At 51.6% G+C, this 142,270-nt stretch overlaps 1 protein-coding gene and 1 long non-coding RNA gene across 3 annotated transcripts; one reads left to right on the plus strand and one right to left on the minus strand.

The window, feature by feature from the left end:
* The first annotated feature begins 167 nt into the window (after nucleotides 1-167).
* Nucleotides 168-20,773, plus strand: LOC104652671 (uncharacterized). Of its 2 annotated transcripts, XR_005576872.2 has the most exons (4): nucleotides 168-424; nucleotides 14,423-19,240; nucleotides 19,609-19,711; nucleotides 19,955-20,773. It is a non-coding gene; the product is annotated as an uncharacterized LOC104652671 (long non-coding RNA). The 2 variants fall into 2 exon arrangements; XR_012515263.1 differs by having other exon boundaries at nucleotides 19,609-20,773.
* Nucleotides 20,774-32,789: 12,016 nt separating this feature from the next.
* Nucleotides 32,790-77,102, minus strand: NEURL1B (neuralized E3 ubiquitin protein ligase 1B). Its single transcript, XM_039460634.2, has 5 exons — nucleotides 76,909-77,102; nucleotides 54,847-55,392; nucleotides 41,259-41,978; nucleotides 39,143-39,268; nucleotides 32,790-38,759 (listed from the first exon to the last, which is right to left on the minus strand). The coding sequence occupies exons 1-5, from the start codon at nucleotides 76,937-76,939 to the stop codon at nucleotides 38,515-38,517; spliced, it is 1,668 nt and encodes a 555-aa protein (XP_039316568.1). The 5' UTR covers nucleotides 76,940-77,102; the 3' UTR covers nucleotides 32,790-38,514.
* Between the last annotated feature and the right edge of the window lie 65,168 nt (nucleotides 77,103-142,270).

Consider the following 142,270-nt stretch of genomic DNA (forward strand, 5'->3'; position numbering starts at 1 on the left):
GCTAGGGAGTCTAAGTTCTTGAGCCCCACCCCTAGGAGGGTGAGGAGGTGGGGAGAGCAAGGGAATTACTGTTGGGACAGCCAGTGTCGTTCCCCCCCACCCCCCACCCTGTCCCCCGAGGTTCTAAATAAGGGCCCTGGATCTGCTGTGTCAAGCGACAGCTGAGAATCCCTGTGGCTCGGTGTCCCTGCGTCCACTGTCAGAGTCACTGGCGGGTGTGGATGGGAATTGGGGTGCTAAGGAGCCAAGACCCAGCACACAATCATTACCAGTGCCCCTGACAGCCTTGCTGAGCAAAGGAACTTCTCAGAGAATAATAATAATAATAATAAAGGCCTTTGGAATGTTAAACCCAGCCTGTGAAACAGGAGTCCTGCTTCTGTCCACGGAGTGGCGGTGTAACAGTCATCATTTTTTCGCCAAGGTAAGAAAGAAAGAACAACCATGAGAGGTTTGGTGCTGACTATTCCTGCAGAACCTCTGTGACAGCTCTACATAGAGAGGAGCCCTGCACCTAAAACCAGGCTGCGGCAGCATCCTTCAGCACGGGCTCTCCACACCCCACGTGCAGATGCACACGTATGCCTGTGTGTGTGTGTGTGTGTGTGTGTGTGTGTGTGTGTGTGTATGCATATATATGTGTGGGGAGCCAGAGGGTGGAGTGCAGCAGCTGGACGCGCAGACTCGAGATCCACACACTTCTGGGCTGTGTGCCCTCAGGCAAGTGGCTGCCCCTCTCTGTGTCTCTTTGCTTCTGTGAAATAGTGAAGGGGTAAATAGTCTCTCCTTCATCATTCATGCAGCAGTGCTGGTATATGTGTTACTCAAGTGCCCGGCACAGAACAAAAGCTTTTAGAATGGAACAAACTATTGGGGAAACTGAGTCAAGATTACCAGATGAAGTGACTATAACTTCAGGCAGGGGAGAGGCCATGTGGACTAAGAGGCTCTTCGGAGGAGGTCACATCAGAATTGTTCTGGAACTCTCCTGCCTACCAAGCCTTCAGTGGCTCCTCTGCTGTCCTCCCAGAAGCCTGGAGGGGGTTTGCTGGTTGCCTCCAGGGCTCGCCAGGCTCCCTGTGAACCGGAACCCACCCACCTCTGGGGTTTGCCTCTGTGACCCTCCTCTGTTCCCACCTTCCCTACTGCAACCTCCATCCCTTCCTGCAAGTGGATCAGCCCCAAACCCTGGAGCTGTGTTGACGACTTTATCTCCCTCCCACCTAGGCCTGCCTCACACAGCTCTTCCTCCAAAATATATGCTGGCCTGGCTGCTGCCCACGCCTCCACACCCACCCAGGACCGCCCAGTTCTCTCACCTGCCCTTGAGTCCTTGCTCGGCTTCCACTCTTTGTCACACGGCAGCCAGAGGGGTCCTTTGAAAGTATGGCTCTGAGGGTGCTGCCTCCCATCCCGCCTGGGGGACAACCCGGATGCCTTGCCAGTGCGCCAGCCCCCAGCGGCTCGGGCCCTGCCGGCCCCTCCCCTGCCTTCTCACTCCTGGCTTTACCCATGCAGGCCTCCTGTCCTGGTCCTGCAGAGCTTGGGCACCTGCCCCACAGGGCAAGCACCTCTCCCAGGTCTTTGCCCAAATTCACCTCCTCAGAGAGGCCTTCCCTGGATTCCCCAGCTGGCCCCCATACACACACACGCACACACACACACACACACTCAACACACACATTCACAAATACACATAGATATACACACACATGCACACACACGCAAATACACACAGTTATACACACAAACACACTTACACATACCTGCACACACACACAAATCCGCATACACACAATATTGATGCTGTCATAGAGCTTACACTTTAGAGAGATGAATAATACTGTAAAGTTTATAAGTGATTTGTGCATTTCATACATAAAATTAAAAGAGAATATGATTTCAGGTGGAAATAAGCACTTTAAAAAGCTAAGGAGGCTGGGCGCGGTGGCTCAAGCCTGTAATCCCAGCACTTTGGGAGGCCGAGGCGGGTGGATCACAAGGTCAAGAGATCGAGACCATCCCGGTCAACATGGTGAAACCCCGTCTCTACTAAAAACACAAAAAATTAGCTGGGCATGGTGGCGCGTGCCTGTAGTCCCAGCTACTCAGGAGGCTGAGGCAGGAGAATTGCTTGAACCCAGGAGGCGGAGGTTGCGGTGAGCCGAGATCACACCATTGTACTCCAGCCTGGGTAACAAGAGCGAAACTCCGTCTCGAAAAAAAAGAAAAAAAAAAAAAAAGCTAAGGAGGTGGTCGGGAGTGGTTGGTCAGGTGTGGTGACTCACACCTGTAATCCCAGAACTTTGGGAGGCCGAGATGGGCAGATCACCTAGAGCAGGAGTTTAAGACCAGCCTGGCCAACAAGGTGAAATCTCATCTCTATCAAAAATACAAAAATTGGCTGGATGTGGTGGTAGGCACCTGTAATTCCAGCTACTCAGGAGACTGAGGCAGAAGAATCACTCGAACCTGGGAGGTGGAGGTCACAGTGACCCAGGATCACACCACTGCACTCCAGCCTGGGCAACAGAGCAAGACTCTGTCTCAAAAAAAAAAAAAAAAAAAATGCTAAGGAGAGAAGCAATAAAGAAGAGACTAGAGTGTATATGTTGTACACACACACACACACACACACACACACACACACACGGCCTAGTTTCCTCTTCATCTGTTTCCTTAGTTTTTTTCAAAGTGCTTATTTCCACCTGAAATTATATTTTCTGATAATTTTATTTATGAAATGTAGAAATCAATTATTTCTAAGCTTCACAACATTGTCTGTCTCACCGAATGACAGCACAAGGATCGTCTGCAGGAGAAACAGAAGGAAAAAGGAAGGAAAAAGGAAGGGAGGGAGAAAGGAAGGAAGGGAGGGAGGGAGGGAGGAAGGAAGGAAGGAAAGAAGGGGGGGTCAGAGGGTCAGATCCGGCTGGGTGGAGACAGCAAGGAGGGGAGAGGTGAGCCCGTGCGGGGGTATCTCGGGGACAGCATGGTCTGGCTGGCTCAGAGAAGGCGCAGGGCATTCTGGGACATGAGGCTGGGGGGTGAGTTTTGGAACCAAAGGTGTGGAGCCTTAAATGCCAGAAAAGAGAGCTGTGGAACCAGGGAGCAGATCTGCGTTTTGACCCTAAACCTCTTTCCTCTCCCTGGAAGGCAAGTTAGCATCTAGAAAGGACAGCGGATTCCTCAGGGTCCAGTCCTGTAGATCTGCTCGTATTCCACCCTCCAGCCCACAGCCAGCCAGGGAGGGTGTGGACTCGGGGAGCTGGGGCCAGGGAGGGACTTGCAGCGTAACACCCTCTGGAATGCTGTGGCTGCAATTAACTCGCTCCAGATTCACTCCGTTCCCGTCAGAACATGAAACCAGAGGGAAAAAAACCCATGAGGCCCGGATTGATCAGCACAGAACTTAGCAACAGCACAACAAGCTACAGCAAACCCATCCCTGGAGCGGAGGTGCTTCCCAGCCAGGCCCAGGGGTTAGGAGCTGGGAGCGGATCTGCCGCTTCTGGCGGGCTTGTGGAGCCAGAGGCCCACCCCAAGACCTCAGGAAGTCCACCTGGCTGGCGCCAGTGGGATGCAGCTGTGGCTCATGCTGGACCCAGAACCTCAAGGGCTCCCAGGAATGGCTTCACTTCCCCATTCCACCATGTGGAGAGACTGAGAAGGGTACTGTCGGCTGGCCCTGCTCCCAGACTCAGTCACCTTGGACATCCTGGTTTGCTCTGCTGGTTGATGTGCTCACTGGCTCCGCTCCCTTGCCAGAAGCCCACAAGGAAATCTGGGACTTCAGAGTTTTAGCAACATCCCAATCATCTGGGCATTTCTCAGTGACTCACAGCCTCGCATCTTCTCCATCATCACATCTGGATGGCCAGGAGCTTGGCCGGCTCCTGACCCAGTTCTTCAATCCTGCCTCCTCTATCCCAGGCCAGCTTCACACCCACTGGGCTGCCATGATTGTACCATAAAATATCTCGAACATATGCAAAAGTTCAGAAAATCGCATTTCAGCCAAACAGCTGTCACTCCTATTTAACCCTTAATGATCTGCCTGATTTGTTTCAGGGGGTGATGGTGGGGTGTCCCCAGGCCTGTCTGTGGAGCAAGCTGACCAGCAGAGCTAAAGAGGGGTTCCGGCAGGGGCAGCGCCTTTGTGTGCATTCCTGATGCCAATGCCCATCACATCCATCAAGGTTGTCTTGTGGGTCCCTGCCAATAGGCCTGGCACCGTAGAAGGTCCTCAGGGAGCAGTGGTTTTCCTGATACTGTTGCGTCCCACCTCAAAGCCAATAAGGCAGGCAGGTAGTATGCAAAGGAGAAAAGAGAAGCCGAGATTGGGGCTCAAGGTCACTCAGCCAGAAAGGGGACCAGGACAATGAGCCAAGGCCTTTTTGGGAGTGGAGAGATGACAGACCCCCCTTCCCCTAGTGCCATCCCATCTCCAGGATGAGCCCTTCGGAAGGGAGGCTGAGGGCACGATCCCACTGGAGAGCAGGGCTTATGGGAGACAGGCCTGGACTTCTCTGATGAATCCATTTGGGGGACTGGAGGCAGAGGCTTCTCCAGGGATGGGGGGCTCCAGGCTCGCTCTCATGACACCTCCCTCTCTCTGCAGCATCTGTAATTGGGTCTGCTTGAAACTGCTTCTTACCCTGCGTGAGTGACAGGGAGTCAGGGCAGACTCTTCACAGCTGGAGCCCACAGGAGGAGTGGGTCTGGGAGTCCCGAGCTCTGGAATGCCAACTCTCACATCTGTTTGCTTGACTCCAGAGTGGCTGACCTAGTCCATGACGGTTCAGCGCAGCTTACTAAGGACAGACCACCCGCGCCATCCTCCAAGGGCCTTCACAGGCACCATGTAAGAGGTAGGGCAGTGGGGGGATCCCTCTGGAACCCCAGTCCCCGGGATGGAGTCCCTGGCTACTAATTCTGAGCTGTGTGGCCCCGGGGAAGGCAGTTTCTCCTCACTGAGGCTCAGTTATTCATCATGTGTGAGCTGCGAGGGTTAAGTGACCGATGTGGCACATCCCTGGCACCCCAAAATGATGGCTCTTACTACAATGGAAAGTCCAGCACGCCTGCTGCCCTCCCCTCACTGTGTTGTTAAAGAACATTGGTTCTCAAAGTGCGGTCACCGCATCACCTGACACAGTGCCACCCAGGAACCTGTTAGAAATGAAAATTCCCCAGCCCCGCCTCAGAACGACTGAATCAGAAACTCTGGGGTGGGGACCAGTGCTCTGCGTTGAATGAGACTCCTGGGGATTCAGACGTGCACTCAGGTGTGGGGACCACTCCTTTAGAACATCCACTAACCACAACACTTTCCTGCTCTAAACCCTTCCATGGCTCCCTATTACTTTCTGGATAAAATCAAAAGGCTCTAACCAGCATTCGAAGCCCTCCCCTGCTGGCCCTGGCTAATAGCAGGTGGCCGGCCTGTTTTCCCAGCCCCATGATAGGCTGCTGGAGGTGACTCATGCTTCGGACCTGTTTACCTGGTGCCTAGCCCCGGCTGGCTGGCAGACAGGAATGAGGGCAGGAGAAAATGATGGCACATGCTGACGGTGTGTGTGGCTCCTGGTGGCAGTCCGAGGCTCATTCTATCATTGATGCGTGAACTGGCCAAGTTGCCTTCCTGTCTGGAGCCTGGAAGGGGGAGTGTCTTTGTGTGCGTTCCTGATATCAACGCCCATCACATCCGTCGTGGATGTCTCTCGGGTCCCTGACAATAGGCCTGGCATCAAGGTAGGTCCTAGGGAGCAGTGGTTTTCCTGATACCGCTGTGGCCTACCTCAAAGCCAGTGAGTCAGGCAGTGTTCTCATCTATCCAGTGGGGATGACAACACACGTCTGCCTAGGTCGGCTAGGACAAAATACAGTCACCTGTGCAAAGCGTTCAGCCTGGTGCCCGGCAAACGACAGCTGCCTTAGAATACTGAGGGCCCACAATCCCTTATCCTGAGGCTGGAAGTTTCAGGATTCTGAGTTGTTCAGGTTTTAAAAAGGGAAATACAGTTAACCCTTGAACAATATTAGGGTTAGGGGTGCCAACCCCCCTACACAGTCAAAATCCACCTATAACTTTGGACTTCCCCCAAACTTAATGACTGGTGGTCTGCTGCCGACTGGAAGCCATGACACAAATGGTCAATTAACACATATTTTGTGTGTTATATGTCGTATATACCATATCCTTACAATAAGTCAGCCAGAGAAAAGGAAATGTTATTAGGAAAATCATAAGGAAGAGAAAATATATTTACGGTTCATTAAGCAGAAGTAGGTCATGATAAAAATCTTCATCCTCACCCTCTTCACAATGAGTAGCCAGAGGAGGGAGCGGCAGAGGAGGGGTTGGTCCTGCTGTCTCAGGGGTGGCAGAGGCGGAATAACATCCATGTATGAGCGGACTCAGTTCAAACCCGTGTTGTTGAAGCGTCAACTGTGTGCCCTTTATCACCTAACACACCCGATGGGGGTCTTCTCCCATAAACACACACACTGCTGTTTCCGCATCAAAACATGAATATGCAAAGTGACAAAAATAAAGACTATCAATATGTAGCTTCCCATTTATCCAGAAGGCAATAGGGAGCTATGGGAGGCTTTAGAGCATGGCGGCGGCATCAGGTGGTTGCCTTAAAAGAGTGGTGCCCAAACAGAGTGTGCAGCAGGGGTTGTTAAATGCAGAATTCCCTCGAGGGCTTGTTAAATGCAGAATCCTGGGCCCCCACAGTCATTCAGATCTCCAGGCTGCTGCTGAGGACAGCATGGTGACTCTCCCATGTTACATATTTTACAGCACTGGTGAGGCTCAGAGAGGTGACAGTACTTGTTCAAGGCCCCACAGCTTGGGAATGGTGGAGCGGGAGCTTGCCAATGAGCTTTCGGGCCAAACTTAGGAAGTATCTTTGGCTTTCAGGGTTTTGGGATTATGGGTAAGGGCTCATGAGCCAGAAGAGACGACCCTCCTGCTGGGCTCCATGAGAGGCTGTGACAGGGAGAGAACATGGGCTTTGGGGTGCAGATCCTGGTTCTACCATTTCTGGGTTGCTTCACTCCAGCCAGGTGACCTTGCCTCTTTGTGCCTCAGTTTCCTTATGGGAAAATGGGCTTAGCAGTTGTTCTTTGGTGGGTTGACGGAGGAGGCGCTGAGACAACCCCACTGGCATTGGTTGCGGGTTCTGCTCTCCTCTGGGGTTGTCAGGCTGTGCCGCAGAATTCCCCAGGCCCTTCCCCCAGTCCACACCCCGACTTGCCTAGGCCTGGGCCCCAGAACAAGGAGGAGCCCTTCCAGCTCGTGTTGCCCAAATATTGCAGAGACCTGTTGGTGCCTCTCCATAGTGACGGCGCCCCAAGCTGCATGGGGGCGAGGGAGTGTCCTCTGGGTCAGGCACCTGCAGGTGCTGTCCCCATCCCTGGGACACTGCAGGAAACAGCTGGCTCGCACAGGCCAGGGCCAGCCAAGTGAACTCGTGGGGGCAGCTAAGTCTCAGATACTGGCACACATGCACGTTCTTGAGAATCTGCAGATGGGCGTTGAAGCCTCCCACGCTGGGTCATGGGTAGGGGAATGTGGGGAGGGAGACAGGGAACGTACATGGGTTGAGGCAAGCATCCCCAAACTACGGCCCATGGGCCACATGTGGCCCCCTGAGGCCATTTATCCGGCCCCCTGCCGCACTTCAGGAAGGGGCACCTCTTTCATTGATGGTCAGTGAAAGGAGCACAGTATGTGGCGGCCCTCCAATGGTCTGAGGGACAGTGAACTGGCCCCCTGTGTAAAAAGTTTGGGGATGCCTGGTGTTGAGGGCTGACTGTGTGCAGTACTCAGTTCTCTCCTCTGACAGCTCTAGGCAAGAGTTAAGTACCCAGGCCCCAGTGTCCATTTGGATCTGGTTCAAATCCCAGCACTGCTGGTTCTTAGCTGTGGACCTGCCTGACTCAGGTTCCTCATCGGTGAAAAAGAGCTATTAACACCCACTTCATACGGTTGTTAGGAGGATTAGGTGGGAGAATGTGAAGCAGGTCCTGGGGCCGGTTTTTAAGTGGCGGCAGTAATCATGATTCCTCTTTTGTTTTTTTGTTTTGTTTTGTTTTGTTGTTGTTGTTTTGAGATGGAGTCTTGTTCTGACCCCCAGGCTGGAGTGCAGTGGTGCCATCTTGGTTCACTGCAGCCTCCACCTTCCAGGTTCCAGCGATTCTCCTGCCTCAGCTTCCCGAGTAGCTGGGATTACAAGCACACGCCACCACACCCAGCTACATTTTGTATTTTCAGTAGAGATAGGGTTTTACCGTGTTCGAGGCCAGGCTGGTCTTGAACTCCTGACCTCAGGTGATCTGCCCGCCTCGGCCTCCCAAAGTGCTGGGATTATAGGCCTGGACCACTGCTCCTGGCTGAGTCCTCTGTTTTATGCGTAGGAAAGTGAGAGGCAGGCAGGCCCAGGGCATGCCGACCAGCCAGTCGTGGGGAAGCTCTATAAGCCCAAATCCATGAGCCCCCAAGCTACACCTTCCATCTCAACCCTGGAAGCGGTCATGTTTCAAGGTCGGGGACTGACTCTGTCACTCTGTGTCTCTTTCTCTTGAAAACCCTACTTCCAAAGTTCAATGACATTTGTCAAGCACCACAGTGAATTGGGACTGATTGGAGAGACCAAAGTTTCCAAGGTTAGAGGTCTGGGTTCAAATCCCAGCTCGGCCAATGAGCAGCCATGCGATCTTGGGCAGGTTACTTGACTCCTGGGCCTCAGCGTCCTTTTCTATAACAGAGTTGACAATTGTATCCCTCTAGTGGCTCAGATCAGAACCTGGAGGACGTCCTGGACTCTTCTCTTCTTCTCACACCCAAATCTGATCCATCAGGAAGTCCATGTGGCCCTACCTTCAAATATTCCCAGAGTCCAGTTGCGTCTTTCTCCTGATTCATTCCCTGCTCAGAGCCATTGCCTCTCGCCTGGCATATTGCAGGAGTCATCGGCCTGTTCTTTTTGCACCTGATAGCTCGAGCCTGGAGGTCCAGCCCTACGGGGTCCTTTGAGCCCCTCTCTGCTGGTGTAGAGACAAGAAACTGTAGAAATAAAAGACACGAGACACAGAGATAGACAAAGGAGAGTTTGGGCCCAGGGGTCCTCTGCCCACCAAAGCACGGAGTCCAGCAGTGGCCCCGAGTGTCCGCACACTCCGACTTTTATTGAGTACAAAGCTGGGGGCAGGGCAGGTAGGGCGTGGCATTGGTGGTCAGTGATAGGGTCAAGTACATCACGTGTCATATAGGTGAGGGCCCAAGACTTTCCAGTAGCTGAGATGAGGTAAGGAACATAATGCGTCAGCACTTTTCCATACTTGTTAAGAAAGAACAAAGACATTATTATTTATATTACTTTTACTGATTATCTCTTCTAAGAAAAAACGAACCAGGTGCGGAGGCGGAACATGAGAGTGGACATGGAACGTGACCGCTGAAGCGCAGCGTCACATAGAGACAATCAAGCCCCTGGATGTCTGTGGGGTCCCTGACAATGTCAGGCCCACCGCAAGAGCTTGAAGGAGCAGAGTTTTCTCCTGTCTCCCCGGAGGAAGGAAATGTCTCGCCGTCTTGGACGTCTCCTTCCCTACCTGGCTAAACAGCGGGCGCTTTCCCAGCCCTGGCGCTGCCATTGCCACACAGCTGCAGCGTCCTCCAGCAGCCTTTACACGGGCATGACAGAGGGCTTAAAGCGTGTTCCCTTAGGGTCATTCCTTTCACAATGTAACCCCAGGTTCACACTTCCGACCTGAGAGGCATTAGTAAAAGAACGAAATCATCTATGAATAACTAAAATCACCTGTCAATAACTAAAATCACATATGAATAGCTAAGATCACCTGTGAATAACTACTATGGTTTATGTCTGGTTATTTTCTTCATTATTTATACGGGACTAGGTTGAGGCTTCTGACTCCTGCCTCGGCACACATGGGGTCTCCCCCACCCCACACCCCCAGTGCTTTACAGTGGTCATCAATCAAAGTACAAACTGCATTCTTCTCATGGCCCGTGGCCACTCCACGGGGCCTCCCCTCACCTCCCTGCCTCGCCACCACCCCTCTCTTGCTCTCTCTGCCTGGGTCACACCGGCCTCCCTTCCACTTGCAGGGTCAAGTCCTGCCCTGAGTCTTTGCACTGGCTGTTCCTTCTGCCTGGAATGCTCTTTCCCAGACATGGACCTTTACTTTTTCACCTTTGCCAAGTCTTTGCTTCAAGCATCTCATTTGACCCCCATATTTAAAGGGCAGCTCCCATACCCCCAGCACCTCTCTGTCACCCTCCTTGTTTTATTTTTCCACGGAACTCCAATCACTGAATACCTCCTAGATTTTACTTAGTGACTGCCTCGCCTTGATAAAATGGAAGCTGCAGAGGGCAGGGTTTCTGTGTGCTTTGTCGTCTGCTGTATCCCTAGCACCTGTGTGCTTTGTCATCTGCTGTACCCCCAGTTAGTGACTGTGAGTCACTAACAAACACGTGCTAAATGAATGAATAGCACCTACCCATGGGTTTGCTGTGAGGATTGAATGAGCTCATGAGTGGCACCTTGACCATGTCTGGCACGTGGCCAGTGCTCAGCCTGGGTTTGCCTTTGCTGCAGAGGCTCCGGGGTGCAGCTATATGAAGGATGCACGGCGGTAGGAAAAGCCAGCTCTGCCCTGCCAGGAGGGTGTCCTGGAAGTGGCTCCACACACGCAGGCTTGTGAGGCTGTGAAAGGGCTCAGGTGCCCTGGGATGCTAGGCAGCCAGGTGTGGCAGAACAGGTATAGGGGAGGGAGGAGTGGTGGCGAATGAGGCCAGAGCTGTCGTCAGCTGGGATCCTGGAATGTCAGGCTAAGGGATTTCTCTGAGGGCCAGAGGAAGTACTCAGGAGAGCGCTGGAAATCTGGGGAGGATGAGAACCAGGACTTGTGCCCTTAGAGAAGGTCATAACCGTGAACTGGAACCTTTATTGCATCATGGGGGGAGGAGGGTGGGGACAGAGGGTCTGAATCCTCCCTAAAGGGTCAGTCTTCATGCCCGCCCCTTTGGCCAGGAGGGACCCTTCTACTGCTCAAGACAGTTCCCCAGTGGTGCCCTCTTTCCATCCCATGCCTAGGGTAGGGCTGGGGAGGAGGTAGTGAGCTGCCTGTCTCTGGCGTGTTCCAGCAGAATTCTTGGGACACAGGGAGCACAACTGGGCGCTGGGGCTCCTCTTGGGGCAGGTGGGACACAGATGAGCTCTGACGGAGGAGGACCAGTGAGGACCCCAATCAATATTTACTTCACATCCCCTCTGTCCAGCTCCATCAAAAGCCCCCACATCCCACACTGGACCCACTGGGAGCTCCAGTCCTGGCCGCGGCTCTGAGCCGCCCTCTGCCCCTGTCTGCCTAACCCTTGCCCTTTGGGTCTGGCTTCCATTGCCAGCCTCACTTCTGCTGACTTGACCCTTGCTCTATCGACTGGTGACGAGGCCCATGTGCTGGCTGATTAATTGACCCCAGTTGTAAATGACAGTGTTGTGAATTTGCTCAGCATTGATACACGTAACTGTGGCCAAACCCCTTTGTGGGGTGATGGACATGAAAAGTCACCTACCTCTAAGGAGCTTGGTGGTGGCGGGGGCGGCAGAGCCGTAAAAGCTCAGCCGGGGGAGTAAATGGCCCTCCATTTTTCCTGCTCCCACTACTTGTGGCCGCTTCCTTTGGTGTCTAGCCTAATGTTAAAAAAACTTTATTGGGAAAATTTTCAGAAATTGCAAAAATGGCTCAATAAACACCTCTACGTCCTCCACCAGCAGCTCTCGACCATTGGGTATACCTGCTGCCCCAGGGCACATGTCTGGCGGCAATGTCTGGAGATATTTTTGGTTGATACGACTTGGGAGCACTGCTGGTGTCTTGTGGGTACAGGCCAGGGATGCGGCTGAACATACAAGACACAGGGCCTGCTGTCTCCACAGCACAGAATTTTCTAGTCCAAAATGTCAGTCGTGACAAGGTTGAGAAACTCTGCCCGAAACTGACCAATGGCTAATGCAGGCATCCCCAAAGTTTTTACACAGGGGGCCAGTTCACTGTCCCTCAGACCGTTGGAGGGCCGCCACATACTGTGCTCCTCTCACTGACCACCAATGAAAGAGGTGCCCCTTCCTGAAGAGCGTCGTGGGGCCGGATAAATGGCCTCAGGGGGCCACATGCTGCCCGCGGGCCATAGTTTGGGGACGCCCGGGCCAAAGTTTGACTCACATGCTTTCTCTCCCTCTCTCTCTGTACACACACACACGCACACACACAGATATTATTTTGCTTAACCCTTTGAGAGTAAGTTGTAGACATCGTGATCATGGTTCTTCATCTCTAAATACTAATACTTCAGTATCCCCCGCTGCATAATCACGGTAGAATGGTGATAAGGCAACATTGCTCCGATGTGGTGATCGTATATACAGTTTCTATTCAGATGTCGCCCACTGTCTGGATGACGCCCTTGCGAGTGCTTCTCTCTCCCACCCAAACTCCAGCCCCGGAGGCAGCCAACGCCCGGCTGCTGCACCGCTTCTCCCTCCTTGAATCTGGAGCGGTTGCATCCTCCGCCCTCTTCCTCATTCGCAACGGCGATGTTTCATGCAGAACACAAGCTCATTGTTTTGGGCATGTCCTCCAGCTCAGTTTGGGTCTGTCAGATTGTTTCCTCGTGGTTAGATCCAGGTTTTACGTTTTTGGCAAGGACTACACAGCAGCGCGGCTGTGTCCTTAGCACATCACATCAAGAGACGCACAACGTTGGATGGTCCTCACGGATCCCTTAGTTAAGCTGGCATCTGCCACATTTCTCCACTGCTAAGGGCCACTTTTCCCTTTCGGGAGCCATAAATGATACGGAGGATGATGCTTTGAGACTGTGCATAGGTCCTGCTCATTCCCCAACAAACCTCCCTCCCGTACCCAAATCAGTTTCTACTTTTGTGGAGCCAAATGATTTTCTAGCTTCACCATTCTTTCGTGATTCTGACCTGATGATCTCCCGGCATCCACCGATGATAAGTGAATTAGCATTTACTACAATAATTAACAAATGAGGATTGTATAAACCTGTTTTCCTTCTTCATTCATTAGGTGACATTCTTCCGTTAGGAGAAGCTTTTCCTTCCCCCTTCCTCCCTCTTTCTCTCCTCCCTTTTTTCCCTCTTTATTTTATATTTACCAGGGTGAATTCATGGGTTCTCTTTCATTCACTATGTTATAATCCACTGCCATCATTATTCAATGCTCAATTGTCCACGATGAGTCAATGCCCAAATTGTTCCACGGTTGGAACAGTGGCCTCTTTAAATTGGCTCCTGCGTCCTTTTGATGTATCCCCATCATTCTTTGGTCACTTCCTTATTTCTTGGCAAAACTTGATGTTCCAGGCTCATCTTGTAACTTTCCTGTTTCAGTCTTGGACTTATCCATTTCCCCAAATTGCCCTGGTTCCTTTTGTTGGGGAAGGAGGTTTAGAAACCAAGACTGGGGGCTGAGCTCAGTGGCTCACACCTGTAATCCCAGCACTTTGGGAGGCCAAGGTAGGCAGATCACTTGAGGTCAGAAGTTCGAGACCAGCCTGGCCAACATGGTGAAACCGTGTCTCTACTAAAAATACAAAAATTAACCAGGTGGGTGCCTGTAATCCCAGCTACTTGGGAGGCTGAGGCACGAGAAACGTTTGACCTGGGAGGTGAAGGTTGCAGAGAGCCAAGACTGCACCATTGCACTCCAGCCTGGGTGACAGAGTGAGACTCTGTCTCAAAAAAAAAAAAAGAAAAGAAAAGAAAAAAAGAGAAAAAGAAAAAGAAAAAGTAACCAAGATTGGGGTGGTAGTGGGGCTCATCGACACTGGGCTGTCACTGGGCTCAGGCTCTTTCGGCAGACAGGGTCTGTTTGGATAGATTTAAGTCATGAGCTCATGCTTTTTCTTCAAATTCCAGTCCAACACCACAGGCTTCTTTCTCATCTTCTCTCTTCCATATCTGTAGCTTCCTTGGTGACAACTTTGACTTGCCAACATTAAGATATTTGCTTGTTTGCTCAAAGCTGCTATAGCCACGAAATCATTTCAGGTTTGATGAACAATAAACCTATTAAATAAAGTTCAAGCTAGTACTATTGCCTTTAGACCAAGGGTAACAGTCTTCAGGTAGTTAAGAGGTTACATGTGTTTGTTCTCTCCCCCCTCTCTGTGTGTCACAGTGCTATGATATTACTCTGCTCTACAGGTAGTTAATTTCCTTTTACTGGTGATTAATTTTCGTTTTTTTCCTATTCTTATTAATTGAATTTAATGTCTTTCTTTCTTCCTCCTTCCTTTCTCTCTCTCTCTCTTTCTTTCTCTCTCTCTCTCTCTTTTTTTTTTTTTCAGATGGAATTTCACTCTTGTTGCCCAGGATGAAGTACAGTGGCACAATCTTGGCTCACCGCAACCTCCGCCTCCCGTGTTCAAGGGATTCTCCTGCCTCAGCCTCCTGAGTAGCTGAGACTACAGGCATGTGCCATCATACTCGGCTAATTTTTTGTATTTTTAGTACACGGGGTTTCTCCATGTTGGTCAGGCTGGTCTCAAACACCCAACCTCAGGTGATCCGCCCACCTCAGCCTCCCAAAGTGCTGGGATCACAGGCGAGAGCCACCGCGCCCGGTCTTAATGTCTTTCTTAATCCCTGTCTTTGGCTCTGCCCATCTTGATGTTGAACAATGTCCTGACCTAAACAATGTCAGGGGCTGGGGTGTGGATGGGGGAATGAAAATGCTGGTGGTGCTGCTGGGTGCTTCCTCTGCTTTAGGCTTTCACAAACTGTGGGCTGCCCACTGCTGGCTCCAGGAGAGATGATTTTATACACACTCGGCATTAAGTACGTCAGTAAATCCCACAGTGAGACATTGTTTTTTTTTTTTCTGGCCGTCCTTCATTCTCTGATTGCTTGGAGGAGAAAGTCTCAGGTTGGAACTACTGTGGCTTTAATTCTTCTTTACCACTTGCGGATCTACCTTCATGACAACGAGATAGGGGCTCTAGCACAGAGCCTGCAGGAGGCGACCACCTTGAGATGGAGGAGATGACCTTATTTTATTTATCTATCTGTTTGTTTCTTGGAGCCAGGCTGCCTGGTTTCAAATCATAATGCTGCTGCATTCCAGCTGTGACCTTGTGCAAGCTACTTAAGGGCCCCGTGCCTCAGTTTCCCCTTCTATATAACTGAGATACAATGGTACCCATCTCATGAGGTTTTTATGGGGATGAATGTGTTAATGTTAGTAATGTGCTTAGCAGAGTGCCTGGCACATGGTAAGCACTTGTTATATTCATTTTTGTGTTGATGGGAAATGATTCCAGTTTTCCATTCAGGGTGGTGATGCAACGTTTCCTTTTAAGATACATTTAGTTCAGGGAGCCAATTAAAAACAAAGAATAAGTTTGCAAACAAGTGCTCTGCAGATTTAGCAAAAGTCATCAAAGTGTTCTGGAACGGACTGAGTTTGGGAAACAACGCTCGGACGTTCATTGAACAGGCTCCAGTAGCTTCAGCTTTGCTCTAGCCTCTCACAAAGTGCTTCAAAGGGCTTTATAAGTATTTGACTTATCTGAAGTTTTGTAACAACTCTGGGAGGCAGGAATGATGATTGTCCCTGTTCTACAGGTGAGGGGACTGAGGCACAGAGAGGTCAATTAACTGGTCCCAAATTGCACAGCTGGGAGGTGAACTTGGGCTGCCTGGCTCCAGAGTTGTGCCCTTGGCTACATGGCCAGGCAGGCCCCTTTTGCAGAGGAGAGCAGTTGATGTGTCAAGGGACACCCATGAGTCTGGGACGGATCAGGGGCTGAGCACAAGGGTGTGCCTGGTGCTGCTGAGATGGACTCCAGGGCCAGGTGAGACGCAGGGCTCAGCTGGCCCTGTCGGGACAAACGTGCTCTTCCGTCTCACAAACAATAATAAATATTTATCATGTGACACTTCTCATAGGTGGGACCACTGCTTCTTTGAGGAGAAATGTGGACTAGCCTGAGAACTTCAGGAACCAGGAACGTGGGACCCTGGGACCCACCCCCCGATCCCTCCCATTGGGCTAGGCTCTTAGACGCTGCCTCCCTGAGTCTTCGCAACCACTCTGTGATGGAAACACAACTTTTCCATTTTACAGAGGCCTAGAGAGGTGGAGGGACTCGCCCATGGTGACAGAAGAAGCAGGGTCACAGTGGATGAACGCAGGTGCTGGGACACCTGTTGGCTGCCTACCCACTCCTTCTAACATCCCCAGATCTCCTAAGTACCTAGTCCCTCGCCCCCACCACAGCCAGCATGCCCCAGGGGGAGACCCCTCAACTCCAAGAAGGGCTCCGCTGGGCTGGAACCAGTGAATGCCTCCCGTTCTCTTGGCCACAGGCTTTGGGTCAGGGTTAGTCATGTGACCCGAAACTGTGCAATCAGAACAACCGCCCAGCGGACTCCTGGATGAATATTGGAGTCCGTTTCCTCCTATATGGGAATCAGGAGCGTGTGCCACCATGAGCAGCTCAGGGTCATGCTGACTTGGGAACCTATGAAGACGACAGAGGTCCTTGAAAGCCTCACCCAGCTCCTTAACAGCCAGCACCACTCTAAGGACTCGGCTTTGCTCACGCTAGCCCACAAACCCGCTTGTGTAAGTCGGGTGGAGGCTTGGAGCTGGGTTTCCTTTCCTGCAGCTGGAAACATCCTGAAATGCAGGACTTCTGGATTCCAAAGCTTGAGCCCTTTCCCTAGCATGAGCTGCTTCTCTGCATAGCCACATTCCAAAAGTCGAACACTTCAGCACCATTTTCCTCTATGCTTTGGGCTCCGGACACCAGGTTTACAAAGGATTTTGCTGCGTGACAACTTTGCATGAGGTGCGGCCCTTCCCAGCGTGTTTCCCTGCTGCCCCCCAAGTTTAAAAATAAGAAGATGCATGAAAGAACACTTCAAAGATTATAAGGTGCTCTCTGCCCGCCGCCCCTCCGCTCCACAAATAATAACTAGCTGCTGTGTCAGGCATTGCAGACACAGAGGTGAACAAGTCCCAGAGCTCATTCTCTTGGAGTTTACAGTCCAGCTGGGGAGGCAGGCTAGTAACCGGCTGATTATCGCCTATGGTAACTGTCCTGATGGCAGAGTTCAGCACAGCATGTAATTGGGGCAGAAAGGAGTGGGACTACCTTGCCCCGCCTAGGTGCAGGTGGGTGGGTCAGAGGCGGTTGAAGCCAGAGCTACATCTTGAGATGAAGGAGATTGGTGAGGTGTTCCTGACAGAGGGCTCAGCCCGTCAGAAGGTGTGTGGGCTTTAGAGAGCACACATGGTGTGTGTGTTAAGGAAAGCGTAAGCATGCCAGGGTGGTGGAGGGCAGGGGCAGGGAGTGGAAGGTGGAGGCACCAAGTTGGAGAAGTCTGTGGGGCAGGGGATGAAGGTGCCAAAAGGCCAAGCCAGCGTCTGGGACAGGGTCTGGCACCACTGGGGAGCCACCGAAGAATTTCAAAAAAAGAGTACGGCACGGTCAGAATGGATTTGGGAAAGGGCACTCAGGGCACAGGGGAAATAGCTTGGGTGGCAGGTCTGTGTCTGTACCTGAGGACTCTTGAGTCTGGCCTCACAGTCCCTGTACCCCAGGCCTCTGCCCCCTCCAGTGCCATTTGACCCCACCAACTCCCACCTGAGCCAACTGTGAGCCATTTTCTGGCTGGGTGGTCTCGGACAAGTCACTTCCTCTCTGGAAGCATCTGTTTCTCCATCTCCGTCTCACCATGAGTAGAGTCTCACCGGCTTCAAGGACCATGACTGGAATCTCAGTCATGGCACCACAAGTGAGAGTCCCTCGTGCCTGTACAGGGCCATGCTCATGCACGGGGTGGGTGTTTGCACCCAGTTTCTCAAACTCCTGTGGCTCCTGGCTGAGTCAGAGCTTTGACGTGCTTTGCTGCCCTGGTCCCAGCTTCGGGGACTATACCCTCTCCCTGTCCTTTGCAAGAGATGCTCTAGGTCACGTCCTGGTGTTCACCCATCATTGTTCTGTGCACATTAGATGTTGTCAGAATTTGCTGATCCCCAGCACTGACACCTAACCCCTTTTTCCCACCGTGGTTTCACACTGGAGGACTCATTGACCTCGGTCACTGCTGCCATCTTTTATTCTTACCTCCTTCCTGTGTGTCAAGAAGCAAACATAGGCTTAGATCAAGTAGTCTTTGAAGCATCCATCCATCCACTCCATCCATCCGTCCACCCATCCATCCATCCCATCTATCTGTCCATCCATCCATTCATCCATCTATTCATCCATCCATCCAGCCTGTACATCCATCCATCCACTATTCATCCTTCTATGCATCCATCATTCATCCATTTGTTCACCATCAGCATCCATCCATTTGACCTCTATCCATCCACCTGTCTATTCCTTTATCTGTCTTTCCATCCATCCATCCATCTTCACTGAGCCCCTTCTCTGTGCACACACTGTGCTCAGCTGTGGGGAGAGGTGGATGAAGATGGGTCTGTGCCTGCTCTCATGGGTGATGTGCTTGTTCAGGTCAGTGTAAGCATGTCTGTGGGGTGAAGGGCAGGGTGCAAGGTTGTGGAGTTTGAGGCAGGAGGCTGGAGAGACCCACTGGGGTCAGGGTATAGCCTGGTGGGGGACATGAATGTACACAAGTAGGTATGGTAACTTTAGATGGTCCGAGTGTCATGGAAGGAGGAAACAGGATCCAGCCATCCAGGGAGAGATGGGGGGGTTCATGGGAGCACTGGAGGTGGCATAGAGCAGGACCCCCAAGAGATATGGAGTGGATTGGCCGACAGGTGGGCTCAGGGGCAAACTGCAGCCAGACAATTTGTGGAGCCCAAGGCAAGATGACCTTCCCCAGGGCTCTGAGGCTTCTGTCCAAATGGGAAAGACCTGGGTTCAAGTCTCAGCGCTGCCATTTCCCGACTGTGACCTTGGGCAGGTCACCTCCCCATTTGGACGCCAGTTTCATGACATCTAGAATCCACCTGATGGTGACAATGTACCTAAAACGGCATAAAGCAGCCCAGCCCACCGAGTACGTGCCAAATACATGCCCACTCTCACTGAGCATGTTCTCTTCCTTCATGACTTCCAGGGCCCCTGAAAACCCTTTCTACAGTTTCTCCACCTGCAAAATGGGACAGTGCCAGTGCCTGGCACCTAGTAAGTGCTCAGTTAGCGTTAGTGGTGGCCGCGGTTGCCACAGCAGTTGACCCACCCTTTAGTCTGCACCTCGAAGACCCCCTTCTGCTTCTGGCCACATCTGCCCCAACCCAACTGCTTCCTCTTGCCTCCTCTCCATGTTATGTTGGGCTGCATGTCCCAGGGCCCTTGACCCGGTGGTCCCCTTTGCGATGGCCCTTCCCTCTGACCGCCTCCCACCTTCTCCTTACCCTGTCTCCTCCGTCCCTCTATCCCCCTCCCCTGCTGTCTTTTCTCCTGATGTTTGCCAGGATCTGAAAGCGTTTCTTTGTTTGTTTGTTTGTTTGTTTGTTTTCGTTTCTCGTGTTTATTTCTGTGTCCTCGTGTAGTTTGGAGGTTCCAGAGGGCACCGCCTTTCAGAGGTCTTGTTCCCTGTGCATCCCCAGTTCATCGTGCAGAGCCCAGCACACAGTAGGGGCACAGTGCCTATCGGTAAGAAGGAAGGAAGAAAGGGAGGGAGGGAGGAAGCAGGAGGGATGAAGGGAGGGAGAGAAGGGCAGTGGAGGCCCGTGGGGGCCGGGCGGGGTGGCTGATGGGGAGAAGCCCCAGGCCTGCAGCCCCAGTGGTGGACCTGGGAACGTTGTTGGAGCGTTCAGGAAGCGCCTGCCGAGGGGAATAACAGAGCTGGCAACCATCCGGGCGCCTGAGTCTCGGTTTCTTCCTGATGGTGTGAAGACTTCATTCTTGACGCTCTCTTGGGAGCCAACAAGGGGTCTCCAGCGCCACCTGCCGGGAATCTGGGAAATGGCCATACAGTCCTACCAAGGCTCGCCCGCGGCCTGGACATTCCTCAATAAACGCCACCAATGCCAGCAACAGCAACAGCTCCTCTTTATTAAAGAGTTACTCTGCGTCAGACAACGTACCAGGTACTTGAAAGATAGGATGTCCTAATCTCCAGACCCCTTGAAATGCGGCTGACATTATCCTCATTTATTTATGCAGACCGATGAGGAAACAGACTCGAAAGGAAGAACCGCTCAGCCCGGGCCGCATGACCCGTGAGTGGCGAGTCTGGATTCGAACTCAGGTCTCTCTGCTCCCAAAGTGCAGAGCCCCAAAGGGCTCAGCTGTGCTCTGGAGAAAGGCAGAGAGGGAACAGGAGAGTGGGTATGGAGGGCGGGAGGCTGGGGCTGAGGGCACAGCAGCTCCCAGGAAGGCCCCCCAGCGGTCACTCCCTTGCAAGGACTATGCGGTCCCAAGGCCTTGCTCTGAGCCCTCCTCAGGACCCCTTCCAGCCTCCCTGGGCATGAGCTCCCTCATCCAATGTCACAGTTGGGGAAACTGAGGCACGGAGCCTAGAGGCCCTGGAGAGGTCACTTCCCCTCTTGGATACCAGTTTCATTACCTCTGGAATCTTCTTGATGACGATAATGCACCTAAACATCTCATCGAGCAGCCCAGCCCAGCCCAGCTAGGATGTGCCAAATAAATGCTCTCTCTTGTCATGCATTCGCTCCTCCTTCTCACCTTCTGCCTTCCTGGGAGTGTTGGGCAGAGGACAGCGTGACCCCAGGCCATGGCCTGGTGCTCTAGGGGTTGCAGGGGGTCAGCTGGAGAAGGTAAGGCAGACATTCATGCCAGTCTCCACAGCCTATGCCAACCCTGTCAAGTTTGGGGGCCTTCAGGTGAGGCTGGCAGAGCGGGCTGGGAGGGCCTCTGCGGGACACGTCCCGTGGTGCATACTTACCAAGGGCCCCGTTCGCCACTGTTCGGAAGTCCGGTTACTGGAGAACGTGTTGCCGAAATCAGAAAGCCCAGCGTTCTTTTTCTGACCCTGCCACTTCTAGCTCAGCGATCTGGAGCTTCTGTCAAGGCTCTCGAGCCACCTTCGTCTCTCTGAGTCTCAGGTTGTCCCTCTGTAAAATGGGAGTCACAGTCCTGATCTTTTCATGCTCACTTGAGAGTCAAGTGAAAACACGTATACAAAGCCCTGAGCACACTCTAACTGCTTGATAAATAAAATTTTGAAGGACCCCACAGACACATAGTGGCCAAGCCTCGACGCCTCTTCGATGCTGAGAAGCAGGTGGTGTGCCATGCCTCTGCAGAATTGGGGAAACTGAGTCACCAGCCAGGAAGTGCCTGGGCTCAGACTTCAGCCTGAGTCACAGCCCTAGTGCTGGGAAACCTGCTCGCAGCCACCTCCAGACACGCTTTGTGCCTCTGTCTGCGGGTGTCCTCTCCTCCCTACCCGTCTCACTCCCTGCCCCAGCAGCCAGGGGGGCGCTGGCCAGAGCACACCACAGCCAGGGCAGCTTCATCCTAGGGATGAAGCACACAGTAGGAGCTCACTACACATCTGATGAGCAGCTGATGCTCTGAGATACACAATTTTAATCCCGCTTTACAGGTGAGGGATTTTGAAAGGCGTGCTGATTTGCCCGAGGCCACACAGCTACGCTGGGGAAGGACCCTGAACTCGCCCCCCGTCGTGACCATCGGAGAAAGCTCTGGGTGTCTGAACTCCCTCTGGGCTATCCAGGTTCACTCTCCCAGTTCAGGCCTGGGATCAAAGGCAGCTCAGCAGGAAGCCCTTCCCATCCCACTTCCCCAGAACTAGGACACGCTTTGACGTCAACACATCCACATTCCTGCCCTCCAGCCCCGGGGCGGGGGCACTGAATTTCCTCCCTCCAGCGTTGGCATCACAAACAGGAATCTAGGTCATGTGTGCAGGGCCAGGCCCAAGGCTTTGGAGGAGGAGGGGGCTGATGTCCAATCCCGGCATCAGTTCCCTCCCTGGGGCACCCAGGAGTGGAGGGAGTCCTGTTACACTGTGCCCCGGGCCGTGCTGTTCCTAAAGCTGCCTACAAAGGGCCTTCATGGACTGCTCTTTTCAGCTGGCTCCACCATTCGGGGCCAGTCTCACGGATTGACAGTACCGGCTACCACGGATGGGGCCCTTCAGGCGTGGACTTTACATGAGTCCTCTCATGTGATGCTCCTGAACAATCCCTTATCTTCCTTTGACAGATGAGGCCGCTGAGGCACTGGCAGGTTATGTCAGTCGTACAAAGTCCTGCAGCCATGGGGATGGGGAAGGGTGGGAATCTGGACCCAGGCGGTCTGGCCCAGAGCTGTTGCCAGGAGCCCAACAGGGATGGCCTCCTCATCAGCTCAGCCCCTCAGGTGCAATGTTGGAACTTGCAAATCTGATGATCTTGCCAGCCTGGAGTAATACTTTTGCCCCAGGGACAAAATCCGTGCTCTGAGGATGGCATTCATCGCTCGTGATCTGCTGCTGGTCCCAGCCCCCCAGCCCCATTTCCTGCTTTAAAAGTCCCAAGCCACCCCCGATTCTCTAAACCACCTTCATTTTTTTCATAATGACCATCTTTGATTGGGGAGCAGTCCAAGGATCAAAGGAACAGGGTCTGTACTGGGTCACAAATGTGTTGGAATCCACACCTGGGTCTGGCTGAACTTCCAGAGTCCGCAGTTCTCCAGGGTGAGTCTGCAGACGAATGGTTCAGATGGCAGTGGTCCAGGCCCGCTTCCGGGGAGGCAGGGGAGGGTGCTGGGAACCCGCATGGCCAGTGCTCGACAACCTTCTGCGGCCCTCGGGCTGTCTGTTGGGCTTTGAGTGGGCACAGAAGCTGCAAGATACCTCCTGGGGCTTTTCCACCTGGTGGACCTTACCCACTCAGGAAGCTCTTGTAGGCCTGGGACACTGGCCTCACCTTCCATGGAGCAGCCTGACCTGTCACTCCCCTCCCTCAGGGTCCTCCAGGTGAGTCGCCCAGGCCTGAGAAAGGGCTGGTGTAGACCAGAGGCTCTCACACTTGACTGCACATCAGAATGTTCTGGAACGCTTTCAGCCACAGGTTGCTGGGTGGACAGGTGCGGCTGCTGCTCAGGGACCGCACTGAGAACCACTGAGGAGGTAGCCAGATGCAGGGGCAGCTCATAGGCAGGCAAGGGGTGGGAAGGCATCACCAAGCTCCACTGGGTACAGCTGTGCCTTAGTTTCCCCGTCTGCAGGCCTGGAGAACCTGCCTCTCGGAGTTGCCGGGATTGAAGGCATGTGAGAGTAAGGGGCCAGTATCTGTTTTTCTTTCCCACTTAGAAGTCCCCTTTCAGGCTGGCTCCATCTACGAATGTTTGCTGTGCAAACACATATGTTCCTGCCCCAGGCTCTGGGGCTCAGTTCCTAGGGGGGCAGCAAGGATTTCTGCCATCACCCTGAGGGCAGAGTGTCTGCTGGTCACAACTGAGAAGCTGCTGGGGAAGGCGTCAAACCAGGACTTAGTCTCTGTTTGCCCAAAGTGCTTTACAGGGAGGCCACGGCGTCCACCCGCTGGGTGCCCGGCCCCTTTCCCTCGCTGGGGGACCCCTCCCTGGAGTCCACGTGGCTGTCCCCAGCAAGGGGCTGGCGATTTCCCGGGTTTTGGCGCCCTCTGGTGGTCGTCAAACAAAGGAACAAAGGCTTGGAAGGCAGAGAGTCTGACCCCAGGACTTTGCAGCCTCCCATCTACGGGGATGCATTCATTTCTTTCTTCATCCATCCAGTCCACAAACATTTTTTGAGTGCCCACTGAGTCCTTGCCGCTGGAATAGGCATTGGGGGCACATTGGACGAAGCTAGACAAGATGGGTGCTCTGCCCACATTCACAGTCCATCAGGGAATGTATTCACGCGCCTACACAGACGTATTAACACATTCTGTGTTAGAAATGCGTGGAGGAAAAATTCAGGGTGCACGAGAGCGTATGTCTGAGGGACTGCCCGTGACCCAGGCAGCCAAGGCCCCTGGGAGAGAGGCTTGATTGAAAGTTACGAGCAGGGAGTGGGGGTGAAGTCAGGCTGTGAGTTTTCCTAGAGCACGCAGCATGTGCAAAGGCCCTGGGCAGGGAGGAAGTCTGGTGAGTGTGGAAGCCAGAGATGTCGAATGGGAGGGGCAGCCGTGGGAGAAGGGCCAGGAGGCAGACTGGCCTGATTTCACAGCCAGATACATAATAGCTATCTCCATTATTTTTTCAAGTTTTCTTTGATTCCTTGTAAATGTTTATTGTTTTCTGTATTAGCTACTTTCCATGTTGCAGGAAGTTTACTACAGGAAGATTTCTGCTTCATGGTGGGTGGTGTAGTAACTCATTTCAGATCAGCCCTCCCACTTAGAACATCTAGAGAACCTGGACAAATATTTGTTTAAAAAATTTTTTGAGACAGAGTCTCATTCTGTTGCCAGGCTGGAGTGCAGTGGTGCTATCTCGGCTCACGGCAACCTCTGCCTCCCGGGTTCAAGCGATTCTGCCTCAGCCTCCCGAGTAGCTGGGATTACAGGCACCTGCCGCCACATCTGGCTGGATTTTGTATTTTTAGTAGAGACAGGGTTTCACCATGGTAGTCAGGCTGGTCTCAAACGCCTGACCTCAAGTGATCTGTCTGCCTTAGCCTCCCAAAGTGCTGGGATTAGAGGTGTGAGCCATTGTTCCCTTGGATGAAATATTTTTAAATCTCTATGCAAACACCAGTGAAGCACCCAGGAAGACAGGCCTTGCGGAGCCAGTGTGTGGGGCTGCCTTTCCCTGAGAGCAGCTGCCTGTTCAGAGACAGCAGCCCAGTAGCAAGTCACAGTGGCAAGGCTAAGATAAGCAGAGCTTCCATGGGTCTCATAAGGACAGAGGGACAAAAAGCGATTTCAGGGCTGGCCACAGGCTGAGGGGAACGTGTGAACACCCTGGGTTTTCAACTGAGATCCCTCCCTAAGGGAAATTCCCTAGAAATAAGAGGAAATCAGAAATAGGTCAGATTGGCCAGGCACGGTGGCTCACGCCTGTAATCCCTACACTTTGGGAGGCCAAGACGGGTGGATCACTTGAGGTCAGGAGTTTGAGACCAGCCTGGCCAAAAGGGTAAAACCCAGTCTTTACTAAAAATACAAAAAAAATTAACCAGGCATGGTGGCGCACGCCTGTAATCCCAGCTACTCAGGAAGCTGAGGCAGGAGAATTGCTTGAAGCTGGGAAGTGGAGGTTGCAGTGAGCCAAGATAGCACCACTGCACTCCAGCCTGGCGACAGAGCAAGACTCTGTCTCAAACAAAAAAGAAAGAAAGTAAGAAAGAAAGAAAGAGGTCAGTCTTTAAAAGGATGAAAGCCCACCCTGGTGTCATCTCAATCCCTCTTTAGATTAAGGAGATTAAGGTGGTCTGCCCTCTGGGGAGAAAAATAAGATCTTAAAGATATTCAATCATTTTGTTTCAATCTGCCTTCCTTTTTGACCTGTGATCTAATCCGTAATCTAATACATCTATCGCATACGTTTTCATATGTTGTATTTCCATTTTAATTTAGTTTTTATTTCCATTTTTATTTCATTCCAAATATTAATATTTCCTCTTTTCCGTTGAATTCTTCTTTGACCCAGATTATTAAAATTGCATTGCCTAATTTCTAAGTAGTTGGGATTTTCTAATTATCTTTGGCTGTTGGCTTCTTCTTTTTTTTTTTGAGGAGGAGTTTCGCTCTTGTTACCCAGGCTGGAGTGCAATGGCGCAATCTTGGCTCACCGCAACCTCCGCCTCCTGGGTTCAGGCAATTCTCCTGCCTCAGCTTCCTGAGTAGCTGGGATTACAGGCACATGCCACCCATGCCCAGCTAATTTTTTGTATTTTTAGTAGAGACGGGGTTTCACCATGTTGACCAGGATGGTCTCAATCTCTTGACCTGGTGATCCACCCGCCTTGGCCTCCCAAAGTGCTGGGATTACAGGCTTGAGCCACGGCACCCGGCCTGGCTTCTAGCATAATGCTACTATGCTTGGATAACATACTCTGGATTAGTTCGATCTTTTTAAGTTTGTTTTTGCCAGGGTGCATGGTAAATTTTCACAAAGACTCTGCGTGCACTTGAGAACAATGGGCAATTCACGTTCCAGAGGTATAGTGCCACGGCGCTGATGGGGAGTCAAAGCAGAACATTATTGTGCCTGCTGTGAGAGCATCGGTTATGCAGCAAGTTCAGAGTCCTTCCGTTTGCTTTCTGCCCTGAGGCATCTTTCCTGCGAGTAGGGAGGGAGAGAAAGATTCCAGGTAAGTGGGGGAAATGCCAAGGGTCAAGAGGACTCAGTTAATATTTAGAACGAGGAGCCACCCACACCTGCAGAGGCGGCTTGCTCTGGCTAGGGCACTGCACAGCGCAGGGTGGCCGTGGGGGCTGTGGAGGAGCAGGGCGGGAGCAGGAGGAGACAAAAGACCAGAGGTGACAGAGCTTGCGTGTCCTGCCGCGGAGCCTGACCCTGGTTCTGACTCCCAAAGCGACTGTGAACACCGAGCTACACATCCCAAAGCAGGCCCGGCATTCTGCTTTGCAGAGAAGGGGTGGGCCTGTCACACCCTCATTTATCCATGACGGAGGGTGGGCTGAGCCTGGCAGCTGTCACTGCTCTCTTCCTGTCGGGTCTTTTCTTTTGTCCTTATCCAGATTGTTTAATGCTTCTTGCATTAAACAATGATAACGGTTTTTTTCTTATTGTAACAACAAATGTTCCTTATAGAATTTTAATTTTTTTCGTACATATAGAGAAGCAAAAGAAGAAAGTTAAACTATCATTTCACCACCATACTTCTATCAAGATGACTTTTGTTAATATTTTGCTGCATTTCTTAAGCCTTTTTTCCATTGCTAATTATTCACGTATATTTTAATGGTATCATATGGTATATATGATTTTGTAGCTTTTACATTTTTTTTACTTAACAACGTATCATTAATATTTCTCTCATACTGAAATCAGTCCAGGGAGATACAATCCCAGATCTTGTTGTCAGGTTGGACCTGGAGCTGGGAGAATATGACCCATGGGCACATCAGGGCCACCATGTGAAGAGGGAGTCAGAGATGTTGGTGCTATCATTCCAAACCCATCGGTCCAGCCCCTGTCAGTGCCACATAGCCAGTTGTGCTGGGTTTCTGCTACTCCTGCTTGAAAGGCGGAACCTACAGAGGTTTCCCATCTACAGAGCTTGTCACAAACCCAGAGCAAAGTTCTTTTTTTTTTTTTTTTTTTTTGAGACAGAGAGTCTGGCTGTGTTGTCAAGTCTGGAGTGCAGAGGCAGGATCTCAGCTCACTGCAACCTCTGCCTCCTGGAATCAAGCGATTCTCCTGCATTAGCCTCCTAAGTAGCTGGAATTATAGGCGCCCACCACCACATTCGGCTAGTTTTTGTATTTTTAGTAGAGACAGGGCTTCACCATGTTGGCCAGGCTGGTCTCAAACCCCTGACCTCAAGTGATCCTCCTGCTTTGGCCTCCCAAAGTGCAGACATGAGCCACCACACCCACACCCAGAGCAAACTTCTTGAACCAGCTGGGGCATAAATATCTCAAGCACTGGGGAGGCACTTTTTTTTTTTTTTTTGGATGGCCAAAGGTGCAGATTTAGCTGCATGCTCATTTCTGTCTATATTTGAGGGTTTTAAAAATACTGCATTTTCGTCCCCTACTTGTTTTATTCGAATGTGCCTGGCACAGGGTCAGACGTGGTGGTTAAACCGAGTGGGTCAGATCAGTAGGACCGGAGTAAAGAAGCGTTGAGTCCATGCGCCATCCTCCCAGCATTGCGGGGGCAGGGAGATCCTTTCCCAGCCTCAGCTGCAGTCCACCCCCAAACGCAGACTTGACCGCAGACCCAGACCCAATGTCGCCCTGACTTGCCTCCTCAAGGATCCCCAGATCCACAAGGCCATTTGCAGGAGTCTGGCTTCCCGGGCTTCGTGGCTTCTGCAGGATACGCGGCGGGGCCCAGCACCTGGACCGCGACCAGCGCGCCGCAATGTCTTTCTGCCCAGGTCTTTGCCACTTCTCACCACGGCCACTAGAGAGCGACAATGCCCCATGGTCTAGAAGGAAACTGTCCAATCCCTGCGCAATCCACAGAGGAGCCTGGAGAGCCACCTCCCTGAAGTTAGGACCTCCAGGTTCACCGCCTTATGGTGAGGGTGTGGAAGGGACGCCAGAGGGGACGGGCCCTCACCCGGGGTCATTCCCGGCCCAGGCTGTTCCGTTGCCCTCTGCCCGTCTCTCCTTTCCTGGGGGGCTGAGGGGAATCTGGCTGTGGGAGGAAGCCTGCTCAGGGGCACCAGCCAGCAGGGGCGTGGGAACCTCTTGGAGAAAGCCTGGTTTGTTGCAGAAGGCAAATGTCTCTTGGGACCTTTGTCCCCATCCTGGAGGGCTCCTCCAGCACGGGGCCCATCAGCTATGGGTTTGGGCAGCTCCTTTCTGCAGGGACTCCTCAGGTGGAGCTTCTGCCGGCAACAGCCGTCCAGCCTCCAAGGCCCAGCTCTGGGGCTACCTGTGGGAGGCTTCCCCGAGCCCGTGTTCATAACCACTCCAGCTGCAATAACTCCAGCGTGGAAAGATAGCAGGTTCAGCCAGGAAGGATGACCCTTGAGTGGGTTCTAGCTAGACAGCCCTGGGACCATCTGTCAGAGAGGACAGAGGCAGAAGGGAGTCTGCCAGTGCTTAGAGTCATGTAGGGGCCTCCTTTTGTCAACTCAGGGGTGGGGTGGCACCAGAAAAAGGGGACGGAGTCAGCATGGGAAACTGCGGGCAGATGGGGAAGCTACAGAGGGCTCCCTGCGGACGTCCTGGCGTTTCTCTCCTGGGGTGGCATTAGCAATCTCTCGGAGCCCCATCTGCATCCCTCTGAGGCAGGGTGGTTATCCCTGGGGAGCCCAACGTGGGCTTGGGCCAGTGCTGAGGCTGCCGGGGCCCGTGTGGCTGCAGGCATCTCCCCATTCGGCTCAGTTGGGGAAGGCCTGGCGCTTCCCACGCCCCTCCTGGAATGCGGGGCTGCTCCTGGGAGTTGAGCAAAAGTGTGGCTTTCCCCCTGGAGCCTGAGGTCGGTCAGCCTCCCAGGCCTGGGGCCAGCACTCTTGACTGAGAGCCAAGACAAGCAAGGGGCAGGGGCCTGGGCCAGCCCTGAGGCCTGGCACGACCCCACCAGCAGATCACTGCTCCGGTTCATTCTTTGTGGGAGGGAGGTATGCTAATGCCAGGAATTCCACACTGGGTGTGGGTGAGGGGGGTAAACACTAGGGCTCTACTGTTTGCTGCCTCCCGTGCTGGGATGTGCATAGCATCACCTGCAGATGCTGCTGCCAGTGTCACGGGGCAGGCTCACTGGGGTGGCACGGGAAGCTCTGAGGTTGCAGGTGGATGGAGGCAGCCCCCGGCCCAGATGGGACAGGGGAGGGTGGGGGTGGGGGCGAGCTGCTGTAGCAGGGTCTAGAATTCTCCTGAAAAACATTTGGCACCTGCTAAATGCCAGCCACTTCCCTTCCTGACACAATTTGACTGATACCCCTCTTACTGGCCCCGTCACACTGGAACCCCAGCTCCGTGCTGAGATGCCAGGATACAGCCTCCTAAGGGCTGAGGGAGGGTGTGGTCTTACAGGCCCTGCGTAGGGGCCTGGATGGGGAGGATCAGAAGGGGGCATCCCCGTCGCTCCAGGGGGCACTTCCAGTAAAGTCTGGTATGTGAGGCACCCTCAGGAGGTGGGGTGGGAGGAAGGTCCCCCGCCGGCTGCGGTGGAGCATGGATATGAACTCAGTCAGACCTGCCCAGCCCGCCTAAGCAGGCCTTTGTACTCCTGAAAGGATGGCCAGGGCCTTCCCTGGGCAGCCAGAGAGGCAGGAGGGTCAGGCTGTCTGTCTGGGGAGAAGGGTTTAGATCCGGACAGGCCTGAGCTGGGATGGAAGGAGGCTGAGAAAAGGGGAACCGGCTGCCTGAGGCACTTCGTTTTCATGGATCTCCCCCTCCACACACCCCAGTCCTGGGTTTCTGGAAGCTTCTCCCTGGGTGTAGTTAACAGTCAAGATCGGGGTTCCGTTCCCATAGCTGGATGCCTGGCATATTCGTTTTTTCCACATCCCCCTGTGTGGGAGCTTCCAAGAGCCAGGAGGTCTGAGCCTGAAGGGAAAGGCAAAGATTCCCTGTCCCTGGAATTGAGCAGACAGGCATTGCGTTGAGTCAGGAAACAGCTGATGTCCTTCTAGAAAAAGCCATTCTAGGTGCTGAATCTGGCTGCTTTTTCCTTCTCTTTTTCTTCCTGTTCCCCTTCTTCCTCTGTCTCCCCCTCCTCTTGACAATGCACCCACAGACACGATGTCACAGGGTGGGAAGAGCCAGGCCTGGGTCAACTCCTGGCCGCACAGCCCATAAGCAGTGTGAGTTGAGGCATCCCCTTCTCTTCCCTGTGAAATGGGATGTCATCCAATGGTGGCTGGTGGAGTCCGTGAAACCACAGGTGCAAATGTTCTAGGCCCATTTGCCCTTGAGACCCAGGGGGTCTATATCCGAGGACAAAAATTACAAACAGAAAGAGAAGAAACCTTCTGTCTTTGAGAAGCCAAAGTAGGAGAAAGTTACTGATTGCTTCTGAGTCTTGGCTTCTCACTGGTAAAATAAAAGTAGTGATGGGGCCTGCTTCAGAGAACTGTTGTGAGGATTTACTGATGTCAGGGATCATGGGTCCTTTGCACACAGTAAGTGCTCATTAAATGATCCAGTATTATTATCATCTTTCTGGAGGATTGTTTGTCCCTCAGGGACCCAGGGAGTGAGGGAAAGTGATTTGTATGCACAATGGTGAATACCCTCCTCCACCCACACTCAAGCTAGCTGTGCTGCCGGCAGCAGCAGCTGGGGAGGGTCAGGGCACCGGTTGTGTGAGGTGTGGCATTGGAGGAGGAATCCAATGTGCTGGGGAGTGTGGCCCACGTGTTGGTGAGAATGCACAAGGCCAGAAGAAAGAAGGATGCGTAAATTACATCACTAAATGATTTGGAGTCTTCATGGCCTGAATTGGATCGGTCCCACAGCCTCAGAAGGGCACCGGTCTGAACACGTCTGGTTTAGGGGTCTGCCTTCTCCTCCAGATTGGTTGGTTCTTAAGGGTAAGGGCCAGGCCATACCTCGTTTTGTATCAGGCGTAGGCATGTGACAGGTTCAGGGACTGAACTTTTGATCCAAGGAGTCAAAGGAGAGACAGCACTGGGACTTTTCCTGAAGCTTCTTTAAAGGGTCACTAAACGTGTGATATGAGTCTGGAGGTTGTTCTGGTTGCTGCAAAGGACGAGCCTGCCTGAGAGTGCCTTCGGCTCAGAGGAAGGCGAACTGAGACAGAGGCAGGTGCCTGAGGACATCATGTGAATACCCAGATCTAGCTATTCCTGAAGCTAGACTGATGTATTCTGGGTGTGGTCAGTACATTCTGCCTCCTCTCCTGTTTTTTTGTTTTTTTGTTTTTTTTTTTTTTTTTTAAGTTGGGTTTCAGTCTCTTACAATGCAATGGGCCTAGATTAATATGACCTTTTTTTCTTTTGCTTTCTTTCTTTTTCTTCTTATTTTTTGAGATGGAGTTTGACTCTTGTTGCCCAAGCTGGAGTGCAGTGGCATGATCTCGGCTCACTGCAACCTCTGCCTCCCAGGTTCAAGCGATTCTCCTGCCTCACGCTCCCTAGTAACTGGGATTACACACTACCACGCCTGGCTAATTTGTTGTATTTTTAGTAGAGATGGGGTTTCTCCGTGTTGGTTAGGCTGATCTCGAACTCCTGACCTCAGGTGATCTAACTGCCTCGGTCTCCCAAAGTGCTGGGATTACAGGCCTGAGCCACTGTCCCCGGCCCTACTTTTTTTCCTTTATTCAAAACAAATCTTGCCTATCAGATAGCATCTGTGAAAAGGTTGCCTGGTCCAGTGGAACGACATGGCATCGTGGGAAGGAAATCTGGAAGGATAGAAAGGACCGTGGGTTCTGGGCCGACTTGGCCTCTCGCTAAGACTTTGGTAAGGGGTGTGAAATGTGTCTCTGAAAGATTTCGCCTTGACTCCAGAGTTGGCCCACGTGGGGGCCCATCCTACTTTCACGTTGGCCTCCTTGCCTGTAAAATGAGACCACTGTTGCGAAGATTCATCGTGAGAATGTGTGAGAACAATGGTTTCTCCTGCTGATAAATGCTGGTTTCTCTTATTTCACTGCTTCCTAAAACTCCGTGTCACCAAGCCAGGCTGTTCTAAGCAGCAGCAGGCCTGGGCAGCTGGTCCCCCTTGTCCACCCCACTCCCCTGCTCCCCTCTCCTGCTACCACCGCAATGGGCCACCCCAGAAATTTGGGCCCCGAAGCCTGGCCTGGAGGAAGCCCAGCCAAACTGGTCAGCCTGGCCTGGCCTCCGCTAGAAACGTACAGGCCCTTATCTCCACCATGACTAAATTTGGACCTTAAACTCACAGACAATCAGCCTGGGAGTTCCTGACAAATTCCAGCAAGGGCCAGCTGTTCTCTCTGGCTTTTGCAGAGTAGGGAGATCATTTTTTCCAAGTAACAAGTTTAAATGAAAAGTCATGCTTGCTGAATATAGAAAATTTGGGAAATTTGGGAAATTTTCTATAATGAGCGAGTATGAGGAAAAGAACCAAGAAGGCCGACACTCAGACACAGCGCGCACAGCACGGCACTTCTTCTTCTTTTTTTTTTTTTTTTTTTTTTGCTGATCTTTCCAATGCATGGGTAGGTTTTTGGGCTGCTGGGGTTTTTTGTTGTTGTTGTTATTGTTTTTACATCTATGAGATCAGGATGTATGTGCAATTTTATATCGTGTGTGTGTGTTTTTTTTAAACCACATTTTAACATAATTATGTTCCTGTGTTATAAACTAACAGTTTGTTGCTTGGTGCTGGGTGTCAGATGCTGTGCCTAACACATCATTGGTATGATCTAACACTTACACTCATCCTAAAATCAGGAACTATTATTGTTCTTGCTTTGAGGATGAGGAAACGGAAGCAGAAGGAGGTTGTGTCTTCCCCAATGTCTTGGTGAGGCCCTGGCAGTCTGGCTTCATGTCCATACCAGTGGTCCCATATGGATCGGTATCATGGTTTACTCAACCTTTCCCTACACAGAGGTCTGCTGCTTTGGCCCACCCTGCATGCATTCTTTAGGACTCATTTCCTCTTCGGATTACGAGTCCCCACTTTCAGCCGCAGAGTTCACACAGGACAGCTATTGGGTGCAGATGAGTGCACATCCTGGGGCTGACCAATCAGAGCCCTGAATCTCCATCCTGTGACTAGTTCAGGAGCAGACATGTGATCCGAGCTGGTCCACGCAGGGACTGCTCAAAGGCAGGATGCTGGCAGCCCGGCAGGAGGCATCTTGAGAACCTGCCTGGGAATGGGGCCAGATCACAGGGCTGAGCGAGGGGAGAGGTTAGTCCTGATGCAGCATTTCAGACACTGGTTCCAGTTGCGCGTAGAGGGGGTTCTGCTGCTGGGCTTTTCAGTTTCCTAGTTCCCCCAAAACCTATCGGAGTTGGGTTTCCGTCACTTGTGACCAACAGTATTGGTGAATACACCTTGGTTGTTGGACAACTAGGGTTGCGCACAGCTTTTTACCACTATAGAAAATGCTGCAATGAATATCTTTACACATAGATTTCATCCTTGATTAGAATTATTTCCTTGTGATTTCCACAGAAGCGAGTTATTTGGCAAAGGCATCAAACATTGTCAGGGCTTTACAGACATTTTGCAATTTATTTCCCCAAGGCTGGCAATGATTTGGATCCTCACCTTCACTCCCCATCAGTGTATGTAAGTGGGATTTAAAAAATGGAGTTCTGAAGACTTTTTTTTAACAAGCCAAAGTTGTATTTTAAACAGGAAAATTATGTCAATATAAAACAGATAAAAACAGACAAAAATCAAAACACACAACACAGAAAAGCACAACACACAAGACCAGTGCAAACCCTTCCCAACCCACTCCCGCAGGTTTTAAAACCTTGATTACAGATCCCCCAGGATGAGACTGCATTGGAGAGGTCACAGTATTGAATCAGAAAAAGAAGACATATTTGAAAAGGTCTGTACACAGGTAGTGGTGTTTGGGGTAGGGGATGGACACTTCATCACTCCAACATCAAAAACATGATGCAGAAAGGATTTCAGTGATTATCACAGATTTCTAGAACCCTGTCACGTGTGCTAACCCCCCTCCCCATCCACTTTTAAAAGTTGCTTTTAAAAAGGATAAAAAGTGCACAGACACTTTCGTAAGGCACAGACAGATTGTCGAACAAGTCATTTCATTAGGGACTCAGATAAGACAGCGAGACAGTTAAATACCAAGAAATGCCAGGGGGCTGCATGTTCCCGAGCCGATGCCCCTGCCAGGACAGGGGCAGGGGCAAGGCCCAGCAGTGGGAGGTTATTGCCTCTCTGCCTCAACTGGACGGACTCACGGGGGCTCTCCTGGGCCTTGGTGACTGATTTCCAGGGCCTGAAAGCAGCAGGTAGCCAACTGCCCCACTGTGCCTCCCTGGCAGGACCTGACGGGGATCACCAACCCGCGGGGCCTCTGGGGGGTTCTGCCTAAGGCTGTTATGGCAGCAGTTCACTGGCTGCAATGTGCCTAGCATTTCTAATGCAGAGGGGGTTCTGTGAAGCACGCAGGGGGTTCTGGTCCAGAAGGTAGCCTTTGGGCACCAACCTCAATGGACCCAAGGCAGCAGATGGCCAAGAGAACCCAGTGGATCCTGCCCCAAATATCTCATTCCTCTCTTAGTGTCACCCCTGCTGGGGTACAGTCCTCTCTGCTCTATCCTCATAGCACCTCACCACTGTTAGGTACTCCACAAATGCTCGCTGAGTGTCTTTGTGTGAGTTTGTGGTGCTGTTTTACCAAACTCCTGAACACTCATAATCTGATGATCTCTGGTTTACTTGGCAAGCCTTAACTGAGTACCTACTATGTGTTAGCACAGGACCAGCACCAGGGGATCAGAGAAAAGTTCACCCTGTGTCCAGAACACAGTCCATGCTGATTAGTGGGCATCAAGGGACTGGAAACCGTGCTGCTGTGAGGGGAGCAGCTCAATCCCAGGGGACTCCCCATTCTGAGAATCTGCTAGGACAAGGAGCTGGATTTGCCTTTGAAACAGCCCAGTTTTTCAGGAGGCTCCAAATGAACAGGCACAAGACAACTGTGGGGCGTTTTTTGGTCTCCCCCGTCCTAGCCCCGGAGCCCTAGCTGCTGTGGCCCAGAAGAGCACACAAGGGGCAGTGAGCCTGGGACATCTGAGGGCTGGGTCACATGAGGGGGTGCTCAGGGAGCTGGGGCCCTGCTTGAGGGGGTGGTGATCGTGGGGCCCAGGAAGGGACCCAGAGGGACAAGGCCCTGGGCCCTTCTCCAAAGTTGCCACCTGTGGACACCCCTGCATAACAAGAGAGGGCCCTTGGGTTGGCGCTCAGATCTCACAGAGCTCGGCTCTGCTGGGCAAAGGTGGGCAGTGAGCAGATGAGCCTGGAAGGGAAGCTACTTCTCCTCCCAGGGTGTGGGCAGCAGAGGGTCCCTGGCTGGGGCTGGAACCCTCCACACAGGCACCAATGCCCGGACTCGATCCAGATGAGTTTCAAGAGAGAAAACTCACTGTCTCGAGCTTCCTGGGACTCAGGGCCAGGCAGTGGGAGTGTGGGATGTGGCACCAGACACTCCTGGATTTGAATCCCTGCCCTGTCACCTCCCATTGTGTGATCATGAGGTCACTTCACTCACAGGACCTCAGTTTCCTTACCTGCCAAGTGGGACGATCCCAGCTTCCACAGATAGTAAGTAGCAAAGTGTTTTTTTTACTCACACTCGAACATCTCTGATCGGAGGAACTGTATAGTTGTAGCATCTTACAGTTAAGATTGGCAATGTTTTTTTCTTACGGTTCATAAACCAGCGTGTTTTATGAGGACAGTGTCTTAGATGTGACTTGTTATGGCAATAAGACCTGCCTCACAGGATTCACACATGAAGGCGCCAGTCTGCCCAGTGCCAAGGCACACTGTAGGTGCAAAATAAAAAATAGTGGCTCTTCTTCCTCTTTCTCTTGTCTCCTTCTCAAGACAGAACATAGTGGGAATGTGTGCACCTCCTCTGTAGCACTGAATAATGCTTAGAGCATCAGGAAACCAGGAAACGTCTGGTTTTTAGAAGATAAACAACCCCTTACCTCCTCTTGGAAACAGGGAGGCTATTTATAGTGGCTGCAGAGCAGGTTCAACGGGCCACTGACTCCCTTCTTCCCAGGTCACAGGTCGCCAGGAGATGCCTGGTCCACCCCTGGGTCCAGGCCTCAGTTACTGATTTCCCAGTGGAGGCTGGACATGACCCGGCTGGAACCCAAGCGGTCAGCCAGGAAGGGCAGGAGAGTGGAGCTGCTTTCTCCCAGGCCACTGAGACCCCACAGCTTGTGGCTGGGTCTCAGTGTAGTCACGGGAGGGACGGTTGCCTGGAGCATCACAGGCCTGGGGTCAGGAGTCCTCCTATGCAGGGCCTGTGCGTGGCCCCGCCCACACCCTGCACCTGCGGGAAACCAAATTCGGCCGGGCACCCAAGGCTGCCTGGATTGTCAAACTCTTATCTCAGCCAAGACTGTGGTTCCAAAAGCTGCTCAAAAGATTCTGCTGCAAAATTAAAATGTGGGCATTTCCCTCAAGTTTTCTAGGGAAAAGTAAATAATCAAGTGTTCTTGATGGGGCAAGAGAGTGGGGGCCTTAAGTTGGAATCAGGTCAGACAACCGTGACTCCTCCCAGCTAGAGGAGGAACAGGAGGCCCCAAACTGCCAGCATCGCATGGGCACCAGCTGGTCTAGGGGACTTGATCTAATGAGGGCCTGGCCAAGCTTTGCTCTGGGCACCCAGACATTCAGCAAGTGTTTGTTATATGAATACATAAACTCCCTTGTCTCCTCTCCCTCCCTCCCTCCCTCCCTCCCTCCCTCCTTCAGCAGGATATGAACAGATTAGGAATTGTAATACAAATGATACTTGCTTTTTGCAAGGCGTCTCAGGCTTTTTAGAACATTGTGCTGGTCCTCCCAAGAATTCTTGGAGTTGTCAGGTTCTAGACTTCTAATTGGAAAATGAAAAATAGGCCAACGGACTTCCCTAATGGTACAGCACAGAAGAGGGCAGAAGTGGAGCCCAGAACTGGGAGCAGGAACGGAGGGACAGGCCTGGGACAGCCCATCAGCCCAGGTGTGATCCCGGAGTCTGCGGAGATGGGAAGGGGTGAGGGGGTAGAGCAGGGCCAGGGTCCTAGAAATACCAGCAGGTAGGTCTGGGAAGGGGAAGAATCCTAATGCCAGCATTTTTTGGTGACTGTCTCAATCATTAGTTAACACACTTATCAGTGAACACTTTAGTAAACAGCGGAGGAAGATAAACCAAGAATCAGAACAAAGACCAGTTATAAAGCCCTGGTTCCTCCTACTGCCAGCAGGTCCCCTGGGAATGCCACTGCAGGAAGGTGGAGAGCTGTCTGCATTCCAGCTCCAGGTGGGTCACCTACCTCTAGGATTCTTTCTCTCCCACAGAACAGAACCTGCTGCTGGTCTTCTCCTTGGAGATGGGGAGGGGCATGACAGAGACGGAAACAAGGTGTGATGGTGTATTGTTAGACCATCTGGGGGTGAAGCAGTGAAAAGATGACCCAGCCCAGAGGGCTCCGCCTTGGCACCCATCACACCCAGCTCTAAGACCCAGTGAGAAATGAAGAAATGAATGTTCTGCTCTCTGCCCACCTTCCCCTCAAGGAGTTGCTGCTTTGGAGCTGTAAACAATGAGTTATTTCTGCCTCCCCTTAGAGAATCTGAGCATCTCTTTTCCATACCACCCCAGGGAGTTCTGTTAGGGTCAGGCTTCATACATTCAAAACCAGCTTATGTCCCATCCCCAGAAAGTGAACAACTTCTAGTCAGGCTAACCTCAGGGCTCTAGATTGCACATTTCATGGTATTCAGTAACTTCCTGGAGCCACGATCCCTGGTAAAATTGCTATGCATTCATTCTCTCTCTCTCACACACATTCTCTCTGTTCTCCCTCCCTCCCCTCCCCCTCTCTCACACTCAACCCAACCCCAGCAAGAAGCATTGCACAGACAGAGAACGCTGTTTCCCAGTTGAAAGGTCACCAAGGGACAGGGTGATCTGCCAGGCAGTTCCTGAGCTTGCTCTTGGGACGGCCTTTTGGGGGCAAAGCACTTTGGAGCCGGAAGCAACCCCTGCCTGGGCTTAGGCCCCGGGGGCCTCATTCCACGACTGTCACACCTTGCCCACCACTGGAGAGACGGCCGCTGCCCTTGGACTCCCTGGCAGCCATGTGGTTGCCCAGCCCAGGGGGGCTTCAGAAAGGTGACCTTGCTCTGGCCAAGGCCTGTGGGCGGGTTAGGCTATGGCCGGTAGATCTTAATGACGTCCTTGATGGGCCGCCGGCAGATGGGACAGCAGGCCCGGGCCTGCCGCTTGAGCCTCAGGCCGCAGCTGTGGCACAGGCACATGTGTCCACAGGTGTAGATGACTGTGTCCACCTCGCCATCGAAGCACACGGTGCACTCGCCATTCTTGATGCCTGCCGGCTCCGGTGGGGAGAATGCGGGGGACACTGGGGGGCTCAGTGGGGAGCTGGGGGCCGTCACTGCCGAAAGGGAGAATAAGACATACGTTAATGATGTCTCTCTGCGGTGGGCTCTGTTGGGGCAACCGCGAGAATGCAGGGCTTCTTGGTGGCACTGGTGGGAGAACACTTTTGGGAGACACTAAGTTTAGTTTACCTTCTGCGTTTGCATCTTTCTTTACTCTTCTACTCCCAAGCACCAAGATAAAACGCCACCGTGGTCACCCTTTGGAATGCCCTATCCACACACTTCTCCTCCCTCTAGCTGAGCATACAGCTGAGGGAAGGAGAGGGTACAGGGGAAAAGTGGCCACCCTGCTCAGCCCCTGGAAGGCCACTGGCACAGCTGCAGGAGCCAGGCCAGCCGCCAGCCCCTGCTCCTGCCAGGGTTTGCATTTCCTTACCCAGGGATGACTCCGATGCCGAGGAGGACTGGTTGACACTGAAGGTCATATCTGAATCGCTATCGTCCTGGGAGCCGCTGAGGGACCCTGATGGAGTCGTGGTCGCAGGACTGGACTGCAGGGTACCTGAGGCCCAAAGAGATTCCATCAGGGGCAGTGGGAGGTCGGACCTGCCCTCCTAGGCTGTGATGCTTCACTGCTTGCACCTCAGCTTCCCCATCTGTCTAATGAGCGGATCACAGCAATCTGCCAGGGTTCTGCTGACGACTGAAGAGCTCATCTAAGTGTGGTGCCTCCGTTCTTCGTCTACCCAGACCGTATTCTCATTTATTTCAGAAACAGCCCTGGGATGGTCTTTTGGGATACTCATGTGCCCGCCCTCACTGGATAAGGGCAAGGTCAATGGGAACTTCCACTCCCTGGTCTCAATGGTGGTAGTTTAGGAAAGGGCATATAACCCACGCAAGGCCCCTGAGACCCAATTCTGCAACTTTTACTGGAACTACTAGGAAAGAAGGAACTCATTCTATTCATTGGGAGGGAAGCCTGGAGCTGGAAGAGCCAACCTGTCGCAAAGGCCTGCCTGAGAGGCAAGCAGAGCTTTGAGATGAAAGAGAGGTGGGATCCTGATGACATCCTTCCAGTACTTAGATCCAGCTGTTCCTGAACTCACCCAGTATACTCCCAGACATTTCCTTTTTGGCTTAGGGCACTTTGAGTGGGGTTTTGCCACTTGCAAGAAGATCCCTGACTACTAGTGCTCAATATTGATGGGTGTTCTTCCTCAAGCTTGCTGTTGGTTCAGATAATAACAGCTTATTTCTTAGGTTGAAGAGATGCCTCTTCCCTTGCCCTACCTGAGGATGAATGAACAGATAATGAGCACTTCATCTCGGGCTGACGTGATGACTATGTCTGATGGTTCCTCAAAAACACAAAACAACTTCCCCCTCCCCAAAAAACACCCTGCCCAAATAACTGTCACTGCCACCCACCTCTCCCTCTGCCCTCATTAAGACAACGGCAGCTGCTGTTAACTATTGCCACTGATTAAACCCAGGGCTGGGTCAGGCCCCGCTCAAGATATCATATGTACATGATTTCATCCTCATGACAACCTCATGAAGCCGGTATCACTCTTTCTACACAAAGGCTCAGAGGAATCTGTGATTTGTCCAGCATCCTCAAAGCTGACCAACGATGTGACCCTGAGACAGTCATTCAATCTCTCTGCGCTTCATTTTCTTAACTAGGTGGAGGATAATGACAGTGATTTCATAGGTTCATCAGGAGGATAAAATTCAATGAGGTAACGTATGAGATGTTGACTGGTTCTTACTGCTTAGACTCTTACTTTTTGAGCCATGAAATTGAAGCCAGGCCCTCTGGGAAGCCTTCTGTGAACATCTCCTTCACTCCACCAAGGTGGGAGAGGAGCCCCAGGCTGTAGCAAATGTTACACTGTGCAGCGCGCCATTAGGGTGTCTGTGAACTCCTGACCGGGATGGTGTATGTCCTGTCCTCTGCTTGCCCTATCCTGGTACCCAGGGCCCGGCTCACAGCTGGTGGCCGCTCTCTGCCTATTTGGCATGAATGAAAGCAAAAATTATCTCAAAATAGGATGGTTCAAGCCTCCATTCCACTTTCTGTGGACGATACCATTCTTATTTCCTCTTTCACGTGTAGTCCATTTTTTCCCTACACTTACTGGGCATCACGTGTTAAAAACGCCTTAATGTAACAATCATAACAATGGAGCTACAAATCGCACCGACCATTTACCGAGGGTATACAGCCTGCCAAACCCCGAGACCAGCCAGTTACCTATCTAGGTTCGTGGTTTAAAAAACGTGGTCTAGAGAGCCACAACGTCAACGTCCCCCGGCACTTGTCGGAAATGCACGTTTCTCGAGGCGCACCCTGGACCCACTGAATCGGGAACTCTGGGTGGAGCCCGGCAATTTTGGACGGGGTGGATCGTGCAGGGCGCTCAAAGTCGAGAACCGCAGGGCTGGCCATGAGGGGTGCAGTGCCTAGGGGGCGGGGTGGGACGGGGCGGGGGCGGGGCCTCGCGGACGGGGGGCGGGGCCTCGCGCACGTGGGGCCCGGGACTTACCGAGGAGACGCAGCTGGCCCGCGGCGCCGCCGCGCACGGCGAAGAAGGCCCAGAGCGCCTGCGTGGTGTCGACGCACAGCAGCCGGCCGCGCGGACGCCCGTTGACGCCCAGGAGCACGTCGCCGCCGGGCCGCAGCGTGAAGCTGAGCGCGTCGCCGCCGCTCGGCACGGGCCCGGCGCGCGCCACCACCCAGTACTCCTTGCGGTCGAGCAGCGCGTCGGGATCGGCGGGCAGCTCGTTGGGCCGCAGCCCGCCCGGGTCGCACGACGTGATACCGAAGGCCAGCGCTCCGGGCGCCGCCAGCCCCGGGCGGCCCACCTCCACGAAGAGGCTCTCGCCGGGCCGCAGCGGGCGCTCGGAGAAGACGAGCGTGCGGCCGCCGTCGGGCCGCGGCGCGCAGGCGATTTTGCGGTCGGCCGACAGGCTCACGTCGGGCCCGCGCGTCGCGTGGAAGCGCAGGTCGGCCTCCAGCAGCGCCGGCGACGACGCGGGCCGCGGGCGCTCACGGGGCCCGCACGGGATGGCGGCGGCCGCGGCGTCGGCGGGTGGCGGGCCGGGGGCGCGGCCCAGGGCCAGGTGGCCCAGCTTGGCCACCACCTGGTTGTTCTCGAGCTCGTTGTTGTCGAAGTTGGCCGCGTCGTGGCTGCTGGGTGGCAGGCAGGCGCTGAAGCGGGCCTGGCTGAGGCGCGCGGGCGTCAGCGTGTCGGCGAAGGCGCTCTCTGCGTGGACACGGGGCGGGGGGCAGCGTGAGGCTGGGCGCGGCGCCCCCCGACCCGCCGCCCCCTGCAGCCGCATCCCACCCTGGCCCCAAACGCTCCTTTTGCCCATCTGTGTTCGTTAGTGAGCCGCAGGTGCACAGAATCGCCTTAAGCACAATCTGGTTTTCTTGCCCGGCTCTTACCTTTGGGACGGACAGATAAGGCCCTTTTTCTCCTGCCTCCTTCCCTCTCTTCTTCCATCCCTCCTTTTCTCCCCACCCTTTCTCCTCTTCTTCCCTTTGTTCTTCTCCCTCTTTCCGAGGTTTCCATATTTTGATCATTAAAAGGGCATCTAAATTTTTTTTTTTTTTTTTTTTTTTGAGACGGAGTTTCGCTCTTGTTACCCAGGCTGGAGTGCAATGGCGCGATCTCGGCTCACCGCAACCTCCGCCTCCTGGGTTCAGACAATTCTCCTGCCTCAGCCTCCTGAGTAGCTGGGATTACAGGCACGTGCCACCATGCCCAGCTACTTTTTTGTATTTTTAGTAGAGACGGGGTTTCACCATGTTGACCAGGATGGTCTCGATCTCTTGACCTCGTGATCCACCCGCCTTGGCCTCCCAAAGTGCTGGGATTACAGGCGTGAGCCACCGCGCCCGGCCTCTAAAAATTTATTGTCCGTCTCCCCAACTAGAACATGAGCTCCAATAAAAAGAGCAGACCTGTGCTCGTGGCCTTACCATGCGACAGGCACTTTTCAGCTTTCACGCACTCTCTCATTTAACTGACACAAGTACCCTGTGAGGCATGTGCTGGCACTGCCTTGCCATTGAGCTTACATGGAAACTGAGGCACAGAGGGGTTGTGGAACATGACCAAGGGCGCACGGCTACTAAGTGACCAAGCCACGAGTTGAACCCAGGCTGTCTGGCTCTAGAGTTTGGCCTCTTCAACACATGCTGCCTTTGAAAGAAGGGTGGAGCTGGACCTGTCCTCACTGCTGTGTTCACAGCAGAAGAGCACAGTACCAGGCCCTGGACAAGTGTTGAAGCATTGAAAGAAAAAAAGGCTACAGGAGATTGACTCAGCTGATAAAACAAAATGAAGGGAAAGTTTTATTTTTTGAGACGGAGTTTCGCTCTTGTCACTCACGCTGGAGTGCAACGGTGCAATCTCGGCTCACTGCAACCTCCACCTCCTGGGGTCAAGCGATTCTCCTGCCTCAGCCTCCCAGGTAGTGGGATTACAGGCATCCACCACCACGCCCGGCTAATTTTTGTATTTTTAGTAGAGACAGTATCTCGAACTCCTGACCTCAGGTGATCTGCCCACCTTGGCCTCCCAAAGTGCTGGGGTTACAGGTGTGAGCCACCTTGCCTGGCTGAAGGGAAAGTTTTTTAAAACTTACAGTTATGAAAATATTTTAAGTAATATTTAGTAATTTGAAAAAATGTTCATATGCTATATAGTTAGACAAAAAAGCAAAAATAGTGTTTATCATTTGCATAAGACAGTTCTTTGTATTTTAATATTAAGATTACCTGTTTATTTTCTGCCTCCCTACCTGGAATATGAGTCTGGAGGGCAGGGTCTGTGTCTGTCTGGTCACCACCATGTTCTCAGGGCTTGGCAAGTGGCCTTCACTATTATTAGTTTATTGGATGAATGAATGAATGACTAAGGTCTCTAGAAGAGACTGCTATGCTGAATAACAACAGGAAAGAGACATTAAAATATTTTGAAGTTTTTTTTTTTTTTTTTAGTGATACGTTCTTGTTTACCATAATAAAAAAATGTTTCTTAGACTTTTTAAACAGACCACCTTGAGCCAAGATTTTGTTAAATGTCATCATTCTATAGTATCTTAAAAAATATTTCCTCTTTAGTTTTCCAAATATGAAACGATGTCATAAGAATGCACGTTTTTTCAAACTGAGGCCCCCAAATGTACTTCCTCAGATACCTTTCACTTAAACTGAATTTATAGCACTTGGGAAACCAGTAGATCGGCTGCAGGACCTGAATTCTGGCCTGGCCACAATGGGCTAAAGCTTGCTCTTGTATTGAAGTGGTTTGGTCTGTCTTGATGCCTCTGGCCTTCTTCAAGGTCTTAACAAAGGTGTCAGTTACTTGTTTGGTCTCTGTGGGCTTCTGAGTGTGTGTGCTTTGCCTTAGCGAGGATGCTTCCCATAGCCTATGGGAAGAAGTGGGGTTTCAATTTGTTTCTTTTAAAAAGCATGTTTGTGTGCATTTGTCTGTGTCTGCTAGTATCAGTTTATGTGCATAGGAAATCAAGTGCTGATGAAAAGTATGAAAATGTTAATAGTAATTATCTGGGGTGAGATTATGAAGGACTTTAGATTTTTCTGTATTATCTAGTTTTCCTACAGTAAACTTGTACTCTACTGATATGGTTTGGATTTGTGTCCCCCACCCAAATCTCATGTCAAATTGTAATCCCCAGTGTTGGAGGAGGGGCCTGGTGGGAGGTGATTGGATCGTAGGGGTCGACCTCCCCCTTGCTATTCTCTTGATAGTAAGTTCTCCCGAGATCTGGTGAAAAGTGTGTAGCACCTCCCCGTTTGCAGTCTTCCTTCTTCTCTGGCCAGGTAAGCTGTGCTTGCTTCCCCTTCCCCTTCTGCCATATTGTAAGTTTCCTAAGGCTTCCCCAGCCGTAGCTTCCTATACAGCCTGAGGAACCATAAGCCAATGAAACCTCTTTATAGATTACCCAGTCTAAAGTAGTTCTTTATAGCAGTGCGAGAATAGACTAATAGAGCTATAAATTTTTATCAGAAAAAAAGTTTAAAAATCGAGTTTTCAATTAATATTTAATAATGAGAAAATACCTATAACATTAAATGAACAAAAGGATTCAAGACTGAACACATGGTTTGATTCTACTTTTGTGGAAAATGTGTGCGTAGGATGCATAGGAAGAATATAGAAATACATTAAAATGTGAGAATGGTTATCTCTGGGTAGAAATTTGCTTCTTATAGTTTTCTAGTTTTCTCTTTTTCTCTAATGAACATAAGTTGATATTTATAATCAGAAAAAAAGGCATGTAAATAAAGGTAGACTAAAACAAGCACTTTTTGAAAAGGCATTTTAGACAAGTACTGTTTCTGGAAGTCTCAGTGCAATGTACTTTTCCTAGGTCCCTGCCCCACCCACAGTTGCCCATCCCTAAAGGCACTGGCCTCACTCCCCCTGCTTCTGCCAACACACTCTGCCTCTGTGGCCACCCCTAACGCTCCTCCTCCTGCCCCCAAGTGGCTCCACACAGGAGACCATGGCCTGTGGAAACAGGCATACTGATGTTCAAGTCCTGGCTTTGGCTCTTCCTGGCTGTGTGACCTTAGGTATGCCATTTTACCTCCCAGAGCCTCGACTCCCTCAGCATAACATAGAGTGATAGTGGTAAACTCCCCCATATTATGGAAATTACTTTTATGAAGAGTAATACAGCGCATGGCACTAAGTGCTGAAAACATTAATTACGGTCACAAAAATGTATAGAGCACTTGTTGGTCCAGCGTTGTTGTGTGCCGGGTGAACGGAGGTGAACACACAGGCATGGTTCCTGTGCTTACGGAGCTCCTGTTCCAGTGGGAGAGAAAGGCTCTCTGAAGCCATCTTACAGAAAACTGCCGAGTGCCACCAAGAGCCGCCGTCCTACGTGGGGATATGTCAGTGGGGGAATTCTGAGGCTCTAAGAGGTGACGCAGCCGGGGAGTGACGAAGCTGGGATTCTGTGAGAGTGTATAAAGGGGGACTAAGAGGGCCAGAAAAGGCCTCCCTGACGGATGAACTGGCTGTGGCCTGGAGACAAGGGAGTGGTGGCTGGGCAGGTTCTCCAGGCACGGAGAACAGGACATGTGAGGGCCCCGAGGTGCTGGAGGCTTGGTGTGTCTGCAGGCTGGGCTACAATGAATGTGACACTGTGCTGGGTGCCTGGCACATGGCAGCCCCTCAGAAAAGGTTGCATGGCCTCACTTATTCTCTGTTCAAGGAGTTTTGCCCCTCTTGGGCATGGGCCCTGACTGAGACAGGCCCAAGACAGCACAGTGCTGGGCCTAGGCCAGACACTTCATAATCCATTGCTTAAAGGGGCATTTCTTCTAAGGAAAACCAGTTGGCTACAGGCAGAAATCCAGCAACATCTAGAGGCACCAAGGGAGCGTGTTGATACTGCCCAGCTTTTCCCCGTGGCTGGAACAAGTACATACATAACCATGTTCTCGAGAACCTACTAAATGCAGCTCCATACGCTGCTGGTCCCCCTTCGGTCCCCACCACTATACTGTTTGGCTCTGTAAAAGTGGGCACATGCACAGTGGGAGAACAATGAGGCTCTGAGAGGTGGAGTGAGTTACTGAGGGACACATAACCCGGGGGTGACAGATGGGATTCCAGCCCAGACCGTGACTCCAGAGCCAGGCCCCTGGCTAGCAATATTGCCTCCCAGTGCTGCTGTTCTCGTTTGACTCAGAGCTGTCCAGCACTGGGACTCACCCTTGGGCCAAAGTTGGAGTTTCAGTCTCCATGGGCCTAATGTCCCTGCCTCCCCGCCATGAATACCCACTGAGCACCAGCACACAGCAGCAGTCCCCAGGCAGGTACAAGGAGACTGGGATAGGCCCCTGGCCTCCCACCCTCCCTGAGTCGCTTCTAGAGCCTAGCTCTTCCCTTTATCCATGCCCCGCCACCCCGTTTTCTCTCTTAGGTCCAATATATCTGGGCTGGACTGGAAGTAAAGCAGAATGTATGCCTCAAGAGAAACCATCTTTGTGTAGACATGAAAATGAAGTCAGGGACAACGGGAGACAAAGGAACCCATCCATCAGTCCCCACCACTGCGGGACTGACTTGGGTCATGTACTAGAGGCAGAAATGACAGGACTTGCTGACAGAATGGATCCAAGGCAAGGAAAAGAGGAATCGAAGATGACCCCCGGGTTAGTGGCCAACCAAGTGGGTGGGGCCACCTACTGCCAATGGGGCTGGCTGGGGAGCAGGGGTGAGGGATTCGAGAGTTGAGTCAGCATTTTCAGTGTGGGATGCCCCTCAGATGCAGGAGAGGCTGGATAGGTGGTGGGAGGCCTGGGGGTCAGGGGAGGCGTCAGGGCTGGGGAGATGTGCTTGGGAGCAAACAGCCTAGATGTCAAGCCCAATGGTGGGCTCAGGTCACGCGGAGAAAGAGGGCAGACAGAAACAGCCTTGCTTTATGACTGTTGAATACTCCAGTTGTTTTTAGATGTCTTCCTATACACATGTTGCATCACACAATTGAAGAAAGTAAAAATGAATGAGTGAATCCAGGATAGAACCCTGGGGCTCTCAACATATGGAGGACAGGCAGGGCAAGGGGCAGCCAGGAAAGCAGGAGCAGCAGTGGAGCTCGGGAAGGCCCAGGAGCCACAAGCAGCAACATTCAAGCAGGGCCGAGAGCGAGAGGCCCAGTAGTGGGCTCAGTAGTAGGCTCAGGGTCTGACGGGCTGAAGGTCAGTGACGGGTGGGGACCCATGCCTCAGGGCACAGCTGAAGAGGATAAGGTGAGGGTGGCATAGCCAGCACTTGAGAAAAACCTACTCTGTGGGAGAGAGAGCAGGGAGATGGGACTGTGGCTGGTGAGGGGCTGATCGAGGATGTTTTAAAAAGATGGACGCCACTGGGGCTCTTCTGTGTGCTCAGGGGGATGACTCAGTGGAGGCGGAGGAAGTGGGCAAATGACAAGAATCATGTCCATGAGCAGGCAGGAGGGGACAGGAGCAGAGCTCCTTATCCATGGCCACAGGGGGCAGGCCAAGGAGGTTGGCACCAAGGGAGAGGGCTTGGGGTTCTAGGAGAGAAGATGGCAAACATTGGCCTGGGTGTGCGGGGGCAGGACCCGGGTCTGTGGGCCATTGACCCTGTGCTTTTCCAGATGCCACTCTGCCAACCGGAGAAAGCTGAACTGCAGACACAGGCCTTGGTGGGACCCTGGCCAGACCTGGCTGTGACCTCAGTTTCCCCACTGTGCAAGTGGGAAACTGGGCTGCCTCAAAACAGCACAGGTCTTCTTTGCGAGTGGAGACCCTCACCCCATCTCAGTGGCCTGTGGGAAGATTAAAGAGGGCAGAGGGGTGGGATCACGATGTGCCCAGCTCCGTGCCTGTGCAGAACAGGCCTTCAGAAGCCCTTGGTAGGACAGGCTGGTGGCCACACAGTGGTGGTCTCCCTCCAGACTGGGAAAAAAAAGCCTTCAGGACACCCTGCCATGCAAATGATTTGTGTTGGGGTGAGGTGGTGGGTGCTGGCCTGGTCTGTTTGGAAAAAGAATATTAACCGCAAAGCTAATGACTCCGCGTAGCTCCCACGGGGGCTCTGCCTGAAGTCGGGAGCAGCGGCACTCCCCCCACCGCACGCGTGCTCGTAGGCCCCTCACTGAGGCAGCCCCTGGGTCCACACCTCCCTCCCCCACCAGGGCCACTGACTAGCTGGGAGACCTTGGGCAAGCCTCTGCTCTTCTCTGAGCCTCAGTTTCCTCTCCTGCAGCCTGGAATGGTGTGCTAAGACTTCTGAACCCTGCATTTAGCTCCATAAATTCAGGTCTTTATCAAACACTTTGTTCAGAACAATAATGAACAAACTTTGACTTTAGGACCACCATAGGACCACCAACAGTATGTCACCTTGGCCAAGTTCTCCATCCACCTGTAGTCTGCAAATGAGTTTCCTGCCTCACAGGATTCTTGTAAGGAACAGAAGACATGACCCACGTCAAGCTCTCAGCATTGTGCCTGGCACAGAGTAGGTGCCTAGTAACTATCGTTAACAAGGGGTCTCAGTGCTTTCAAGTTGGGCAAAGGACTCCTTTCCAAGGTCATGCAGGGCTGTTGTTTCTGGCTGCCTGGCATCCACTCCCCTTCTCTGGTAACAGCACCCAGCTTTTCTCTGGAGAGAATTGCCCCACGCCCACCTCCCATTGCCTCAGGAGTGGGGAGGGGGCCTTAATGTGACCAATCACTTCATTCCCTCCCCGCCCCCGGCCATGGAGATGGGTTCAGAGATGGGCATGTGACCCAGGCCAGATCCATTAGGCTACATCTAGAGAGGCTGGGTGACCTTCTGGGAAAGCCGCTCTTCTGTTGGACTTGTGAAGGGGACACAAGACTGGAAATGTTGGTGGCCTTTCCTCCACCCCAAAGGGACAGTCCAGCAGAGGATGAGGCCACCAAAGAAGATGGCAAAATGAGAAATGAAAACAGCCAGGTATTCCAGGTGCTATTCTTTGGGACCTTCCATCGAGCCAGGCTTAAAGGCAACCATTCCTAAGAATTTTTGGCCACACGAGACATTAATGCCTCTTTTTTTTTTTCCCCCCCCCTTAAGTGAGATTGAACTGACTTTCTGTCCCTTGCAACCAAATATTTCTGACAATATGGTCTGCTATGCCATGGCCCTTGACTGGTTCGATCTGACCAGCTTTCCATCACAGGGCAGAGGAAGGACGGCAGGGCTGACACCACCCTGGGCTGCCTGGGAAGAGGGGCAGGACTTCCTCAAAACAGCACGGGCCCTGAGCTCCAGAACCTCCAGAAAGAGCTTCCACAGAAAAGAGACATAATCAGTTGAGTATCACCGAACTGAAAATCTGAAATGTGAAATGCTACAAGCTCTGAAGCTTTTTGAGCACAAAACATGAAAAAACACTAACTCTAGAATCACCAACAGTGATTTTTGGATCTCATATTAGGGAAGCCAAAATGGCAAGTGTAATACAAATATTCCAAAATCTAAAAACGTCTAAAATCTGAAGTGCTTCTGGTCATAAGCATTTCTGATAGGGAATACTCCACCTGTAATAAATGCTTCCTGGAGCCAGGGAGAGGAGAGGGGAAAAGTGCATTGCCTGGCAGAAGCTTCCTCTCCTGGCTCTAGGAACTGCCAAATTCAGTGGAAAGTAATTTTCCTGGACTCAGTCCCTTCTCTTCAGCCCTGAAGGGCGTCTCAAGAAATCTAAGCCTCTCAGAATAGACCCACTCCAGGATCCAGCAAGCCCATCCTGATCTGTACCCCAGAGACCATTCAACAAGCAGTCACAGAGCAGCTGAGACAGTGCACTCTACAATACTGTCTGCATGTGTGGCTTGGGGAGCTGGTAGTAACCCAGGCGTCCATCAGTGGGCAGGGGCCATAAGGGAGCAAAGAGCCAGACAGCGGCATCCAACAGTGCAGACAGATCCAAAAACGGGGAGCGGAAAAAGAAAAGCAGGCTAAGATCCTTAGCACAATACCGTCCACACATACATGTAAAACAAATCTACCTATTTTTAAAAGATGCATTCATGGGATTACTTGTCAGAGTAGTGTCTGTCTGGGCAGGGGAAGGCATAAAAAGGAGTGAGCATTGGGGCTGAAGCGAAAAAGAGCGAGAGTCAGGGTGGGCATGGTCCAATGATTCCATCCCCTCGACGGTAGAATCTCAGGAACTCAACTTGACACCCAGGTTCCCAAGCGGGGAGGGAGGAAGGGAGGGCGAGTATAGTACACACCTATGCAAAGGGGATCATGAGCACAACCCTGGCAGTACCTGGGGGCCCTTAAGAAAGCCTAACCTGGGTGCCACCCCCCAAGGCTCTGATTTAATTGGTCTGGGTGCAGCCTGGGAAGTGGGATTGTCGAAGCTCCCCAGGTGTGCACAGTGTGAACTAAATACTGCCAAAGCGGTCCTCCAGTCCTGGCTCTGCCACTGGCAGTCCCGGTGGTTCTAGGCTAGTCACACTCCTTCTCGGAACCCTGAATTTTGTATCTAGAAAGGGCACCCAGCGTCTGGCCCCATAGATGCAGCACTCTCTGCTGCAGCTGGACTCTGCAGGAGGATCCTGGGCTGGGCCCACAGTTCCAACAGGCAAAAATATGTGAGAACTATGAACCTTTTTTATTTCTGAGACTTTGGCTCAAGATCTAGGGCAAATAAAACACACCCCAGCCCCACAAGAGAGGGTGGATGCTACCTAGACAAGGATTGCCAGATGAAATGCAGGATGCTCAGTTACCTGTCTTTATTTTATTTAATTTATTTATTTTGAGATGAAGTTTTGCTCTGTTGCCCAGACTGAAGTATAATGGTGTGATCTCGGCTCACTGCAACCTCAGCCTCCCAGGTTCCATTGGTTCTCCTGCCTCAGCCTCCCGAGTAACGGAGATTACAGGTGCCCACCACCACGCCTGGCTAATTTTTGTATTTTTATTAGATACAGGGTTTCATCATGTTAGCCAGGCTGGTCTTGAACTCCTGATCTCAGGTGATCTGTCTGCCAAAGTGCTGGGATTACAGGTGTGAGCCACTGTGCTGGCCACATTTGAACTTCTGATAAACACATTTTTTTTTTTGCATAAGTATGTCCCAAATATTGCATGGGACACGCTCGTACTAACATTTTTTTCTAATTAGCTAGGCATGAGCTTGTGGTCCTGGCTACTCAGGAGGCTGAGGCAGGAGGATTTCTTAGGCCCAGGAGGTCGAGGCTTCAGTGAGCTGTGTTCACACCACTGCACTCCAACCTGAGCAACAAGAGTGAAACCCTGTGTCAAAAAAAAATGTTTTTCCTGGTTTATCTGAAATTCAAAAGTAACTGGGTGTCCTATATTTGTATTTGCTTGATTGGACAACCCTATCCCAGGTGCCTCTTTTGTTCATGGTTTTCAGGCTTTATCCAGTGGGACCTGACTGTGGTGAGAGAGGAATGAAGGAGTCTCAGGGGGTTTCAATTCCAGAATTTACAACTGAGAAGCTTTAAAGCAGGTGTCCCCAAACTACGGCCCGCGGGGCCGCATGCGGCCCCTTGAGGCCATTTATCCGGCCCCCCGCCGCACTTCAGGAAGGGGCACCTCTTTCATTGGTCAGTGAGAGGAGCACAGTATGTGGCGGCCCTCCAACGGTCTGAGGGACAGTGAACTGGCCCCCTGTGTAAAAAGTTTGGGGACGCCTGCTCTAAAGGAACCATGTCAGCCCCTTGTTCCTCGTGAAGGAAAGTAGTTCAGAGTGTTCAGGATAGCACAGAAACTGGCTGTCTCTTTATATATTCATTGGGTACCTTGGACACCACCTCCAGGAAGCTTAAACCATACAAAATCACGACTGCTTAGCTTCTTATTTTTAGTTTAACATGTTTCTGATTATAAATCATTGTTATCTTGGAAAGAAAAAAAAAGTCACTCCTAATCCCTTCACCCAGATGTAACCAATGACAACTTGCTTTTCTGCTGGGAAGAAAAATAAACATTTATTGAGCCTCAATGACGTGTCAGAAACTTCCCCTCCATTATCTCATATAACCTTCAGAGGACAATAACCTTATTGCTCTGACTCTAAAAGCAATACAAGCTCTTTACATATATGCATTTTTAAAAGGTGACTCAGAGATAAAAGGAAATAAAATTCACCCAAGATTTCATCACTCAAGGATGAAATTCCTTCTAATGCCATTTCCCCTTTTATATATGTTTGTGTTTCCTGCAGATCATGTGAGGCAGAGAAGAAAAAAAAAAAAAGGACAGAAAAAAGGACAGAATAATTTTGTGATCACTGTCCTGTGGCACCTGTGCCAGGTACTTTCCATCAATGAGCATACCTCAGGGGCGACCTGCAGATAAGGGAAGCTGAGGCTTATGTTTGCCATGCCACACTGACGTTCCAGCAGGCTCTACCTCTCCCTAGAATGTCGTCACAGTTCAGTAAGGGTTTGCTGAATAAGTAAATGGAGTTGGGGGAGAGTTCATGTGTCCTCACAGATTTATGCAGTCTCATTAAGTCATCAAAGGCTGCCTCCAATTTGTATTTTTTTAAAAATCTGAATCCACTTGAGCTGATTATGGAGTGGCTGTGATTTCTGGGCTGTTACTCAGAGACATGGGGTGCAAATGAGCAGGTGAATGAGGTGAGATTGCTTCCCTGGAGAGGAACAAAGAGCTCCAAAAGATGATGGGAAATCCAGGGGGTTTTAGAAACCTGCATCCCCTGGAGGTGAAATACCAAAGCCTTTCATGGAAAAGAGCCTGAGGCAACACAATTAAAATGCCCAAGTAAGGTTTCCAGCTTGGAGGGTGGGTAGCTCTTCACGGTCTGGTCTCAGCCTGGGATTTGGACATGTGCTCCGGCTCACCTACAAATGGGCAGAGCTTCTTATTTCTTAGCTGTGGTTTCTTGAGTGCCTTCTCTGTGCCAGGAACTGTAGTGCATCCCTTTCACACATCATCTCATGTAACCTTGCCAACAATCCCATGAAGTGGCTGCTATCATGAGCCCATTTTGCAGATGAAAAAAAAAAAAAAAATGAGGCACAGAAAGGTTCAGTCACCTGGCCAAGGCCACACAGCTGCCATGTGGAGAGTCAGTTCTAGAACAGAGGTCTCTGTGATCCAGCCCCCTGCTCTTGACCACTGAGAAGTTCCACTGCCTCCCTACTTCTGTGGGTTGGGGCATAGCTCAGATACATGAATCTTTCCTCCTTGCCCAATGGTGGGGTGATGAAGGGGATGGGGCAGAGGAGAAAGAAGCCCAGGATACAGTTTCCCACAAGATGCAGGGCTGAAAAACCAGAAACAGCTCAAACCTTCGTATATACAAACTCTGGTACTCCAGCTCATGGGATACTACTTAGCAATAAAAAGGAACAAACTACTGATACAGCAACAATGCGGATGAATCTGAAAAACATGATGCTGAGATAAAGAAGCCAGATGCCAATGCATAAATACTGTGCGATTCCACTCACACGAAGCTCAAAAACAGGCAAAACTCACCTATGGTGAAAAATCAGAACAGTGGCTACCTCTGGAGAAGAGAAGGCTTGACTCAGAAGGGTCAACTCTGGGGTTATGGACAGGCGTATCAATCTGTCAACGCCTGCGAACCTTAGGTCCATGCATTTCAGTGCCTGTAAGCTACACCAAGAGCTGTGTCCAGACTCCCTGACAAACCTGTTGTCCTTTTACTCCCCTAGAGATCGAGGCTGGGCTGCTTGCAGTGCAATCTGTAGGTTCAAGAGCTGAAGGTCTCAGAAAGCAGATGAGTGGCTGCTGGGGCTGGAGGGAGGGGAGAATAGGGAGTGGCTGCTTAATGGGCAGGGCTTCCCTCTGGGGTGATGGCATGTTTTAGAGCTGGAGAGAGGTGATGGTTGCCAACTATACGCCACTCAGTTGTACACTTTAAAGTGGTTGCTCTTCTATTATGTGAATTTTACCCCATTTTTTGTTTTTAAAAGGTCTTGAGATACAGGCAGCAAACTTCTCCTCCCATGAATTCTCACCATCAGGAGTTCAACATTAGCGGCTGCCTCCTCTGTGAGAATCAGGCTCACACCTGTCAGCCTCCCCAGCACCCTGAGCCCCTTAATGTGAGCCGGGGTTTGCCACACCTAATTCCTCTCTGCATGTCCCATGGAGGTACTCCAGGGGTGCTATGATCAGAGACTAAGTCTGACTGCGGAGTGGGTGAATGAACGACTAAATGAGCAAATGGAAGCATGTGAATGAGTGAAGTAGTGAGCAAATGAATACATTTGAGAATGAGTAAATGAATGAGTGAATGAATGAATGAGCAAATAAACCAGCAAGTGAAGAAATGAGTGAGTGAATGAACCTGGGCCAGAGGATGGGTTCAAGCCATGTGAGTTCCAATCCTGGCTTTGTAGCACACGTGATTTAACCTCTCCATGCCTCAGTTTTCGCATATGTCAAATGGGAGGGCAGGCGGTCGTGAGAAATAAATGAGTTAAAATGCGTAAAGCGCTCAGCGCCACACCTGGCAAAAGGAGCCCTCCATAAGTGACTGTGGCTACTAAAGAAACACACATCCGCTGCTGCCGGGTCCCCAGAGGGCGCCACGCCCGAGACCTACCCAGGAGCTGCACCTCGTCGGTGATGCCGTAGACGTCAATGAGCGCCCAGAGCGGGCCGCCCACCGCCACGCCGCAGTGGAAGAGCACCGGCTCGCCGTCGTTGACGCTGTAGAACACGCGGCCGTGGCGGTCCGCCCAGTAGGCCAGCACCGTGTCGCGCAGCGCCAGGTTTTCGGGCAGCGCCTTAGCCCAGTAGCCGGGCCGCGTGACCAGGTCGGGGCAGGCGTACTTGGGGATGTCCTGGGCGCTCATGAGCGACGGATCGTGCGCAGTGAAGCCGAAGCGCAGCGCGCCGCTCCAGCCCGGGCGCACGGCCACCAGGCGCAGCCGCACCTGCTCGTACAGCCGAATGGGCCGCTGCGTGAACGTGACGCCGTTGCAGAAGCTGTTGCGCCGCGTGGCCCGGCGCGAGTGGCCGTCCAGCCTCACGTTCTTGCCTTTGGCCTGCGCGTGGAAGCGCGGCGCCTCGCCCAGGACAGGGCGCCGCTCGGGGCCGGGGCCGCAGCACGGCCGGGTGGCCAGGAGGCGCGCCGGTGGGCTCGGGTCTGCGGAAAGAGAAAGGCAGCACGTTAGGGACCTTCCGAAGTCCCGCGGGCCCCCATTGATCTTTGTTTAACAATCATTTTCATTAGAAATGCCATCTTAATTGGACTGGTTATTGATAAACTTAAGAAGGTTCCAGGCTAGACCAAAGGCCCTAATCTCTTTGCCACAGCAGTCGTCATACCCATTCCACAGATAAGCAAACCAAGGTTTAGTTTAGTGTGTGTGTGGTGAAGCGCTAGAGCTGTTTCACTGTCAGAGGGGCCAACACCAGGAGCTTGTCACGACAGCCAGCCAGGGGTCAAATGATTTCTCCATCCCCATCAAATCCCTCTAAATCTACAAGGACCTCCGAGGGCCACCTTTGGGCTACAGAGTCCCTCCAAAGGCAACAGAGCCCTGTATTCTTGGGGTTAGTGGTGGACGTGTTGGGCTGCTTTTCTCTGTGCAAAGCATCCAAATACCTCCCCTACTTTTATTCAAAAGCTAAGACAGGTCAGGCAATAGAAACGGCCAAGGCAGCCTGAATCCCAGCTCTGGCATTTTCTGTCACTTCTCTAGCTTGTCTCTTTGCCTGGAAAACGGGGACACGACTCCACTCACACAGCTGCTGAAACAGTGTGTGGATGAAGTCCCCAGAGTACTACCTGGCACAGTGTGTGTGTGTTACGAGTCATTAATAATATGATATTATTACTACTGATGATATATATTACCGAGGTTCCAAAGCACATCCCAGCCAGGATTCAGGAACTTCCCCCGACCTCAGCACAGAAAATGAAAGCATTCCTTATGATGCAATGTTGGCTTTCCTGGAACGCACACCTTTGGGCTTCATTTCTAAAGACGTTCTGCTCTGAAGGACATGGGGAATCCTTGGGTGGTCTTTGAAAGGATCTGGTCACAAAGCCAGGTGGCTCAATATCAAGTGGGAGTCTTCCTCTCCCCTTACCTTTCCTCCTCCCATCCTAGGGGTGGTTCCTGGGAGGCTCTGGGAGACTGAGGGGGGTGGCAGGGCGGGAGATTACTACACGAGTCTCTGCTGCTCTTCACAATGCAGTTGAGCACAATTTTCATGGCAAATTCTCACAAATCACAGGCCGCCCGAGGCACACAATGAGAAGAAAAGCGACCCCAGGAATGAAAGACCACTCCTCCCACGGCCAGCCACGGAGTACACTGTGCTCTGGGCACACCACAGGGTGGAGGTGGGGGGCGTTTCAATGAATGCTGAGCTTGATGGGAGCTAGGGCTGGAGAAAATGAAGATGGAGAGGCAATGGTGGGACAAACAGGCCGTGGCTCCCCTTCCCAGGCCCTGGGAGAAGGAAGGCTCAGTCACTGGGGAGAGAAAATCGTGGCCGGAAGCTGGGAGGCCCCTCTCCACACAGAAGCCACTGGCCCACAGAAGCCAAAATATATGGAATAAAAAAGCCAAGGTCCCTCATTAGAAAGGAACTTCAAGGGTTTTAGTAGTTCATTCACTTAACAAATATGAAGTGAGTGTCCAGTATGTGCCAGGCACCATGCCAGGGCATGGGTATACAGCAATCACCAAGACAGACGAGATTGCTGCTGTGATGGAGCTGACATTCCGGTGGGCAAAGTCAGACAATAAGAAACATACTTTTCCTGGTGGGATGCATTCCAGAGTAACATTCAGCCAATGAGGCGGGGCAGAGAGAGGTGTTTTCTCAGGACTTTTAGGAAGGGCCTCCCTGATGAGTGACTTTGGAGCAGAGGCCTGAAGGAGGCAAGGGAGTGAGCTGGGAGGGTGGTTGGAGGGAAGATCATTCCAGGTAGGAGGTACAGCAAGTGCAAAGGCCCTGAGGTGTGGCTGAGAAAGGACAAGGAAGCCAGTGTAGCTAGAATGGTGTGAGCAAGGAGGGAAGTGGGTAGAAATGAGATCAGAGCTGGGGTGGGGAGTGGGGAGAGCCTATTCGATTTTTCTTTAACCATTTTACTCTGAATGCGATGAGAGCTTATTGAAGGTTTAGAGCAGGGACCGGGTAGGAGTGCTCAGGACACTGTGTGCAAAGTGGACTGCTGGGAGGGGGTGGGCAAGGATGCTGGGGCCAGCAGAGCTACTGGATTATTCCAGGGCAGAGATCGTGATGGCTCCTGTTGGGGGTGGGGACCAGTAAAGGTGGTGGGAAGGGGTCAGATTCTGGATCTGTCTCGAAGGTAGTAGAAATTTGAAGGTTTTCATTCATTTTTATAGAGGAAAATAGAAACATTCAGTCTACTTGCTCTGGACATTTCAACGATATTCAATATATAAAACAAATTGAAAAGGCCTTTTGGTTCGTTTATTTTTTTTGAAATAGAGTCTTGCTCTGTTGCCCAGGCTGGAGTGCAATGCCATGATCTCAGCTCACTGCAACTTCCACCTCCCAGGTTTAAGCACTTCTTCTGCCTCAGCCTCCCGAGTAGCTGGGATTACAGGTGTGCACCACCGCACCCGGCTAATTTGTTGTATTTTTAGTAGAGACAAGATTTTGCTATGTTGGCCAGACTGGTCTTGATCCTGACCTCAAGTGATCTGCCCACCTCGGCTTCCCAAAGTGCTGGGATCACAGGCGTGAGCCACTGTGCCCGGCTGGTCTTTCGGTTCTATAACAGACACTTGAATGGGAAGCAGAGTGTTGGTAAGGAGGGGGTAGGGAGATGCCGGTAGTCGATCCTGGAGGGCAGGGGCTTGTCCATGCCATCTCTGGTTTCCCTGGACCCAGCAAAGTCAAAGCACACACCAGGCACTTGATAAACACCAGTTGCTGCCTGTGTCATGGTTGGAGCTGGAGCAGAACTCAGGGATTATCTCCTCCAACAAGCCCATTTTACAGATGGGAAAACAGGCAACAGAGGGAGAGGGGTCTGCCCAAGCTCAAGGTCAGTCAGAGTCAGGGCACAAACCCCTTTCTTGGGCTCTTCTGGCCAGGCCACCCCTGATGCGTGGAGGCAGAAGATGCAGGCCACTTTCTTTTTTCTTGTTATCATTTTTTAAATTTTAATGTTATCTTTTATTATACTTTTAAGTTCTGGGGTACACGTGCAGAACATGCAGTCTGTTATACAGGTGTACATGTTCCCTGTTGGTTTGCTGCATCCATCATCAACCCGTCATCTACATTAGGTCTTTCTCCTAACGCTATTCCTCCCCCCACCCCCGACCCCCCCGGAGATCACTTTCATGCAAGCAGGGGAAGGCCCGGGGCGGGGGGGGGGGGGGTGGCTGAGCACCACCTCCCTCGGCGTTGGGCCGTGATGAAGGCCTCCGCCTTTCGACACCTCCCACCACTGTTAGTCATGGGGCATCTGCCGCTCTGCCTGCCCGGTACCCGTCCTTCTTTTTCTGGCTACTATGCTCCAGTTTCCCTTGGGAGATCCCGCTTTCCACCAGCAAGTGGGTCGACCTCACTCCAACTCTAGAGCCTGGGGTGACCAATCAGATGGCGGCAGACTGTTCGGCTGGGGCGCCCTCTTTTGCTTCTAAGCCAGGTGGAGCTGGGTTTCTGATACTAGCAGCCAAAACTGTCCTGACTGAGAGAATCACCACACATTCACACACTCACTCTGGGCTGGTCACGTGCTATGCATTTCATCATTTAATCCTCATAGTGTCTCTATGAGGTAAGGATTACTGTTTCATTTTTATTTTTTGAAATGGAGTCTTACTCTCTCACCCAGGCTAGAATGCAGTGGCATGATCTCTGCTCACCACAACCTCTGCCTCTTGGATTCAAGTGATTCTCCTGCCTCAGCCTCCTGAGTAGCTGGGATTACTGGCACGTGCCACCATGACTGGCTAATTTTTTGTATTTTTAGTAGAGATGGGGTTTCACCATGTTGGCCAGGCTGGTCTTGAACTCCTAACCTCATGATCCACCTGCCTCGGACTCCCAAAGTGCCGGGATTGCGCCCGGCCAGGATTACTGTTATCCATCCTCAGCATGGATGAAGAAATGGAGTTTCAGAGAGGTCGAGTCACTTGCCCAAAGTCACACAGCTGGTTTAGTTAAGGGTAGGGATGAAGCCAGGGATTGAAGCCAAGTATGTGTGATCCCAGCTCTGCTTTTTTTTTTTTTTTTTTTTTTTTTAAACCATTTTACCACAGTTTCTCTGCCTTTTAGAAACCAACACAAGATGGATAGAAGGGCTGGGCCATAGACCCCTAAGGTCAGAGAGGGAGGCAAGAGGCTGCCTGTTGACTTCCTTCACCCCTGGGCAGACTTGCCAGGCACCGGACTGGCACAGACAGCAGACAAAAATGTTCATTCCACTGCTCATTCATTTCTTCCTCCAGTCATCCTTTCTGCAGATCACACACTTCCTGCCCTCACGGAGATCTGAGTCTCTCCAGGTCAAGCAGACACACAGCTGAATGACCAATGACCATGGGCATGATAAAGACCGTCTCGGGTGATGGAACTGGGTGGATGAGGGGCCCGGAGGAGGCTGAAATAGTGGAAAGCCCCCGGAGCCAGGTCTGGAGGGAGGAGAGGGAGCAGAGGGGAATGGTAGGGGCAGAAGCAGGGGGAGGCTGGAATTTGGGGGGAGGGTAAAGCGATATGGTAGGTGTGGCAGAGGGTGTGCCAGGTTGGTGTGGGAGAGGTTGTGCCACCTCTGCAGTCACTGCCTTGCAGAGGTCAGGGCGACGGTGCCGCAGACATCACAGGAACCCGATGGGAAAGCCCTGAATGCCAGCCCAAGAGGCTCAGACCGCACTGCACAGGCAAGAGGGGCTTTCGGCAAAGCAGGACCATGGCCAAGCCTGCACTGCCTGTCGGGGAGGGGTCTCCAGGGCAGCAAGGAGGGTGGACACAGAGTCAGGCTGTGGGCCGTCTCGGAACCACGAGGGTAAGAGGAAGGGACAAATCCCAAATGAGCAAAGAAACAGCATGCGGTGTAGACCAGCAGCAGAGGCCTGTGCTGTCCATGCACAAGGCACTCAGCTCCTGGTGCAGCTTCCCCCAGTGCCCAGCAGGCCAGGGCGCCCTCTAGATGGCAGATCCTCCAGGAAACATTAAATATGACCACAGATCAAAAGCTGTTCTGAGCACTAGCGTCCATGGGCCACTCTTACTTGATTATTTTTCTCTCTCCTCCCTATCACTGTTGTTTTCCAACCTCATCTCTCAGTCAGTGAGTTTCTTTACAAAAGGGCTTGGGAATCCCAAGCAGATGTTCTTTAGGAGTGGCCTGGCGATTTAAATGAACACTGGGGTGGAGAGAAGAACTGCCTTGTTACCATAGGGGAAGTTGCCTGCAAAACCAACTATATGTTAGGATAAAACGCGGCCAAGTCCCCAGCGAGGTTTACAGATTTGTTTAATCTTGATTATACGATCTGACTTCCTTCAGGGAATGAGAGATAAACACTCTTATTTTTTTCCCCCGAGACCAGAGCGCTGACGTGAGATAAAGAAAATGAGAGTTAAAAAGTTCCTAAGAGGATGTGTTATTTACACAAATTGAAGATGCTTAAGACAAAAGAAAAACAACAAGCAATCTCAAATCGTACACCAGCATCTGCTTTTAGCTGGGTTCAGGAAAAGTGGTTTCTATAAAAAATAGAAAAATGTGGAGGTCGGACTCCAGGGGCCCTACAGATCATCCTAGTTTGGAGATGTCTATAGCAAACCTGAACTTTGTGATTGAAATTGCTGCAACAAAGACAACAGCCAGATGATAGGAAGTGTGGAAAGGAGGAGCAAAATCTACTCCCTGCTGCATCTGCCGACTTTTCCCTGTCTCTACATTTTCACTGTCCTAGTTCTGATCTCATATGAGAGCCGCGTGCTGTGCCCTCACGACATACCATGCCTATGCTGGATTTTTTTGACACATAATTGTAGCTAATGCTTAAAACAAATCTTCAGCTACAGGATTGCTGTCTCCATTTTTCCAGGAGAAAACAAGGCGCCAGGCAGCAAAGACGCTTCCCTGCAGCTGCCAGGGGCCAGCGCTGAACTGTGACCCCAGCCTGCCTGACCTCAGGCTAGCGCTCTCCCCGCCGCCCCCCACCTTGTCCTAATGTTCTTCATAAGTACCACTGAAGTACTCAGTAATATCAGTAGTTTTCTAACTTTCTTACCATCGGAGTGCACAGCCAATTTTGTGTCCTGCTTTTTCTAACTCAGTATTACATCAAAAGCACTTCCCTGCATCGCTCCCAAGCCTTCTCTGTGCTTCCTTAAAAGCTGCGGAATATCCCATCAAGGGCCAAATGTCCCCCACCATTTTCCTCCTGGCAGTCACTATAGCCATTCCCCCAAACAACCAACTCTGCAGGCGCAGAGATCCTTAGCTTCTGGCACCAGGACCAGACTGAAACCGACGCCCTGTCAGCGGTAAAACTAATAATAATAATAAACAAATAAAACCTCTTCTGTCAGGAGGGGGTCCCCAAACCACTCCAGGGACTAAACTCCACGGCCCATCCTTCCATGAAAGACCAAGGCCCTGATGGCTTTGGGTGGATGCTGGCCAGTGAGCCGCACCCCCGACTTCTCAGGGACTCTAAGAACTGGAGGAGGTGTGGTGGTTTCTGTGAGGTGGGAACTCAGTGGAGACCTCTGCAATTGTCCTTCTGGTTCACAGAAGGGAGAAGGGACAGCTCTGGCCAAATCCCATGGCTTTTTTTTTTTTTTTTTTTTTTTTGAGTCGGAGTCTTATTGTCATCCAGTCTGGAGTGCAGTGGCACAATCTCCGCTCACTTCAACCTTCGACTCCTGGGTTCAAGCGATTCTCCTGCCTCAGCCTCCGGAGTAGCTGGGACTACAGGCGCATACCACCACACCCAGCTAATTTTTGTATTTTTAGTAGAGACGGGATTTCACCACATTGGCCAGGCTGGTCTCGAACTCCTGACCTTGTGATCCACCTGCCTCAGCCTCCCAAAGTGCTAGGATTGCAGGTGTGAGCCACTGTGCCCAGCTGATCCCATGGCTTCTTTTATTTTTTCTTGAGACAGAGTCTCACTTTGTCTCCCAGGCTGAGTACAGTTCCATGATCACAGCTCACAGCACCCTCAAATTCTTGAACTCAAGTGATTCTCCCACCTCAGCCTCCCAAGTAGCTAGGACTACAGGTGTGTGTCTCCACACCTGGCTAATTTCTTTTATTTTTTTGTAGAGACAGGGTTGCTGGTGCTGGTCTCGAACTCCTGGGCTCAAGCAATCCACCCACCTCAGCTTCCCAAAGTGCTGGGATTACAGGCATGAGCCACCACGCCTGGCCTAATCTCCATGGTTAATCACAGGCTGCCCCAGCCCCACCAACACCAGAGGGGAGGGTCTTTCCAGCAGTTAGCCAAAGAAACAGTGCCCGGACTCCAAATGCATGGGCAGAGATTTGGAGGGTGGGCGATGAGTGGCTATGGGTGGTTAGGGAGGAGGGCACTCTGCTTTGGCCGTCAGGGTCACCACTGCCCAGTCTTGGGCAAGTCTTTCTGGAAGGCGGGTAAACATAAGAACTGCTCCCTGGGTAGCTCTGAGGTTTACATCATGGACTCTGGATGAAAGCCTGTGCTTTGCTACTGATTTGTCTCAGAGCCTTTAAGCAAGTCACTGTACCTCTCAGAGCTGCGATTTTGTCATCTGTAAATGGCATGTGACCTTAGACCCCTGTCTGAGGCTACTGCCAGGGCCAATGAGAACATAGAAAAATCCCAGCAGAAGTCCTGGCACATAGTAGATGTTCAATAAATAGCTATTCCCTTTTCTTCCCCATGGGAAATAACAAGTCCAACCACTGGGGAAGCCCCTCACCTCCATCTCTTTCATGTTTCCTATGTCTACATCACAGTTTGAGAGGTGGTTAAAAAGAGCACAGGCTTGGAGTCAGACCTGACTTTAAATTCTGGTTTTGCTTATTCATTAGCTGTGTCATCTTGAGGTCGGTACTTAACTTCTCTGTCCCCTCCCCCCAACTCCCAACAACCTAGAAAAGTAGGAAAAGTCATCTCTACCTTGCAAGGTTGTTGTGAGGACGACACAGAGCAAACTCATCAGACACAGTGTGTGGCATGTAGTAGGTGCTCATTAAACAATCTATCTCCTCCTTTAACCACCTTATTTAGTTCCTTTGACTGGGAAAGGTTTATTCCTGGGTCAGAGATGCCTACCTGTGGCAGCTGGGAAAACACATTCTGAAACATTTCTCCTGTGGAGGGCTCATAACCTTGGCCAGCAGAGGCCTCTTGAAAACCCTGGGGTTGCTTCCCCTTGGTGTCCAAGGACAGAGGCCTATTTTTAAGCCATCCCAGCAGGCGTCCCAAATGCGTTTTGTGCCACCCCCTGAATGATCCTCACTCATCTCCCCAGCCCGGCCCTTCCTTTGATCTAAAAAGAGCCCAAGGAAATGGCAGTCACTGTCAGGAGGATGGCAGGAAGCAACAGCTCCCAATGCTCTGGCCCCGAGACGCCAGCTTCCAGCCTGCTGGCGTTCCGCAGATGGCATGCTGGCTGAGGTTTTCAGCAGATTCCTCTCTACCAGGAAAGGGAATTGCCAAATGGGAGAATGGTCTATTCTGCCTCTTCCTTTGAACATGAGGATTACACTGGCGTTTCATTGAGCCTCTGCTATGTACTGGGTACATGTCTTGGTTTATTGGGTTTAATCTTCAGGAAAACCCTGCAGAGTGGGTTTTACCACCTTGAGTTCCCAGATGAGGAAACTGAGGGTCTGAGAGGACCAGGCTCATGCCCTTTCTTCCACCCCACCCCTTCTTCAGGGCAGCTGCCATAACCTTTGGGATGATGAGGCGTGGGCAGTGGTTCATGACCTTGGTAGAAGCAATAAAAGCTGTAGAGGCTTTCTCCCCAGAAACATACCCAAACTCCACGCACAATCTCAGTTCAACTTCAGGGGCTGCTGGACCCGGACCTTTATAACACGCATCCTTGGACTGTAGACCTTGAGGGAGAAATGTCTGGTTCCAACGACATTTACCCAAGTCCAAATCGCAAACCATCGCTGTTGGCAGTGAGAGGCTACACGGTGCCCGTGTGTGGGGTGAGGGCAGCAGGCTGCGCTTTAGAGAGAGGAAAGGCAAGGCTGGTATTTAGCAAGGCTTCCCGCCATATCCAGAGGGTCCAAGATATCGGTCGCCTTTGCCAACAGAGTTCCATTTTCCACTGGTTATTTATTTCTTAGCTGTGCGACCTTGAGGCTAATGCTTGCCTTCTCTTTCCCATGGGAATAACAAGTCCAACCACTGGGAAAGCCCCTCACCTCCATCTCTTTCTTGAGACAGGGTCTCAAGAAAAAAAGGGGGCTAAAAAAAAAGATAACCAGGCCGGGCACGGTGGCTCGGCACGGTGGCCCATGCCTGTAATCCCAGCACTTTGTGAGGCAGACGCTGACAGATCACCTGAGGTCAGGAGTTCGAGACCAGCCTGGCCAATATGGTGAAACTGTGTCTCTGCTAAAAATATAAACATTAGCCTGGCACAGTGGGAGGCACTTGTAGTCCCAGCTACTTGCGAGGCTGAGGTAGGAAAATCACTTGAACCCAGGAGGCAGAGGTTCCAGTGAGCTGAGATGGTGCCACTGCACTCCAGCCTGGGCGACAGAGTGAGACTTCCATCTCAAAAAGGGGGAAAAAGAAAAGAATAAAACATAACCAATCTTTCCTCACCTCTGCCAAATGGGGCAGTGACAGGCACTCAGGAGACACACAGTAGCTTTACTGGGACTTTGTTCCCTGTTTCAGAGGCCTTGGTCAGCCAGCACCCCCAAGGGAAAGGCGCCAGCCCGCGCTGGAAACTGCCACCCTGCCCTCTTTGCTTTGCAAACACAATCCCGACGACAGCTGCAAGGACATCCCAGAGAGAGGCCAGAGGTCATGATGCTGCGTGTGGGAAGGAAAGCCCACTCCATCCAGGCCTAAGTGGCAGACCTCTCAGCTTGAGTGGGCTCTGATGAGAGAGTTCCCAGAGAGTGAGGTCATCCTGACGCCCCCTCAAAGCACGCTCAGCTGGGGCTGGGATTCCCAAGCTGACTCCGACTCTCTGCCGGGCCCCTTGACTGAGGTCTCTTCTTGATAAGGGGATCCAGGAAACCTCCAACTTCAGAGGCGCCGGCCAGCGAGAGGGCTAGGGCCCTGCTGCAGTGAGGGGGGGGATGTGCCCTCATTCCTTCTCGAATACCTCACTTCCTCCTTCATCTGACATTTACAGAGCATCTGCTCCCGGCCAGGGCCCGCACTGACTGCCGAGTACATGCACTGACGAGTCACACACTGTCCCTGCCCCCTCGAGCTGAGAGACCAGCCTCAAGGATGGACACATAAGCAGACCCCATGACTGCACAGGGTGGTGGCCAGGGAGGGCCAGGGCAGGGGCAACCGCTTCTCAGGGGAGCTGCTCTGCAGACTGAGGAAGTAGGGCTGGGAGGATGGTAAGGATGGGGACGTGTGTTTCAGGCAGAGGGAACAGCACCAGCAAACACCTGGAGATGAGAATGAGCTGAGAGCACTGGGGAACTGCAAGGACGGGACAGAAGGGATAGGGGAGGGTGGAGTGGGAGTCAGGGACAGTATCACAAAGGGTCTTAAAGGCAATGCAGGGGAGGTTAAAGTCATCCAGAAGGTTCTGGGGGCCACTGAAGGGTTTGGAGCAGGGAAGAAATTCCTGTGGCTCCACCTCTCTGAAGAATGAGATTTAAACCCTGGGCCTTCCTTTCTTCCCTGCCAGTCAAAGTGACCCAGCGTGGCAGGAGTGAGGAAAAGAGGCCAGGTTTTGAAAGTCTCTTCCAACGGCTGACACAGTCCTGCCCCTCGGCGCCTGCTTCTCCTCCTGGCAGCCTCTGGCAGCTGCCCAGTGATAAGCTGGCTGTGGCTGCTAGGCCTGCCGTTTCTCCTTCTCTTTGCTTTGAGGACAGCCACACCCCCAGCCTGGGTGGTGCCCAGAAGCCTGGCTGCGCCCAACCTCAGCCCCAGGAGAGCACCTGCAGGGCCTGAAAGTCGGGATTTTTGGAGCAGTAGACCTATGGGCTGTAGCTCCCTGGAGCAATGGTGTTCTTGCTCCTGGACTGAGGACTTGTTTTTCACAACCTCAACAGTTGGGCAAAATGTTTGCTGGCCCCAGGGTCTCTCACACCGTAACCCGTAAGAAAAAAGCTAGACTATGTAAAAGTAGCTTAATCCACCTTCTGGCACAGAGGGTGAGCAATACCCTGGCATGGTCTGAGGAAGGAAGCTTTCACTGGGGGTGGGGCGGGCTGGGGGTGGATGTCATCAATCAGCTTGTTTTGAGCTACTCAAAGGCCACAGTTTGGCGGAACTTGGGATGAACAATAAGCAAAAAGATCTAAAAAAGGAAGCAAGTGACTGATTACAGCAGGGGGATGGAGCCCCAGGGCTGAGTGTCCCTGAGGCCTGCAAAAGAATTGGGGGTAGGGCCTGATGGAGGAGGCAGGCCTCCCAGGGACAATCCTGATGGTGCTGGAGGAGGTGACCGCTACCAGACCCCCTGCCAGGGAGCAGGGCGGCTCAGAGAGGTTGGGAGAGCTGCCCACAACCAGGAATTGTGGCGTGGGTGTTCGGAGCCATACCTACCTGGCTCCCAAGGCTGGGACGAAGATGCTATGACTCCTGCTGGCAAAGTGCAGAAGTCATCCCTGCAGGGAAGTGGGAGAGCGCAGTGCCTGACACAACTAATGCCATCTCCTTCCCAGCCGCACTCGGCTCTAAGGACCCCCAGGAAGTGACTCTGATGCGTGTCTCATCCTTCTCCAAAGATACAGCCTTCTCTTCTCTCTCCCCCTCACCCACCACGCAGAGCTTCCCCCAGATGCCTGAAGGGCCCATGAGAGCAGATGAGTGTGGACTGAGGATGCCTACAGGAAGCCCACACAGACTTCTGCTCCCCTCCCAAGAGGTAAAGGGCTACGGTCTTGGAAAGGCACACTCTGGAGCCCTGATTAGAATCTCCATCTCCTGTGTCCTAAGTTCTGATGATAGACAGCCCTTGGTTCACTGGGCCTCTCTATAGCCCTATGAGCCCATTTCACCAATGGGGACATTAGGCCCAGAGAGGGTAAGGGGCTGGCACAAGTTCCTGAGGCAGATAAGCAGCAGGGTGGGGACTGGACGCAGGTCTGAATGCAAAGCCCACGCGTGCTGCTGGTCATCACGTGGAACTGCTTCACTAGACAACCAGTCACCGACCACGGGGATGTGAGGGTGGACTCCAATAGTCTAGAGCAGGACTGTTGGGTCCTACCACACAGAACAATTTCGGGGGCACAGATTCCTTGCCCCCAAGGAAAAACAGGTAACGGCCACTTAGAGTTCCCACTTTGTGCTGGGTTTGGACTTCTAGCATCTCCTGTTTATTCCTCATGGCAGCCCCATGAGTGAGGGAGGGGCTGTCATTATCCCCATCCTAAAGATGAGGACAGGGCAGCTCAGGGAGGAACAGAATTGCCCAGGATCATACAGCTTAGAGACAGTGGAACTGAGATTCATACTTGGGACTGCCTCCAAACCAATCCTCTTTCCACCACCTCTCTTGAGATTCCAGCAAAAGACCTCATTTGTTATCACCTTGTGACCTTGTGCCAGGCTGTGATCCTCAGCAACCCCATCTGCCAAATGGGAGCTGGGACAGGGGATTCTGAGCACCCACTGGCCCTGGGAACAGACCCCCGAGTGACCTAACTGCAGGGCTGAAGTTCCCGCAGAGACGTGGAAATTCCACTCTGCCACATCCTGCCCTTGAATGGCCCCAAGCCTTAAGGGAAGGGAAGCTTTTCTGAGGTGTGGAGATCTGCTTGTTCGGACTGGAAAGTTACCCAGCCTGGCCGTGGAGACACTGAATACACTGCTGACCTGTCTCATAAATCCATCATCCTTGTGGCAAAAGGAAAGAAAACACGTGCCCGAGGGACGCAATTGTGATATAAACAATGTGTAATGTTGAGGATGTAAACGAAATGCACTCTTTAATAGTTGTGGGCATTCTGCCAAGTGCCAATACTGCCCAGGACACCTCCACCCACCCACTTCCCCGAATAGCTTACTCATTAAAGAACTTACTCCCTGCCCAGAGGTGAGGCTAGAGGCCAGTTCTTGGCTGCCCTGAGTTCTCGTAATAAGATGAAGGGAGAAGAAGGGATGAGTGGGCTGGGCCTGCTGTCCAGGGATGGCTGTCCCAAACTCTGGTCAGAAACACCTGCCACTGTCTGAAAGTTCTGAGGCTGGGCAGACACAGGGAGGTAAGAGACCGGGGCTGAGGCAGATGGCGTCATTGTTCTGTGCCTTATATGTCCTGATAGATAGAGTGGGGCTAAACCCTCCACCATACAGAACTGGAAGGGGGACTGTCTAAGTGAAAGACGTGAAGGGCGCCGGGCACGGTGGCTCATGCCTGTAATCTCAGCATTTGGGGAGGCCGAGGCAGGTGGATCACCTGAGGTCAGGAGTTCGAGGCCAGGCTGGCCAACATGGTGAAACCCTGCCTCTACTAAAAATACAAAAAGTTAGCCGGGCCTGGTAGCAGGTGCCTGTAGTCCCAGCTACTTGAGAGGCTGAAGCAGAAGAATCACTTGAACCCAGGAGGTGAAGGTTGCAGTGAGCCGAGATCATGCCGCTGCACTCCAGCCTGGGTAACAGAGCAAGACTCTGTCTCAAAAACATGAAAAAAAGATGTGAAGGGTTCTGCAGGCGTTCGGCAGATGCACTGGAAAGCATTCCCTGGAAGACCCCAGGGTCAAAAGGTGTCTTCGTGGATAATTCATCTGGGATGCACCGGACGCTCCAGGGCCTCTGCAAGAACCATGTCAAGTCCCAGCTGGACCAAACACCTGTGCACTCCAGTGACAGGCACGCTCTCCCCGCTTTCCAGTTCCACACAGTTCCCACGGTTAGAAAGTTCCTCCTTCGGCTGAACTGGAATCGCTCTCCTATGATGTCTATACACTGGGCATGACTGCACTGGGTCCATGGTGCCCCCCTTCCCCTTCAGGTCTGCAGGCAGCTTTCAGGCCAGTGCGGTCCCCCAAGCTATGTTGCTGGAGACTCTGCTTCCCTGGGGATGGCATGGCCTTGGTTTTGCTGCCCAGAAAGACCTCAGGGCATCAGCTTTCCCCTGACCTGCCTTGGCAGGGGGTTGAGATCCGCATGCCAGTCCTTGGGGACTCTCTGCTGGGAATCCTCATGGTGAATCCACAGCTACCTGGAGAGTGCCCCCACCCTGCCATGCCTAGCGATGCAATGAGACAGACAAAACTAAAACTAGGTGAGCAATTAGAAATGAATCTGCCGAGATTTCTAAATGCTTACAGATTTCTGCTAAATACGATGAAGGCTTCCAGTACAAAAGGGAAATGTCCCCCACGTGGAGGGTCCCCATGACCCTCCATTCCCTTCCACACTGACGTTCCTTCCCTCTAGCTGGAATCAAGTGGGACTGCTTGCGCTGTGTACTTTGGGGAAGTTACCTTCCCTCTCTGTGCCTATGTTCTCCCAAGAGTTGGGGCACTAATAACAGGAGCCCTCTCACAGGGCCTGTCCTGATAGGCAGGCACACACCCGCTGAGAACGCTGTCTGGCACAGACGGGCTACGTGATACAAGTTAGTGGTTATCACTATGCTCTTGTGTCTGTCTCCCTTGAGAGCACCCAATCCTAAGCTCAGCGTGGAGCAGGGGCTCGTCTCCCCGTGAGTACAGAACCCTAGCAGGTGCTGGGCATGAGCACCTACTATCTGCTGGGCACTCGGCATTCCCGAGAGGTAACATCACTCTCCCCTTTCCACAGAAGAGGAAAGCAAGGCTTAGGGAGGTCAGGTCACTTGTCTGGCTAACAAGGAGCGAGGCCCAGACTCAGGCCTGAGAAGGAACGACCCCAGCCTGTGTAGTCACTCTGCTGCTGGGGGCATGGCATGGGGACAGGACGCTCCTTGCCTGCAGGCCTGGATGATGGCCCTCGCCTGGGCCCTTACTCACTGACTGGTGGGGGCTGCCTGGAGCTCCAGGAGGGGGAAAGGGTCTGCGAGCACCCTGGGCCCAGGGAAGATGCTGGGGGTGCTCTGATGCTTGTCAAGGGGCCTTGGGGTGGCAGCATGGGCCAGTTTTTACCAGGCAGCCCAGTCAGGGGCCCGAGTCTTAGTTGGGCAGGAAGAAGGAGCACAGAACCCAAGCTCACCCCTTCTCTCGGGCAAGTTTCCCAGAGGCCACATCCAGCTTTCGAGTTCCAGAGTCTACAGGCCCGGGGTCAGGTGGGCAGGGGTAGGGGGCTTCTCCAGGTGCGGCTTTATTTTGGATGCTGTGGACAGAAGTAATTCATCTTCAGAGGGCGAAGGGGGTGCACCTGCAAGAAGGGTGGGGCTCAGGTGCTCGGGATGAGGACAAGAGGCGGCAGCAAGTCGGCATGAGGAGCCCCAGGAGTCCCCGGGGTGCAGTGCCCCTGGGACAGAGGGGAAGCCCGGCGTGCCTGGGATCCAATTCGCTCTGCTTCCTCCTGGCCACGTGAGCCAGGCAGGTCTCGCTACCCCTCTGAGCCTCAGTTTCCCCTTCTGTGACATGAGAAGACTGCCTTGCAAGGCTCTCACGATGGCTTTAGTGGGATGGAACAGATAAAGGGCCAGGTGCAGGGCAGGCGCGCAGAAGCTCAGACCCACCCCGCAACGCTGCCCAGGTGAGCGCATGCTACCTGCTAGGCTGCGACCTGGTGCCCTCCCTCTTCCCTCTCTGCTTTAAGCTCTAACCACACACCTGGCTTCTGGGCTTCTATTTTAAGCCCTCAGAGAGCACCACAAGTACAGAAAGCCCTTTGGTCCAAAAAAGGGGCAGAGCTGACTCTTCTCCGTGGGGGAGATTAAACAGCCTGTTCTGAGTGGCCCTTGAGGTCCAGCCCAGGGAAAATGCAACGCCCCTGCTGGCAGACACAGCACATTATCCCAGTTGGGAGTGCGGCAGCTGAGAAATCGAAGTCTCCTGACTGTAGCCCGCTCTGCAAGAAGCCTTCTCCTACCCCAGGTGCCCCGCTCCAGCCTTTCCCACTGCTGTGACCTCACATCCCATCCCCATTTGCACTGGGGTCCTCAGAACTCCACAGCTCCCCACACCTGGCTGTTCTCCCTCCCTCAGGCCTTTGCACATGGTGCCGGGACAGCCTGTCTCATTCCCTTCTCCTAGCTGATGTCTCTTCTTTCTGGTCTCAGCTAGACAGAGAGCACCTCCTCCAGGAAGCCTCCCCTGCATCTTCTTCTGGGCTCTCACAACTCCCTGAGCTCCCCCACCACCTTGTGCTGTTCCCTGCTGCATCCCTGTGGGTCTCTCCCGCTAGAACTTGAGTCCCTAAACCCAGGCTGTGTTCCCCTGCCCAGCATGGACCCTGGCTGGAGGTTTGGTGAACACAGGAGAACTGTAAATGCAACCCACCAGGCATATCCTTCTCAGCAGAAATCAGTGTTCAGGAAAGAGCCCAAGGAACCCTTGCGGATTGCTGTCAGCACACAGGAAAGGAGCATCTCCTCATCTTCGGCCCCTTGGTTGGAGGATTGCGGTCACCTGGGGCAGGGCTTTCAAGGCAAGCAGTGAAGGGCATCTGTCAGCCAGCCCCGTGCAGGGACCCCAGGAGCAGGCCTGAGGCCTCTCTTCCCAGACCACGATGGCTACCGTCCTGGGCATGCGTTGAACACTCACTTTCTCTATTCCACGTAATTCGCATCCCCACCAACCACGAAGGAGCTACCCCTGGTCTCCCTGTTTCATGGTGGGGAAGCAGGCACAGAGAGGCCATGCCATTAGGAATTGGCTGAGCCGAAATTTGAACCCAGGCAGCTTGACTGTAAGATCTGAGTCTAACACCACAACGCCAGCCTTGCACTGTGGTAGGCCAGGCCCCTTCCAACTCTCAGTGACTCCCGCTGCCACCCAGGGAGAGAAATGGATTTTACATGGCGACACACACAACACACACGCATCTCACACACACCCGCATGCGCAACTGAAGCAAAAGTTTATGAAGCAAAAACACGCTTACTACATAAACACACCAGACTTTAAAATTCTCTGTGATTAAAGATTTTTTCACAGCTGGCCGCCACCCACGGTGGTGAGACCACGTGGTCTGGTGGCCAGGCCTTGCTGGGAGTGTTGGGTGCTGACCTTCTGTCTGAGTCACAGGGTGGCAGTACTTTGCGCTCTCTAGTGATGTGACCGACTGAGCGTCCTGTTCTTGGCCCCTTCCACTAGGGCCAGCTTAGGAGGGCAGCAAGCCACTCTGGTTTTCCGGAATCGCTGGTACAGGTTGTTCTTAATGACCTGGTGGGATGGGGGGAAGATGGAGCAAGACAGGCAAGGAAAGCCCAACTGAACATGAAGCTGTGACTGAGGAAGGAGGAGGAGAGGGAGAAAGAGAAAGAGAGAAGGGAGTATCACTCCATGGGCCATCATGCAGTATGGCCATGGCTGGAAGGAGTGTGACAAGGGTCACTGTCCTCCCAAGAGCTGAGAAAGTCCAGATCCAGGGACAGCAGTGGCTGCCAGGTCCTGGGAGCTTCACTACCCATGGCTCAGATAGGAAGCCAGGGAGCAGCAGATGGGTCTGGATAGGCCCAGCATCCACAGGGCCCCTTATCTGGGCCAAACAGAAGCGGGCTGTGCAAGGCAGGGTGTCAGAGCGTCTGGGGTAGGTAAGCGCGTCTTTGTCTGGGTGCAGCATTTGCAGGGCGTCCACGTAAGGTGAAGGGAGACTGCTTCTCTCCTGACTCTGTATGCTCGACCTCCCTGAGCCACCACTTGCTGCCCTGTAAAATGGGGATAAATAGAGTCCCTCCAAAGGGTTGTCATGAGGATTTCAAATAGATACTGTGGGTAAAGCCCTTGACCGAGGGCCTGGTATAAAGCGGGATGAACACACCTTCCTCGCTCCAAAGCTCCAGGATGCCCGGTTATTGGGCTAAGATGAAAAAGCTGTTGGTTTGGTCAAGCGTGGGCCAACTTAATGATTAAACCCAACCTGTAGTTTGAATTTAGTCTATTCTCCAACCAGAGCTGCGGGTGAGCCCCAGAGGCGAGAGGGAAGGGACTGGAATGTGCCGTTAGGAGAAGGGGCTGAGTCCCTCCCTCCACCTCCCCTACCCTCATCCTGGAATGCTGCCCTCCCCCATCCCCACCTGCTTACACTTTTTTCCCTTGTTCAAAAACCTAGATTAAGGCTAAGGGAGTCGAGAGAGAAGGAAGGAATACATGGCATTAGGAGTCAGGCAGGTCTCAGTCTTCTAAGCCCAGCTTTGCCACCGCCTGACTGTAGGCAAAGGGTCTGCATCTCTTTAAAATGGAGAAAAGTGGCACCTCACTTTGCAAGGGTGAGTTGCAGCTGGAGCGAGAACATAGAGCACACAGTAGGAGCTTAGTAGATGTGAGGGCCTGTGTGGCACAGTTCTGTTTAAAGGGCATTCCTCTGAATATGCTGATGCGCTTTGCAAGGGCTGCTGCAAGGCTTCCACAATCCATCATAAAGAACCTTCCCTTTCTCTGGCATTTCCTTATTGTACAGTGTAGCCTGCCACGTGCATGGTGGGGAATCCAATAAATGTTATCTAAATCAGGGGCTGGGAGGCCACAGCATGTCAGAATAAGAATGCAGGACTTTGGAGCTAAATTAACCTAGATGGCAATCCCAGTTCTGCCAGCTGAGTCAACTGTGTGGGCTGGGACAAGCCACTCTACCTCTCTGAGTCTTGGTTTCTCAACTGTAATATGGGGATGAGAATGCCTACATTGCAGGGATGTTCTTCCATTCACTCAACATGTACTTACTGAACATTTACTATGTACTGGCCACTGCTCCAGGTGCTGAACTATGTATAGCCGTGAATCAAACAGACAAAATCTCCCTGGGGGAGACAGACAAGAAACTGCTGACTCCACATACAGCGTGTCACATGGTGATACATGCTAAAGAGAAACTTAAAGCAGGGTAGAAGGAGTGAGCCAGGGCTGGGGGCAACAGCAGGGCCTTCATTCAAGCAGAGACCCCAAGGAAGCCTGGTGGGAGCCACCGGGAGGTGGGGAGAAGAGAGTGCCGGGGAGAGGGATCAGGAAGTGCAGAAGCCTTGAGGAGAAGCATGCTTGGCGTGTAAATGAAGCCACATATGCAGGAAGCCTGGCATGGAATCCAGGTGCTCAGCAAATGCCAGCTCTCTATTTCAAGTCCCGCAGAAAGAACCCCACGCATGCGTCCTTTTCCTGAGAACGAAAGCACAAGGATTCTACAGGGCAAGACAGTGCCAAGTGTTCCTTCAGCCTAAGATTCAGGCAACATTTGAGCTCCACCACCAGTGTTTGAACCCTTGCCAGGCACCAGTGTCTGGAATGGGCAACCAGGGATACAAGATGATCAAGACAAGGGCTCTGTCCTCAGGGAACCCCAAAGAGTCACAGAGACAGGCAATGACAGTGCAGTCATTTCAACGATGAACAGGCAGGGACTTAAGATATCCAGGTAGCAGAGCAAAGGATGAGAGATTGTGGGTGGTCAGGGAAGGCTTCCTGGAGGAAGTGACGACAACTGAATTTTGAAAGACAGGCTAGACAAGAAAGGACAGTCCAGGCGTGGGGACCATCACATGCCAAGTACAGAGGTATAAAAAATAGCACAGGGTGTGCAAGAAACTCTACTGGTAGGTTGGAAAACAATAAACGGTCCTTCATATTCTTGGCACCTGCCACCCGATGTGACTCAGGAAATTCAGTTCTGACCCCTTCCTCAAACTCAGTGCGAGCTTCAAGCGTCAGAGGAGAGTCTGAACTCCCCATACTTAGACACCGCCCTGGATAACCAACCTTAGCTGCAGGCTCCCAGCCTAGGGTGGCCCAGCCCACAGAGAGAGGGTTGAGAGGGATGGAGAATACATACATCTCCAGCTATATTTAGCCTGCCCGGCGTGTGTCTGTCCCTTTATGCACCCCAAGGCTGACCCACAGGTGGCAGAATGGCTTTTTACTAGAATAGTATAAATGTTTTTTTAATTAAGAAACTGAGCAAAGGGGCCTGTGCTGAGGTGCCTCATCCCAGAGTCTTTCTGGCAAGAATATCTGCTGCCCTCGTTGCCAACATCCTCAAATATCTCCTGACCCACGGGCAAGTTCTGCCCAAACCTAGCAATAGCCCTGTCCACAGGAGGTAGAGGCCACCCTCTAGTAAGCAGACCTGGGTTCTAATGCCACCTCTGCCACTGACTGGCTGGTGACTCTGCTGGTGACTTCACCTGTCTGAGAATTTGAACGTTTGAGTGCAGCTGCTCAGAGGCTTGTAAAGTCGGCGTTGGCTCCTCTTCCATAAGCTGACCCTGGGAATCCTGGGCTCAGCACTGTCCATTTCAACCCACTCCAGGGGAAGTTATTCTTTAACTGCATGCCATGCCTAGAAGGGAGAGCTATATGGGAGTGTTACAGCAGAGATGCGGTGAGATGTCTCTCTGCTAGAACCTTACACTAAACTAACCTCACAGCTGACTTGCTTCCCGACTGAGCCGAGCCTTTGTGCTTTAAACACACACACACACACACCCCTCTCACCTTTTGCTCAAGGGTTGCTACAAAGGCCCAGCCTTAAGACAAAATACCTCCAAAGACCTGGGCGAGTGAGCGGAGGGAAGGCAGACAGACACAGGTCCCACTCCAGATTCTCCCACCACGGGCTGTGTGACCTTGGGTGAGTCATTTCACCTCTTCTGACACTCAATTTCTTTATTTGTAAAACTGGGATACACATCTTTATCGCGAAGCTTCTTTGCATACCGAGCTGGGGTATGCAAAGTGCTGGGCACTGAGCCTCCACGGGCGCGCGCGGGCGCGGGACCGCTAATCTGTTCCCACAATTACCAGGTATTTTCCATAAGGCCTCCTCCTATCCCGTTACCCTGCTCCGGATCGCCTTACTCTGGTCGCAGAAATTCTGGGGTGATTTTAACGCAATCTGCAGCAGCGACTCCGAGGGGGCGAAAGAGTCCCCCAGTGGGGCGGACACCAGAGGGGGGCGCAACCGGGGTGCGCGTGGGAACGTGGCCAAAGCAAGGCAGCATGTGCCGCGGGGGCGCTGGGAGGCTGGAAACTGAGGTGCCCCTGCGAGCACCCCTCACTCTCAGCAGCTGCAATCTCGGCACCACGGGCGGCTTCTGGCCGTCGGAAGCCCGGGCGAGCCCGGCTCCAGTAACCCCCACCCAGGTCGCCGTGAGCTCGCTCATCAACGCCCTCGGGCTGGAACAAAGGCGAGGGGGCGCGCGGCATCGCCCCATCGGCCCTTTTGGCGCATCTGGCCAAAGCCGGGAGAATGAGGACTGGGGTCCCCAAGGTAACCAGGACGCGGTACCCGCCCTCCCGGAGCGCAAAGCCCAGCCGCTGGGCGCGCGCCGAGCTGGGGTCCGGGAGGTAGCGGAGACTCCAGCCCGCTGCACGCCGAGGGCTCCAAGGGGCGTGGGGTGGCTCTCCAGGAGTCACCCAGCGGGTTCCCGGAGGAGAGAAACCCGGCGCCCGCCTCTCGGGCAGGGCTCCCCGGCTTACCTGGCAGGGTCCGGTGCACCGTGTTGCCCATCGCTGCGTCTGGCGCGGCGTTGGCGGCGGCGCGCTCTGGGCGCGCGGAGGCTAATTACGCGGCGGGTCAGGGACCGGGACCCGGGTCGACGCTCCGGGGCATCGCCGCTGCACGGGCGAGCCGGCGGGCGGCAGCTAGGGCGGGAGCCGGGAGGGAGGCGGCGGCGGCGCCTGCGGGAGGAGGAGGAGGAGCCACCGGCCCGGGCCCGCCGGCTCCGCCCCCGCCTCCCACCGCCTCCAACAGTGCAGGGGCGGGGCCGCGGCCGCCGCATCTTTTGAAAGTTTGCACCAGGCGGCGGGAGCAGCACAGCCAAGAATCCCGCCCTCGCTGCTCCCGCGCCCGGGCCGGGAAGGCGCGCAGGGCAGCTGGGTGCCCACGGGTGCCAGGATCGGCAGTCTGCTGGCCTGTCACCCATTTGTTCCAACACTCTGAGAAGGCCTACTGTGTGCCAGGCCCTCTTCCAGGCGTGGGGCCCCTGCCGGCCAAGTCCTAGCTCCGGCAGATCTCTTTGGAGAGTGCTTCGGCCTCGCGGGGGACTTACACGCAGGCGGAAGGGCGCCTGTGACCGTGTAAAGGGCTCGGAGACAGTACACCCAGGGTTTCCGTGTTTGGGTGGAGTCTTTTCTACCCCCTCGGCCACGTGCTGAGGAATAGAAGACACCTAGTGTCCAAAGATTGGGAAGAGGAAACCATATTCATTAATTTATTCGCTTGTTCATTAAAATATTTACTGAGCACATCCAGGCACTGTGCTGGGCCGGGCAGATACAGACAAGGTCCCCACTGCCCTGGAGATGGCATGCTGAAGCTAGAAATAACAAGCAATTAAGGTCACATTATATAGCAATCAAAGCCAGCAAGAAAAGAAAACAGATCCCAGCAGAGTGATGGACGACATTGTTTGGGGGCTTAGGGAGAATCTGGAGTGGGGGCGTGTAAGCTCCATCTGATGGACCAGGAGGCATCGGACATGAAAGAGATGAGAAGACTGGTAAGAGGCATTCCTCATTCAGGCACCCGGACCACACTCAGTGAGGCGTGCAGTCGCGGTGCCCTTCTTGGCCTCCATTTCACCGACTGGAACACTGAGGCCAGGAAGTGCAATTACTTGCCCGAGAAGATCCAGTTCCAAATGAGTTGTTTTTTCAGTTTCATTTTCCATGCTCTTGTATCCCTTATGAAATATGTATTATTACTTCCATTTCACAGATAGGGAAATGGAGGCTCTGAGAGTGGAAGAGAGGTGCCCAAGATCTTCCAACGGTGCAGGGCAAAGCTAGCCTGAAGCTATGTGAATAAAAGTGGGGTATTCAGGAGACAGCCTCCTGGATCTCCGCCGTCTTTTCTTATAGTACATGACCCATCCCAGAAGGTTCTCAGGCCTTTAAGGCTCCCACTTCCCGGAAAGCTGATTCCCCACCCCACCCTGACGTCATACGTCTGAACATAAGGTTGCCTTGTATTTGAGTTACTAATTTCTCATATTACAGGTGCTCTCTCAGTGACTTAATTTTAACTCCAAAGTTCTATTTGAGAAAGGTCTGTTAGTGTGATCTTCTTCTTTTTTGTCAGAGATAGAGTCTCTGTCACCCGGGCTGGAGTGCAATGGTGCAATCTTGGCTGACTGCAACCATGGCCTCCTGAGTTCAAGCAGTTCTCCTGCCTCAGCCTGCCGAGTAGCTGGGATTACAGGTGGCTGCCACCATGCCCAGCTAATTTTTGTACTCTTAGTAGAGATGGGGTTTTACCATGTTGGCCAGGCTGGTCTCAAACTCCTAACCTCAAGTGATCCACCCACCTCAGCCTCCCAAAGTGCTGGGATTACAGGTGTGAGCCACCACCACTGGCTAATCCTCCTTCTAATCGAGATTGGGTTGCCTATGGGGGTCAGCAATATCATAAAGGGAAGAGAGGGAATTTTCCTCAGATAAGGCAATGCAAACAAACATGACTTTATGACGGCAAGAGTGAGAGGTTGTTGTGAATAGGCCTTTTAAAGGCCACTTTCAGAGTACCTCAGTAAGTGGCCATGTTGTGCTGATCACAAATGCTCGCCTGCAGCAGGTGAATCCCCGCTGTCAAAATGTGCTGCCGATCGGACCTGCAGTGGAGACACAGTGCCCAGCAGTTCCCTGACACATGATTCGAGAGGGCCGGGGGTTAGCATCTGAAGCTCTGAGAGTCACATGTGCCCTAGGAAAAAGCTGCCCCCCAACACGATGGTGACACTAATGTCAAGGCCACATGGAAAAGAATTAGAATCAAATCATTTCCTGAAATTTGAAACTGACAAAAGCAACCTTCCCAAATTAGTATTTTATATGAAAAAAAAATATGTATGTCTAACTAAAGTAATAAATGAAATATTACAAGTAGATGTCTATTTCATCTTCACCCCATTAATTTACATTATTCAACGATAAAGTGCCCTTAGCCTTTATTTGGATCGCCTCATACTTGGGCACACACAGTGGTTGCTCACCCTTTGAGGTCCCTCTGCACTTTGTTCTGTCCCTCAATTACACCCTTAAGACAGGTGTTGTGGCTGCTACCTTTCTGACCTCTCCACTGCCAGACAGGAGGCTCCTGTAGGCAGGAAGCAGGAAGCAGGCTATAGTCATCTATGAAACCCCAGTGCCCAGGACAGGGCTGGCAGGTACAGGTGCTCAATATGTATTTGCATAAATTGACTCCAGAGATGCATTGCCCTGAGCTGAGAGAAAAACAGGAAAGAAAGAGAGAGGGAAGAAAGAAGGAATGGAGAAAGAGAATAAGAGAGGGAGAGAGGAAGGAAGAGGAGACAAAGAGTTGTGAGGGAATGAGTTTTAGCTGTTAGTAGCCCTAGACCCTCAGGTGATGAATAGTGATATGTGCAGGGAAAAATAAGCAAATGAGCAAAATAGGGGTGCATTAATAGAAATATAGTCTTTAGGACAAAAAAGGGGCTTGCTGCTCCAGCGCAAGTTGGTTAGACTATTCCAGAAGTCGCTTTGGCTCTGGGCACCACACTTGAGAAGGAAGACAAAGCTAGTCCGCAAAGGTGGAAGAGATGGCTTTGGGAGAGAGAGATTCCTGTCCCAGGAGGTGTGCAAGTAGAAACCATGTATTCCCTGTCAGGCAGTTGAGGAGGGGCTTTCTGAGTCATGTCTTCTAAAGTCTATCTTCCGGTGCAATCATCCGCCGAGTCCTACAGCCCACATGAGGCCATGGGAGTGATTTATGGTTGGAGGTTTAAGAGGCTGATCGGTCCTGCCTCTACTGAGCCTGCAGTCTTTGCAGCTTGTGTACCAAGCTGATCTCCTGGAGTGTGGCCTCCCAGTTTCGTTGCCTCTTCCAGTCTCACGCCTTCCCACTAGTTTCCCAGCAGGGCCGACTGGGACAGTGTGAAACTGCTGTCTGCATGTGTTAGGGGCCTGGGACCCAGGCACCATGTCTAACAGCAACAAGGGAAGGGAAGGGACTGTGGGACTCTGAGCACCTGCTGCACGGGAGCCTTTATTACCACAGGGGCGGAATCTGAATCTCTTCCTTCTCCAAATCTTGCAGTCAGACCACATCAAAGAAGACAGGTTCCAGCATCCCCATTTTCCAAACGAGGACACCAAGCCTCAGAGAGGTGAAGTCACATGCCTAAGGCTCTGGCAGCTGTAAGAGGAATTGAAATGTGAGCCCAGGTGTGTCCATATCCAAGCCTCATCGTCTAAGCAGTGTCCCCTAACGTTAGAGAGGACAGCTCTGCCCCGGCGCCAGGGCAGCAGGACACCAGGGTTGGAGAGGAATGGGTGGGATCTCAGAACCAGAACCCGCAGACACTAATGGCTTCCATAGAGCCTGTGGGACAAAGCATGGGTGGGGACATCCTCGGGCCCGGGCGGCAGCCTCCAGTCACAGTGGCTCCTGGATTTGACTTTCACACACATACACATCTCCACCAATCACATCCAGAACTGCACAGACTGTGCCACCCTCCTTTGGCATCAGTACCCACACATGGGTTGTAGGGGCCTCTGGGTGGGGCTGTCTCTCTTGATTATGCAGCATCAGCAGAGCCTCCCAGGGCAGTGGGTATTGGGAGTGCCTTGGCCGGGCTCCCTGGCATTGCTCCCTGGGGGCATGCCCCGGCAGGCCCTGCCCCATGCAATAGCAGGCAATCAGGTGCATGCTGTGGGGCCAGACTGGGGCGTATGCCCACTGCGGACACCTGTGCCAAATGACCCCTTCCTTCAGCGTGTTTACCCAGCCTCCTCCTCACAACTCAAGAGCCGAGTGTCTGCAGTCACATTGCAAAGCTCCATTTTAACATGGCTGCGGGAAGGCTCTGCTTTTCTGCAAACTCTGAGGATGAAACCTTTGATTTCCAAACTCAGGTCTTAACCTGAAAAAGTATCATTTTTCAGTTGCTGGTTACAAAGTGCTAACCGCATAGCGGGCTCCATGCTGCACCCTCTGAGTGACCCTTGTCATAGCCTGGTGGCACGGTCATGAACACAAGTCAATTCCCATTTCGCAGGAGAGGAAGCTGAAGCTCAGAGATGGAAAGGAGCCGCCCTGCTTACACAGACAGAAGGAGGCAGGACTCAGAGGGTTCTCAGTCCTCTCTACAGAGGAAACACGTTCAGGTGATGAGTCCTCTTGCTTGATGTGGTACAGCAGTGAGCAGAGGAGCCAGGAGCCCACGTCCCTCGGGCTTCAAAACCAGCACTCCAATAGCAAAATCATTGAAGCAAACTAAGTGTCCGTCAGCAGTTGATTTGACAGAGTGTGGTACATATATACTATGGAATACCATGCAGCCATCAAAAAGAATGAAATCATGTCTTTTGCAGCAACATGGATAGGGCTGGAGTCCATTGTTCTAAGTTAAATAACTCAGAAACAGAAAATCAAATACTGGCCAGGTACAGTGGCTCATGCTTGTAATCCCAGCACCTTGGGAGGCCAAGGTGGGCGGATCATTTGAGGTCAGGAATTCAAAACCAGCCTGGCCAACATGGTGAAACTCTGTCTCTACTAAAAATACAAAAATTAGATGGCTGTATAATTTTTGTATTTTATAAAATACAAAAATTAGATGGCTATATAATGTAAAATTAGATGGCCCAAAATACAAAAACCCTCAGATGGCTGAGAGTTTGCAGAGGGCCTGGCTTATCCTATCTGCAGTAACTTGAGGGCACGGCTGTGCTGATTCATCTGAGTCCAGTGCCTAGTTCTGGCCAGGCCCTGGGATAAACCACTGTCCCCTGCTGACTTCCTGGAGCAGCAGAGAACCCACCCAGGGGGAGGTGGACTTAAGAAGCTAAACTGGAGAAGATTACAGGACATGGTAGCATGTGCCTGCCATCCCAGCACTTTGGGAGGCCAAGGTGGGTGGATCATTTGAGGTCAGAAGTTTGAGATCAACCTGGCTAACATGGTGAATCCCTGTCTCTGATAAAAATACAAAAATTACCATGCATGGTGGCGGGCACCTGTAATCCCAGCTACTCAGGAGGCTGAGGAAGGAGAATTGCTTGAGCCCAGCGGGTGGAGGTTGCAGTGGGCAGAGATTGCGCCACTGCACTCTAGCCTGGGAGACAGAATAAGACTCCACCTCAAAACAAACAAACAAACGAACAAAAAAACACTAACACAAACAGAAGATCAAACACTGCATGTTCTCACTTTATAAGTGAGTGCTAAACAGTGGATACACATGACATAAAGATGAAAACAACAGACAGTAGGGACTCCCAAAGCGGGGAGAGGTGAGACGGGAGTGAGGGCTGAAAATCACCAATTGGGCACTATGTTCATAATTTGGGTGATAGGTACCCTAGAACCCCAAACCTCACCGTTACACAATATAGCCATGCAACAAACCTGCCCATGTACCCCCTGAATCTTAAATTTAAAAACTGTGAAAGCAAACCGAAAACTCTGGTGGTCCCACTGCACTATCCCCAATGAGCAAGTTACTTTTATGTGGTAGAGTCTGGCAGCACATACCTGACGGCCAAGGCAAAAACAGAAAGAAGTTCATCCCCTGGTTTTCCTTGTCCTGTGCATGCAGACACAGGCTTGGTCCCTGGGCCAGCTCCAAAGGGAGCTCGTCTGTGGTACACAGGAAGGAAGTGAGCAGACAGAACTTCTTCCTGAGTTTGGCCAGAGACACATCCACAACATTTAGATGGATGGTTCCATGCCAGACATCTGAAAAGGCCAAGGGCTGACATTTTCGTGAATTCCAAGGGAGGCAGCCCTGCTGGGGGCTGGGGTCATGGGTGCTCCACACTCAACTTCCTCACAACACAGGGACAGATGATTTGAAATTCACGTCACGGGCATGAGACAGAAGCCTGAAGCAGGGGCTGAATTGAATTGAAATCAATCTATCAACCCAATAACTAGCATTCACTGTTCGATTACAATGATAATTACTACACGTAATAGCTAACATTTATTGAGTACCAGGCATGTTCTAAGCCTCACAATAGATGTATTAACCTCATAATTACCCTAGGAGGTAGGACTGTCGACATGCCCATTTTACAGATGGGGAGACTGAAGCCCAGAGAGTGTAGGTAGCTTGGCCATAGTCACACTGGCAGAGAACAGTCTGGCTGAACATCTTAGGCTCTGATTTCTCTCATCCTCGTAACAACCCTGTTAGCAGGAAAGGAAGTTAAGGCTTAAGGAGCTGCTTCTCAGACCCTTGTGGTTGCCTCTCATTTAATCCTCACCTCCTCCTGCAAGGTAGGGGCTCTTATCATCTCCATTCTACAGTGCATGCTGGGAGGCTCAGAGAGGTGAAGTAACTTGTCCAAGGCCACACAGCCAAGAATGGCAGGATCAGGATTAGAACCCAGCCCACTCTGACCCCAGAGTCTGTGCTTTCCTCCTCTTGCCCCCTCAGATGGCTGAGAGTTTGCAGAGGGCCTGGCTTATCCTATCTGCAGTAACTTGAGGGCACGGCTGTGCTGATTCATCTGAGTCCGGTGCCTAGTTCTGGCCAGGCCCTGGGATAAACCACTGTCCCCTGCTGACTTCCTGGAGCAGCAGAGAACCCACCCAGGGGGAGGTGGACTTAAGAAGCTAAACTGGAGTCATGGATCGTGTGGGGCTTAAGAACCCAGGCTCACATCCCGGTGAGGCTACTTACTAACTGAGTGACCTTAAGGGTTATATGTGCCTCAGCTTCTATACTTGTCAGATGGAGCTGCTGAGAGTCTATCTGTGTATCTCTAGGGCATTTGGAGAAATAGATGCACTGATCCAAAGGGGCTGGCGCATAGTGAGCAGTCAGTAGATAAGAGCTTGGCAAGGCCTTATCCTCAGGATCTCCCCGCCCTGGACCCACCCCTGCATGCCCATAAGCTCATTGCCACCCTTCTCTGCTAAAAATCCCCTCCCCTGCAGAGAGGGTTTAGGTGGGGCGCAGCAGCCTGGGTTCGAGTCCTGGTTCTGCCACTATCTGATGGGGTGACTCTGGGCAAGTCATTTCAGCCCTCTGCAGCCACTCCACCTCCTTTGACAAATAGAGAGATCATCTGTGAGGAGGGCAGAGCCCAAGCCTCCTGGCTGGGCACGCCAGATCTACCATACTTTGGCTCATGCCGCCTTCTGAAGGCTGAGGACTTGCATCCTCCTGCTGTGCTGAACGATTTGCTGGCTGTGTGTCTTTGTGCATGTACTTAACCTCTCTGAACGTCAGTTGTCTCATCTGTAAAGTGCTAATGATAATAGTATCTGCCTCATGGGTGATACAAACTTGCAATAAGATAATGAATGGAAAGTGCTTGGCACAGAGTAGGTAGGTGCTCAATAAATGTTTTCTGAATGGATGAGTGGATGGATGAACCCAGTGGCAGGGACTGGGTTCACTCACAGGTTGTGGGGTATTCATTAAGGAGTCAGATTCTTGAACCAGACCATATGGGCTCATAATCTGGCTTCCTGCCTATCTAGCTGTGAGGCCTTGAGCTTGTTATTCAACTTCTCTGTGCTTACTTCCCTCATGTGTAAAATGAGCTAATATAGTACTAGTCCTATAGGATTGTTTTTAGTATTCAATGAGATAATAAGTATCAAATACTTAGAATAGTGCTTGGCGCACGGCAAGTGCTTAATAAAGGGAAGTCACCTTATTATTAATTATTATTATTTCTGGGGTCAGTTGCTTGAGTAGAGGCACATTTCTCCTAGAGGAAAAGAACAGAGTGGGGACACAGCATGGGCCCAGTAGGCGAAGTTGCCCCTCTTGGCCCTGAGGACCGGGGTGCCTTCCTGCCTCAGTGCCAGACTGGGTCAGGGGCAGCGAGGTGGCTGGGAGCCCGCACAGGGAACTGAGGGGTTTGTGCCAGATGAACTGTGCAAGTGGATCGTGGCTGCCGGGCCTCGGAGCCTTGGCTGACTCTGCTGCTTTGCGGTCCTTCAGGCCTTCTCAGCTACCTTGAGCTGGGCCACATGGGCTCAGAGCACAGAAGCACCAGGGTGACAAAGGCTGCAGCAAGGACCTGAGTGGCGGGAATCCCAAGTTGGGAAGAATTTAGGGCAGAACTGGGATCCTGGACAGCAGGGACATGTGTGTCCTTCTGAACCAAACCGAATGTGCTGGGCCCTGATTGGCTAGGAGGCCAGCTCTCGTGTGCTACCTTGGGCTCAGGTGGGCTCCCTGGGGAGTAGACACAGGCTCTGGCAGGAGATGCCACAGAAGCCAGAAGCCAGCTCTGGGCCCTGGCTTGGGTATGCAACCAGCCCCTCCTACCCAGCTGGGAGGATCTTGACCATGCCATGTTCCTGCTCTGAGCCTCAGGCTCCTCATCTGTAGAATGGGGACAGAAACGCCTAGAGAGGGAATGAAATGAGAAGAAGCCTGGGAAGGAGCTGGGGCAGAGCGAAGGCTGAGTCAAGACTGAGGTTAGAATTCTCTCATGTTTACAACAGGATCTAGTGTAGCGTACAGTTTTTCTCTAAAGCACATCTGTAGTATAAAGCGAGATTGGCTGCATTTCTTGAGGTATTGTTAGGAGGCTGGTGGGGTTGGAAAAGACAGGCGATCAAAGGTAGACATTGGCGGGACAAGTGGAGGGCCAGGAAGATGTCACCCAGCAGGCCTCAGAAAGTGCACCGGGGGCTGGGCACGGAGGTTCACAACTGTAATCCCAGCACTTTGGGAGACTGAGGCAGGTGGATCACCTGAGGTCAGGCGTTCGAGGCCAGTCTGGCCAACATGGTGAAATCTTGTCTCTACTAAAAATACAAAAAAATTTAGCTGGGCATGGTGGCAGGTGCCTGTAATCCCAGCTACTTGGGAGGCTGAGGCAGGAGAATCGCTTGAACCTGGGAGGAGGCAGAGGTTGCAGTGAGCCGAGATCGCACCATTGCACTCCAGCCTGGGTGACAGAGTGAGACTCCATCTCAAAACAGAAAAGAAAGTGCAGCAGGACACAGCTTGGATTCTTGGGCCAGACTGGCTTGGGCTCAAACCCACCGCTCTGTCTTTCTTGGCCATGTGGCCTCTGCCAGCAGCGTCCTTCACTGAGCCTCAGTTTCTTCCCCTGAAGAATGAGGAGGGTGGCAGGTTTTGTCTCGAAGGTTACTAGGAGAATAAAATAAGCCGGGTGTGTGTCCCTTCTGTTGCCCCATGGCCTGGCGTACAGATTGGGCTCTTCATTCTCTGGGAACCACCATCACTATCCCAGGAGAAACAGTGGGACCCTGTCTGCTCTCCGTGACAAGGAACCATGCTCCTTTGTTTAGGGACCCACAGAATCACCCTAGCCCGTACTGAGCCTTCCCACCACACTCTGGCAATCTGGCTCATCCTTACAGCTATTTGTTCTTCCTAATTTTTTTTTTCTTTTCTTTCTTTCTTTCTTTTTTTTTTTTTTTTTTTTTTTTTTTTTTGAGATGGAGTCTCGCTCTGTCACCCAGGCTGGTGTGCAGTGGTGCAATTTCAGCTCATTGCAACCTCTGCCCCCTGGGTTCAAGCTAATTCTCCTGCCTCAGTCTCCTGAGTAGCTGGGATTACAGGTGCCCACCACCATGCTTGGCTAATTTTTGTATTATTAATAGAGACGGCAGAGATTTTGCCATGTTACCCAGGCTGGTCTCGAACTCCTGACCTCAGGTGATCCACCCTCCTTGGCCTCCCAGAGGGAGGGGTTACAGGTGTGACTCACTGCGCTGGGTCGCAAGAGCTCTTTCTTAACAGGGGTGTGAGTAGACTCTGACAAGTGAAGACAGGCAGGAAGGGCACTCACGGGGGAGGAACAGCACACGCAAAGGCCTGGGAGCCAAGCTGTGCTAAGAAGGATTTGGGGAGGAAGAAGGGCAGGTGTCTGGTCTGCAGGGAGCCCTGAGGGCCTCAGCGGAGGAGCAGGAAGAGGCTCAAGGAGAGGGAGGCGGAGGCTAGTGGAGTTAGCAAGAGGAGAAGGAGAGAGGCGGGGGCTTTGGAGGAACAGGTGGCTGAGCAGGTGTGGAAGAAGAAAGCCAAGAAAGGGACTTCTCTGGTCCCCTGTTGAGTGTGGCCACAGCTCTTGAAAGGACCCCACAAAGCAGGCCCCTATCCTAGCAGCTGTCTTGAAAGGGCCTTGTGCCCACCCATCTGCCACCATCCTCCACCCCATCCCCTATGATCGCCAGGGTCTCTCAGCAGCACAGGCCCTGTCCTTACCAGATGGGGGTTGGGGAGGGGAAAGCCACCCTGCCACCCAGCGTGGGGACAGAGACAGAGCAGGAGACTTCACACAGCAGGCCCTGGGCCACTCTGTCCTTTATATCTCTTTTCAGCAAACTGCCAATACAAAAGACAGTAGTTATATTTTTTAAAAATTCGTAGTGACCGGGTGGCCAAGATTGAAGTGACGTTGCGTGCTCAGTCAGCCTCTACTGCAGCCAGTCTGCTGTGTGTTCTAGTCATCCTGCCACCTCTTCTCAAACCCTCCCCAGGAGAAAACTGCCAAGGCTTCAGTCAACCAACCTGGCTGTGTGCCCTCCTCTGCTCCTGCTGTGTGACCTCAGACAAGTGCTTTACCTCTCTGAACCTCATTTCCTCACCTGCTAAATGGGGCTAGGAAGAGCACCGATCTCAAAACATTCCACACTGTGAATCCCCTCTTCCCACCCCTCCCTCACTGAAGTTGAAGCCGGTCAACTTGTCCCACGGGGAGGGAAGTTGGCCACTGACCACTGTCCCCCCCACTCAGAGGAGCGTGCTATGTGGAGTGAGATAAACAAATCAGAACGATGTGTGGGTGGGGGCAGCCCCTCCGGCCAAGGTGGTCAGAGAAGACCTCTCTGCGAAGGGGACCCGTGAGTGAATCTGTGAGGGGGACAGGAAGGAAGCCAGGTGGGTGTGTGAGGAAGCGTGAACCAGGCAGAGGGGATTGCGTGAGCTGGGAGGTGTCTTTGTAAATGATCTGGGTGTTACCTGACGGAATGGTGGTGGCCAAGCTGAGAGCTTTCACCCAGATCTTTCTGTGCCCAAATTCCTTGAACTTTAAATGTCCCCAGCTGAAGCAGACTGTCATCCTCACCATAACTAGAGGTTGGAGTGTTCCTCCCTCCCCGAAAGACTGTGGAAAGGAGGGAGAAGTTAGCTCAGAAGGAGTCTTGCTCAGCCCCACCCTGCAGGAGTCTTCCCTAGCTCCTTCCATTTCCCCATCTGTCCCATCTCCTGGCTTCCCCTGAGCTGGCTCTTGGGGAAGGGCTCTAGATCTAATGCTCTTCTGACCCACCCTGACCACTCTGACCCACTGTCAGAGAGTGGAGCTCCTGCCCAGCCCGGCTCGGGGACAAAGCCCTCTGCAGTCTAAATTTTCAGGCCCCCAATGCTTCAGTTAAGGCCTTGAACCAGGTCCAAGAACAGCTGCTGAATATTAATGACTGAATGAATGAATTAAATAAGGAGTAACTGAATGAATGAATGAAAGTTGGAGTAACTGAATGAATGCAAGGGATGCCCAAGCAGGCAGCTAGTGTGGAGAGCGGCAGCTGGCAGGAGGCTCAGGAGAGAAGGTCAGAAGGAAATGGAGGCCACTTTCAGGCTCGCTTCCCAGGTCTCTGTGCTATCTGTAAAATGGACCCATCTGGGACTCTCTGAGCAGCAAGTGTCTGTCCCTCCTTCTGGCTTTGTTCTGGCCACTAGCCAAAGACAGTCAGACCCTCAAGGCCCTGCCCCCACTAGAACCCGGGAAGGCCCTGGGATGAGCGGATCTGCTAATAGCACAGATCTCATTTCTGAGCATCAGCACTTCCAGGTTCTTAACAGCCTGCTGCAAGGTGGGCCTTACTGTCCCTATCTTCTAGGGGTAGAAGCAGCTACCTGGACCCTGAGTTACACAGGGGAAACAGAGTCAGACTCCAGCAGGGGACTGGGACGCCAAAGACCTGCCTTGCAGAGGGACCTGATTATAGGTGTGCACTGAGCGTGTCAATTTATTCAGCAGCTGCTGACTCTGAATCAAGGCCCCGTGGCCTCAAATCCTTTCCCAGGCAAAGCTCTTCCATGCCCAGGTCTCCATGAATCTGCTCTGCTGCTCAGCCTGAGGTGGGGGTGAGAAAGGTGGGGGGATGATATTTCAGGACCCATCACATGAAAACAGACTGAGGATCCCCCTATTTTTAGCAACCAAGCTGTGCATACCTGTTTCTCCCCCACTGGGAGCAAAAGCTCAGATAAACATCCGTTCGCACCAGCCCAATAATTCCTTAAATAAAGCAGATACATTTTGGCATCCCCTGTGCTCAAAATATACGCTCCCTGGATTTTTAATATCATGCGAGGTCTGCATAAATTTAACCCGAGTGCATCAGCTATTGACTGTTGCATTATGTGAATCACCATTTGGGGCGTCAGGATAAAGGGAACAGATCTGTGAGCTTAGTGGGTGTGGGAGGACTGTGCTCAGTCCTAGGGGTCTGTGTGAGGGATCCCAGCTCTCCTGATGTCCCAGGGAAGAGACAATAGTCATAGTGAGATCTGTGCCACTGAGCCGGGCTTTCTGGATCCTTTCTGCTCACAGGGCCAGAGTCCTCACTCCATGGCATGGCCCTGGTGGGTCTCCCCAGTGGTTTTCCCTTGCTCTGTGGATAGAAGTCCACTTTCTGACCTGCCCACCTGGCCCTCCATGATCTGGCCCCTGTGGACCTCTCGCTTGTCTCCCACCACTCTGGCCTGTGTTCACCTCGGTACTGCCACACCAGACTTTCTCTGCTCTTTAAGCTATGCTGAACTTCACCCAAAATGGCTTTTCACCTGCCATTGCCCTGCCTAAAGTGTTTTCCCCAGAGCAGCTTCATCTTATCTCTAGGGGCTCAGCTCAAGTGTGACCTTCTCCGAGGGACCTCTCGAACTAGATAGACTTAAGCTTCCTGCTCTTCCTCCCTCCAGTGCAGGGCTATCTCAGCCCCCTGTTTATTTCTTCAAAGACTCTGAAACTATATTGATAGAGTTGCCCATGTACTGTCTTCCTTTCCAGTGGAAGGCCAGCATCAACACAACAGGCATCTCATCTGCCTTGTTTGCGGATGTATCTTTGGAGCCCGTGTGCACACAGTAGGTGCTCCATAAATATCTGTTAAATGTACAAATGAACGGTTCCTCACAGCCATTCTCGCCAAAGCTTTGCTATTTCTCCTATTTTAGACTTGAAGAAATTGAGGCTCAGAGAGGTTCAATGACTTGCCCTAGGTCACACAGCACAGTCATAGGCATCCTGCCTGGCCCCATGATGCCCCAGCGTGGGCCTGGGGCTGGGAACCCAGAGCTGAGCCCACACCTCCTTTGCTCCTCAGTAATAAACCTTGATGGGAAGGGAAGGCAAGGCTGAATGTTCTAATTAACTAGTGTGGGGGCAGCCAGGCAGCAAGGACAGGGTTTTGATCCCCACCCACAGGTGATAGGACAAGAAATCCACCCACAAAGATGATTGTGCCATTCCGGCCAGCAGCTGTGACTAACAGCTCACCTGAGCTTATTGTCATAAAGTCAGGTTATTACAGGCTGGGGTCATAAAGGGCATTAGAATGAAAATGGGAGGAGAGGAGCCCTTTAAGAAATTTCCAAGCCAACTCCCAAAGGCTCTCACCAGCTCAGAGAGAGTGTAGCTCACGCTGATGGAGCTCCTGCTGCACCAAACGCCACTGAAGCCACTGAAGTGCCTGCCTTCCCTTCTCCCCTCAAACCCTCCCGGTGGCCGTGGAAGGCAGGTCCAGTCATGGCACTGCACCAAACCCAAGATGCTGTTTGTTGTAAAGGGCATCCTGATCTCAGACAGGTCGAAATGCGAACCCGTGTGTCTTGTAGAATTGACAAAACAGAAATGTATTCTCATCTCACAAAGACGATGCCGCTCAGAGAGGACCAGTGATGACCCCCGACGGTGGTCCTCCAAACCGCTTGGTACAGCTCCCTCTCCTCTCCATGGTGTTCCAGCCTCCAGCCTAAGCGCAGGCTGTTCCTTCTACCTGGAGTGCCCTTCCTGGTCATCCATTCCGCTTCATCCTGGTGAGTTACAGTCCACCTTCCATGACCCAGCCCAGACACAAGCCCCTGTGTGGCTCTCCCAGCCTCCGCTCTCAGTAGGAGGAACTCTTGTTTGCAGCGTGGCCCAGAAAGGGATTCTTAAGTTCTCCAAGGAAGGCAGCTGAGTCTGTCTGCAGCAGCACAGACAGAATGCCCCTGTCTGTCTGCAGCGATACAGATAGAATCACCCTGAGGGCTCCTTCCTGTGTCTGGACCTCTCAGGCCAGGCCTCAATGGGCATAAGAGTCACAAGGGGTTGTGTATTTGAAATGCAGGCATCTTCCCTGGCCCTGCCTTAGAGACCGTGATTCTGTAGGTCTGGGTGAGGCCCTGGAATCTGCATTTTTATAACCGCCCCCCGCCCCCCCACCTCCCCTGCCACCTGTGATTCCACTGTCGGGAATGCTGCAAAGCGCTCTTCGAAACCGTAGAGTCAAAGTTCGCGGCCGGGCACAGTGACTCATACCTGTAATCCCAGCACTTTGGGAGGCCAAAGCGGGTGGATCACCTGAGGTCAGGAGTTCGAGACCAGCCTGGCCAACTTGGTGATACCCCATCTCTACTAAAAATACAAAAAATTAGCCTGGCGAGTTGGGGGGCACCTGTAATCCCAGCTACTCGTGAGGCTGAGGCAGGGAAAATCGCTTGCACCTGGGAGGTGGAGGTTGCAGTGAGCCAAGATCACGCCATTGCACTCCAGCCTGGGCAACAAGAGCAAAACTCCATCTTAGAAAAAAAAAAAAGTTGTCTTGACCAGCAGGATGTGCCCGAGGGAGTCTCTATAAAATGCCGAATCAGTGCCCTTCTGGTTACAAAGTGCGAAAGCGGTACAATAACAAACACACCTGCCCAAACACTTCTTAGCGGATGGCGCGGTTGCACCCAGGCTGGCTACCTTTCCACTTCCACTCGAGTCCAAACTTGTTTTCCTGTTCCCACAGCCCTCCGAGTTGTGCTTGCTGCAGGCTGCGAGCCAGCTCCCCGAGAACCCAGGTCTCTCTGGGCGCTACTGTACAGGTCTACAGTGCAGGTGTGGGTTCATCACTCTGCACGTTCCTGAGGTCTGTGGGGAGATCCTACCTTCCCGAAAAGGAGCTGCTCTAATGGTCGGCTGCCAGGCCCTGCCGCAAACGGCTGCTTGTAGGTGCAGGGGTGGGCAGTGCCTCTGTGTACATTCCCGGCACTTAGCGGGTGGTCAGGCAACGGTTTATAGAAAACCCAAAGGGCCTGGGCCTCACTCCTGAGCTCTGCTTTTTACAACTTTGCTCGATGTTCTTATGGCTCCTCAAACATTCTTTATCCCAAACATGAGGCTGGAGAGGAGCGTGAGGCCCGGACTACTGAGAGGACCTGGTACTGAGAGGTCTGGAGAGGATGATGGGGAGCTGGAGAGGGATTTTGAGCAAGTGACAAGTGAATTGAAGGACAGAGAGGAAGGAGACATGTTTCCCAATGAGCAGGCTGCTGCGATGTCTCTTCCATCTGTCTGGCACTTACAGAGTGCCCACTGATGAATGAAGAAGGCAGGCCCCCGGCCCTCAGGGGGCCCACAGCCCTTCTGGGTCAGCAGCCAGAGGGGTGGTAGGCTGTGGGCAGGGGGCATGCACTTCCTTCTGCTCTTTCAGGAAGCACAAGTTAATTTTCCAACCAACTGATGGGGAGGTGGAAGAATCTACCCACTAAAGCCTGCCTCCATTCTTGCTCCACTTCTTACAGACCAATGACCTTGAGCAATTTGCTTCTCAGCTTCCAGCTTCAACTCCCACCTCTATAAAATGGGTATCAGATACTCCCTGGCTCTCAGGCATGTTGGGGGTGTGGGCCTGTCTGGACCGCGGGGAAGTGATCTGTAGGTGCTACTGGTGGAGACTGTGGCAGGGGCCCTGGTAGGAATAATGGGAAGGGCCAACATTTCTTACAAGTCTCTCAAAGAGCAGGGCTGCAGATGAAGCAGAGGGATACTGGAGAAGGAGACCGGTTTTCCTTGTGGCTGCACGGTGTGTCAGTTGTTCCAGTGTCTCCTGCCTTCCCAGCACCTGATCCAGCAGCTCCTCCAAACTTAAGAGCTGACCCATTGCACACAACAGCCCCTCCCCTCCACAGCACCTAGAGTGCCGTCCGCACGAATCCATCATCTCACACTTCTGCTTAAAACGCTTCGATGACTCCCTATCATCCTGGGATCAAACCCCAGTTCCCACCTGTGGCCCACTGAGGTTGGCTTGGCCTGAACTCTGTTCGTCTTCTGACTTTCTCTACTCTCGGTTCTGTCTCTCCAGGCACCTAGGTCTTTCCCACCCCTCAAGGAACCAGTGCCTTTACCTCCCTTCCCTTCCCACTTGCTCCAACCTCAGGGACCCTTCTCCACTAGTTCTTTTTTTTTTTTTTTTTTTTTTGAGACAGAGTCTTGCTTGGTCACCCAGGCTGGAGTGAAGTGGCATGATCTCGGCTCACTGCAACCTCCGCCTCCTGGGGTTCAAGCAATTCTCCAGCCTCAGCCTCCCAAGTAGCTGGGATTACATGTGCCTGCCACGATACCCAGCTAATTTTTGTATTTTTAGTAGAGGCATGGTTTCACCATGTTGGCCAGGCTGGTCTCAAATTCCTGACCTTGTGATCTGCCCACCTCAGCTTCCCAAACTGCTGGGATTACAGGCGTGAGCCACGGCGCCCAGCCTCTGTTTATTCTTCATGACACCCCCCCTGGGTCCCAGTGTGCACTTGGACGAGCTTATTTGGTTATTGCCTTTTCCCTAGCCTGTGAGCTCATGCAGACAGTGGCCATAACCATCTACTACTAAGGTCTGCATGTTGCTGGCCCCCAATCATTCCTCTGTTGAAATCCTAGTTCTCAAGGTGACAGTATTAGGAGGCGGGGCCTTTGGAAGGTGATTAGGCCCTGAGAGATTTGCGCCCTTGTAAAAGGGACCCCAGAGAGCTGCCTTGCCCCTTCCACCATGTGAGAATGCAGCAAGAAGGTGCCATCTCTGAAACAGAAAACAGACCCTCCCCAGACACGGAATCTACTGGCGCCTTGATCTGGGACCTCCCGGCCTCCAGAACTGAGAGCAATAAACGTCTGTTGTAAGCCACCCAGTCTCTGATATTTTGTTATGGCAGCTCAAACCTACTAAGACACCATCTGTTGACTGCTATAGCCTTGGCTTCTAGCACAGAGCCAGCACACAGTAGGTGCCCTGCAAATGAACAAAGGAATGGATGAACGAGGCACACAAGTCATTAAGTAAGAAGAACCTGCTGTGTGCACAGAGCTGAGTTAAGCAGGAGTGAGGTGAAGTTGAGGAAAGACTATCTTTGGCTCTCTGGCTAGCTGTTTCCAGAAAGGACTTATCCCGCATCCTTCAGAGGAGGGGACCCCTATTCCATTTCTGAGTCCGGGCACCTGGCCCCCATTCCTTGGCCCCTACACAACTTGCTGTGTAACCTGGGCAAAGTCCCTTGGCCTCTCCGGGCCTCATCCCTCACCTGGGAAATCATACCTACCTCTGCATTGTTGGGGATGAAGGTAGTGATTGGAAGTGTAGTGGCAGGCCCTGGGCCTGATGCAGAGCAAGTATTCAATAAGCGTTCCTTCCTTTCTAAGCAAATAAATACGTAATTCAGTCTGTCAGAAGAACATGTTTCTCATAGGACTTTCATCTCTAGCCACGCTAGCTAGCAGGCTTTAAAAACCACATTAATACCATATTTTTAAAAGCTGTTCTTGGAGGAGAAAATGAAGGGAAGGGAGGAAGGCATTTCTTTGTGAATTCGATTTAGTGGGAAATGATGGTTGGAGTTAGAAAATTAGGAAATTTTCTTTTTGAGATGGGATTTCGCTCTTGTTGCCTGCCCAGGCTGGAGTGCAATGGCGCAATCTCCACTCACTGCAACCTCCGCCTCCCGGGTTCAAGCAATTCTCCTGCCTCAACCTCCTGAGTTGCTGGGATTACAAGCTCCCACCACCATGCCCAGCTTATTTTTGTATTTTTAATAGAGATGGGTTTCACCATATTGGCCAGGCTGGTCTCGAACTCCTGACCTCAGGTGATCCTCCCGTCTTGGCCTCCCAAAGTGCTGGGATTATAGGCGTGAGCCACTGCGCCCAGTTGAGTTAGGAAATTCTTGTTTGGGGTCCAATCGCAGGAACTGTGAGGAAGGCACAATGGGAATGGCCAGGGGCCCAGGGCCAGCTCGTGCAGCTTGAGATATGGGGAGGCAGCCAAGCCCCTCTGGGCCTGCAGTCCCTCGGCCAGGGGCACTCCTTGCATTCACTGTGGCAGTAGGAGGTCTCTGCGGAAAAATAGCCAGTGTGGGTCCCTAGGGAAATAAAATAGGGGTGGAGAGACACACGGGCATGTGTGGGTGTGTGCAGTGGGGGATTTTGTGTTATATCTATGAAGTGTAAACCCCCCTACCTGAAAGAAGCTGATAGAATGGGGAAAGGGGCACAGAAAGAAAACAGCAGGGGCTTGTTTTTCCAGGGCTTGGGTGAGACTGTGAGTCAGCCCGTGGATCAGGAGGGGGAGAGCTCCAGCTGGAGCCGCTCAAAGCAGCCCTGGGTCTCTCAGGGAGACTCACGGGGGTGGCCTCAGGCTGGAATGCACCCCTCTGCGATCCTCCCACGCCCCCAGCAACTCAGCTCCCCAGGAAGCTCCGCTGACCGCCTCCTGCTTCAGCTCTGATGTCACACAAAGGGAGTACCCACTGCGTACCACACAGCATGCTGCGACAGTCACTGGGCCTCGGCGTCGCACCAAATCCTCCTAACAGCCCAAGAGGTAGGGAATAGTATTCTCCTTTTATAGATGAAGACACTGGGGCTCAGAGAAGTTAAGTCACTTGTCCAAAGCAGCACAGAAAGTCAGGCTTCTGGGGACTATAGAAACTTTCCACGAACAATTTGACAATACACAGTAAAAGCCCCTTTGACCCTAGTTCCTCCACTATTAGAAACTGAGGCAAGGAATCTGCATGGGCATCAACAGCTCAGCTCTAAGGCTATCCTGGGCAGCATTCTTCAAAATAGTGAAACATTAGAAGCCACATTTGAACCATAGGGGATGTGTTAAATAAACTCCAGCGATGGAATACTACACAGCCACTAAACATGGCAGACGGATGTGGTTGCTAATGGGGAAAGGATTCACAAATGGCAGAGACAAGGTTTGTAGTTCTGAGATTCCATTCTTGGCTTTCCCACTCACTAGCTGTCAGCCGTTGGGCAGTTGGTTAGCACTGTTTCTTCATTTGAAAATGGGGATAGATCAAGTGTTGCAGAGCTTTGTAAGAATTGTAAGTGGGTGAGTTAATATGTGCAAGCACTTAGATTAGCACCTGGCATGTAGTAAACATCTACGAACATTCACGGTTTTATCTGGAGGTTTGAACAATGCCAGCTAGAAAGAACAATTCTTTCTTCAGACGTTCCTTCTGTTCTTTACTCCTCTAACTACATGAATATTAAGTTGCTTGAAGTTGTTCCCTAGCTCACTGATACATCATTCATTTTAAAAAAAAATCTTTTCTTTTTTTTTTGAGACAGAATCTCTCTCTGTTGCCCAGGCTGGAGAGCAGTGGCATGCCACCTTCCGGGTTCAAGTGATTCTCCTGCCTCAGCCTCCTGAGTAGCTGGGACTACAGACACCCACCACCCCTGGCTAATTTTTTGTATTTTTAGTAGAAACCGGGTTTCACCATGTTGGCTAGGCTGGTCTCGAACTCCTGACTTCAAGTGATCCACCCACCTCTGCCTCCCAAAGTGCTGGGATTACAGGCGTGAGCTGTCATGCCTGGCCTATTTTCGATCATTTCTGTTGCCATGTCTTCACTAATGTTTTCTTGTGCCATTAATCTCATCCAGTGTAGTTTCTCACACAGCAAGCTTTCATTTCTAGAAGTTTGGGAATTTTTTTGTTATGAAATTTAGTTTTTAATTTTTAATTGACAAATACAATTGTATGATTTATGATGTAAAACATGATATTTCCATATATGTATACATTGTAGAATGGCTAAATCAGACTAATGAACATATGCACTACCACACGTACTTATTTTTGGGTGGGGGGCTGAAAACACTTCAGATAGACTCTTAGCTATTTTCCAGCATACAATATATTGCTATTAACTTTAATCGCCATGAAGTACAATAGATCTCTTGAACTTATTCCTTCTGTTTAACTGAAATGTTCAGTCCTTTGACCCGTATCTCCCCACTTCATCCCTCAGCCTCTGGTAACCACCCTTCTACTTTCTGCTTCTATGAGTTTGGCCTTTTTAGGTTTCACATATAAATGAGAGCGTGTGGTATTTGTCCTCCTGTGCCTGGCGTATTTCACTTATCTTGTCTTCCAGGTCCATTTATGTTGTTGAAAATGATAGGATTTCCTTTTCTTTTTAATGCTGAATAGTACTCCACTGTGTATATACACACCACATTTTCTTTATCCATTCCTCAGTGGAGAGACCCTTAGGTTGATTCCACAGCCCGAGTGTTTTGAATCACACTGCAATGAATATGGCAGTGCAGATACCTCTTAACATACTGACTTCATTCTCTCCTGTAAGTTGTCTCTTCAGTCTGTTGATTGTTTTCTTTGCTGTGCAGAAGCTTTTTGGTTTGATGTAATCCACTCCTACTTTTGTTTCTGTTGTCTATGTTTTTGAGGTTACATTGAAAATATCACTGGCCAGACCAATGTTGTGGAGCTTTCCCCCTATGTTTTTTTCAATTAGTTTAATAGTTTTAGGTGTTACATTTAATTAATTTTTGTGCATGGTGTGAGATTGAGGGTCTAATTTTATTCTTCTGCATGTAGATATCAAGTTTTCCTAATATTATTTATTAAAGAAACTGTCTTCCTTCATTGTGTGTTCTTGGCGTCTTTGCTGAAAACCAATGGTCTGTGAAAGTGGAGGTTTAGGAGCCAGGCATGGTGGCTTACCCCTGTAATCCCAGCACTTTGGGAAGCTGAGGCAGGTGGATCACTTGATGTCAGGAGTTCAAGATCAGCCCAGCCAACATGACGAAACCCCATCTCTACTAAAAATACAAAAAAGTAGCCGGATGTGGTGGCACACATTTGTAATCCCAGCTACTTGGGAGGCTGAAGCACGAGAATCACTTGAACCTGGAGGTGGAGGTGGCAGTGAGCTGGGATTGCTCTACTGCACTCTAGCCTGGGTGACAGAGCGAGACTCAGTCTCAAAGAAAAACAAAAGTGTAGGTTTATTTATGGACTCTCTAATCTGTTCCATTGATCTATGTTTCTGATTTTATGCCAGTACCATGCTGTTTTGATTGATATAGCTCTGTAGTATATTTTGAAGTAAAGTAATGTGATGCCTCCAGCTTTGTTCTTGATCAAGATTGCTTTGGCTCTTTGGGGTCTTTTTGGTCCCATATGAATTTTAGAACTGTTTTTCTATTTCTGTGAAAAATGTAATTGGAATTTTGATGAGATTGCATTGAATCTGTCAATCGCACTGGGTAATGTGGACATTTTAACAATATTAATTCTTCCCATGTATGAACATGAGATATCTTTCCATTTATTCATGTCACCTTCCGTTTCTTTCATCGAGGTTTTAGTTTTCAGTGTACAGCTCTTTCACCTCCTTGGTTAGATTTACTGCTAAATATTTTATTTCATTTTTTAGCTATTGTCAAAGGGATTGTTTTCTCGATTTCTTTTTTAGATAGCTTATTGTTAGCATATGGAAACACTACTTATTTTTTATGTTGCTTTTGTATCCTGTAACTTTACTGAATTCATTTATTCTAATAGATTTTTAGTGGAGTCTTTAGGATTTTCCATATGAAGCCTCCATGCCCTCATCAAGATTTGTCATCTGCAACCAGGGATAATTTTACTTCTTTCTCTTTGATTTGGATGCCTTTTCCATCTTTCCCTTGCCTAATTGCTCTAGCTAGAGCTTCCAGTGCTATGTTGAATAGAAGAAATGAGAGTGAGCATCCTTGTCTTGTTCCAGATCTCAGAGGAAAAGCTTTCAACTTTTCACCATTGAGTATGGGGTCTAGAAGTTTATTTTATATCGTTCATGTCTCCAATTACTTTTAAACACATGAAACACAGTTACAATAAATGTTTTAACGTCCGTGTCTGCTAATTCTAATATCTGTGTCAGTTCTGGGTCAGTTTTTATTGATTGATTTTTCTCCTCATTATAGTCATATTTTCCTGCCTCTTCGCATGCCTGATCTTTTCTTTTCTTTTTGTTAGATGCCAGACATTGTGAATCTTACCTTGTTGGGAACTGGATATTTTTGTATTCCTGCGTTCCAGGACAAAGTTAAGTTACTTAGAAACAGTTTAATCCTTTCAAGTCTTGCTTTTAAGATTTAATAGGCTGGATCTGAGCAGAGTTTAGTGCAGAGCCAACTATTCTCAGCGGCTGAGGTAAGACTTTCATTAGTATCCTATCTAGTGTTCTGTCAATCATGAGGCTTTCCAGTCTGGCTGGGGAGAGCAGGCGCGGGTCCCGGCCCTGTGCGGGCACCAGGCGCTGTTCCATCTCAGCCACTTGGGTGGCTCCTTCCCTGGCTCAGATAGTTTCTTTACATGCATGCACTGTTCAATGCTCAACTGAATACTCAGAGGAGACCCTTCAAGTTTCCCTGGAGGTCTCTCTCTCTTTCTCTCTCTCTCTCTCTCTCTCTCTCTCTGTGACCTGCCTCCTGTCCAAAACTCTGTTGTGTGAACTCTAGCCGCTTTGACCTCCTTGGACTCTCAGCTCCGTCTCTTCAATCAGAGAGACTGCTGGGGTATCCTTTATCCCCTCTGCTGTGGCCTGGAAACTCTCTCCAGGGTCAAGTCAGTCTGGCCTCATTTGTTTCCTGTTGTCCCAGGATTGCTGTTCTTTGTTGCCTCGTGACCAGTATCTCGAAAACCATTCTTTTGTATACTTTGTCTGGCTTTTGGTTGTTTCAGACGGGAGGGTAAATGTAGAGTGTGTTACCCCGTTGTGCCCAGAAGCATTAAGTCCTGCACTTTGTGGCCCAGGCTGGAGTGCAGCGGTGCAATCACGGCTCGCTGCAGTCTCAAGTGATCCTCCTACTTCAGCCCCCCGCCGAATAGCTGGAACGACAGACACATGCCACCACGCCTGACTCATTTTTTAAATTTTGTTTTTGGTAGAGATGGGGTTTTGCCATGTTTCTCAGGCTGGTCTCTAACTCCTGGGCTCAATATGCTCCTCCTGCCTTTACCTCCGAAGTGATGAGATCACAGACATGAACCACCACACTCGGTCCTTAGCTTTTAAATGGGAATCAGCGTTCTCGGTATGATTACAAGGATTAGTGACAATAACTTATGTCAGGTCTAACCCAGGTCTGCCTCAGAGGAGGTACCGAGGAACTCTCTGTGGAAGGAGGGAATGAATGAATCAATTACTGAATGAATGCATGCACTGATCTGATCACAAAACCATCCTACCTGCTCACCCTCAAGGTATGCAAATCTCGAGTCCTCCGCAAGGGACGCCCGGACCTTCTCAAGCTTGCCCTTCACACCTGGTATCTATCCTCCCACCCTCACCCTAAAACCCATCCTTTCTCCCCAAATACAGGAGGCTGGTCACTGCATTCCCTCACCTCAAATCTGTCCCAGGAAACCCGCAAGCATGGGCCCAAGCAGCACTAACCTGTATTTGAACTCAACCATCGACAGGCTTCCCCTTGGAACTCCGGGGGCTGGGAAGCTGTTGTCATGGTCCAGTGTTGTTTAGTTCCCAGTGGATGCCACTGACCCATTAGACCTGTGATCCTCATTCTTCCACCACACCCTGTCCCTCTCAAAGAAAGGACTGGGCATGTTAATCGGATTGTTGTCTTTATTAAACATAGTGTTTTCTTTACATGCAGAAAACCCAGAAAAGCATGAAGAAAATGAAACCCGAAGGCAATAAATAAATAAATAAAACTTTAAAGGTCCCCAGTAGTCTCAGAGATAAGCCCCTGTTGACATTTAATGTTTATGCTTCCAGTCCTGTTTTCTGCACCAGAGTTAGTAAGGAGCAGGCATATGTTTTAATAAAGGGAATTTTTAAAAGGTTTACAGATAGCATGCTTGTGAGAAAGCCTTTACAGTACAAAGAGTTTCTAGTGAAAAGTAAGCTTGTATAATATTTTGTTCCTGCCCGAATCCTCCTCTTTGCCTTCCCTAGCAATAACTGATGCTAACGCATGCTTGTAGAGACTTCTAGAGAGTCTATGCATGTACAAGTGTGTGTGTGCACCTGCGTGTGAGGGCGTTTATGTGTGCTTGGTACCGAAACATGTCCACAGTTCTGCAAACACTTTCTTCACTTAGTGGCCCTCCGGAATGTTTCCTGTGTCAACCAAGAAACACTCCTCCCCAGTCTACTTTTTAATGGCCACACAATATTCTGTGGGATTGCTACGCCTTCATCTACTGAGTCAATTTCCAATTGTTGGATGTTTTCGTTGTTACCAATTGTTCATTCTCATGACCACCCAGGTTTGTTAGACTGGGACGCGCTAGGCTCTCTGGGGGAAAGAACTCTGGTTGGCAGTGTTTGCTAATTTTCTTAGTGTACATATCCCCACCATGACCGATTTCAAGCCACCAACATCACTGAAGCCGCCAACATGACACAGAGAACACAGTCCTTGAGAGCCTCTGTGGGCTGGCTCCAGCACACCAAAACCCCAGTGAAGACAGTCTTCATAACGGCGTCCCTAATTCTTTCCTTAATAAATTCCTTAGCGTGAACGGGCTGTGTCAAAGCATATGCACCACCCCAAGGCTTTTGATGAGCAGTACCTGCTTGCTCTCCAGAAAGATGTTACCAATACGTGCTCCACCAGCCCCGTGCAATGCGAGAGATGCCTGTTTATCCTGCCCCAGCCCTCCAACAATGGCTGTTTTCAGGCCTTTACATCTTGCCCATCTGATAGATGGAATAACAGTAGCTCCTTGCTGTTTTTTTTCCTTTGTGTGTTTTATTTTGTTTTGTTTTTGTCCGGCTGGAGTGCAGTGGTACGATCTCGGCTCACTACAACCTCCGCCTCTCGGGTTCAAGAGATTCTCCTGCCTCAGGCTCCTGAGTAGCTGGGACTACAAGTATACCCCACCATGTCAGGCTAATTTTTATATTTTTAGTAGAGATGGGGGTCTCACTATGTTAGCCAGGCTGGTCTCGAACTCCTGACTTCATGATCTGCCCTCCTCGGCCTTCCAAAGTGCTGGGATTACAGGCGTGAGCTGTCTGCCCCGCCTCAGTTGCACTGTTGTTAGTGAATAACTGTTTATAAACTTACGGTCAAGTGAAATGTTATTTGGGCAACTTTAGAGACATTTCTTGAAGCCCTTGGGGATTATAGCTGTCCAGAAAGCAACTTTGAAATCCTGGCTTTGAGCATTGCTTTACTCATTAACAAGGTGAAATAGGAGATACATTCCTCCACCAAACAGCATCAAAACTTTTTCCAGAAAGCTCCTTGAGGCATTTCTCAACCCATACTGTCGTAATCACCTCACCCCTATACCACCACCACCCTCCTACCTTTATCTCCAGCAAGGACACCTAGAAATGCCACAGCATTCACTTAGCATGCGATGGGAAATGGCACCAACTCAGACCTGCGCTTGGGCAAGGCCGAGCTGGCAGCACAAAATGGCCAAAGTACTTTGCAAATAAAGGAGACCGGGTGAGGTAGAAGGTCTGACTGGCCTCAGTGCTGTGTGGTCTTGGACGAGTTATTTCACCTCTCTGAGCCTCTGTGCCCTCATCTGCAAAATGGGGATGAGGTGGGGTTGGAATATGGCCCACACAAGACTGTGGTAAGAATTAAATGAGCCAAAGCATTTCGAGTGCTTAGCATAGGGCCTGGCACATAGTAGGTGTGCAGTAGGTGACAATCATCATCATCATCGTCACACTGTCAGAGTGCTTCATAAAATGTAGGAATGGGAAGTAGTGACATCACATACAATGCTTCATGCTTCCTCTAGCCCCTCTGCTCTGGACCAGGGAGGTCACCATGGACCTGGCACATCCAGCTCCAAAGCCAGTCTTCTCTGGGATTAACTGGACCCCTTTTGGATTCTTTGGCCCCACCGCCTTCATTTGACCAAAAACAACAACTTTTCTGAGAGCAGAGATAACGCCTTCTTCCAGGAGCCTCCCCCATCGGATCCTTTTTGACTTTGCAGGGATGGGGACAAAAGTGTTCTGTTGGGGCTCCTGCCTCCTGTCCCTCCCCAGTCGATCTTCCCTGCCCAGGATGGTTTCTCTTTTTTTTTTTTTTTTTTTTCTTTTAAATTGCTCCTCCAAAGCAGAAGCCCAGGATGGTTTCTCCCAGCACACAGGCTGCCTGCCATCCATCCATCCACTCATCCTTCTAACAAATTGATTACTCAGTGTATCCTTAGCTCTACAACACGGAAGTCTAATTTCAAGCAAATCAAAAAACAAAACAAAACCCTCCATCCCCCGTCACGCTCAGGCTCCCGCTCACCTCTCTGATTTTACCTGTTAACCACCCATCTACCATATTCCAGCAACTCAGCTGACTTGCAGCTCCTTGAACCCTCCAAGCTACTTCTCCACTCAGCCTTTCTCCATGCTCTTCCCTTGGCCTGGAAGGCTTTTGTCTCATCTCTTTGCCCTTATTTGGTTTCCAGATTAAATGGTATTTCCTCCAATGAGACTTGCATCGCCCCAACGCAACCGAAATTATGCCCCCTTTATTGTGTTTCCTTTATAGACTTATTGTAACACATAAAGATGTATCTTCTTTGCATTTTTACTGACAATGTCTCGCTCTTCTGTAAGACTGTAAGCTTCATGAGGCTGGGGATGCTGTCTGCTGTGTTTATGGCAGAGGGGCCAGAGCTTTGAGCCGTGCCTGGCCGTGTGTATCCTCAAGATGAATTTGTTGAATGAACGAATGAAGAAATATTTGGTCAAAACTCAGCTGAGAGAAACAGTATTGAGCAAGGATTGTGTGTATCAAAGACAGGTTGTCCACCTTCCTTTCCGGATATTCTCCAGTCCACCCCTGCGGGCAGCCAGATGAGAGCCCGCTGGGAGAAAGGACTCATAATATAGACTATGGCTGAAAACCTGAAAGCACAAGTATCTGGTGAGACGGGATAAGGACATGAAACCTCTCCTGCAGCCACTGCAAGAATGTTGGTTATTACACAGTGTCCACACTGTGAGAACATTGGTGAGATTCTTGTCTTTGAACTAGGAGATGAGTTGGAACCCAGCTCTGAATTTAAACAACTTGTATTCCAATCCTTGTCCCACCAGTTGTATGACTGTGGGCAAGTTGTGAACTTTTCTTTCCCCATGAAGTGGGGACAATAACAGTCCCTGCCTTGTGTAGGTATATAAGGAGTAGTAAACACCAACTAGATGCTAGTTATTATTACAATTTTCTTGGGTAACTAGTTTGTTCGAATGGCTTGATTGTTTGTTTTATATAACCGACCAAGTTTCCATTTTCATGCTGGCTGCTAGGAAGCTCAACATCGGTTCCATGGCCCAATCACAGCAGATGTTGAGGAAATCAGGTGGGTTTTTTTTGTGAATGAGTTTATTCATGGCTTAATGTATGCCCCAGCTCTGTCATTTGTTCCTTCTCTTACTCTACTATTTATATGTGTAGCTTGCTCTAACTTATGTGCCCCTGAAAACTGCCTTTAATCTTTTCGGTAAGAGATCTAATATTTTGTATGAGAATGTCTTGCTTATGTGGCTACCTTTGCCTCCTTAGTGAAAGTGTGAGTCCCTAGACAGTAGGAACCACCTCTGAGGCACTTTTCAACCCCCTCCGCCTTAGCCCCACTGTTGAGCAGCACATTCCATGCTAAGCAGACAAGTAGATGAAAAGGCCAAAAGGCCAATGAGCTCAAAGAAGCTTCCTGCCTCAGCAACAGGAAATCGCTGACCCAGGGGGTCTCTGCTGTCTCGTGTCCATAAAGCTAAAAACAATTGCATGTGAGAAAGGCCAATGACCATTGTTCAAATTTCCAGTGCTTCAAGACCACAGAAAGCAGTGAGGACGTCTGGAAGAAGAAGTGGACAGCTAGGGGGACATTCATGGTCCCAGAGCTGCCTCACTGCTGGCCAAGATGAGGAATCAAGCTTCATTTTGATTCCTGGTAGTGGCAGAGATTCCACTGACTAACAGGCTCCCTCACCAAAAGCCACATCATTTGCCTCTTCCCAGACATGCAGCGCACAGACCACATTTGCCAGCCTGCTTTTCCATTAGTTGTGACAAGGAACTTATTTCTGGCCAGTGTATTATGGATGAAAGTTGCAGGTTATGGGTGAAAGTGTGTCACTTCTATTCTTGGCCCATAGAAACTTCTCATACTCAATTTTAACTTCTTTCTCCATCGCCTGCTGAATGGAGAAGACTTTGACATTCTGGGTGAGGGCAGAACCACACACAGAAGAAGCCTGGATCCCTGAATGACTGCATGGATTCAAGATTGCATCTACACACACACCTGCCCTCTGTGCCCCAACAATTTACACTGGAGGACAATGTGAGCAATGCATAAGGGTTATTATGTTAGGGGATGTAGGGGTTGTTTGTCATAGCAATCTCACTGATGAATATTGTGAGATCTACTATGTGCCAGAAATTATCATGGGCATTTTATTTGCCTTATTCCACTTGAGCTCTTCAGCAATCCTAAGATATAGGCATTATATTTGGTCTATTTTATAATGAAAAAAATACAATTTAGAGGCATGAAGTAACTTGTCCACTAAAGCAATGGCTTCTGGAGAGACCACGGGGATCAGGCCTTCTTTCTCCTAAATGCTGGGCTTAGGTGGAGCCTGCTGTGGCCTGGTACTTCAGAATGGACCAAAGCTTAACATACCGCAGGTAGGCACCCCGCATGCCCTGCCAATGGATTTAGCTTGGCCCGTGAATTTTTTTTTAAACAGCGACTAAGTCACCATCATTTGGAAATAATATTTCACCTTTTTTTAAAAAAAAGTCTGCATATCCAACCTTCTCAAGAAAACTTGGTCACTCAGTCATGTGTGGCAATCTTTGGTACCCTCATTGAGGGGCATAGATCCTCGAGTTCTGTGCCGGTCTCTGGCTGGTGAGCCTCACTTACCCATGGATTCTGTCTTCCCCTGTTGGTGCCTGAGGCTGAGCTCTGGTTGATGGCAACATGGATGGTACTGGGGTCTGGACAGCCCTCTGTACCTTCTTCAAGGGCCTCTGCCACCCTGTGCAAACTCGTTAGCTTCTTGGGCACCCTTGGTTTTCTCATTTGTAAATTGCAGTGCTCTCTGTGGGAGTTCAGTTCCCCTTGGAGACCCCTCCCCATCTCATCCCGTTCACTTAAGCCTTTTTCACCCTTCAGACTTGAGCCATCACCCCTGGGAGGGCCACTAGGCCCACCAGGTGAGGCTGGTTCACACTTGCCCTTGTGTTGTGCTGTAATTATTTACCCTGTGGTCCTGCCACACATCCGTAGACTTCGCACATGTTCAACATGCTTGTTGAATGAATGAATGAATGAATGAATGAATGAGGGAGGGAGTGAACGGGTTGAAGTTGCCCAGGTTCCCACAGGCCCAAGTGGCCTGGCTTTGAACGTGGGGCTCAGAATCTTATGCTCTCTCCCAATATCACATTGGCAAAGAAAGCCCCCCCCCCGACTGCCTCTCCAATGCCAGGCTTTGCCGACTGAGCCACCGTCCCTAAGCTGACGTTCCAGGACAAAGATGTCACAGTGCTAGATGGTCGTCACACAAGCAGCCCCATGCACTGCCGACTCCCTTTGTCGAGACACAGCCCCAACAAGGAGGTTTTCTTTTCTCCTCTCCCCCCCCATCCTCTCCTCAGGCCTCCCCCCTCACCCAGTTCTCTCTTTAATTGCTGTTCCAGCGAACAGGAAGAATGTCGTAGATGTTGCATCTGTTTTTCTGGAAGACTGTGAAGGTGCATTAAAATATGTGCTCCGTGGGCGTCTGGTAGGCTGAGGCCTCTCTCATGGCTTAATAATGGGGGAAAGAGCTGAGGAAAGGGAAAAAACGAAGGGGATAGTGAGACAGACAGACAGAGAAGGCGACACTTAGAGAACGAGAGAGAAAGAACGCAGAAAGATAGAGATGGAGAGAGAAGAGGGAAGAAAGATGGAGTTAAAGATGGGAGGCAGAAATTGTGAGTCTGTGGCCATTGCCACGTTCCTCTGATTTTCAGCATTTTTCTAATGGGCTATGGACAGAGATTTACAAAGGTTTATCCTAAACATCTGTGTCGTGAGGCCGACAAGATACACACTGTGGTTATTTTTGGGAGCAACGGAGAACTGCTCATGGAAACCCTGCCTGGTCAGGGGCCCCGAGGTTGCTGGGCCAGGTCTTGCCTGCCCCCTCCATGTCCCCTCCATGTCCCCTCCATGTCCCCTCCCTGCCCCCTCCCTGAACCCTGTTTCTTTGTCTTCTCCAAGGTGCTGGCAAAAGGCAGGCTGGGCTCTTTCCAAAATCCATTTGTCCTGGAGTTGCCTGGGCTGGGAAAGTGCCTGAAGGGACATTGGGCATACACAGGGGGTGGCTAGTATGAAGGGCATCTAGGGAAGCCTGGAGGGAGAAGGGAGGAGGGGAGGGCCATAAAGGAGGGTGAAGCAACTGTTGCCATGTCAGCCCCGCAGCTCTGGCAAGACAAGGAGGGAGGCCGTCTGCTGAACATGACTCCCTGCTGCTACGCCACAGGGTGACTGGTATCAGTGATCTCATTTCACAGACGGAGAAATAGAGGCCGAGAGAGTGAAGGGACATGCCCAAGGGAACACAGCCAGAGGGCCTTGGGAGAGGGTAGAGTGATACTTGGCCCTAAGTGACCATGTCCTGGGTCCCTCTCCCAGCAGTTCTTGTTTCTGTTGAGAAATCTCCGTGGTTTGGGGGATGTTGCCTCCACTGGGGCCCTGAGAGGAACCCAACGTCCAGGCGAGACTCATTCTTCCCTTTCAGCAACAGTAGCTGGGGCAGCAGGCAGGATCGGGTCCCCACAGATCATGATGCCAAATGGCTTGGATTGGGTCTTATGGGGGCAAAGGCGTAACAGAAGGAGCTCAAGCAGGGACTGGAGGGGGTCAGAGGGGAGTCAGGTCAGGGTCTGGGGAACAAAGGCAAGCATTCAGATATCAACCAGTCCAGCTACTCTCATGGTGTCCCGAGCCAGAGTGTGACTGATTAAAAATGAATAATCATCCTAGGTACAAAGGCCTGGTCCAACCGCATGTCCATTTTACACACGAGAAACTGAGAAATAATCTTATTCAGTGCAGTATACCCAGAATGATGTCTTAATGTAGGTCACCAGGAAGAGTAGGACGGGAGTCTGAACGATTGCCTGCACACCATACCTGCACTTTCCCCCTAGTTTTCATTTCAGCAGTCCATCTGATCCCCCAAATTCCCTATATTCCGTGGAAGGCCAAGCTTTACCCCAGCTCTGGTCTGGATCCTCTTGCCTTCAGGCCTGTGCCCTGGCCACAGGAATTTGTTCAAGGGGAGGAGTGGCCTAAACCCATTCAATCACAGTGCATCCCAGCATCCTGGTGAGAATGCTGGGGCAGAACACTCTTGCTGTCTCTCTGGATATGCTGAGGATGCATGAGGATGCTCCTGATGATGTTAGAAGCCATCTGGCTACTTTAAGAGAAATCAGCTTAAGGATGAAGCCCGGCAGGGCACGGGGGATCACACCTGTAATCCCAGCGCTTTGGAAGACCGAGGCGGGTGAATCACCTGAGGTCAGGAGTTTGAGACCAGCCTGGCCAACATGGTGAAACCCCATCTCTACTAAAAATACAAAAATTAGCCAGTTGTGATGGTGGGTTCCTGTAATCCCAGCTACTCAGGAGGTTGAGGCAGGAGAATTGCTTGAACCTGGGAGGCAGAGGTTGCAGTGAGCCAAGACTGTGCCACTGCACTCCAGCCTGGATGACAGAGTGAGACTCCATCTCAAAAAAAAAGGATGAAGCTCACAGACTCACAGACACAAAGGAGGGTAGAGCTGAAAGAACAACTGAAAAATGGAGCTGGAACCCTGATAAATCCTCACCTGAAGCACACCCATTCTTGACTTCTCAGCTATGTGAATCAATACATCTCCTCTAGTATCTGTATCAGCTTTAGCTAGGGTTTTTGTCACTTGGTTCTTGAATGATACAAGTGGCATAGCAGGGTCAAGTAGCAGACCTGAATTTGAGATCCATCTCCAGGGGTGGGATCTCTGTTTCCCCACCTGTAAAATGCTGATGACAGCCCCTCCTTGACTGGGCTATTGGGAGAGACACAACATAATTGGCCTCTCTAGCACAGTGCTCAACACCCAGTATATCCTGGCTCCAGAATTGTTCCCTTGGGGCAGAGACCAGTCCTGCTATTGGGCGTACAAAAGGAGCACCCTGAAATCCCATCCTCTGTGCCCAGGGTACAATGCCTGCTTGGAGCCTGGGCAGGGAGGTGCACTGATTATGGTCCCTAGGGCAACCATCCTGGGCGCCTGGGCATGGTGCCCCAGCAGGCTCTCGGACCCACCTCTGGTAGGCCAGGCAGCCAAAAACAGTTGCTTTGCTAGGTTTTGAACAGGAAATCTATTTCAGGCCCGGGGAGGAAGACTCCTTGACCTGCCCTCTTGGACAAAACCCCTCCCATGAGCTCAGGCAGACACATCAGCCCCCATGGAGCAAGGCCTGCCTCTCAAGGAGGACCGGGCCAGCCCAAGGCAAGGGCCAGATGCAGGCCGTGTCTTCTCCTTGTTTCCATTATAAAAGCAAGATCCATGGTGAAAATTGGACGTGCTGTACTTCACAGTGAAAAATCACTTTCCAATGGCAATTAGCCCTGGTCTGCTAGACTCACCATACCCGAACAGCAATGACAAAACCTACATTTTCAGACACCTGGTAATAGCTGATTCCCAAGACCTCAGCACAGCCACCTCGCAGCAGTTCGTTTCCCAGGGCAATGCTAGAGTCCGAGGACTCTGCGTCTGAGTGGCGCATGAATGGCTTCCTGTGCCCCAGGCTCGTCTCACAATTTGCCATGGCTTGGACGGCTGTGTGCCCTGAGCCTGCCCGCAATGCCCAGCCCGGGGCTTATCTGACTAATGTCCGTCCCTTCCACAGACCATGAGTCCATGAGCATGTACCAGGCCTGTTCTGCTCACCTTGTGTCTGCACACAGTAGGTGCTTAACGAACACCTGGGCTGTCTTCAAGTCCATTCCTTCATCTGAACCTTCCAGCAGCCCTATGGGGTAGGCAGGTCTGAACTCTCCACCCATATTATAAAGAGGAAAGAAGGGGCCTAGCAAAGTGAGGAGGCTGCCCCGTGGCCACATGGAGAGTCAGAGGCGGAACGGGAGCTGGACCTGAGGCCTGAGCCCCCGAAGCTGGCCAGTATTTTCTTGGCAAATGCGCCTCACGGTTTGTGTCTCAGCCTGCACACTGCAGGAGAGCGGTCTGCACGCGGCCGTTCTGAAGATGGTGAAAGTGAGAGGTCAGCCTGGCCCTGGGGAGGGAGCAGGACAGCAGGCTAGCGCTGGGGACCTTTGTCATGATGCACCACAGACCTTTGAAATATGTTAAAAAGACTTGATTTATAAAAGAAAACAATCTAGCTAGGTGCAGTGGCTGTAATCCCAGTACCTTGGAATGCCAAGGTAGGTGGATCACTTGAGCTTGGGAGTTGAGACCAGCCTGGGCAACATGGTGAAACCCTGTTTCTACTAAAAAAAAAAAAAATACAAAAAATTAGCCAGGCGTGATGGTCCTCACCTGTAGTCCTAGTACTCAGGAGGTCGAAGCAGGAGAACTGCTTGAGCCTGGGAGGCGGAGGTTACAGTGAGCTGAGATTGTGCCACTGCACTCCAGCCTGGGTGACAGGAGTGAAACCCTGTCTAAATAAATAAATAAATAAATAAATAATTAAAAGTTAACAGTGATTCTGCAGTTTTTTCCTTCTGTAGTTGTTGATGATCCCCAAAAGCAAGCTGGGCAGGCGTTGTCAGGCTTGGGGTTCCCTACCCTAGCGCAGCCTGGTCCCTGCTTCTCCTCTGACTCACCCCCAGAGGACAGACACCCACATTAAGTTCTGCAGCGACATCTTTCATGTCCTCCTACTGGTGCCTTCCCTGGTGCTGTTGGGCCCACAGCTGAATGGATGGGTTGACGGAGGAACAGATGCAGTTTCTTCACAAGCCTCCTTCTTCGTGGGACCTTCCCTGTCCCCCCATGTAGAGGTGCCTCCCCTCCCGAGCTCTGGCAGCCCCACCCCCAACCTCTACTGTCTTTTCCCAGTAGCGTGCTCCATATCCTGGTAGTCATTGGAGAACACATCCTTTCATTATTGCCTTTCTCCCACCTTAAGTGCAGAGGCTCCATGAGGGCAGTGATCTTTCATTCACTGGCTGGGCCCAGACTGTGCCTGGCCCAAAGTGGGCCACAAACGACGAATGAGTGAATGAATCTGTCAGCTACTAAGTCTACCCTCTTGGCCTTCAGACAGTCGTCTGTACCAAATGTCCACAGCTGCCCCACCTCGCTGGCCATCTGCCTCCTGCTAACACTGCTCTCCCACATCCTTGCCAGGCCTCGCTGGCGGCCACCGTTCCAGCCTTCTTCCTCCTCACCCCACACCTATGCCGGTGTCTGGCTCTGGAAACCCTCAGCCCCACCCCTTCTCTCTACCCCACACTTCTCCTCATGGTCTCCCTCCCATCAGTCCATCCTCGGGCTTCCTCTTAGCAGCCAGGGTGCTCTTTCTAAGATACAAAGCTGACTTGTCAGTCCTGTAATCAAAACTCTTCTCTATGCCTGGAAAGAGGCCCAGATTCCCTAACATCTTTGCAAAGCTCTCCGTGATCTGGCCCTGCAGACCTCTGTGGTCCTTCCCAACCCTGAACGCGCCCCCTCCGTGTTAGTTCACTCCCAGCCCTGAGCCATGCCTCATCTTCCTTTCCAGCTCCAAGAAGCCTCCCAGACCCAAGGCTCAGTTAAATGCCTTCTGGGCTCCCAGAAATTAACAGCCTGTCAGTTTCCCTTGGTCTAGACCTGAATGCCATGGGGGCAAGGACCATATCTGTTCTGCTTTTTTCGAAAGTCCCTGACCCAGTTTGTGCCTGGCACATTGAAGAGGCTTGGGACATGGCTATTGATTTCTATCAAGCTGAAATCTACTGAACTGAGCTGTGTGAATCAAATCTAAGTGATTGGCCCAACCAGGAATTCAAGGTAAGACAGTAGAAGGTGGTTGTTAACCCTAAAATGCCAGAGACGCCTGTGTCCTCGGGGCTCGTGGCACCCAAGCCCCTAATTTACAGATGGGAAAACTAAGAACCAGAAATTGTAAGCATTGGAGTTGAGATCCGAGAACCAGACTAGATCCCAGAACGTCTTTCTCCCAGTTCAAGACTCTTTTACGTCTTTCTCCCAGTTCAAGACTTTTATTATTTTTTTTTTTGGCTTTCTCTTTTTGAGACCATGGTTGCAAGAAAATTCTGGCTTTAGGAAGACTGTGAGGCAGCAGGAAGGAGGACAAAAAAGGCTTAGAGAGGTGAAGCGATTCACCCACATCTCACAGCTAGGAGGTAGCAGAGCTGGGATTGAACCCCAGGTCTGGTTGACTCCCAGTCCATTGCTCTTTGCCTACAGAGCGTTCCATGGGATGTCAAGTTGTGTGCATATCAAGGGTTAGGCTGACCTAAGATAATGTTATTCCAAGGTCTTGCTTTCATTCTGTATTTCGTTTCTAGCCCAAGCTGCATCAGGTATAGCGACTAGAGTGCTAGTCTTGCCTACCTGTCAGCTCCTGCCCTTCCAACCTGGATTCAGGCAACTTCAGAAGCCTCCTAGGTGTGCATGAGACAGCTGTATCTTGTCTGCTGTCCAACCCAGGCTAATTTAAGGTAGAGATGCTTTTTTTTCTTCTTTTAACTTTAAAAGGACGAAGAGCTCTTACAGATAACCCAATAGAAATTTGGAGCAAAGACCGTGAACAGGCAAGTCACAAAATAAGACACATCAATGAGGCTAACAAAAGCCAGAAGACGTTCCTCAACTGCACAGGCTCAATTGCAAAACTTCAGTCAGATGTCATTTTGAACCCATCACATCGACAAATGCCAGGGTTTGCATACTCAGAATCTATAAAAGCCAGGCAGGTCTTGCAAATGGGAGAAAGAGCCAAGTGAGGCTCCCAAGAAACCAGCTTCTAGAGGGAGCAGACGCCGCTTCCTGGTCTTTATCTCGCAGGGATGGGCCTGGGCTGCCAGATTGCCCCACCTGTCAACCACAGTCAGAAATCAGATTTCCATGAGAATACGATTTTTAATTGTTGGCAACTGCTTCAAATTTAGACCCAGTCAGTTCTACTTTTGGAAGTAATTGGATGAATACACAGAGATTCATGCATAAGAATATCCGTAGCAGCACTAACTATGATAGTGAAAGACTAGAAGCTACTAGATGTCAAGCAACGCAGCACTGATGAAACCAAATATGATGCATCCCCATAGCACAGTGCTAAGAAGCTCCTCGAAAGGCTGGCGTGTCCCATTGGGTTACTGTCAATACTGGAGGTCTTCGTGGTAGATCAGAAAGATCCGTTATAATTAGAGTAGCCAAAAGCTTTAGATGTATCCAAATCAGGCCAAACCCCATTCACAGGAAAAAAAAAAAAAAAAAAAAAAAAAAGCACTTATAAAATAAAACCACTCAGGTTATATAATATAATGAAAAAAGAACCTTCAGGAGAAACCTTTATGAAATGGTGCCATAACCAGGTATCCTCTGCAGGTGAAGTATTCGGGGCAAACAATGACAGAGAATGCTCAAGTCAAGTCATTCAGTAGCAATAAGGGATGTGAAGGAACATGTGTCCTTTTGAGGAAAAGATCAAGGCTGTGAACAAATCTAAATAAATCAGTTTGGTTAGGGGCAATAACAGGGGCCTTATTTATTTATTTAGAGAAGGTCTTGCTCTGTTACCCAGGCTGTCATGTAGTGACACAATCATGGCTCACTGCAGCTTCAAGCTCCTGGGCTCAAGGGATCCTTCCACCTCAGCCTCCCAAGTAGCTGAGACCACAGGCACACACGTCACAACTGGCTATTTTTTAAAGTTTTTTTTTGTAGAGATGAGGTGTCGCCATGTTTCTCAAGCTGGCCTCAAACTCCTGGGCTCAAGTGATCCTCCCATCTCAGCCCCCAAAAGTGTTTGAATTATAGGTGTGAGCTACTGCACTGAGCCTATTGCAATGGACAGAATTCATAGAAAGTCCTAAAAGGGGATGTGCTCAGCAACATCATGGGTGAAAGATGCACCTGTATGCCTCTGGTCACAACACGTTTGTTAAGTGGTCAATACACCACCTCGTTATATGTATGTTTCTGTTTAAAGACACCTTATTTATTGTACATTGCTCATTCATTCACATTGAACTCATGGCCGTCGCTCAAACCTGAATGAAGCTTCCACTTCATCTACAGTCATCTACCATTGGCTGGTATCTGCAGGCTCAGGCAGCCTGGTAGGTAAACAATTCTTTGGTTGGGCAAATAAAATCGTAGCTCCAGGAAGAAACAAGAAATAGCAAGAGACAGTAAATGAAAATAAGAATAGAAGTAATAAAAAGGCAAATTTAAATCCATGGTGTTGGTCCTATCACCAGTTATGGTGAAAACGTTCTCTGTCAGCTTTATTGTTATATAATTGTCTACTTTTCAAGATATTTAAAGCGCTTATGAGAATTTGAAATAATAGATGTGTGAAGAGTTTATTTGGTTAAGTTTGTAATCAAAGCTTAAATGCTGGGAACATCTAATTTATTAAATTCACAGGTTTCAAGAACTCAGCAGCTTAATTATTAGACTGTTAAATATTTTGAGGAATATTAATTAGGGGAAATGAAAAATTAGATGGTGAGCAATGTACAAAATTGTAGGACTATTTCTTTCCATGCACATTCCCTTGGAGTTCAAGAAATTATCAATAGTTGGAAACAATCAAAAAATTTTAATAGCCGGAAAAGATGCCAAAAATTGCACCATATTTCATATATTTCATGCTGAGAAGCATGCGGGAAACTGACACTCTCATACCCCACTGGTGAGAGTGTAACTGACAGCAAGGTTGCTGCATGTTAGTTTCATCCTAAGTATCAAAACTCAAAAGGATGTCACCCTGTGAACCAGCCACCACACTTCCAGGATATACAACATGTAAAACAATCATGGTGCACCATCGGTTCTCATTATTTGTGACTGTCATGCTCTTTAAAGTTGCTGGGAACACTGAATTGGCAAACATCGAAGCATTGCTCCCAGGGGAAATACCAGGTTAGGGTCCTTTAAGCCTCTGGTCACAACACATTTTTCAAGTGATCAATACATCACCTCATTGTATGTGTGTTTCTGTTTTTAAAGATGCCTTATTTAATGTATATTGCTGATTCGTTCACATTAAACTCATGGTCATCACTCCAATCTGAATGAAGCTACTCTTACACGTATCTCCTCCATAAGGCTCATCGCAGCCTTCTTGTGCTAGGGTCACTAGACAGCATGTCAGCACTGTGCTTGGGGCCATTTTAACAGTGACATCACCGACAAAAAGCATATAAATGGTGGCACTAAATATACTGCAAAAGGATGCTGGTTTCCAGTGTGAGAGCTGACACAGGAAGGCAGAGCCTGGCCTCGCCCCACCTTGTCCCGGAAGTGCCCACTGGGTGAGGCAAATGTTTGGCTCCTCTGTGCCAAAATGACTGGATGACTGTCAAAGTGGAGCAAATACTGCTTTTGGGGTTACAGATAAATTTTAGTAAGGAGGCATATTTGCCAACAGGAATCTACGAAAAATGAGGATCGACTGTGCATCAAAAAGATGTTAATGGCAACATTGTAATAACCAAACACCTGGGCCACCGTAGCAGGCCAAGTTGTTTGTTTGTAATAACCAAATTGTTTGTAATAACCAAACAATTTGGCCTAAAGGCCAAGTAGTGGGACATTGGTTAGACCAGGGCTTCCCAAACTCAGCACCATTGACATTTGGGACCAGATAATTCTTCATTATAGAGGGCTGTCCTGTCAACTGTAAGACGCTTAGCAAATCTCTGACCTCTACCCACTAGATGCCTGGAGCACCCACCCCTCGAGTTGTGACAATCAAAAATGTCTCCAGATGCTGCCAAGTAAGAATCTTGCGTTAGATAAACTAGGAGTCAGCCGTGCGATGGACTGCCGCGTCGTCTTTAAACAGCATGATGTCTAAACAGCTTGGGAAGATTCCCGTGACATTTTTAAGTAGAGGAAAAAAAAGACAGGTGGCAAAACTGGATGTATAATAAGATTCCATTTTTACATCTGAGTGTATTTGCATGCACACACGTAGAAGAAAGAGAAGAGAAAAGGTGAAAGCTTTTCTGACTTCCTGCTGCATGGGCGTATCTGAGGCCTTCACACCAACGAAGTCTTGAGCTTTTCGGAGTCCACGGGAGACACAGATTTGAGGGCCATGAGCACTTCCTGCCTGGACTCAGACCCCTGCTGGGAAAAGATGGGGATCTGGAGTGGACACCTCCAGCTGGTGCCCCTGGCAGCCCCTTGCCTGGCATGGGGGACCTCTCTGACGCTGGTTCTCCACTGCACAGCTGGGGTCAGTGCTCTTCCCTAAGGATAGGACCCTGGTCCCTACTGCTAACTCCTAACTGGGGTTGCCCTCAACAGGTCATAAGCCCTGGCACTGTGCCCCACTCCCTCACTCCTCTAGCTAAGCCCCGTCTCCAGCCTGCTTCCCTGGTTCATCTAGACAGTTCCTCCACATAGCAGGGCACCTTGCTAGGTCCACTACCATTTTCTGGGGTCTGCGTAGTGATCAACCCCGCTGCACCCCAGTGGACAGCAGCAGCAGCTGGATTGGTTACCCCCCAGCCACAGCATCCTCCAACTGCCCCCTTCAGACAGAATGGGCTCTGGAGTTGGACAAACCTGGGCACAGATCCTGTCCTGGGCATTTACCACCTGTGTGGCTTTTAGCAAACTCTTGTTCTTTCCTGAGCTTCGTTGTCCTCATCTGCAAAAGAGCCTCTCTGGAAGCTGGGAGGAGGGTTAGCTCAGCAAGCGAGAGCAAAGCACGCAGCACAGTGCCCAGCACAGTTTCCCCTGAATCGATGGTAGCTCATGGGGTTTCCATTTGGGGTGATGAACAGTTCTGGAACTCGATAGTGGGCATCGTACGATATTGTGCCTGTCTTTAATGCCACTGAACTGTATACTTTAAAATGGTTGACAGGGCAGTTTTTATGTCATGTGCATTTTACTACAATCAATCAATCAAGCAATCAATCAATGAGTCCTTCTGTCCATCAATGGCCACTTCCTTCCTGTCTCTGTTCCAGAGTTCTTTATTCTCTGGCCCAACCAGGTTTCATATTTTCATGTCTTTGCCTACTCTTCTGCCTCTAGATACTCCTTTGAAAACTGCCCTGACCTTAGAGTGGAGACATCTTGTTTCTTCCTCTTCTGGGAAGGCTCAGCCCCCCAGAGACCTTCCATAGGGCAGGCCAGGAAGGGGAGGGACCAGAGGAGACAGGGCCGGCCATCCTCCATGCTTCAAGCCCTGTAACTATAGTTGGCACCTGGGAGGGGAGGGACAACTGACCCCGGAGCTTGGAAGGGATCCTTCGTCTCTCTGGGGTGGGGGTCAGCAACTGGGGTCCTTCTGGGTCTGTAGCTAAGCCTGGGCTGGGCTGGTGAGCTCCCTCATTCAGTCTCCTCTGACCACAAGCCCCTCAGGGCAACCTGCTTACCCTGAATCCATTATCACCCTCATCCCAGCTGCCTCTTCTTTTTTCTGGGATTTCAAAACCTGGGAGCAGCACCTATGTCTGTTCAGCTGCCCAAGCCAGAGCCCAGAGCCCAGAACCCTCCTTCTCCCCACTTCTGACCTCACTCCAGACACCCAGGAGCCCAGCATTCTCTGCCCAAACTGCTCAGGCCTACACGGAGGACCCGAGCGCAGCCTCCTGGGGCTGGACTGCACCGCTGATGTGTGCACAAAGCTGCCCTCCGGAGTGGGGGAAGCGGGGCCCAGGCCCTGCCTCTTGCTCAGGAAGACTGGGTGGCGGGAGCCAGAGGGAACAAGCACATCTTTGTGCCCGAAGGATGGGACGAGGGAAGTGTGGGCTAGGTCCTCACGTGGGGGGCAGACCCCAGGCACCAGCCCTCACCAACAAGAGGGGTGAGACTGCTTCCACTTCCCAGAGGGGGCTTGTTTCCTCCAGCCCCTGCCACCCAGCCTGCCTGCGCAGGAGGCAGGGCCCGGGCCCCACCTCCCACCCTCTCGAGGGCAGCTTTATGTCAATCCCTAAGTGTTTAATCCCGTGTTTCCAGTATGTCTGCCACATCACTTATCTCTGTGCCTTCTGTGGCATGGAGACAGGCTTCCAACCAGTGAGGCCTGAGACAGCTTGATGCCACCTAGGAGGTCTCCTGCCAAGACAGAGAATGAGGGCCAGTTGATCTGGCCTGCAGGGGCTGAAGTAGAGCCCCCAGGGCAAGGCTGGCAGCTCAGCCTCCTCAGAAGACCAGAGAGCAGCTGCTAGACCTCAGGTCCCACTCTACTTTCCCCAGCCTCACTTTTCCTTGTACAACTGGTCAACCCGCACCCCACCCCACTCCCCACACTGACACCTACCCTTACCCGCCCCTTGGCTCCCCAATCTCTCTGCCCTGGCCAACCTCTCCCAGCCATCTGCCACCCTGCAGCTGGAATGAACTGTCCAAAACACAATCTCTTTCTCTGCTGGCGGTGCCAGGGGCTCCAATGGCTGTCTGGATAATGCCCAGATTCCTTGCAGGACCCAGCTGACCGCTCCCACCTCACCCTGCCTCACTGTTTGCTATAGCAAACAGCTCTGTGTTTTCCTTCCCAGCATGACACCTCCTCCACCTGCCTTTTCACCTGCAAATTCTCCTTCATTCACATCCATCAAGACCTACAAGGTGAATCTTAATAGTACCCCTGATAGAGTAACGCCCAGGCTGCAGCTCCAAGAAAGGAGGCAGTTTCAAGTGACAGTAGAAATAAACAACTCTGCCCTTAGCTGGCCCTGGGTGCAGAGCTCTAGTGTGCTGCTTATTGGCTTCGTGACCTGGGACAAGGTACTTAACCTCTCTGAATCATCTTCACTTGTAAAGCGGGGCCAATAATATTGACCTCATAGGAAAGTGATGAGATTGACATTAACAAGATATATACTGGGTGACCAGTAAGTGAGGCTAAGACGATATCAGTCTTATTTTTTGCGTCAAGAAGGGCATACAGACAGTGCAGCTCAAGTGTAGTAGGGAAGATCTAACCCAGGCTTGGAAAACCAATTAGAACATACACTGTATTTTACCGGGTGAAATAAGCAGGTCCCAATGGTGTGCACAGGATAACTGAATTTTTGCATAAATAACGACACAGTTTGTAGAGAGGGAAGAACTAGGAGACATCCTAAAAGGTTGGAGTTATTATCTCCGGGTAATACAAGTTTTTAACAATTTTATTTTTATCTCTTTTTTTCTTTGGCTTATCTGTATGTTTTCCTACAAATTCCCTACAGTTGCCTACCCAGGTCTTTGTGGGTAGAATTGTGCGCTCAAAGGGTAAGTGGAAGTCCTAACCTCTGGTACCTGTGAGCGTGATCTCACTTGGAAATTGTCATATTTTCCAATGTAATCAAGTTAAGATAGAAATCATAATTGATGAGGGCCTGATCCAATGTGACTTGTGTCCTTTTAAGAAGAGGGGAGACACAGGGACACACAGGGAGCGTGCCGTGTGAGGATGGAGGCAGAGATTGGAGCAAGGTGTCACTAAGCCGAGGATGCCAAGTTTTGCCACCAACACCAACAGCTAAGAGGGCAGCGAGGAAGGATCCTCTCCTGGGGCCTTCAGAGGGAGCATGGCCCTGACGACACCTTGATTTTACACGTCCAGGTTCTCTAGAATGGAGAAAGAATTAATTCCTGAGGTAAGCCACCCAGCTTGTATAATTTGTTACGGCAGCCACAGGAAATTTATATAAAGAGTGAGTCTTACTTATGTACTAGAAAGAGCTAAGGGTTTAAAAAAGAGAAAGAGGAGGAGGAAGAGGAGAGTGCCCCGATCAAGAGTGCTCCCTGGAGGGCTGCAAGTGTCTGCTCAGAGCTTGGCCCAGATGTGCAGCAGTGTTTGTTGAGTGAGTAAGTATGACTGCAGCATGTGACGTCTTGTCTCTGTCCTGTCTCCCATGGATCTCTCACTCTAGCCCAAGGCTGCCTGTCATGAAGGAGCTCCTTAGCGAGGCTGCAAGCTCAGCTGGGCTCCACACACAGGCCCAGCCCTCAGCGCTGTGGCTGGCACGGGGGGAGCAGGCAGAGACATGAAGGACTCTGGGTCAACCCCTCTATCCCCATCAACTTTGTCAGGGTCCCCGTGTGATGCCATGCCCTCAGCTGCATACCCAACTTCTCATTCTTTATGACCAGGCCACACGTTGTCATTGGTCAGATCTTTGTGCTGCTTCCAAAGCAACCTACCTGAAACTCAGGTTAGACCCTGCCACGCCCTCCTAAAGACCTTTGGAGGTTGCCCTGTTCCTTGATACAGCATTCAAGGCTACTATCTATTCCATGCCATTTTGGGGTTTACCTGTCAACTCCCCACCTCCAGCCCCTCTTGCTGCCTTCTCCCCCAGCAACCCCACATGCTCAACCTCTGCTCAGGGGCCTCCCTGCCCTCCCGCCTTCTCTAATCTCAGCACTGGTCCAGGCCTCTCAGCGCAGTGGAAGTGCCATTCAGAGGGGCTGTGGAGAGCACTGTGTCCCAGGCTCTTCTTCCAGGAAGAGGGAACAGAGGGAAGGCTTTTCTGGAATGGTTCCAGGCCTATCCTCCTTAGCTCGAGAGGGACTCTATCTCCAGCAGGGGAAGAAACAGCAGATGTCCTCTGCTCCTCTGTGTGACCCAGTCAGCCTTGAAGAATCACAGGAAACGGCTCTTGGGACTTGCTAATGAGCTTTGGACGTCTTCCCTCCGGCCTGGCAGAGCGGGGTGGGAGAGCCTCTGGGTCCCACTCGCTGGCCTTTCTCCTACTTTCCAGATGCTTCCTTCCTTTTCCTCCTCCAGGAGCTGGGAGGTGCGATGCCGAGCCCCACTTTGTGAGGGGAAGCCCAGGCAGAGGAAGCTGGTTTGTTCTCCAGTTTGGGTTCGCTGTAAACAACTTGTCTTTTTCCTGATTAAGTCACCCTCTCGGAGCTGGGTTTTCGGGATGCCTTGGCTTGGTCAGGGGCTACTTGCTTCTAAGGAACAGAAAACCCCATCAAAATAACTGAATTTAGTAGGAGACTGGGAAAGGTCATGGAACCCAAGGGGATCCACCAAGCCTCAAGAGGAAAAACCATCAGACACAAAGGAAGACTCAAAGTGTCAGGTGCAAAGTGTCAGGTGAAAAGTGTCAGGTGCAAAGTGTCAGGTGAAAAGGGTCAGGCGCAAAGGGTCAGGCGCAAAGGGAACGCTCACTCTGTCCCTCCTTGGCCCACCTCTCTCCCGCCATCACCATTTTTTCTGATTTGTTTTGGAGATTACCTCCCTCCGTTTGCTCATGAGGGTCCCCAAATGGCTGTCCTCAAGTGGCAGCCTTCGTTCCCAAAGCTTACAGGTCCCCCAGGCCCAGCCAACTAAGGTAACAAGAATGACCATCACGACCAAACCGCAGACTTGTTGTGACGCCCCAGTGACATGCCAGCCACTGGTCCAGGGTCTTTATGTGGGTTTTCTCATTTAATTCTCCAAATAACCTCACAAGGCAAGTTTTATTGTCATCTTCACTCATGAGGATAATAAACTCGAGGAAATTGAAGCTAGGGGGAGTTAACTTGCCCAGGATCACCTGGTTCATGGGCAAGGAAGTTGGGATTTGAACCCGGGTTGCTGGGCTCCAAGGCTTGAGCTCTGAAATGAATTGGCCTGGCCCGGTGTCTCGATTGAGTCTTCCTGGATCAGGTGTCCCTCGCTGACCCAATCAGCAATGGCGGCAGGATGGGTTTAGGGGTGTCATATAACACTCCAGTGCTGTGGGAGAAGGAGGGGACATGGTACCTTCCCAGAATGTAAGCTCCTCCGCTGCTGGGGTTTTGTCTGTTTTTTGCCCTGATGCATTCAGTGCCTAGAACAGTTCCTGGCACACAGTAGATGCTCAGCAAATGTTTGCTGAATGAATGAATGAATGAACTTTAAATATCTTGGACTTGTCCCTGTCAGATGAAGTGGAAGAGTTGGGCATAGCCTTATTTGGGCCACCTATGACCATCTCACCTTTCCAAGAAAAAAAAAAAGATACATTTGATTGGTGTTCGGTCATGGGGAAAAACAATGGCAGCCCTGGGTCTCTCTCCGCAAGGAGCCTCCTCCTCACTGGCTTCATCCAAGAGCACCGCCCAGGAGCTCTGCGCAGGGCTATGCCCAGGATGTTAGTAGCCATCCATGCCACGGGCCCTGGCCCTATAAGTGGATACTGTGGTGTCTGGTTCAGTGTATTTTCATTCAGCCTCTTCAATGACTTAATGAGCTCCATGACTTACATTCGCTTCTTCCCCAAGATATTTGACCATGAAATCCTCTTTTCCAAAGGCACCTCATGGAACTAGCAGTTTGAACAATACATTTTGAGAAATAAAATTTTGATCTGTTTTTGCCTAATTTCATTTGCTCTTTGGAACTGTGTTTAAGTTCCTACTGTGTGCCAGGTAATAAAGTTTCTGCTTCTCCCCAGCAGCTCTGGGTTCCTTTGGAAGGGCTTACAAGGGTTTCTGGGGTGAGACCCCCCCTCAGGCTCTCTCTCCCACCTACCCTCCTTAGCCTCACTTGTTGACAATCTCTCCCAAAGTCCTTCCACCCAGAGGTCTCCTTCTTGGCCTCTGATTGGTCTCCAGGACGGAGCTTCTCCCACACTCTGGCTGTCTGGCCCCAGACCCTTTCTTTCACGTCATGGTTTAAAATGCAATTACAGTACATTTCCCTGAACAATTCCAGGCAGAATATGAAGCTTGAAAACAATTGCAGCAGATTGCATTAATCATTTTCATTTCGTTTTGCAAATCTGGAGGTTGAGACCTTAGATTAGGATATGTCAGTGAAAGAAAATTAGACAGCATCTCATCAGTTAATGGGTTTCTTTGGTGCCAGGTAGGTGGCTTGTACTTGCTCCAAGAACCCCTCTTTGGGTTCCTATCAGCTGCCTGACGTGTGGTATAATCGTCCAGAACTTTCTGAGGCATGTCCTTGGACTTAGTCACTCTTCCTTTTTTAAGAAGGTAATAAGTTATAAAAAATTTAAATTTCTTATTATCAAAAAACTGTTCCATCGTGTTTCTTTATTCTTCATCACATACTCCAAACAAAAATGATGGTCTGAGTGTCCCGGCCTTTCCCTTCCCCTGGTCACTAAAGAGCATCCTGGCTTGGATGTCCTGTCTTTGTGTCTCCAGAGCCCCTGTCCCTCCCCACCCTGCTCAACGCCACACTGTTCTCCCCTTTAGCTTCCAGTTGGGTTGCCCAGTGGGCAGTGCTGGCGGCCAGAGGGAAGCAGGGAGGAGAGAGAGGTCAAGCTTTTACTTCCTTGGTTTCCAACAACCTCTAGATTTGGGTCAGTCACTGCCTCCGCTCTTCCCTTCAGGCCCAAGGTGGTCTCTGTGATTTTCAGCCATTGCAAACAGTCGCTGCGCTGACCCCTCCTTCGGAGACTGGAGTTTTTTGTCCCATCTGTTGTCTGGGCCCTGAACTGAAAGGGGCACTTGGGTTCTTCCCCTTCTCTTCTAGGAAGGATCTACTATCCCCAGTTCTTTTGGGGTGTCGATGATACGAATTTGGGAGAACAGGGGAGGCGGAGGGACCTGCAGGGTATGGAGGCAACAGACAGAGGAGGAAAGAAGGCCTTTGAGAAAAGTCGTTGGGAACCAGGAATTCCCATCATGGTGTTTGAGAAATAGAAACTGGGACCAGGCAAGGTGGTTCACGCCTGTAATCCCAGCACTTTGGGAGGCCAAGATGGGCAGATGGCTTGAACTCAGGAATTCGAGACCAGCCTGGGCAACCCCATCTCTACAAAAATATACAGAAGTTAGCTGGGCAGGGTGGCATGCATCTATAATCCCAGCTACTAGGTAGGCTGAGGTAGAAGGATGGATGGCTTGAGCCCAGGAAGCACAGAGGCTGCAGTAAGCCGAGATCACACCACTACACTTCAGCCTGGGCAGCAGAGCCAGACCCTGCCTCCAACAACAAACAAATAAACAAAACCCAAGAAATGGAAATCGAGAGGTTCAGCTACACTGAGGACCCTTTCTGAGGGCTTCTCTGACCTCATCAGCAGGCCCGGACCTTGTGGGCATGGCCTCAGCATGCAAATCTCCAGCTTTAGATATCTTGTGGCCTCTTTGGAATGGCTGAATCTCTAACCTTTGCATCGATTTATCCTATCACTACCAAAATAGAAATCCCCAAAACTATACAGACCTTCCAAGAGGACCTGAGACAAATTCTCAGGCTTCAAGGGAAGCCAGTGAGAGCTAGGCAAAGGAAATGTCTCACCGCTTCTGTGCCTAAAAGAGAAACCGCCAAACCCTGCGTCCAGAGAGAGGATGTGTTTACTGTCCCCTTGCAGAAGATTAGGGTTAAAATATCTTAGGACGCAACTGTGCTCTGCATCCTGCCCTGGCCACCAGGGAATCAGATAATGCAGACAAAGCCCTGCTCTCCAGGAGCAGCTGGGGAGACAGGCGTCCCTCAAAGCCAGTGACATGGCAGATGGCCCAGCGGGGGGTGACAGGGAAGCACCGTGAAAGGTCTTGGAGGCTTCCTGGAGGATGACAGGACCCCCCTTCCATAGGGGGTGCCAATGCCAAGTCTTAGAAGCAAGGGTTGGTGGAAGCAGGGACAGGGAAGCGGAGAGGCTCTTCTAGGTGTGTGAGAAGCAGGCAGAGGCGCAACAAAAACAAAGGCTTGAGGCCAGAACCGCGTGGGGCGTGCGAGAGGCTAAGCAGGTCAGTGTTGCTGCTGTGTCACGTGGGAGCCGGGCAGGTACAGGTGGAGAGCTAGGCAGGCCAGGTCACAGAGGCCTTTGGCTGTCATGCCCCTATGACATGGCTGTGAGTCTGTGGACTCGCAGGCAGCTGCTAGAAGGGTCAGGTTGGGGAATAAAGAGGTGTGGATTGGGAGGATCACTGGGGGCTCTAGGGAGGGGGTACCTGCCCTGAAAGCCGGGGTCCAGCTGGCAGGCTGCTGCCCCACACTAGGGGAGAGGAGGGGCCAGCCTCCCATTCCCCAGGCGGGCATCTGGAAGCTAGTCAGGCTGTGCCAAGAGCACTGGTGTCACTGCGCTGCTCAGAGCCGGCACTTTATCCCAGCCCCACTTCGCAGCAAGTGGGGATGGAGGTGAGTGGGGCAGATGGCATAGGGCAGCCAGACAGAGCTCCCCCTTGTCATCTGCCTGTGGGTGACCAATTCCCATGGTATCTGACATCCTCCAGGTTGGGTGGTCCTTGGCTGGGAGAACAGCAGGGTTGCAAAAGTCTCCGTCTGCCTTCACATGTTCTGTCTGCCAGAAGTTTCTGACAACTCCCAGGTAGGGCTTTTGGCCCACGAAGGCAGGGCAGAGCTCTAGGTGCCACCATCGGCTCCGTGTTGTTTCATTCGGAAGGCTGTACTGGGGATGTCGGACACCGAAGCTGCGTGTCAGCATCACTTCCTCGCCATCCCTTCCTTGCAGGTCATGGTGGGGACTGGCTCCAGCAAGAAAGGGCTGGCTGCTGCAAATCCTGCTCTCCAGACCTGGAATTGGAGAGGCGGAGTCTTGCAGCTGGAGGAATTGGAGGTGCCGAGGCCTCGAGCTGGAGGAACTGGGGTTGGGGAGGCCTCGAGGTGGAGGAATTGGAGGTGCAGAGGCTTTGAGCTGGAAGAAGCAGGAGCAGAGCCATGAAGTTCCAGAGTAGAGGCTGGGGACCATGACAGGCCACGAGTGAGCCACGAGAAAAAAGGGCAGAGAGTAAGGAGAGGAAGAAAATGAGGGGGAGCCAGAGTCCAGTAGGGAGAACTCAACCTGCCCATCCCCCAGGTGGGGCAGAAGAGGGGACATTGACCACCCCCCGGAGGCCCCTCAAAGCTAAGCCCATCCCCATAGGCAGGACTCCGCCAGATGTGAGCGTCCCCATTATCTTCTGTGTATTTCTCAGCAAATCCCCATCTCCCTGGGACCGACAGAGCTGAAGCGGATGTGTTGGGGGTAACCTCCTGCCTTCGGATCCCAGGTCCTGCCTGTGTCTGCACAGGCTGGAGCACCCCACCCTCCAGCTCCATTTATGCCTCAGTCCCAGACTTCAGGGATCGAAGGACACTTGGTGGCCTCTAGGACAGCACTCCCCAGGTGTGGGCCGTGACAGGATTTTAGGGGGCAAAGGGAAGCCTTTTCTTTAAACATTTAAATGTATGCATTAATTTTAAGACGCATTAGAAGAATCACATGACTAGCCTGTCGTATACACGCTTTCAAGATACAGTTTAGAATGAGGATGGATTTAATTAAGTTTTAAAAAGGAGATAATAAAAGGTAAGTGTTAGGTGCCAGTGCAAGTGGTGGGCTGACGGGTGATGGTTGAACTTAAAAACCGACACGGAAAACTGCTCCTGGATGGTCCTTTTTCTTTCTACCATGCTTCATGCAAGAGCCTTGAACTCTTCTCAAAATGAGCCTCTCACTACCAACAAGGTAGCTGTGACCCTCTGTAGATTCAAGAATCGGACCCACCCTGGCCCCCAAGTGTGGGCCCACAAACACACACATCCCCTTTTGTGTACCTGGCGTTGGACTCTGTGCTGGGGCTGTGCAGTTGAAAAAGACACAGCTCTGGCCCTTTGTCCCATGCCTTTGTCTCTCCGAGACTTCTGTTTCCCATCTGTAAAGTGAGGACACGCCCCTGAAATCAGGAAAGCTCCTGGCTTTCCTGGTAGGTGATCAGTAAATGCTCCTTCCCTTCTCCTGGGCCCCCATGCCAAATTCTTTCTTATGCAATACAAAGACTGGATGTCATAAAAAAAAAAAAAAAAAGAGTACAGTGTTAGAGACTTTTTGGATAGCTGCGTGACCTCAGGCAGTCACTCAACCTCTCAGAGCCTCAGATTCCCCATCTATAAAGCGGGGTAACAATATCACTCATTTTACATTAATGTGGTTAAAATGAGGTATTATTTGCAAAGCACCAAGCACAATATTTGTTCAAACTCCCCCCTTAAAAACCTCTTCTTGTCTGAATAGAACCCGCCTTTCTGTAGCTCTCTCTCAGGGCCAAGCTGTGGATGAGGGCAGGGCAGCCAGCAACGAGGAAGGCTGACCCTTCTGGGAGCTGGTCAGCGTTTGTGTTCTTTTGTTTTGAGCAGAGTTTCACTTGTTGCCCAGGCTGGCGTGCCATGGCGCAATCTCAGCTCACTGCAACCTCCGCCTCCCGGATTCAAGGGGTTCTCCTGCCTCAGCCTCCTGAGTAGCTGGGATTACAGGTGTGCACCACCACATGCGGCTAATTTTGTGTTTTTAGTAGAGACGGGGTTGATCAGGCTGGTCTCAAAGTTCTGACCTCAAGTGATCCTCCTGCCTCGGTCCCTCAGAGTGCTGGGATGACAGGCGTGAGCCGCCACACCTGGCCCCTGTGTGTTCTTTTCCTCTCGTAGCTGTGAGTCCTCTCCCACTCCTCCCGCGCCCCTGGAGTCCCACTTGGTCTCTGACCTCACCCCATCCTCTCACTGGCATCTGGATCATGGAGAAGGCTGACTCCGCATGGACAAGCCTAAGGCTGCCACCTCCGCCCAAGCCGGCCTCGGCTCCCTCCCCACTGCGCCTCCTTCCCCCCCCCTCTTTTAGGCCTTCCTGTTCTTCAGAAGCCACCTCCAGAAAGCAGTCATTTCTTAAATACGACCCTCCCTGCTGGTAGGAGATCCCACTGCGACCCGATGACAGAACCATCCAGGTCCTCTGAAGTCAGTGGGACTGTGAACCCATGAGCTCAAGCCTACGACAGACAAAATGCAAGGCCTGCCCCCACAGCTGAGGGCTCCTGCTTTCCTCTGCCCTTCGGGTGTCACTAGAGATGAGTCTCTGAGCTTGCTGGCGTCTGGAATCCCCTTCTAATGGGGTCTTTGTTCTGTTTATTCCACATGTCATGGACAACTAAGCAGAGTGGTCCTCTCACTTGCTGGAGGCCTGGCACCGTGTCCAGCACGGAGGCTCCAACCAGGAAGCATCTGTGGGAGGGAGGGAGGAAGGAGTCTGTAACAATGGCCTTTGCGTGATGGCCAGCTCCTTTCATCCCTGGGTGCCATTTGGTTTCTTTGCCAGCGGCTCCCTCGGACAGCACTGTCTGGCCAGTTCTAGAAATGCACACGGGGGCCATGGCCTGGGGCCTGTGCCAGGATCCCCCACCTCTTCGCCATTCCTTGCACAACACCCAACTGTCCTAATGTGTTCCTGGGTCACATGGCTGGGGGACACACCCCCTGTGGGGCAGGAGCTGGTGCCATGTGCTATGGCTGCAGACATGGGGAAATCTTTGCGAGATCATCCAGATAACAACGGCAGCCAGCTCCTCAAATGTGCCAGGCCCAGGCCCAGGGCCCACAGGCATCTTCTCACCACAGCAACCCCTTGAGGCAGGTATCCATGCTGACGAGAAACTGAAGTTCAGAGAGGCAGGGAGACTGCTCAAAGTCACACAGCAGCAAGTGCTGGGGCTGGATTTGAACTCCTGTCTGCCTGATTCTTAAGTCAGTAGATTCTCAAGTCTCATTTGTCTTGATCCCAAGCCGTGCTGCAAACGAGGCTGACTGAGAAGGGACACATTTACTTCCCGCAGCACATGGGAGGCAGCCAGGGGTCGGCATACCATGTCCTCGGGGTGCCCTGATTAGGAGACAGAGGTGGAGAAGTCCACTCGGGGGACAGGGAGGGACAGAGCCAGAGGGGTACAAGGCCCACTGGATGAGCAGAGGTCCAGCTGCAGAGAGAATTGAGGGGGACAAAATGGGCAGAGGAGGCCCTGTGGCCCACGCTGGGTCGGAAAGCCTGTGGTCCGGGGCTCAGCTGCACCTCTTTCTAGCTGTGTGCCACTGGGCACGTTGCCTCCCCTCTCGGTGCCTCTGCTTCCACATCTGCACAGCGAGAAGGTTGCGGAGGACCAGCGCATCTGTCCAAAAGTACCTGGAGGGGGTCTGGCGGGAAGACAGGCCCCGACAAGCCTGCGCCCCTCCCTCCCTTCCCCTCCATGTTCGTCCTCCCTCCCTCTCTTTCTTCTCTCCCTTTACCTCCCTTACTTTATTTTCTCCCTCTCCAACCCCCTTCTTGGAAACTCCTTTTCGGAGACTTTGCAGAGACCCAGTCCTCTTCCAGTGCGATCTCAGTGTCCCCAGTGGAGCACTGATTCCGAGGCCACCTTTTGAGGGGCCTGGGGGGTGGGGTGGTGCCCTGGGGGCCCCTCCCAGGTGCTCTGGCAGCCACAGAGGCCGCCTTCCAGCAGGGCCAGAAAAAGCAGGGCTCCCAATCCCCCACAGACTAAACCTAGCAACAGCCAGGGTTCCTATGGCAACCCACAATTTATTTTTAGTCGTACTTTAACATTAACATGATGTGAGGGGATCTGAGACTTATATTACTCGCTTTTAAACAGTGCCCAAAAAGGGGGCGGGGGGAAGAAAAAGGAAAGAGAAAAAGAAAAAACGTCTCTTTGGAAGGAGGCATGGACCACTGGGGGCGGGGAGCGGGGACGACAAATCCCCAGTGGTATCTGCAGGGAACTGATCTTGGGGGAAAGCAGGAGCTCTTTTCTCTAGTGTAGCCAACTTGGCTTCAGGGTGCTCAGCCACAGAGAGGAAGAGGGGCTGTGAGCGGGATCAGCCTAACCCACGCAGACACAGCGGCAGCCCTCCCTTCCTCAGCTTCATGGCTGGAGTCGGAGCAGAGGAACATGAAATAGAGTGGTCATTTTGTGAAGGACCACTGAACTTCCTAGTGAATGAGGAAAGGGAGGGATGGAGAAGAAAAGAAAAAAAGAAAGGGAGGGAGGGAAGAAAAGGAAGGAAGGAAGGAAGGAAGGGAGTGAGGGAGGGACGGAGGGAGAGAAGGAAGGATCAACCATGAAGCCAAGTAACCATGTGACCTGGGATGCCAGCCTCTGGGATTCCAGCCAGACCTCGGGGACTCAGAAGGAAGGAAGAGCTGGCACCTGCCTACCAGCCAGAGGACACAGTGGTCCTAGGAGCGGTGCCTAGAAGAAGGCAGGGCATAGGCAGCCAGGGAGCAGGGGGTGGGTTCAGATGGAGGCGGTGGAGAGGACACTGGACGCTGGCTGTAAAAGACGTGTCAGCCCCTGCTCTGTGCCCAGCCCCATAGCAGGCATCGGGGCTGTGGAGAGGTGGGATCCAGTTCCATCTGGAGAAACTCGCTTTTGGAGGAAGATGATGTGGAGACAAATGATCAAGAGGCAGCGGAAGATGCCGTGCGAGGCAGGTTATGCACAGAAAGGAAGAAGCATCTGAGCTGGCTCTGGGTTTTCAGCTGTTTGGCTTGGGCTTTTTTTTCTGGCCAGCGAGGGCTGCTTATTCCCCTGGTCCTAGATGGCATTTCCCTGGCCAGAGGCCTGGCCGCTTAATACTGCATCTCTGGCCAGTGTGACTGGCCGAAGGAATGGGCACATGATCCAAGCACAACCAATCAGAGCCTTCCCTGGGACTGAGCTACAGGTACCAGGAGACAGTGGCACTCCCTTCCCTGGGTAGCTGAGCAGCGGATTCTGAGAGCCTCAGTCTTGGCCTCCTGGGAGGCGGCACAGCAGCTGGAGGAGAAACAAGGGCCACTGGCAAAGAGAAGCAGAGGCAGACAGAATGCTGGCTGGCCGGCACGCACGTGCTTCCTTTGCTGCTGGGCCCTTTGACGGGAGCCTCTTCAGTTTTCTTTCTTTCTTTTTTTTTTTTTTTTTTTTTTGAGACGGAGTTTCGCTCTTGTTACCCAGGCTGGAGTGCAATGGCGCGATCCCGGCTCACCGCAACCTCCGCCTCCTGGGTTCAGGCAATTCTCCTGCCTCAGCCTCCTGAGTAGCTGGGATTACAGGCACGTGCCACCATGCCCAGCTAATTTTTTGTATTTTTAGTAGAGACGGGGTTTCACCGTGTTGACCAGGATGGTCTCGATCTCTCGACCTCGTGATCCACCCGCCTCGGCCTCCCAAAGTGCTGGGATTACAGGCTTGAGCCACCGCGCCCGGCCCAGTTTTCTTTCAAGATGATTTGAGTCGGCTTCTGTCCCTGACAATAGAACCAACCTGGCTAATTCAAATGGTCACTGTGATTTTGCTCACATGAGGGGACAGTAGTGCCTTCTGAAGGAGAAAGAAAGGAAGGTTCCTTCCTGCACCTGCTGTGAATCAGCACCATGCAAGTGCCTTGCAGATCTTTTTTAGAGCTAATCTTCACGGTCTTCTTAGAAATTCAGTATTAGTGCAATATTACCCACAAGAAGCGGGTATTAGTGCAGTATTACCCACAAGAAGCCTGGGGCACAGAGAGACAAATGACTCACTAAGGGTACAGCCCCAGCAATGCCAGACAGCGGCTGGTCCCCAGGTCTTCCTGACACCTGGCAGAGCTACGCCACCTTTTCTTCCCAACTCTGGAGTAGCGGCCCCAGGACAGGTTGTCTGGGTGTCGACTGTTATTCCCAAAGCATCCATCTTGGACAACGCACATGGGAAGCACCTGGTGCTGATTAAAGACAGATCCCTGGGCTCAAGATCTCTCTCCAGCCTCCATTCTGACCCCCTGTCACCACCACCCCCGCCCCAGCAGCCTGGTGTCCCAGCCAAGCTGTTCCCTAAACACTCCATCAGCTCTCTGGTTACCGAGCCTTTGCTGGTGCCTACCCTCTTTGTCCACCAACGGGGCTGACCTGTCACCGTACTCATCTCAGGTTTCTGCGACCCTCAACATCCCCCGCAACAAAAACGTGCACAAGGCTGGCCCCTAACCCTGGCAGAATCCACACCTCCCTGCCCTGGTTTCATACAACACCCCTCCCCAGCCCCCTGTCCTGGCCTCATTCGCACGCTTCTGGGTCTCAGCATGTTGCCTGTCCTCAGCCCCACTCCTCTCACACGGCTGCAAATTCCAGGATAGCAGATCCTAGCACAGAACCTGGCGGACAACAAGCAACTCTGCACGACTGGGCTGCCTCTGACTCTTGTTTCTCAGAAAGGGCTGAAATCCTCTACTTTTACTGCTGCGTCTTTTAAAGGGTTAACTTCATTCACTTTTTTTTTTTTTTTTTTTTTTTTTTTTTATGTAGGAAGCAGCTTTGCTTGGAGCTAAGCGCACAGAACAGGCCTCTGGCTGGTGTGGCTTCTGTGAACCCTGGGCAAATGACCCTCCCTCTCTGTCCCTCAGTTCTCTCATGATCGGGTTGTGGTGAGGATAAAGTGACGTGGTGCCTGTCAAATGTCAGCTTTCATCACCATCGCTTCATGGAAACTGAGACAAACGCGGTAACACCCAGAATTCCCACAGGAACACAACTTTAGACATTATTTTATTTAATCCTCTAGGTAAGCATAAACAGCAGAAGCTGTACTATCATTTCACAGTTGGCAGAACTAAGGAACAGAGAGGTCAAATGACTTGTCCAAGGCCACACAGCATACAAGGGGAAGAGCTGCGATTTGAACATATTTGTGGTTGAGCACCAACTTTGACGTTACGCAGATGTAACCTCAGATTCTGGCTCTGTTCCTCGCTAGCTTTGTGATTAAAACAACTTGTTTCGCTTAATTGAGATTAACTGAGATTCGCCACAGGGGGATTATTAGCTCCAACCTGAGTGTAAATCCTGGTTCGGTAATAGTTGTTTTCCACCACAACGTGCCACCTCTCAGCTGCCAGGCACGCAGGAACAGATGGCTCTCCTCACGGAAACCCCTGAGTCCTAGGGTTTTCCAAGCTTCCTTCCCAGGACCCTGACCCCATGGGCAAGAAGGTAGATCAGGAAGGACTGACTTTGCCTTTCTGAGCTCCTGTGTCCTCATCTGTAGGGTGGGGATGGCAGCAGCGCCCTCCTGGCAGGGATATGATGTGGCTCACGAGATGACCTCACAGTGCACTGAGTGAGACTCTGAAGGTGCAGGTAACACGCACGGCGCCTGGAGACACAGCCCGGAGGTGCTGGGCTCTGCAAGGGGAGAAGGAAAGAGATGGGCAGGGGACAGAGAGAAAGGAAATGCAGGGAGAGGGCCCGAGAGAACGAGGGCCAGGGCGGAGGGGCTGCAGTGCTGGCTCAAAGTCCCTTTCAGGAGGGCACTCCAGCATTGCACAGCGTATGTATCTGTGTGAGTGAACCTCTCCTGATCTCTCACTCCTAATGTTTAGGAGATGCCCCTCACTCACAAATGTTCAAGCAGCTTGGAGCTGAGGGGGCTTCTTTCTCTGCTTCCTGTTAAATTGGGTCATTCTCATAAATCCTCCTTCCTCCCTAGGAGCAAGGGACAAACTCCATATTTGGGGATCTTTTTCTCCCCACCTTCCCTTCCCTTTCCCTCCCTCCCTCCTTTCTTCCGTCTTTCCCTCCTTCCCTCCTTCCCTCCTTCCCTCCTTCTTTCTCTCCCTCCCTCCCTCTTTCCTTCCTTCTCTCGCCTCCTCCCAGCCCCCCTCCCTCCTTCCTTTTCTTCATCCTCCCTCCCTCTTTCCTTCCATCCTTCCCCCCTTCCCTCCCTCTCTTCTCCTTCCTTCCTTCTCCTTTCCGTCCTTCCTTCCATCTCTCCCTCCTTCTTCTTCCCTTAACAGGGAAGAGAGAAGGAAATGTACTGGCTGAATATTTTCAAAATATTTCTAGAAAATTTTTATCTCCATTTGACAGATGGGAGGGACTCACAGACACAGTGAGGACTGTGACCAGGTCGACCTGTATTCTTAACTACAAAGCTCTCCTGCCTCCCTGGACAGGACGGGTCAAGATTGTTGACCCTAAAGGGACATATAGGGCCAAAGCAGTGATGACATCCCCTCCCTCTCTCCAAACTCCCTGCCAGAACCCCAGAGTCCCCACACTGCCCAGGCACGTGGCTACAGGGAAAGATGATCTTGACAGAGTCATTCACTTCTTTTCCTTTAAAGGAAATGCCCAGTAAACAACCTTTCTGCTTTGAATCGAGCCCAGATGGTGGGATTTTAGGCCCTCAAGAGGGGGATGTCTTCAGGCCAGGGTGCCGCTGAGAAGTCTCCCCAGTCACTGTCCAGGATGACAGCCTGCCCTTAAATGAACACATTTAACCCACCATCTTCCTTCAGAAAAACAGGACCGATGAGGCTTGGCCTCTGGGCTGGCTCCTGCTGTTCTGACGGAGACAGGTGGGACAGGGCGGGGCGGGGGCAGGAGAGAAAGCAGATCTCTGACCCCGGGTGAATGTTTCCAGCAAGGCTTGGGCTGTAATACACCTGCCTTGAATAGTTCCCTCGGCAAGGAGTTTTCAGCCAAAATCAGGAGGACTTTTCCATCTGGACAATATCAGATTCTTGTCTAGCTCAGACTCAGTGTAAACGAGGTGGTGGGGAGTGGAAGGGACCAGTGGGTGATGGGTAGTCTCAATCCCACCCCACCCCAGCACCACGAGCGCAGCTCCCCCTGTGGAGCCTCAGAGTTCCGGCTGTGTGGTGAGCTGAGTAGATCAGATGCTCCAGAAAGACTCTTCCCAGCTCTCCCCACTAGGATGCCTGTGGTGTGAGGGGGGCAGTCTCCTGTGTGCATGGGTGGGTGGCGGGGAAGGGACATCTACCGCCTCCTGATCACCGGAGTCCGAAAATCTGAGGCCTCCAAGAATACTGGAACATGTCGGTTTGATAGGCCATCTGAAGAAAACCCACCATCAAGGATTTTAGGGAGTTCAAATCTCAGCTCCAACACTAAGATGCTGTGTGACCTTGGGTCATCAGGTCTGAGCCTCAGTTCCCACATCCCGCCGTGGTTTGCCCATGCCCTCCAATGGGCAGGGCTCTGACATGACATGTGTGGGTCCTAGGCCCACTTGTTCCAGGGTCTCCAAGGCCCCTTATTCCAGAAAAAAATTATTGAAAATTATGAATGCATTGGTATAGAGATACGTGCATCCAGAGTACATTATATTAAGCTTTTCTTATGATTTTACAGTAAATCAAAACATTTTTGTGTTCCTACAATCTGGTGAGCTCTAGGTACTGTACAGTGCTGGGTGAGTAAGCCACCCCCAGCGTCCTGCGATGTTTCCCAGCTCAGCTTGAGAGTTCACATCCACTATCGAATCCAGTCTAGCAGACCTGGGAGGACCTCTCTCCTGCTATGTATTTTTGGGGAAACCTTGTTGAGATCAGCATGTCCCACAGCAGGATGGGCTTGGAGGCTGGGAATTTCTAAGAGTGTGGATGGGGGCTGGATTAGGGAAGGAGGGTCAGGAGCCCACTGGTTTTGAGTTGCAGTCAGATCCAGGAAGCTGGGCAGTTTGAATTCCTGAGAAGAAAGAGTCTGACTCAGGCACATGCAGAGATGGGCTCAGGACCTGAGGTCCTGCACTTGCTGGGGTGACACCAGCTCACTCCGTGTTATTTGCTGATAACCCCCCATGGGCCAGGTCTGTAACACACCAAGTGCCACATGTATACAATCTCATTTAATGTAGGCGAGATTATTATCCCAATTTCCACATGGGGAGACTGAGGCTTAGAAGGGGCTTACCTTCTCCTTCTAACTTATCTCCCTAGCTTCTTCTGGCCCCTGATCCATCCTCTGGGCCTTTGCACATGCCATTCCCACTACTGGGAACTCCCTCACTGGTCCCTACCATACCCCTCCTTGAAGGCCCAGGTCAAGCTCTACCTTCTCCAGGAAGGCTTCCCTGACTGCTTCTGCTCCTTGTGACCATCCTGTCCTTTGAACTCCCTGGACATTTTCCATCAGTATATTTATTTAACCCAATAAATGTTGACTGTGCATCCATCCTGGGCCAGGCCCAGGGCATCTGGTTGAACTCAAGACACAAAGGCAACTCGGTATAAGCTGGACTGGAAGGAGCTCCCACACTGTCCCATTGTGGGAGATGGGCATCCATGGCATGTGATGTGACAGTGCAGACAGTGCAGTCCAGCACTTAGTGGCAGAGGACCCTGAGGCTGTTGACGAGAGGACAGAGAGCCCCCCACTTGTGAAGGAGTGGACGTTGGAGCTGGGGATGGAGGATTTATCAGCATTCACCCGGCCTGGAGCAAGGAAGCCCACCCAGCAGAGGAAGGGGCATGGCTCTTTGCAAAGAACACACTGACCTTTATTCTATTCTGACTCACTGAGCTCAAGCCGGCCTCAGCCCCTTTGCTCTTGCTGTTCCCAAGCCTAAAATGCCCTTCCTCCAGAGCCTCCCATGGCTGGAATCTGGTCCTGTTCCAGCTGGCATGTCCTCAAAGGGGCCTTCCCCAGCCACCCCCTCCAGTACCTCTTCTGCCCTGCCTTCCTCTCTGGCCACCCCTCTGCTTGAATTCTCAGCACACGTCACTCTCTGATATTGTTTCTTTATTTGCAGGTTTCACCTGTCTCCCCAGAGAATGCCAGCTCCAACGGAGGCAGCAGGGACTTGTCCGTTCACTGTTGTGCCACCTGGAACAGACACTGGCACAGGGTTGATGCTCCATCAATAGTTACGGCAGAAGGAAAGAAGAAAGGAGCGGGAAGGGAGGGAAGATGGCAGCGAGGGAGGGAAGGGAGGAAGTGGCGGATGAAGGCAATGCATCAGACAGGACATGAAAGGTAACCTAAGGTGTACTCGAGCTGGGTCATCTGAGGAGCTATTTTCAAAGAGGTGGGCAGCGTGTAGGGAAATCAGCATGGCATAGTGCAAGCCCAGAGCTGGGCACTGGGGAAGCCGGTCATACCCTGGGCTGTGGGCAGTGTTGCCTGGGTGGAAGCCAGCCTGCAGAGGCCCTATAGGGACACAGCTGCAGCAACAGTGCCCTGGCCCCTGCCACACTCTTGTCGTCTGGACCCAGCTAGAAGCCTCTGTGCAATGGAGCTGCTGTAGACGCCGTGTAGGTGGCTTCCAGGGGCTCAGGTCAGGGAGCTGAGTGGAAAGTGAGCCCAGAGCCACACAGGGAGAGGAGAGGTCAAGGAGGTCATCTGCAGACACCACAGGCCCTGTTGTTCAGCTAGGACCCAGTTCGGCTGCACCAGGACCGGGGACACCTCCCTCCCTGGCCATCAAGGCTCTGATGTTGGTGGGAAAAGGTTGTTTCAGTGGGTCCTATCTAGCTCCAGCGTTGTTAAGATGTCACTGAGTGTCATCCGAAAATAGAATGCGCCTGGGCCTGCCATGGAAACACTGGTGCAGGAGGAGGCATGGCTTCCCGTGGCTGTGCGGGCAGCCCGCCTGGGCATGAAAGCGGCTTTCGTCTGAATGCCTGTTCGGCCACCAAGATAGTGTGGGTGTTTTCCAAGAGCACCCACGTGCCAGGCACTGGGTTAAGCTCATTCCAGACATCATCGCATGATTTTATTCTCACATCAACTCTCTGTGGGTGGCTTCTTCTCCCCATTTTACAGGTGGAAAATGAGGGTCAGGTGGTAGTAACTGCTCAAAACCACATATAGGCCAGGCACAGTGGCTCACGCCTGTAATCCAGCACTATGGGAGGCCAAGGCAGGTGGATCACTTGAGGTCAGGAGTTTAAGACCAATCTGGCCAACGGGGTGAAGCCCCATCTCTACTAAAAATACAAAAATTAGCCAGGCATGGTGGCACATGCCTGTAATTCCAGCTACTGGGGAGGCTGAGGCAGGAGAATTGCTTGAACCCAGGGGATAGAGGTTGCAGCGAGCCAAGATGGCACCATTGCACTCCAGCCTGGGCGAAGAAGGGAAACTCCATCTTTAAAAACACACACACACACACACACACACACACACATCTAGTAGGTGATGGGGCTGGTATTGGGATCTGATGCCAGAAACAGGTTTCATGAGTTCTCAAAGGAGAGAATGTCCAGGAAACCAATCAACTTAAGAACCATTCCCTCCATCCATCCCTTCATTTCGTGCAATAATCAGTAATAAGGAGAGCCAGTGTTTTCTGAGTGGTTACTGTATGCCTAGCCCTGAATTGCTTTCTCACACACTCTCTCAGCTCATCCTTATAGGAATGTTGGAAAGTAGGAACAATTCCTACCTCCACTTTATCAGTTGTGAAACTGAAGCTCAGAGAGCCCAAGCAGCTTGCCCAAAGCCACACAGCAAGGAGGAGGTAGGACAGGCACTTGAAGGCCAGAGTTCCTCACACTCCCCAACCAGGCCCAGTACCAGCCGGTGTCGATACACACATGGAGGATGTCTAGGCCCTTCCCTGGAGGTGTTCCAGGTGGTGGACAGTGGCCTTGAGAATTTGGTGGCCTTTTTCTTAGAAAGGTATTTCGGAAAACCCAGGCCCACCTGCCCCTTTTGACAAACTTCCAAAGATGCAAAGCCGAGTGGCAGTGTCTGCAGAGAGGTGGCGTGTCTGAGCCCCACTTCCCTGCACTGGTGCGATGGGGCAGCTCGTCCGACCTCTCGGAGTGCCTCACCTTCCCCTTAATGGGGAGAAGGTACCTCTGGGGGGCGGTGCTGCAGACGGGAGCCTGGCCTCGCTACAGCTTCCCAAGGACAGCAGGTGGAAGAGGCCATTTCCTTCCCTGCTCAGCTGTCGGGGACTGAACTGTGTTGTCACCACATTCACACATTCGAGTCCTAACCCCCAGGATTCCCAAATGGACCCCCATATTTGGAGATGGGCTCTTCACAGAGGCCACTGAGTTAAAATGAGGTCTTTAGGGTGGACTAGGTCCCAATATGACTGGTGTCCTGATAAAAAGAGGAAATGCGGACACAGAGAGACAGACACAGGGAGACGTGAAGATGAACGCCAAGACCAGGTGACGTGTCCACAGGCCAAGGAACGCCAAGCCAGAAGCTCAGGGAGAGGCATGGGACAGGTCTCACCTCCTGAGAAGGAAGCAGTCCTGGCTGCACCCTGATCCCGGGCGTCGGGCCTCCAGAGCAGAGAGACGAGGTGCGTGTGTAGTTTAGGGCCCTCGCTGTGTCACGCGCTGCTACAGCAGCCCTCAGACACTCAGACTTCTCCGCAAGCACTCAGCAGGAGTGAGCTACCTTCTCTGCAAGGGGGAGGCCTTCTTTGCCAGCAATCTGGGTTCTCCCACCCCATGTTTGAATGTTCCCTGGCAGACCACAGGAGGCACGGAGGTCCCAGGGATGGCAAGTCCTCCAGGCCAGACGGAGCCTGTGGCAGTCCCCAGCATCCTTATTCAGTCCTCATTCCGTCTTCCTGCCAATATTAGAGGGATTGGTGATCACCCCATTTTACAGATGGGAAAGCAGGAAGACAGTTGTTTGTCTAGGGTGTGGCAGAGCTGGGATTCAGGTCCAATTCCCTCCTCTTCCAGGCCAAAGATACAACCACCATGCTCTCCTGCTTTCCAGGGGGCAGGACAGTAGCAATCCCGGCAGAGCTGTCCTTGCTCCCTGGGAAGTCACCCACAGCTGGCGCACTGAGTCCTCCTAAAACACTCTCGGAGCAAGGTACTGACTGAGAAAAGCCACCAGCTGCCGTCAGCGTAGCAGGGCCCACGAGGCCCAGGCTGGCTGCCTGCCTCATCCCTGGATTTCACTTCCTGCAAAGCCCCTGGGCCACAAGCGACATGTCCCTATCCCTCTGCAGAGAGAGGTCTTAAGAGAAGTGCTGTGTCTTCAGCAGGCTCTGCAGCCTTTATTTCTCCCATTCTGTCCTTGCCGGCTCCTTCCCCAAACCCAGCCCCAGTTGGGTAGTCAGACACCAAGTCCGATGTCCATAGAGCTGGGTTCAAATCCTGTTTTTGCCTCTGCTAGCTGGGTGGCCTTGGCTAAGTCATTGCTGCTCCGAGTCCTCATTACCTCATTGGTACCACAGGGGTAATAAGAGCACCCACTTTATAGGGCCGTTGAGGGGAGCAGATGAAATAATGCTCATATTGAGCTTAGCCCGGCGCATCTTATGCTCATCTGTCCAGCAGGGGATGAAAACCCTCACCTCCAAGAGCTGTTGGAAGACTTGAATGAGGAAACACGTACGTCGCCGCCTGGTCACTGGTTGAAATTTACAAACAAACCAAGAGTATCTCCCGCTGCCAAGCTGCTCCTCAGCTCTCATGGAGCGGATCAAATGAAACAATGTAGGTGAAAGCCCCAGCACATGGCAGGTGCTCAGCCAGCGTCTGTACCTGAACAAACAAGCCGAGTGTTTGCCTAAGACCGTGTGTACCTGTGTGAGCGCAGCTCATGTCGGTTCACCCGCCCATGCTGCTTAGTGTGCATTTACTCAGGCAATCGATTAGGAAAGGGATCTCATCTCTCGGGGATGGTGTGGGGCTTCCCAGGCCCTGTCTTGCAGGGGCAAGACCTACCTGCCAGCAGCAGTCCCAATACAAACCTCAAAGGAGCCCTTTGGCGTGCTTCAGGGCTGGGTATACAAAGCTTGTGGTGTTTTCTTTGCTAGTTTATTTGGCTTATAACCTCCTGGGATATTCATCTGCTGGCTCTGTTCTCCCCACTCCACCCTGCACGTGATGGGAGGGGACAGGGGAGGAGGTTGTCATCACCTTATCTCTGTCCCCGCTCTTCTGGAATCCCCTTGGGAAGATAGCCGGTCTCCTGTCTGATGGGATCTGGGAGTGGGAAGCTTCTTTATTTAATAGATGTAGATGGGGATACTGAGGCCCATGAAAGGGAGTCACAGCTCATGAGAAACCGAGGGAGCATGCAAGCTCAGGGCTTCTGATCCCACAAGAGAGAACGTGGCTGGACAGAAAGAAGAACTTACTGACTGCCTAAGGCAAAATGTGAACAGAGACCTCTAGGGTAGTCACAGTAGGATACCTTTGTGGTTGGAGGTGGTTTTCTCACTGAGGCTGAGAATACTAAGAAAACACATCTGGGAGGTGAGGCAACTTGCCAGGGTCCCAGAGCTGCTGGACTGTGGTAGCAGAGTCTTTGAAGGCAGGTTTTTCCTGGACAGCAGCTAAGGGTGTGGGCTTCCCTGGGGTGTGACGCTGCTGGGGGGAGCCTACGCTGGCCAGGGGCTCTCCTTTCTGTTCCCTAAGTGGTTAAGTGTGGGCATGTGTGCTTAGCTGGTGGAACCTGGGTGGGCTGGCCTCGCGTCCTGGTTCCCCTGGCACTGGGTCTCCATAGCCAGCCCCTTCCCAGTAGCCTTTAAATGCTGTTCCTGGAGCCCCCTTGCTTGCTTTTGAGCCCATCCCTTTTCTTTCAAATTCCATGGACCAAACCATGACCTGAAGTCCACTCTCTCCCCTGTCAGTGCTGGCTGGAGGTCACCACCGTCATGTCAGTGTGAGTGATGCCCACCTTCCCCTCACTCTTGCTGCCTGTGATGTAAATCCATTTTAACCAGCTCATGGCAGACCAGCAGAGGGTGCAATGACTTCTCTATCCCAAGGGCAGAAGAGGGTGAAGGTAGCTAACACAGCGCTTGGCACAAGTGAGCGCTCAATAGCCATCTGGCCTCTGCCACCCTCTATGCCTTTCTCTCCTGGGCTCCCTGGGCTCCTGCCTCACCGCCTTCCCCTTTGTTGCTAGGCAACACCAAACTCGTTCCTACCCCAGGGCCTTTGCGCTGT

Source organism: Saimiri boliviensis, chromosome 20, assembly GCF_048565385.1.
Source record: "Saimiri boliviensis isolate mSaiBol1 chromosome 20, mSaiBol1.pri, whole genome shotgun sequence".
Classification (NCBI taxonomy): Eukaryota; Metazoa; Chordata; class Mammalia; order Primates; family Cebidae; genus Saimiri; species Saimiri boliviensis.

Bases quoted from the DNA above. Each gene is read 5' to 3' on its own strand.
- NEURL1B (XM_039460634.2), bottom strand. From the start codon at position 76,939: ATGGGCAACACGGTGCACCGGACCCTGCCAG. The intron at 55,393-76,908 runs GTAAGCCGGGGA...CTCTTTCCGCAG, and splicing joins GGTGCACCGGACCCTGCCAG to ACCCGAGCCCACCGGCGCGC. The intron at 39,269-41,258 runs GTAAGTCCCGGG...TTTGGGCCTCAG, and splicing joins GGGCCAGCTGCGTCTCCTCG to GTACCCTGCAGTCCAGTCCT.